Source organism: Pezoporus occidentalis, unplaced genomic scaffold (assembly GCF_034315485.1).
Source record: "Pezoporus occidentalis ecotype Australia unplaced genomic scaffold, CSIRO_AGI_Poc_V1 ctg108, whole genome shotgun sequence".
NCBI lineage: Eukaryota > Metazoa > Chordata > Aves > Psittaciformes > Psittacidae > Pezoporus > Pezoporus occidentalis.
Window position 1 is genome coordinate 3,913,198 of NW_026912865.1, and position 125,419 is coordinate 4,038,616.

At 50.5% G+C, this 125,419-nt stretch overlaps 4 protein-coding genes across 8 annotated transcripts; 2 read left to right on the plus strand and 2 right to left on the minus strand.

Annotated features, from left to right (window-relative positions):
* Positions 1-28,096: 28,096 nt before the first annotated feature.
* VSX2 (visual system homeobox 2) lies at positions 28,097-50,002 on the plus strand. 2 transcript variants are annotated; one of them, XM_062623863.1, is made up of 5 exons: positions 28,097-28,568; positions 29,818-29,902; positions 32,787-32,910; positions 48,098-48,278; positions 49,251-50,002. In XM_062623863.1, exons 1-5 carry the CDS (start codon positions 28,139-28,141, stop codon positions 49,643-49,645), a joined length of 1,215 nt encoding a protein of 404 aa, XP_062479847.1. In that variant the 5' UTR covers positions 28,097-28,138; the 3' UTR covers positions 49,646-50,002. The 2 variants fall into 2 exon arrangements, with proteins under 2 accessions (XP_062479847.1, XP_062479853.1); XM_062623869.1 differs by having other exon boundaries at positions 28,101-28,568; positions 49,314-50,002.
* Positions 50,003-56,115: 6,113 nt separating this feature from the next.
* ABCD4 (ATP binding cassette subfamily D member 4) lies at positions 56,116-70,955 on the minus strand. Its single transcript, XM_062623852.1, has 19 exons — positions 70,822-70,955; positions 70,570-70,694; positions 70,320-70,447; positions 69,964-70,103; positions 66,916-67,032; positions 66,501-66,626; positions 65,611-65,661; positions 63,376-63,470; positions 62,277-62,398; positions 61,355-61,446; positions 61,091-61,180; positions 60,614-60,822; positions 60,249-60,340; positions 60,012-60,048; positions 58,825-58,874; positions 58,491-58,543; positions 58,052-58,128; positions 56,879-56,994; positions 56,116-56,774 (listed from the first exon to the last, which is right to left on the minus strand). The coding sequence occupies exons 1-19, from the start codon at positions 70,866-70,868 to the stop codon at positions 56,679-56,681; spliced, it is 1,863 nt and encodes a 620-aa protein (XP_062479836.1). The 5' UTR covers positions 70,869-70,955; the 3' UTR covers positions 56,116-56,678.
* Positions 70,956-78,822: 7,867 nt separating this feature from the next.
* VRTN (vertebrae development associated) lies at positions 78,823-84,972 on the plus strand. 4 transcript variants are annotated; one of them, XM_062623811.1, is made up of 2 exons: positions 78,823-79,030; positions 81,990-84,972. In XM_062623811.1, the coding sequence occupies exon 2, from the start codon at positions 81,991-81,993 to the stop codon at positions 84,013-84,015; it is 2,025 nt and encodes a 674-aa protein (XP_062479795.1). In that variant the 5' UTR covers positions 78,823-79,030; position 81,990; the 3' UTR covers positions 84,016-84,972. The 4 variants fall into 4 exon arrangements, with proteins under 4 accessions (XP_062479795.1, XP_062479805.1, XP_062479822.1 ...); XM_062623821.1 differs by lacking the exon at positions 78,823-79,030 and adding an exon at positions 79,694-79,884; XM_062623838.1 differs by lacking the exon at positions 78,823-79,030 and adding an exon at positions 80,097-80,763.
* Positions 84,973-89,291: 4,319 nt separating this feature from the next.
* On the minus strand, positions 89,292-106,122 carry SYNDIG1L (synapse differentiation inducing 1 like). The gene is made up of 4 exons (XM_062623880.1): positions 105,801-106,122; positions 94,105-94,560; positions 92,759-92,896; positions 89,292-91,332 (listed from the first exon to the last, which is right to left on the minus strand). The coding sequence occupies exons 2-4, from the start codon at positions 94,531-94,533 to the stop codon at positions 91,174-91,176; spliced, it is 726 nt and encodes a 241-aa protein (XP_062479864.1). The 5' UTR covers positions 94,534-94,560; positions 105,801-106,122; the 3' UTR covers positions 89,292-91,173.
* Between the last annotated feature and the right edge of the window lie 19,297 nt (positions 106,123-125,419).

Below are 125,419 nucleotides of genomic sequence, written 5' to 3' on the forward strand. Positions count from 1 at the left end.
AGGGTGGGGATACTTCTTTTGCTTCGTACTTGTACCATCTTGCCTTAATGCATCATCTCTCCCTCTCTGTTTTCTCTCCCTGTTTTGCCGTGCTTTCTGCAGTCATATGCTTTTAATGTCTCTCTAAGAAGGGGAACTGAAACACACCCCGTGTTCACTGACCCAGGCCCACCTCAGTTTCTGAGCACACCTACTTACTGGTGTGAAGACATACGTGGATGGAAAGCAGAGTTTCAGCAGGTATTAATTGCTACCTATAAAAGTGAGTCATATTGCATTAATTCTCCTGTGGAACTAACACAACCCAAACCAGCCCCTCATCTTCCAGAGCTCTGTTTGGCAGAGGGGAAACGTTTCTGCTGAGGCCAGGGAGGGAGCAGGGCTACTGCCAGCTTTCAGATGCAAGATGTGAACTGCTCTATGCTGCAGTGGGGGCCAGATCCTGAATCCTAAATCCCAGCAAGTGCCAGCTTTATTTAAACACAAACAGAGCACAGTACCTCTCTGAGCAGTGGTGAAGGAGGGCAGAGGGACGTGCAGTTTCATAGTAAAATTATTGTGCACAATATTAAAGTGAAAGGTTTTAATTATGCCTAGAAAGTACTTTTCTTTTTTAATGTAGCCAGATTATCACCCAGTGTGCTGGATTTACACTACATTAGCAATCGTCAAGATTAAAGCAGAATCCCCAGATAACAAACAGCAATATAAGATGTCAATCTATGACATAGTAACAATAGTAATGTGACAATGTTCATAGTCAAGAGAAGAAGAGTGCAGTGGAGGGTGAGTTGGATCTCCTGGCTCTGAAACAAGAAGCTGCCTGAATTGAAATGGCTTTGATTTAAAATTCCTCTGCTGTACCTGGAAGAATGATTTTATATTTTATTCCTGACAGAGAGGAAAACAATAGCCCAGCTAGAGGGGCAAGGTAGGAGATTCAGCCTGTCCCCTTGACCCTGCTAAGTGTGCAGGTCCCAAAAGCCCCCTGGACCTCTCAAGAGAAGGTGCACATCAAACGTGGCAGTTCTGTGCCTGTAGCTGTTTGGAGCACAAGCCCCCGGTGACGAGAGCAGGGCTGCGGTGCTGCCATGCTGGGAACAAGCCGGATCCTGGCAGCTGGCCTGGCCCCGGGGGATTAGAGCCCCCCACCTTCCCAGCTCACACGGTGCCACATGCTGCAGCCTGGCCCACGAGGCCCCTCTTGTTTTTTTCACCTGCCCTGTTCTCAGTCAAGTGCTTATTACCACAGCAGGAGGCCTGGGCAGGGACCCTACTGCACACATAATGCAGGAGCCCAGGAGACACTGGGGGTTTCGGTGTCCCCCCTGTACCCCTTGCAAAGCCACCACCTTCCAGAGCTTTTCCTGCACCTTTCATCTCAGGGTGATCTCTAGACTGCCCTGGGGGGATTGCTCTTTTTTGAGAAATCAGGAACCATTCCAATATCCTTACTTCCCTCAGTTTTGGGGTGTTTTTCTTCCAGACCCCACTCTCCATCACAGGTGTTCCTTTGGCTGAAGCACTGGTCCTGCTCTTTGGTGTCCATCAGCATATCCCCAAGGACCAGCTTGGGAGGGATACTCTGTGTGGTGGTGTCACAAATGATGACATGAGCTGCAGGTGAACAGCAGCAAGCTGCAGATACACACTGATTTCTCAGGCTCATTCCCATTTAGAGCTGGAGCACTCAAATGACTTATATCAAGGTTGACTAAGCTGTTATAAGCTGTTATCAGCTGTTATCAGCTGCCTTCTTAATCACTCAGAACTCTTCTCGTCTGGGAGTGAGATGTTCTCCAGATCTGTTCTCCATTCAAGGAAGCAGCTGTTGCTTTGACTTGTGCTGTGTTTGAGCAAAGAGGGTGCAGGTGTTTATGAGGTTAAGTGCCCAGCCACAGAACTCTTATCCCGTTATAAGCCAAAACTTTATCTTTGTGGAAAATGAAGAGGAAAAAAACACAGCGCAGAAGCAGGGAGTAGAAGTCTGTTCAGGCCAGACTGATGGAGCAGCTTTCAATGATCCACTGAAAATCAATCGCAACAGGGCTGAGCTGTTACAGGTCAAAAAATCGTGCTGAGACAGGCAGCGTTATTGCTCGTGGGCTGCTGCTGCTGCCGCTGCTGGGGCTGCCTGGAGACCTCCCAGTCGATGGGGCTGCATGGCTGAGCAAGCACTGCCTCTGGGGGAAGCCATGGTCCTGGCTGGGACCACTCATGGCCACCTCTTAGGTGAGCAACTGGAGCCCAGGCACTGGCTGGGAGGTACCTCCTGGAGAGGAGGAGGAGGAAGTGCACGGGCAGCACCAGGGTAGATCAGAGGAATTCAGCAGCTCTTCAGGCACGAGGCAGAAAAACAAAGATGCTTGTTCCTACCCCTGACGCCGTTTGAACTTTCCTGGCCGCTCCGGCTGTACCAGACTGCTGTCCTGCAGGCTGTGCCCCCGCTGGGAAACCGCTCTCCTCTCCTTTGCACTGTCATAACAAACACGAAAAGAAGCTGGGTGAGCAATGAAGCCATGCCATTTTCTGAGTCTGAAAAAGCAAAAGCCATCACTATGTCACCAATTGTTTTGGCCAACAGAACAACATCAGGGAATTCACAACAACCTGCCTGTCTGTACGCAGTGCTAGGATCATGACCACCACCTTGTCTGCTTAGCACAATGCCATAACATTGAGGTAGCCGCATTTTGGTTTGGTTGTTCTTTGCTGCATTGCCCTGACAAGTGGCAGAAGCAGTTTGAGGGGAAGACACTGCTGCTCTGAACAGTCAGTCCTATGAAAGCTGTGACCTTCTCTGGACCTGACGGCTAACTAGAGCAAAGTGAAAAGTGAGCTCTTCCTGACCAGCCCTCTGTGCAGCTCTACCCCCAAGATTACAAAAATAAAGCAGTCAGGTTAGAAACTACTTACAACACGCCCCATGGTTCTCCTACACCTCTCCATTACAATGCAGTCTGCAATGCAATCTGCAGTGCTGCAGTTTCCCCCTGGTCATGCATGAAACTTCAGTGATAACTGTGTAGCCTCACTGAAAACTACGGCCACTTCTCCCAGCCTGGGGTTTTGGGCTGGCCTAGAGCAGGCTCCTATGCTCAGCTCTTGCTGGGCCCCATTGAAAGGTGCACAGCACCAGGCACTTAAGAAAACCATGGAAGAAGGTCACAAATTTTGTAACCACTCAGTGCTGTGTCTTAGTACCTTGTGAGCAGCCTCACCCTGGCACTGAGGGTATGTGTACATGTGTGTGCCAGTCTGCTCAGCAAGGTGCAAGCTTGCTGCGTTCTTGGGTCCAGCAGCAGCTCTGTCCAAGCTGGGAGCCTTGAGGGTGACCAAGACATGAGGCTGCGTGTGGAGACGCTCCAGCACATCTCCACACTGCCAGGATGGAGCCGACTGCCAGCCACAGCAAACCCACATATGTCCCTGCTTGTCTGTGTAGATACACACTTAATAACCATTACTGCTTCCCAGGGCAAGTTTCTAGGCTTCATTATATTTTTAGTTGTCTTGCAGGGAATACAGGAGGCGCTCTGGTAAATGAAAAGAAAGGGCTGCTTGATTTGCAGAGGATTTATGTGTCAGTCTCTCTCTCAGCCTAGGAAATCCTTCGTGCTGTTCCTCACAGTTTTAGCATCCCTAACCAGTGGCAGATAGGGTGCACTGGACCTGGGGAGCCAGTGGATGAGCACACCATTGCTGTCCCTCTGCTCTCACCAGCAGCATTCCCCCAAGGCTGTGGCAGTTACCCAGCTGAATCTGAATGCTGCTGAAAGACAGACTGCTGATTTGTTGTTGTTCCAGTGACCTGAGCTGCCCTTCACAACCGGGGCTGCTCCAGGAGACCACTGCATTAGGAGCCCTTGGTGCATCACCGTCCATGCCTTTGAGTGTGGCCACTGCATGATCCCTGCATGCCCCAGTCCCTCACCCACCGTGCACGCTGATGACTGCAGGGTCTGTTGGTGGGATCATGATGCTGGATGGGGACACCACTGCTATGGGGGCACAGACAGCCCTGGGCTAGAGGCCGCACATGAGAAGGCAGTGACCGGTGCAGGATGTGCTGCCCAGCGTCCCGAGGCCGAAGTGTGTAGCAGACAGGGGCCATATGGAACGTGCTGTCAATTGAGGCCATTGAAGCAAAGGGTGTAAATGAGTCTAGTAGACAGACAGACATTTTGAGGAGGGGGGAGGCAGAGGGGGAAGTATGGGAGAGCAGGAGAAAGGGAGAACACAGTGCTGCAGCTGAAAGGGACCCACCAGGGCACACAGACATGGTGGTATTGCTCCTTTTCCCCCTGCCCCACACCTTCTCCCAGTGCTCTAACTTTATGACCCCTCAAAAGAGGGGACCAAGGTGTCCTGGCTCCTTCATTGTTTTTAATTACTTCCCATTTTAATCTTGATTTGCACGTCGATCTCTCAGAACTGGGCCAGGGACTCTACAAAGCCCTCGTCAGCAACTCCCCCAATAATAAACAGGAAAAGGCTTAAGGGGCAAATCACTTGCATGTTAATGAGACTGTTTGCTGGAGTCAAGAGAGAAAACAGCAAACAAACAAATGGACTGAATTCCAGCGGCAGCTGTTTGCTCCTTAATCTCGGCTCGTCAGAGCTGCCCTTTGATGGGACACAATCTACACAAACGATTGTGCTAAATCTTCTAATCTACGTCCTCATTATTACATCCCTTCTTACTCATGTAAATCAGGGACAAACTCATTTTAATATGTAGATAGATTATGGAAGGGAAGGGGAGGGGATTGGAGGGGAAAGGAGCTGCTGGTGGTGTCTGTGCCTGCTGGGTTGGAGGGGTGTTAATGAGGAGCACAGGGAGGGGGACTGTCTGCATAGACACCCAGGGTACCAGGAGGAGGAAGAGGAGGACCTGTTGTCAGGGCAGAAGAGAGGGCATAAAGGGGCAAAGACACTGGTGTTGTAAGTTGGAGAAGACGTGGGCATGGGGCAGCACTGGCAAGATGATGTGACGGGGCAGTGAGGACCTCACCCGGGCATCCTCCCAGGCCCTCTGCCCATGCACTTAGCCCTCAGGGCTTTGTTGAGGTAGGATGCTGGAGGAGGGCTTGGTGGTGGTGCCTAGTGAGAGGTGACAGGGGCACAGTGTAGGGGCATGCTGGGGCCCTGGTGTTGTCCCTGGGTGCCTTGTTTGCAGTGCCTGGCCTCCTTGCAGCACACCATTGTGGTCTCCCGCGCGTCCTCAACCTGCCCACTACTGGCACTGTTAGTCAGTTGACTGAGGATCAGACTAACCAGCTTCACCCAGGCTGGAGCAGCAGGCTAACAACTCAGGCTGCAGAGTACAAGGCTGCAGCTTACACTGTCTTCAAACAAATGTTATAAGAGCTATGGTTATGAACTTTAATAATGTTCAAAATAGTTGCTTTACAAAAAACACAACTGTGGGAAAAAGAGCTCTCCTGTATTTCCCTGCCTCTGGCATCTTCTAATTCAATTGCCAATCTGAAACCTGCAACTTGCTTCTTAATTTTCTTCTTCCACTGGAAGGTGGTAGAGCAGCAAGGTCATGGAGCACCAGCTTTATTTACCTGAGCCACTTTGTCCTCCTCAGCTCCAGGAGGAGCAGCCTCTTCGTAAAATAGAAAAAACATTTTAAAATCAACCTACTTGGTACACAAATGGCCCAACTACCTCACACCTGGCAGGAAGGATACAGAAGATAAGCAGTAGGTTGGAGCAGAAAAAGTGAGTATAGAAGAACAGCAGAGGCATGCAGGAACACAATCAAAAGGCCAAGCATAAAATAAGTTTGCAAGTAGCAAGATAATCAAAGGGAACAAGAAATCATTCTGCAAATTCATTAGCATGAGGAAGACTAAGCAAAACATTGGATCACTGCTCAACAGGGAGTGAAAATTATTGACAGAGGATAGTATTAAAGAAACTAATAGCAGTGGTAAAGAGGTAAGGTCTTGGCATAAAGTAAGGAAAGAGTATGGTAGAGTTAGATGCACTCAGATTTATTTGGTGTAATGAGCTTCATTGTAGGTACTTAGCGATTTGGCTACAGTAGTTTCAGAGTCAGTAGTGGCTGTCTTCCAGAACCTGTAGAGATGTGCTGAAGTACGGGAAAACCACAGGCGCCGCTCTTTAAAAAGTGAAGGAGAGGGCCATGGGTAATTATGAACCAATCAGCTTAATTCCAATTCCCATTAAAATTCTGGAATAAATCACCAGGTTATCACTAGATATCAAAGGCAAAATGAGACAATCAATTTCATTGTGTGGATTTTTCAAGGATCACTCCCTTCCAGTCACTCTCGTTTCTTGCTGTTGCAATGCAACAGGTCCCGTGGATAAGGAAAGAACAGAAGACATTGTGTATCTTTACATCACTAAGCCGTTCAGCATCCATTTCAAAAGTCATCTTTATAAGTAAACTAGGGAAATATAAATTAGCAGAAACTACTGTTAGATAGAATCATGGAATCATAGACTCATAGAATAGTTAGAGTTGGAAAGGACCTTAAGACCATTTAGTTCCAACCCCCCTGCCATGGGCAGGGACACCTCACACTAAATCATATCACCCAAGGCCTCGTCCAACCTGGTCTTGAACACTGCCAGGGATGGAGCATTCACAACCTCCCTGGGCAACCCATTCCAGTGCCTCACCACCCTAACAGGAAAGAATTTCCTTCTTATATCCAATCTAAACTTCCCCTGTTTAAGTTTTAACCCGTTACCCCTTGTCCTATCACTACAGTCCCTAAAGAAGAGTCCCTCCTCAGCTCCCTATAGGCCCCCTTCAGATACTGGAAGGCTGCTATGAGGTTTCCACGCAGCCTTCTCTTCTCCAGGCTGAACAGCCCCAGCTTCCTCAGCCTGTCTTTATATGGGAGGTGCTCCAGTCCCCTGATCATCCTGGTGGCCCTCCTCTGGACTTGTTCCAACAGTTCCATGTCCTTTTTATGTTGATAGACGAAAATTAGTTAAAAAACTGTGTTTAGTGAATAGTCCGTGGTGGTTTACTATCAAAATAAAGAATGTATTGAGAATAGCTCCACAAAGATCTATTGTGGGTCTAGTTCTGCTCACTGATTTAATTAACAACATGGATGACAAAGAGAGAGTGAGCACGTCAGGAAGACACAGACCTGAAAGACACTTTAAGTACACTGAAGGACAGGCTTAGCATTCAAAATCATCTGGGCAAACTGGGAAAGTGGTTGAAAAATATAGATGAAAGTCAGTAAGAAACCATGCAAGAACATCAGTGATACAGGAAAAAAAAATGAAATGCATAAACCTGTTAGGCAGCAATTCTTCCAAAAAAACACTAGGGGTTAGAATGTCATGTCAAAATAGTATGCTGTTGCAAAAAAACAAATCTCTTACTGTAAGGGATAAATAAGACCCCAGGTGTCAAGACCTCTGGAAATTATTTTTCGTTATAATCAGCATCGATGAAACTGAGACTTCAGTTGGTGTTTTGAGCCCACTTTTGGCATTGCCTCTCAATGTGGACCCATTGGAGGGTGTCTAAAGGAGAGCAATGATAATTGTCACATACCTGAGACATGTCCTGCAAGGAAAAACTGAAAGAAGTGGTGTTGTGTGACCTGAAGAAAGATTACTGATAGAGGGTGAAGGGAGAGGAAAAACTTTGTCCCCTGTGCCCATGGCAGGCAAGTAAGTGCACAGAAAGTCATAGTAAGAAAGATCTGTGTTAGACATTAAGAACAAAATTCAGGAAAAGGGCATGGGGGTGGAAACTGCAAGGGAGCTACTGAAGAGATTAATTAGGTGCTTGTCCATCTGTCAAGAATGAGACAGGAATAGCCTGTCATGTCATGAGGCAGAGAGGAGGAAGAGGCAGCCTCTCCAGGTCCCTTCCAGACCTGGTTTCTTAAAGTTCATCTCTTAATTTCTGACATCCACCCTGTAACGTTCAGCAATATTGGAGATGGAAGTACACAGAGAGGGAGGAGTCATGAGGAAGTGCCACGGGTTCACTGAACACATGTTCTCCTCACTTGCACCCCAGCATATGCTTACTAACCAAGAATGATGACATGATGGAGACCTGAGAGATGACTGAACCTTTGAGATGGACAAAGTGTGGGTCCCTGCCATCTTCTGGGATCTGGCTGAAGAAAAATGGCAGGGACAAGCCACCCAGATCACTACCATGCCAACCCATGACTGACTGAGCGCTGCTGGAAGAGTTACGACAGTGCTGTGAGCGTCTGCCTCCCTATCACCACCAGATAACCAACCTGACTGCTGGTATTGCTCCTCTCTGCTAGGAAATCTGAATTAAGCAATGAATTGAAGACTTACTATAAACTGCCTATATACCTTAATAGAAATATCTATTTCTGAAACATTTCCTTGGGGAAATCTTGGGAGCCTAGAAATATAGAAGGATGGAATGCGTATCCACCTCAAGTAATGGAGTTCCAGTTAAAGGCTGAAAATCTTTCCTTACCCCTTTCTCTCTATTTCCAGCTATTGTCAGTCTGTATGTTCATTGTCACCTTCTTTCCTTGGCCGCATGTGTTCCCGTTCACAGAACAGAATCACAGATTCATAGGATCACTTAGGTTGGAAAAGACCTTTAAGATCATAAAGCCTGACTGTAAACCTAACACTGCCCAATGCACCACTAAACTATGTCTCTAAGGGCCACATCTACATGTCCTTTAAATACCTCCAGGTATGGTGACCCAACCACTTCCCTGGGCAGCCTGTTCCAATACTTGGCAATCCTTTTAATGAAGAAATTTTTCCCAATGTCCAGTCTAAACCTACCCTGGAGCAACTTGAGGCCGTTTTCTCTTGTCCTATCACTTGCCACCTGGGAGAAGAAACTGACACCCTCCTTTGAGGTAGTTGTAGAGAGTGATGAAGTCTCCCCTAAGCCTCCTTTCCTCCAGACTAAATAACCCCAGTTCCCTCAGCCATTCCTCACCACACTTGTGCTCCAGGCCCTTCACCAGCTTTGTTGCCCTTTTCTGGACCCACTCCAGCACCTCAATGTCTTTCCTGTTAGTGAGGGGCTCAGAACCCAACATGGGATTAAAGGAGTGGACTCACCAGTGCATAGTACAGGGGGATGGTTCTGCTGGCCATGCTATTTCTGATACGGGCCAGGATGCTTGTGCCACACCCTTGTATCACACTTGATGTTCTGCACACCCCTGTCTTGTCTGAGAAGCACAAACCCTTTCATCCTTTCTTTTGTCATGAGACAGAGACCACAAGAGGATCATAGTCCCTTTGCCAGATGGGCCTTGGATTTAAGGTCACAATACCTGGGATTAAAGGTGGATGCATTCCAAGGTTCCATATTTCCTCAGACTACGAGCGGCTCATATGTCTGAGTCTGCGTTTTCATCACAATCTACCTGCTCCTTTGGGAAAATGCAGTTGACTAAATCCATGATGAAGTGAGGGGAACAGGAGATGAAACAGAGATAAATGTCAAGGAGGTTTGGCTACTGAGTAAGTTTGAAAAGGAAATACACTACTCCAGACTGGATAAGTTTAGGACACACAGCAATTCTCCCTTTCTTAAGAAGCTTTTCGACTATAACAGAAAAGATGGCATAATATTGTAAAGTATGACTAAGTGAAACAGGACAGTGCAATAGTCCCTTCTTACCAGTCTATAGTAACAGTTACCCACATAGTTTAATGGTCATAAGGACAAATGGATTGAGTTACCAGGACCTGTATGAGCCAATCATGAAGGTTGCAAAGGGTCAGCAGCATTGCACAGCTCCTGTGTCTGGCACTGGTGGCTACCACTGGTAAGAGGGCAACTGAAAACATCTAATCTATGAAATGCTCCCCATGACAGAGCTCCCACAGTCCTACCAGTTACTCTGGGGAAACGTCTGCAGTTTAATGTCATCCATCCCCTCTCAGTGCTCACCTTTATCCTGTGTGTAGGTGATCTGTGATCTAGCCCAAATGTCTAGATCACTAGCCCAAATGTTTAGTCTTCCTCATCAGATTTTCTACCTTTCTGGTAGCTGAGGGGTTACTTCTCCCTTCCCTTTAGTTGTGACTTAAGCAAGGCAGGCACATCTCTGCATGGCTCACAGACCAAACCCACAAGTTCCCAGTCATTTTCTTTCCTCTTCTCTAGACTTTGTTTAGTTCATCAGTATTTCCTTAAAAAACAAATGTGCAAAACTGCACAGAAAATCTGAGTCTTAACGCAGCATTAGAACAATACAGTGTTAATGGTCTGCTCCACCGTGTCACGTTTCAGAGCATGGAGCTGCCTCAATCCTCTTTAGAGTTTTGTCATATTGCAAATATACATTGTGATCACACCAAACTATTATTTCCAGCTGTTCTCACTGTCTGTCTGTCTGTCCCTCAGGCATGTTTTTGGCTCTGGGATTTTCCCCCCATGACAGCGTGCTGAGTAGACTCCCACCTACGTTCTCTTTGCTGCAGCATTCTGGTTCTCTCCCCACACAAGGATAGGCACAAATCCTTCCAACTCAGTATCATCTGCAAATGGCAAGAATAAACAGCTTGGTTTGCTTTCTCTGCCACTTATGAAGACTTGAAGAAGGGCAGATTTAAACTCTACTTGCTGGAGAACTTCTGTCCCAGCCTAACAGTTACACTCAGAGCCTAATATTTACAGTCATCTGGCTGCATTCTCATTCTCACTGACAACTCCCATCTGAAAATTCACAATCATTTTCCCTGTGGCAATTTCTCATTTTGCTAATTAGAACCTCAAGAACAGACCTGAAAAGGGAACTGTTTAATCAACAAGATAGACCACAGAGCTAACAAAGCTCAGTGTACTTCTGACACTGGACAAGAAGGTCACTTGAACCAGTTTCATTTCATTTGGATCATGTCCTTGGCAATTCAACCTGAATTTATTTTGACAAACAAATCTTGTGAGTAGTTTTCGCACATGCTGAATGTACCTGTGGTGTTCCCTTTCTCTAACAGTTCCATGATGCTAAGACAATTCAGCAAAATTCCTCCTGTTATGATAGAGTGATGGAAATAAGATTTTTGCCATGGCAATTGAATCTAACATTCTTTCCCCCTTTGGAAGATAAATTTATCTATCATGTCTAGTAAAGGGTGTTCCTGCCTGTGGCAGGGGGCTGGAACTAGATGATCTTTCAGGCACCTTCCAACCCAAACCACTATGATTCTATGCTTCTTTCTTCAGCACATAGACCTGTGGCACCCAAATGTAGCAGAAAAATACAGCCCTGAACAAAAACTTCTTTTTAAACTTTGCCTTTGTTTGAAACAGAGGAATATGCTTTTGTGCTGTTCCATTACTGCAAAAGCAGAATAATACCTTGTCTTCCTTAGAGTGGGATCCATCCCACCTAAATTCAGATGCCTATACCTGAGCTAGTCATGGGCTACTTTTGTAGTCAATATTAAAATTGTCAACAAAGTCAGGCAGTTAATCTAACCCAGTGTGGACAACTATTTCAAGATAAGACAAACTGTGCCCTAGGCTCTATTGAGCGTATTGACCAGAGCCTGCTGGCTAGAATGGGAATGCTCCCCATGTAGACTCCCTGTGCTGTAGGTGTCCATGCATCAATTCTAATGAATTGCGTTGCTGCATTGTGTTCTCTCTCTGGGTGTTATTTGATTTCAGATGCCCATTCACTCATTCTGATAGTTCCTATGTAGACAACAATAAGCAGAAACTTGGAGGAAGTTTTTCTCTGTTGCTGCTAGCACAGTGCTTTAGTCCAGATCTTCTGTGGTGCTTAGCTATTTCCTTGATCATGAAAGCTCTCTTTGAATGCTACATAGATTTGTCCTGATTCACAAAATCAGGGTTCAGGACAAGCAACAAGGGATTAGACCATGTCTATCAAAGAGCACAGAGGCATTTTGAGGAGTAAGAAATATTCCCAGGGGTTAAGATCAGGCCTGCATAAGGCACTAGGCTTGGCAGCTGGCTGGTGTTCATCCATCCAGCAGTCCTGCTGGGTGTCTAGCTTTGAGAGATTCTAATTTTGCAAGATAACAAAATGGCACTCAGTCACTTTAGAAGCCTGATGTGTCTGCAACTGAGCCAAGCCTGCTCTGTCCCTCATTCCTGGCTCAGGGCACCTAGCTCTCCCGAGCAGGCTGAGATGGAAGTTCACTCCCTGGGAAAGACCATCACCGCCATCACCCAGGGCCTTTCCCTGGGCTGCCTGGCTCCAGCTGGGATAACTGAGATGGGGTATCTCCTGCGCTGCTGCCCCAGCCCCACAGATGGATCAGTGCAGCTTTGGGATTTGCTGCGAATCATGGTGGTCAAAAGGTCTGGATCAGAGGCAGTCTCTTCCTGTGAGACAAGGGGCATCTTCAGATGCTGATTTCACCAGTGTCTTCAGCGTTGGGAGAAATTATGTTCAATACAGGTTGGTCCCTCGGGTCAAGTGAGACAGCTCGGGCTTGATGGCCACTGGTATGTGTGTTGATATCTAGCACACAATACCCAAATATCCCCAGGATCCCCCCTCACACCTGAGTCCTCCCAGGGAGCAAGGGCAGCTTTTGGAGACTCCTCATTAGGTCAGCGGTCTCAGGAGCCGAAATCTCCCTTCCCCCAACTCTGTACACAACTGTTCCTCATTTACATAAATTATCTCTATTCAATTATCTGTCCAGATGTCCGAATTGTGCCATCAATGATCTGTGAATGAATTAAAAATGGAATATAATTTAATAATAACAGATTAGGAGGAGATTAGTTGTTATATAAAAAGGAAAAACCAAGAGATAGCTAGTTGCCCTTAATCCGAGCCAATCCACAGTAATTATAGAAATACAGTCTCTCTCGCTTGCCTTCCCCATTTCTCTTCTTCTCTCCCCCCTCCTTGCTATTATCTCTTTCTCCTTTTCCCTTTTTTCTCCCTCCTTTCTTTCCTCTCTCTCCCTGCCTTCTCTCTTTTTTCTTTTTTGCTCCTGGTCTCCATGCTTCCTGTGCCTTCTCTCCACTTTCTCCTCCTGTGTCAACAGAGTTAAACCCTCCCAGCTGCTGATACATGTGTGTAGCTGGGGATGTCCTGGCAGGTCTGACCAGCAAGAGCTTTTGACTGCGTTAACACCCTGTCTTTCAAGCCATGTTAATGATGGTCTTTATACTCTCACTTTTTTGTTAAACATTTCGGGAATTGATGCCTTTTCCCTGCATTCCTAAGCCAGGCTTTTTTTCAGGTTTCCCTCTCTGTGTCTTTCCGAGTTGTGCGGAGCCATTTCTACATTGTGCTGGGTGTAAAAAAATCATAAGCAGCACAGCGTCTCCTCCTCTTGCACCAGGAAGAACCAGCAGCAGGTCCCTGAGCCCCACAGTGTCTCTCCATGGAGAAGCATACACAGACTTTTCCAGGAAACTTGTGATGGATTTATTTTTTCAGTGATATTTCCTCCTCTCCCAAGACTACAGCCACAATATTCCAGAGCCAGGCTGAGGGTGCAGCTCTGGGGATTGGAGGCAAAAAAAAATGGAGAGAAAAGTAGAGCACTCTGATACCTGAATGCTCTGTGGGGGTCCCCCACCTAGTCTAACAGAGCTCCTTTCCTCTTTCCTCCCTCCTAGCTGTCACCCACCCATGTCAGCTGGGACTCCTGGTACAAACCTCCATTGCTCGCTGTTATTTGCAATGGCATGAAGCTGAATAACTAAAAACTATTATTAAGTTATTTTTACTCCTCTTGTAAATTAGAACAAGGAAATAAAATAATCTGCTCATGGTCACTGCCAAACTGGAGTGGACTGTTTATTTCAGGTAATTTCATAATTTGATTTGTAAACTAGCAGTTAACAACCTTAGATAGATTTATCCCCTAGCTCAATGTGAGCTTGCCAGACATGGGCAATGCTGATTAGGGATATGGCTTAGAGAAACCCTTTTTTTACAGGAAAAATGAAGCTGAAAACCCAAACTTATTCACTGTCATAACCTTGGGTATCTGTACTAAAGTACCTGATATTTAAAACCTTCAATGTCTTGGTTTAATATGTGAATGCTGTCTTCCCTGACACCCCATTTGAGTTAAAAGCTCTGCTCCCTCTTCAGACTTCACCCTTAAGAACACTGCTTATGGCAGCAGGTCCACCTTTCGCTTTTCTAAGTGCTAAACCATCAGCAGTTCATATCCCTTCTCCCCAAACCAGTCCACAAAAGGCTGCTCCATCTTTCAGGGACAACTGCAGTGTTTGGAAAGTCAGAAGAATCAGCTCCTGTGTTTCTCCAACATCCATTTAAATCCACGTTCCCAAGCTGTGTCTGTACTGAGATCTATTCTGTTTCATTGGCATTGGTGAGATCTGAACAGGCTCAACACTTGCACAGGAATTCAAAGCTGAGGTCTCGCCTTTGCTGCAGAGAGGTCTGAGTTAACAGGGAGGGGAGGAGCAAGCATGGCTCAGGCTCCATGCAGCAGTGTTGTACATGGAAGTATTATTCACAAACATCTACTTGAAGTATCTAATCTAGACTTTTGTGCTGTGTTCATTGCCATGGCATCTGAGCATCCTATGAATGCAATTCAGTACAAATCATTTGATATAAATAATACTTTGCATGTTGGTACTTTTGTTATCTTCTACACTGCTTAGTCAAAGAAAACTTTAAGGAGGAGGCTCTTTTAGTGGTGGTACGGTGATCAGTTCTCTGCCTTTTTAATTATTGAAGATTTCCTCATCTTAGGTAAAGACTGTACTGCCAGTTTTAAAGGAGCTGCTGCATTTTGAGGTACCCAGCCTGGCTCTGTGCAGCTCAGCAGCATAACCCCTTTTGTCTCTACTGAGGGGGAGCAGGTATCTGAGAGATCGAAGGTCTAAAGCCCAGAGAGAAAATTTAACATATGATTTAATGGGCTGCAGTGCATTTTGGTGAGGTCACTGATGACATTAGGATGGATATTTTGGTGGATATTTTACCTTTTAATGCACCTTTCATTTCTTTAAAATAGAAGAGTATTTCTAGACATAAAAGAATACTACAACTAGTAACAAGAACCAGTAAGCATTTCACAAAATTGGTTTTGAGAATGTCAGCATCAAACCCACAACCATTTAGAAAGTAATAGAAATTAATTACTACAAAATGAGTGAAGTTTTGATTACACTGTCATTCATCCTCTTTCATCAGCACAAATGTAAATGTGAAGAAGATTTACTTTGTCATTTCAGTAACATGCGCTCTGGGTCAGTTACCTTGGTTTTTCTGTGGAAAGCCCACCTTGCCCTCCAAAAATACTTACAGAGGTTTATTCTGGTGAGCTAGTCCGTGTAAGTGCTGGAAGCACAGGGTCCGTATTTATTCCCTGCTTAACCAGTAACTTAACAGATAGTCCAGGATGGACTATCAATCAGCTCCAAAGGAAGCTGATCAAGATCTTGCTAAGGCAACACGTCTCCTTTACAGGAGCAAGCAAAATAATTTGTTAATTGTAATTTCTAAGTTGTTGTCCAAGTTTACAGTGTTGCTTTGCATCTCAATGTATTTGTGTTTTCACAGACCCCTAAGAGCCAAGAGATTACAAGAAAATTTCAGCTGCTATTAAAACGTGTCTCCACTACCACTGCTGCTGCTAAAGGTTTGACAGCACCAACTGGAGCCATTCGAATGCTCAAAAAAGAAAAGAAGCTGAATACATTATTTAAAGCCTTCCAGAATTTTCAACCTAATATATTTATTTTTTATGGACTTAATTCAAAAACTTTGGACTCCTGGGCTTTTGCAGTGAGAATTTTTATATTTTGGTAATTAAAACGTTAGCGCTCTGTGGCTAGGAGACGTGCTCAGCAGACTTTGAAGGATATTATTTACATATGATTTGGCTTTGACAATCTTACCTTTTTGAGTAATATTTTACTCACAAGTAGTTCCATTGGCTTCTGTGAATATTATTCAATATGATAATATGAGGAGAGGTAGCAAATCTGCCCTTATGTTAATGTAAGACATGCACAGTTACTGAAGGTACATTCATGCTTTATGTTTAGAAGATAGTGTTTTCTTCTGTTTTATAAGCCCACCTCTGAAGCACACATGAAAGCACCATGGTATTTCTGCTGCAGAGATTCAAAGTTAAAGGGGTTACTGAAATGTTTCTCTACCGTTAGTTTTCCTAGAGTTGGATTTATGTTAGGGGATGTGTGAAGCATAATCAAACCCCTAACACATCTTACCTTTCCATTCTCCTTTCTTTTGCATTGTTTCCATCAGGGTTTTAGTACCTGCTTTTCTAGTGGTTATTAACCTCTGGCGGAGGCTCAGTTTGAAGCTGGTTTTTTTTGATGGCTGTTATGGAGGTTTTTGGGGAAAGGATGTTCATTTTCAACCAATCTAGGAACATACTGCAATGCCCTGAGCAATGTTTAGCTTTGCTTTTCAGTGTAGGTTTTGTTAGAAGTCTGAAGATGAAGGGCAGTGCTATGGCATGAGGAAAGGGACCAGGAGCACTGCACCCCAGTCCTACCCCCACTTTGTCAGAAGACAGTGGCTTTTAGCACACTGAAGCCAGGTGACTTCTCCAGTCCATGTGAAGACCTCCAGCTGATACTCCTGCAGGCTGTCCAGGAGAGGCAGTGGCACTATCCTGCACCAGTGGCTTTGCTCAGCCTCAACCCTGGAGAGCAAACACCATTTTCCCTCCAGGGCCTCCAAACCACCTAGTTCAGTTCAAAGTACCTCCTTGTCTCTTTAACTGATTCCCACCTAACAAACATGCCTATGTTCTGGCTCATTCCCTACCTCTACCTTGCAAATGAAACCCGAGGCAGGTGGCTGTAAGCCAGCTTTGCCCATCTCTACCATACCAGAGCAGCAGCACTGATAGAGGCTTCCCCCATCCCAAGCTGTCAAAATACTCTTTTGAGTCTTCTGGGCTGGGTCGTGAAGAGCCTGGGGAGTGAGACTGTGGCATTTTCAGAAATCCATGCTAACCTGTAGATGGGATGCTCGGCTTCACACAGGGATGAAGGCAGAGTTGTGTTGCTAAATAGAGGCTATTTTCTAACAGAATGGGACATGTTTTCCAATAAAATAGGGTGCATATTGGAAGATATTATGCAAGGATGGAAAATGAGAAAGAGGCCCGGGTACATTCATAAACCATGGACATATCCCAAGCAACCCAAAGCTGGGATAGCCATGAGATATCCCCGCTGCTAACATGAAGTCTGAGGAAACAAGAAGGCACCCTGGGCTCATTTTTCCATCTGAGTCCTTTGGGTCACGAAGGGGGAAGCAGAGGGCTGATGGAATTTCAGTGATTTAAACCAAAGTGGTACAAGTGACACCTGCTAGAAGCCTGGGCAGGTAGAGCACAGCCTTCCTGCATGCTGTAGGAGCAAGGGTACCATGGGGTCACAGCGAGCCCTGGCTTGGGAATATCACCCATTTAAACCCTCCTGAGGCTGCCCACATAAGGTAACTTTTGATTCCATCCCTCCACCCTGATTGCCCATGCCCACATTTTCTGCAGGCATTTTGTGTCTCTATCTGCCCTGCAGGTTATTAATTTGTTAGAGGAGGCACTAATGGCAGCGGGTGTTGAAGATTTGGCTTCCCCACTGTAGCTGTTTAGGGCCATTTCCTTGAATTAGCTCTTCTCTGGTGCCATGGACTGAGGACCCATCGGCAGGTGGAGGGTGCTGGAAGGGGGATCTCATACCACATCATCCTCTTACCCCGTTTCATCCACAAGGGTACCAGGCTGTGTCTGCTACAACCCTACCCAACACAAAGGGCAGCAATGGAGGTGAATCAGGACCTTCACATGCAGAGTGCACTCTGGATCCAAAACCCTTGTTCAATGTAGACAGAGTCATTAGCCGCTGAGTTCAACCTGTGCCGGGGCTGTAAGTCTGTGCTGGCACACATATTTTAGAAAGTCTAAGTGGAAAAGACCATTCCTCAGGTAAGCAGTTTTAACACTGTGGCTGTAAATCAGATTTTCTCATACTGTGGGAACTTCTATCATTTTGAAGTATTTTCTTTCCATGGAGAATTAACGCTGTAATTTTAAGATGCTGTTTTGTAATTTCGTTGCAGTTTTTTTCTACTAGTCCTACAGGTCATCAGCAATAGCTGACAGCAAGCACTGCCTGCAGTGTACACACACCTATTGCTGGCAACACACCGTGACTGACAACGGAGCCAGTGATTCCTATCTTATATTTTAAAGTCATTAAGGTCATCAGGAATTTCATGGCACATGAAATATTTCACACTTGTGGCAGCGTGAAGATTCTTCTGTGTGTGAAAGAAAGAATTTTCCATCAATTTGGCATTCACTTGGTAACTACGTAGCAAATGTACTTAACATTTCAAAAAACAAAATGAAAATAGATTTCAACAATTTTTCATTATATAATGTGATAATAGGACAATAATATAAAATGAAAATCCATAAATTAACATGAGAAAATACATTTCAGACCAAGTTTGTGAAACAAACTATTTCAGGAAACATTGCTGCAAGAATTTCTGTGAGAGACTATTTTTCAACAAAACCCCAAACATTTCCATCAAAACAGCTTTTTTTTTCCAACAAGAAGCTCTTTTAGAAATGTCTCACCTATTCTACTAATTATCCTCCCTTATATTAATACTTACATTTAATCAAATTAATTACTTTAATTATTAATTAGTCAGCTTGACCTTCCAGTGCCGAGCCCTGTTATGTCTAAAAATTAAAGAACCTTCCACCCTCCAGAAGCGTCTCTCCTAACTGCTTACAGAGGGTGACTAAGCCTCCTCCTAATTTTCTCCCTAACAAGCTGAAAAGATTGAGCTTGTTCATTCTCACTGTACAGCAGGTTTTCCAGCTCGTGGGCTGTTCCTGAAGCTCTTTGAGTAGTTTTCACTTGTTTGGTGTTATTTTTGGAAAGGCAGACACCAGGAATGGACACAATATGAATTATTATGATCTTGGGATGCCAAGACCATCTCATCCTGTTAGGTAATATTTTCTTGCTGATGCATCCAAAAATTGCATAACTCCAATAGAACAGATTACATAAAAAATACACGTTTAGTTTTTATTATGTGCCACATCTCCTCCATCCTCCTCAGAGCCACTGCTTCCCATGACAGCATCCTGTGACCTTCATTTTCTGTTCTGAGATATATGATCTTTCATTTGGCTATATTAAAATCACATATTGTTTAAATGAGCAGAGCCTGCCAAGTGATCCAGATTGCTCAGTATCTGACCCACTCCCATCATTATTTACCACTCCACCAATTTTTATGTCAAGTAGAAATCATTACCAGCATTGATTTCGTATTTTCTTCTGAGTTGCCACAAAGATACTACACAGTATGGACCAAGAACTGATTTCTAGGCAACCCATCTTTGAATCTTCTCTGCCAACAGACGATTCCCAGCTGAATTTTTCAAAACCACTAATTAGTCGGCTTTTAATTCATTTAACGTGTGCAATTCCAATTGCACCTCCAGCTAATTTTTTTCCCTAGAAAGTCTCCGGGTGCCAAGCAGAGAGCTAACCCGACACCTAAATGCGCCCTCCACTTCACTTTGTTCCTCCCCTCCTGGAAAACGCTTTGCACTCCAAACCATGCTCCCCTTTGGGCATGCATCCCCCGGGGTTATTGGTACTGTGGATCCGGGCACCTTCACCTCAGGCCGTGCGAAGCGGCACCGCAGCAACCTGGAACTGGTCCGGCTCCACCGGGGCTCACCCGGGGGCTGCTCCTCGGGAAGGCGCTCGCCCGGCGCACCGTGCCCTGGGGGACCTGGGGGTCCCCATGTCCGGAGCCCTCCTCGGCCGACGCCGGAGCTGCCGCCTGTAATTAGCGGCATTAGCGAAAGGAAAGTTGCCTGTTCTGATCTCCCGTCCCGAGGCCACAAGGTCCCCGGTGCTTCCATCCCTTCCCTTTCCTCACTGCTCCATTGCACGCCAGGCGGGGTGAGAAACAGCCACCCCCCCTTCCCTCCCCGCCAGCCGGGGGAGGCCGCCGCTTGTATTTACCAGCAAATGATTAATTGTTGCTCGGCGCTGGATGCTAATGCTGCTAATCCCGGCGGCTGCGTGTTCGGCCGCTCGCTCCGTGCCAGGCCCCGCGGGAGGGGGGCGCGCAGCGGCGGGGCCGGGGACCGGGGGCTCGGGCCGGGCTGCGCCCCCCGCCTGCAATTACTCCCCAGACAAATCTCTGCAAAGCGAGGAGCGGGGAAATCTCTGCCCATATTGCAAGGGGCTCCGGCCCCCACGCGCGGGATAATTTTGAGACTCAAATCCCAGCAAAGACCTGCTACAAATTGCTGCAAATTAAGCTGATTTTGCCCCGAATGAGGGATTTTGTGCTGCAGATCAGCCCTTCCCGGAGCTGATGAGGTGGGGATTAGAGAAGGGACTGAAATCAAAGGGACAGGATGGTGCGAGAGGGGGGAGCACGAGAGGGGAGCCCAGCAGTGAAAGTCCAGGAGCATTAACACTTATTGATTTCTACTTTGCTGACATTTTATTCTATTACCAAGTTTCCGATTAGCCTAAACTAGGATCTATGACAGCCAAGGCAGGGTGCGGGGCACGGAGGAGCGCCTGCTCTTCGGGTTTGCAACCGCCCAGCCCCGCAAGCATCTGCTCTGAACAAACACCACCTTCCAGGGGCTGCTTGGCTCCTGGCCGTGGGAGGGCTATGAGGGGAGCTGCTGGACTTGTGGCCCTGGGAGGGCTGCGAGCTCCTGCTGCTGACCAGAGATGCTGGTGATTTTGAGGGGAGAGAGGGAGCTCTTTCCAAATTCTATCTCCTTATAAACCCCTAAATCTTTAATATTACCTGTGATAGGGGTAGCCATTTCACCCCCTTTTCAACACCCATCTCCCCATCCCTTCTTCTCCCCTCCCTCTGGAGCCTCATTTCCATCTGTTTAAACAGCAGAAGCAATGTATGTTGCAGGCATTTAAAATTGCACCATTAAAGATTTTATGTTGTGGATGTTAAAATTAAAAAGATATATGTGCAAATAGTCACTATGAATTTAATCAATTTGATTTAATACTAATAGGAAGCAGCAAATGGAATTTATGACTCAAAAAGAAGTGAATTTTTTAAAATACTTTGTGCAAAACAGGAAAAAAAATCCCAATCTGAAGAGTTTATTAGAGTCTAATCCCCCAACAACAACCAAACCCAGGGCTGCCCACCCAATAATCCTGGCTGCCATTAAAATATTAAAGATAAATCTAATCGTCTCTTTATCCAAAATAAGCGACTTTTATGTGGAGAGAAAATGTCTAACCCTTTGGGAAGAGAATTACTCCTAATGCATCAAATGGAATTCAGTCAGAATGGCAAAACTAGGTTTAAAAGCAAATGAGATGGTAATAGAGATAAAGGCCAGTATAACAAATTAAAAACACTCATTTACACAAATTAAAATCCCTCCTAAAAGGGTTCTGAGTAAGGAGGCCACTGGATGGTCTTGGTCCTTCTTGGTATGCAGGGGATTACACAGCCTCTCTGGACACCAGGGAAGGCAGGATGTGGTGCTGACTACCTGCAAGGAGGAAGTTTTGTTCCTGACCCACTGCCTCCCTGAGGTTTTTTTTACCCGTGCCCTGCCATGGCACTGTGCTGCATCCCCAAACCCATGTGCACCTGAGGTTATACCAGCCCACATCTGAATAAATGCCTCCGGCTCCAGCATCCCTGCCCCAGCTGGTGCCATGTGCCCACAGTGTCTCTATTCCACCCAGACTCTTCAGTTGGGATTCCGGATTCCCCCCATGCTCCAGCATTTGTAATGCATTGTGACAGCTCCCCGTGTAACCTTGAGCTCGTGCTGGGCACGGCAGGATGCCCAGTTTGGGACTTGGGCAAGGTCCATCTATGGAAGCAACCTGTTGAGAGGGAGGGTCCCCAAGGAGCTCACCCAGCTGTCCTCTCTGGGCAAAATCACCTCTGGGACCTGGAAGCCCAGCGTGCTGCACACTGAAGGAGGAGCTGCACCCAGGGTGGTTATGTTGTACACAGGAACCCAGACCGCAAGTCTGGAAGCTCTTTCCCCTCCTTCCCTGCTGCCTGAGCAGCTCAAAAGGAGTGGGGCAAGGAAGAGAGGAAACCGTCCCCACTGCTGGGGCACTCTGCCCTTCCAAGACCGCTGCCTGGACAGACCTGACATCCTGGCCACAGTGCCCCTTCTCATGGCTTCACACCCAGCACACAGGAAAACAGCTTCCAGGCATGACCCACACTCTGGACCCACAAGAGGAGCAGGACCCAATGGTGGTGTCACGGGTGTGGGTAAGGGCAGCACCCTGTCTTCTCCTGTGCTCCTTATGGGCCTCACCACAGGATGTAGTGAGGAAGGTTGCAGCTGGTCCCACCACCTTGTCAGATCATGGTGAGATTGTCTGTGCACCCCAGCTTTGGAAACACCAACCCCTTTGTGGGTGCACTGAAGGAAAAATCCCACCGGGTACTTCTTCCCAGTTCTACAGCCACAAGTTAATTCCAGCGCTGGCAAGCTTCTAGGCAAGAAGCTCTTGGCAACGGGTTGTAGCCAATCGTATGTGCAAAAACTAGGAAGATGCTGAGTTTCTTCACAACCAACTTCATGAAAGGTATCTGGTAAATCGATAAGATCAAGCCTTTACCTGCTCAGGCTTCTCCTTCCAGTATGAAAGGTGATCATGTTTCCAAACTGAGAGAGTGAAATTTGAACTGTGCCCTCTAGCAGTGTGACGTGGATAAGAGCAGCTCTTTACTGCACTGGAGGGTCAGGCTACTTAGATTCCCTGGCATCATTTTATGTTCACTTTGTAATTTTCATTATTATTGATACAGTTTTAATGCTTGGGGTCTGGAGAACGAGTCTGCTTCCTCTGGGGAAAAAAAAAGGACACTTATCTTCCCAAACTGGGTCATCAGGCTTCACCCTTGGTAGAAGGCTTCTGTCTTTGGAATGGCAGTGGAATAAGTGATGTTCTTGGCATCTTAACTTCTTATTCATAGAAACATAGCAATTACAGCTCTTAAGGCCCTAACCAAGCACTCTAGACCTTCCCCAGCTGTATGTGGGATTCACTGTACACAAACCAATCATATGAGAGGTTTGTGTAACCTGTTCTTAATGTCCTTAAGCTACCCAATGAAGTATCTCCAAGATAGGTGTCTTATCCTAATGCCTGTCCTACAGAGGACAGTCATCCTGTCCTAACACTTACTGTTAGAGAGTTTCTCCTACTGTCTTGCTATAGACTAAGCCCTCTCCCAGAACTGCCCATTCTATCTACTATCTTCAGTAGATAGAGGGGATGATTTTTGGAAGCTCACCACTGAGCTTCCAAATTTTAAATGTATTTGAAGACTTGATGGTACAAAACTAGATCTCCCAGGATTTCCCTCCAAACACACACACTTTTCTTTAAACAAGGCAGACTACTGTGTCACCTGATGATGGAAAGAACATCAAACTGATTTTGCAAACCAAGAGAAGGGAACACTTAACATAGTTAAAGGACAATGCATCAGAGAAACCCCTTTGTCATGGTGTATAATTTACCTGAGGTGCTTATATGCCAAAGCATTATTTAAAGCTAAGCAGGACAACCTCATCCAAAAATTAGTATTAAAATTAAATGGCTAACGAGGTACCCAGCAGTCACAGTGAATCGAGCAAATATTTATGTACATTCATGGCAGCTTTGTGAAGGATGTCCATCATTACTTTCCTATGCCCCATTTTAGCCCTTCAGTAGGAGGAGGACGTCATGCAGGGGTTAGGAGGTGCAGCGTGAAGCTACCAGGGTAATTCAGAGCAGGCAGAAACAGAGAGGTCTGCTCAGGGCTGCAGCAACTCAGCCAGCAGCTGCCAGCTGAGAGCATTTAGCAGTGGGCATGACAGGTGCCATAATCTGCTTGTCATCGTGCACTTTGTATCTCCAGTGATTATTTATAAATCAATACACTGGCATGTAAAGAAAATGGTACTTTCAGCAGGACAGTGGAATAGACATCAGGAGCTTCTTATGTGTGAGTGAAGGCTTCTTTTTAGATAGAACATATCCAACAAACAATGTGAGCTCTGTGGAGTCCAAGATTTCAAAGCCTGAAGGGAGCATTGCAATCTTCTGGCCTCAGCTTCAGCATACAACAGGCTACAAAACTTCACCAACTGATATCTGCATCAGGCCAATAGCTTCTGGATGAGTTATAGATCATCTCTTAAAAACACTTTCAGCCTTGATTTGAAGACTTTATGTTACAGAGGGAATCTACAACATCTGTGGGTAGGTAGCCCTTGTCACAGTTTGCATCTCAGCAGTTTTTATTAATAGAGCAAGTGTCTGTTCTTGTTATATTAGCATTATCAAGTCCTATATCCATCTACAGCGCAAAATATGGTGGAAGGATAATGTGAAAATGCCCAGTGTCTGTGACTTCAGCACATCACCAGTGCTCCCCAAAGTTAAAGAACAGAGCTAAAATAAAAATGTAAGGGGAGAGACTTATATTCAAAGTATTTTAACCCATATAGGAAAGGAGATGAGCAGGAGCTTCATGGCCACTTCCAAAGGGAGAATGGGCAGAGGAGAGCAAGGCAGGGCAGGCTGTACTGGAAGGACCCAAAGGCCACTGCAGGGGGGAGATGAAAGAGCGCAGAGAGATCACATCAGTGACCTGTCGGTGTGAATCCACTGAAGTTTGTCTAGACAAAGAGCAAGGCAGCTTTGAACTGGGTACTGAAACAGATGACACATAACACACTTGTGTGATAGAAATGGAGAAGTGAAAGTTCTTTGCAGACTGAGGCGGTGATGACAAATATTGTTTCTGCTGGGATTCAGGATGCCTGTGGACACAGAAGGAGGCTGGGAGAAAGTCAAGACTGGATGCAGAGCCAAGTCAGCCCAAAATATGTGCCCAGGATGAAGGACAGGTTTGCAGACAAAAATGGGAGAAGTTCAGCATCGAGGATAGTGCAGCAGAACAATGGAAGGAGGCAAATGATGAGCTGGATCAGAAAAAATGTGAAAGGACCTGAGGCTGCTGATGTTCCCCTCCCCAGGAGAGCACCTGAGCCATTTAGCTAAGGAAAGCTCAAATAAAGCCAGAACTTCTGGTCAAGACAGGTTGAAAATGTTGCCAGAGATGACCCACAAAGGTATTGAAACAAGTATTGAAATGTAAGTTCAGTTTCCTAATCACAGTTGCTTTCAGAGTGGCATAGAGGAAGAAGAGAAGTCATAGTGAAAAGCAGACAGCCAAACCCTGCATTTTTTAGCTCAGAGGGCAGACTCACAAAGAACTTGTCAGAGGGGTCAGAGCTGTCCTCACAGTGTTGGAGGCAAGGTCAGGAGAATGGAAGGCTCTCCAGCACCCACAGGAGAAAGGGAGGTGAGGGTACGCAAGGTACCATTGGGTGACATTCCACTGCAAAGCCAGCAAGACACCCCAGTGGACAGGTGATAAAGTGTTTGGAGCAAAGCAATGAAAACACCAAGAAACTCTAGTATGTATCAGCAAGACCCTATGTCTATACTTGTATGGCTTGACAGTGCTCAGTGAATTAACTTTGTATGAACTAGAGTGATTACTTCAAATCACCAGTCAAGAAGGCAGAAAATGACAGAGGTGACACATGCTGTGGAGTGAACCTCAGGCTGATAAGCTGTGATGGGCTTGTCAGGTTTGGCTCTGTAGCAGTACTGCTTGAGGTAGAAAACGTTGTCAAATAGCCGACACCCCTTGTACCTGTCCTTGGGTAGAGATGCAGAGAAAGGACTGAAGGGAAAAGGGGAGGAAGCATGGTGTGCAAAGAGCAGTGAGTACATGGGCTCCAGTTGAGAAGCGGCCTCTATGCCTCTCTACATCCTGTGTGAACCCTGGGCAGTTCTTTAGGCAGCACCACAGCATACACCTCCTCACACAGATACTGGTACCAAACAGAGGCAGTTGTGATGTTTCACAGGGCTTCAGACCTGGTGGCCTTAGTTCTGCAGCAGACTGCATGCAGCCTGGGACCATGTAACCCAGATAATGCAGTGCTGCATTGAAGATGTATGGAGAGAAGCTGTTTCTGGAGAAATTTTATTCAGTTCCTGGAGAACTTGAGAACTAGAGTAATTATAATAAAGTTCTGAATAATATATTGGCAACCTGACAGCTTGAATGTTTATCCGAACTGGAATAGTCATGCTGAGGCAGGGCTTCTGTAATGCTAGGTTGAATGCTGGGAAAGGAAAATTGTGTACCATTCCTGAGGAGCCTCAGTGGGGTGGAACAGAGGACAAACCGTGCATTAGCTAAAGCAGACAAGTTACAAACAAGGTTTGAGGTGGTAGGATGGCTTGTGGTGTCCCCGACAGGACACGGCCTCCCAACCTTCCAGGAGTCCAGCTGGCTGCTCAAGGTCAGTGCACTGATACAGGCTGTTACTGGGAAAGACGGGAGGGATCCTCAGCAGAGCTTCCTCCCTCCTTTCCGTAGCAGCTGCTTTCAAGCTGAGGCTCTCATTCCTGGCTCCTGCCTGCGCTACAGTGCAGCCATGCCTATACCTGGATGTGCCACCCACTCACATGGGGCCTGAGCCACGGACCCGATTCCCAGCTTGAACCCGGATCTGCCTTATCCCCATGGACTGGTGACTGAGCCTGGCTAATGCCCACAAATGGCTCTGCTCCCCTTGCTCAGGTATAGTGGAATGAGATCCCTGAGGGGAGCCCTGTTCCCATGGCTGTGTTAGCACACTTGGCTTCCAGCTCCCTGTCCCTTAGGGAGCAGCCAGCCCACACAGAACCCTGGAAGTCTTCATTCACCTCTTACAAGCAATTTCATCACTGTGGAGGCACGAGTTGCTTTACAATCTGAAACGCTGAGTTGGTACATGACTGTCCCAGAGCTCTGAGAGGAGACGGCCTCAGCTATACTGCCATCATGGTGGAGATGCCCTCAAGTGTGCTCAGGGAAGGTGTCGTATTTGGCATCTACAGCAGCCCTGATTCTTTGCCAGGCCAAGACTTATAAACCAAGTTTCCCAAAGTACACAGGACATGGCCTGTGAGCAGTTCAAAACACCTGTGGCCATCCTGGACAGATCCCACCAATTTTAGAGGCCATTCCCAGCCCTCAGTGTGCCGTCAGACACCGGGCACTGCAGAGCCTCCTCCAGAGACCAGGAGAGCCTCACTTCACAGTAAGGCAGGAGCAATTTGGCCTGACAGACCATCCCAGAGGCCTGTGAAACTGAGTAGGATTGGGGCACTGCTTCCCCTCAAAGCTGAGGTGGAAGGTGGGCTTTTTGTGCTTATCTGCCCCAGCCCTAGATTGCTGTCCCAGTGATTAATCAGCCCCTGTGAGCAGACTTTAGGAGCCAGGCTGCGTCTCCTAAACCACTATCAAGGTACATGCTGTGGTGGAACTGCTGCCTCAGGTTGAGTGGAAGAGGGAATACCTTAGGCTTTCTCTCGGTTTTGGTTAGGGTAGGGCTGGTGAGGTCGAGGTGTGCTGCATCTTGCCCAAGGGCTGTGAAAGACACTCTCATTTACTGAAGAACCATGTGGCCCAAGAATATAGAGAGTCCAAGAATCTATGTCACCACCTCTGACAGTGTGAAGCCGGATGTTCCTCCAACATCCATTTTCAAGGAACGCTGCTCGGGTTTAATTTTTAGGTTTCCTCTGTGCGCTCTTGTTTCTCTGCTGTCCACTTATTTATCTCAGGACACAAATGAGCAAGAAAGCCGGGGATGCCTGCGTTTCCCTACACGGCTGCTTTGCCCATCTTTCATCCGGGCTGGTGCCCTGAGCTGTGTGAGGCCAGGCTGGAGCCGTGTTTAAGAAAGCTGCGGGTGCCTCCGTCCCCCTCAACCCCACCTCCCCCCTCACGCTGGAGAAGAAGCGGGGCCGGGGCAGCCCTTCTCGGCGCAGGGACGCGCAGCAGCCCCAGCCCGCTGATGGGCACAGGCACCGGCCTCAGCCCACCGAGCACCGGCCCCGCCGCTGCCGGTGCCGACTTTTTGGCATCCCTAATCGCGGCTGGCCCCTGTGATTGGCTGCGCGGCTCTGACCCCGCTCGGGCTCCCGGCTGGGCGGATAAAAGGGGCCTGAGCCGGGGGCTCCCAGGCATTCCCGGAGCGGGCACCAGGGACCGGCGGCCGCAGCATGACGGGCAAAGCGGGCGCGGCGCTGGCCCCCAGCCTGCCCGGTAAGCCCAAGCTCGACGGCGCGCCCGCCGCCCCGCCGCCGCCTCCGCCGCCCCCCGCGGCAGGGTCCAAGCCTAGCTCCGGGCCCACCCCTCCCCGCTGCACCGGCTTCGGCATCCAGGAGATCCTGGGCTTGAACAAGGAGCCGCCGTCGCACCCTCGGGCCACCCTGGACTCGCTGCCCGCCGGGCACCTGCTGGCGGCCCGGTCCGTGCTCAGCCCCGCCGGGGTGGGCGGTGTGAGCATGGGTCTGCTGGGGGCCGGCGGCATCCCCGGCTTCTACACCCAGCCGACTTTCCTGGAGGTGCTCTCCGACCCCCAGAGCGTCCACCTGCAGCCTCTGGCCCGGGCCCCCGGGCAGCTGGACAGCAGCCAGACGGCCAGCTCAGGTAGGCACGTCCCTGGTCCCCGGGGACCCACCGCGCCCCGTCAGCACCGCCAGCCGCTCCCGGCAGCCTCCGGCACCCGCTGCCCCGCCGGGAGGCCCCATGCTCGGCTGCGGGAGGAAGATTTCGTTTCGGTCTCAAAGAGGAGAAGTGCGGGCGGGTGGAACCGTATTCCCTCGCCGTGCGGGGCTGCAGCCGCTACGTGATGGCGTGGCCGTGGGTGCCCGGCCCGCGGATGAGCGGAGTTCGGCGGAGCGCTTCTCCAGCGGCCCCAGCTCGTTGCCGGGAAATAAGGGGCCGCTCGGCACCCCTTTCCTAGACGGCAGCAGCCGCCTGCAACCCTGCCCGCAAGCCCCGCTCCCAGGCCGCCTTGGGTTCCCCCGGCGCGGCAGGCAGCAGTGTCTGGCCCTGGGCCCGGCCTCGGACCCGGGGGACGTCCTCAGGGTCCTCCCGGGAGCGGCCGGAGCCTTCCGACGCGGTGCCCAGCCCGAGCGGTGCCCGCCGCCGCCCGCAGCACGGCCTGCCGAGCAGCACGGCGCCGAGGTAGGGCCAGTGGCGGGGCGCCGCGGGCAGGAACGGGGCCAGAGCCCGGGGCCAGCCGGGGCCGCCGCGGGGCACAGCGGCAGGCATCGAAATGAGGGTCCCGGTTCTGTCACCCGGCGGCTCCTTCAAGGCTTCCTGCCCCTAACACACCCCGGCCGGCCATCTCCGGAGAGCGGGGAACGGGGACGGGCAGAAGCTTGTCCCGGGAGGTTTTTTCCTTTCTTTTTTTTTTTCCCGTAGCTTCATAAACCTCAGTTTCTCCCTCCCCGCTCCCGTGTTTCTGCGGGGCAGTCCGAGATCCCCGGACTGGGGCAGGCGGCCGCAGTGCCCGGCCGCGGGGAGGGAGCTCCAGCTTTTCCCTTTTCCTACGGTTTTGTTGAGCTTGCCGGGTGTGCATTTTAGCAGCGAGACAACAGCAGCCCCAGCAAACGACTCCGGGGAAGAGAGGGGAGTGCGAGAGCCCTGTCCCTGCCCGGAGCCTTCCCTGGCGAGGGCGGATGGCCCCGGAGCGGGACCAACACCGGAACTGGGACCAGCACTGGGGCCGGAGCTGGGGCCGCGCCGGGTTGGAGAGAGCGGCCGGCGGCGGGCCCCGTCTGCGGCATCATCGCAACGAAACCTTCGGCCAGAGCCGCCGGAGGGAACGGAGCCGCCGGGCCCGACCCTACCCGGGGGCCCGAAGCCCACGGCCCTGCCTGTCTCTCCGCAGATTCCGAGGATGTCTCCTCCAGCGACCGGAAAATGTCCAAATCCTCCCTAAACCAGAGCAAGAAACGGAAGAAGAGGCGGCACAGGTAAGCGAGCGGCCTCTACCTTGCCGGCTCCCGCCATCCCCTCCAAGATACCGGGTAGCGGTGAGCCCCGCCGTCCCGGCGGCCCGACGCGTTCCCTCCCCGCTCCGGCCCGGAGTGAAATAGCCCTCCCGCACCTGCCGCGGGAACGCCCCGGCGCCGCTGCGGCTTCTTCCCTCTGCCTTTTCCTTTTTACTTTCTCCCGGTCCAAAACAGATCGGCTCTGGGCAGGCGCCTTTAGGGAGCAGGGGATCGGCCACAGGTGTCTCTTTGTTTAATTTTTCTGGCTGCGGATCCAGGTATCCCGAGCCGCAAACCCGAGCAGCCCGTGAGCATCTGGGCTGGATGCGGATCACCCCTGCCTGGGGCGGGGGTCCTCGTCAAACCTGTCCCCTGCTCCCTATATAACAACCTTAATATTGCCTGTCAGAGAGAATTTCTATCAACGATTTAATTATTTTATTACTTACAAATAAATGTTTTACCAAAAGATTAAGTGGTTGCGAATCAGACGCAGCCTGCAGAGAAGCCAAAGGCTAGAGAATTGGTTAAGGAAACGAAGATCCTCTTTGGATTTCGTTTCCCTCGGGATAGGGCAGAATGATAGACTTTGCCTGGCTTCCCCCACAGCTAAAACGTGTCTTATACACAGAAACGAAAAATGCCATGCTGGTTTCTGGCACTGCTGTGGCCGGAAAGTCAGGACAAAGGAAAGCCAGACACCAGCCACCGAGGGTATTTAGGAATAATTAAATCAATCCTGCCAGGGTGCAGGAAGGGTGGATTAAAAGATGCCCCAGTGAAAGCTCAGCAGGATGCAGGGTGGAAGGAAACCGACTGTCCCGGGAGACATCCTGCGTTTGAGCTACAGAACTCTTGGTCTGCAGGGCTCATCCCAAACCCGGGGTCGCTCCCCAGGCAGATGCTCCCAGTTTGGGTGCCCTGCGGTAAATAGGGCTTCTTTTTCTTCGTGGGCCGGACAGGGCTGGGTGAAAACACATCAGGGGCTGGTGCAGGGGTCATGGTCTAGGACGGGAGAGAGGAAAGGAAATCCAGATCTGTTTCTTTTCAGTTCTAGACAGAAACAGACCCACAATATTTAGCTGTAATTGTATATTCTGTGCTAAATGGTTAAGACCTCTAGTTGTACCAAGAAAGGGCTGGGATGTGACAGGCCGATAGTCTGAAAATAGCTGCAGGATAGAAACAGCAAAAGGGACAGTGGACTGTGGATCGCAAAAGAGACAGGGACTGAGATGCTGAAAGGGGGAAACTTCAGCTTCACCCTGCCGCCGGTGAGCCTTGCTGGGCTTCAGCGCTCTTCTCAGAGGAGGGTGAAGGGGAATGCTTGAAATCCAAACGGGATCGAAATCGGAATAATTTTTCCTGTGGTCCCAGAGAAAGAAAATACACTCGTTGATGTGCCTTTGCTGTCCCTAGAGTTCACAGATCTGTAGGAGCCAGAGGAAAACTGTTTGAAAAGAGAACGGATTTAGGAGTGAATTTAAAGAAGGGTCTGTTGCAGGCAGGTCCCTTGCATTTGCATGCTGCTTTTGTTAGTAATGTAATCGACCTGGTGGAATTCTTCGGATTCTGAATGGCGGGGGTTATTTCTGTTTATGTCCTCTGGAACTGCAGGGCTTTTCTGAAATTCGGATGCATTTTAAAAACAGAATTTTCCCCCGCTCTTTCCTTCCCCCTTCTGGGAGATATATATTCTTCAGTCGTATAAACTATTTATGTATGTTCTTTGAACAAAGGCTGCAATTCGTTGTTGTTCAGTTTGGTTTGGTTGTTTTTCTGTTTGATTGGGTTTTTTGGTGGTGTTTGGTTTCTCCCACCTCTGCCCCCATTGGAGTGTTGCTGGTTCTTTTATCAAAAATTTCATTTTGTGAACGAGGGCGGGGGCTGTGTAGGATGGGATTTTTAGCCCTCTGTGGAGTGGAAGCGGTTCGAGACCTCTCATCCATCCCCTGGAGAAGGGTTTTCATCCGTCTCGGCTTTCCAGCTGCTAGGTTTTCAATTTGGTTGTCCTGAGCTGAGAACTGGTTGTGCAGGGGCGGGTTGGGCTGCTGCCCACCCAGGGCGGTCCAGAAGGATTTTCAGAGGATAATGGGGTAATGCAAACTGGCAGGGAGCAGCTAGTGGGATATCGGTGCGGAAGCAACCAGGGTAAAGTCAGAGGAAAGGAGCTGGCACTGGCTCTCATAGGGAAGGACTGGTGAAAAGCAGCGGGGAGAAGAGTGGTTAAGACATTTGGAGGATTCAGACGAGGACCAGGGCTCCAGGGGAGGATAATCTGCTCGTGGAGATTGAAGAGGCTAAGGACCAGCCGCTGGAAAGGGCTCAGTGCCTCTCCAGATGGGATGCTGAGATGCTGCTTTATCTCAATGTGACTACCAAAGGGTTAAGAAACCTCTGGATGCAAGATCGGGGGGGAGGAGGGGAGGGGATGTGGTGGTGGAGTTAAGCCAGGCCAGGGGTGGCTACACCGTTGTAGGGGGGTGAGGGACAGGGACATCCCCAGGATCCTCACAAGAGGCAGCAGAGTCAGAGGTGTAAAAACAGCTGTCATCGGTGCTGGCTGCAGGTGCTGCTGCTGGGAAGGGACTGTCTCCAGAGGCAAATCCCTGAAAGGGAAGGTGATTTGTAACTGTTTAAAGTGCTGTCTTCTGACATTTTCTCTTTCTGCTTTCACCTTGGCACCTGACCTTTTGTGCACAGAAACACGGGGGGGGGGGTGGGGGGTGGGGTGGGGGGTTGGGGGGAAGCTATGCATTAGCAGGTTACCCAGGTTTCTGTAGCTTCTGTGTCCATTTCTCTGACTCTTCATCATCTTTGCTGCTACTTCTTATGTTTTTTGATCAAGGAGTTTTACTCCCCTCAGGACAATCTTCACATCCTACCAACTGGAGGAGCTGGAAAAGGCCTTCAATGAGGCCCACTATCCTGATGTATATGCTAGAGAGATGCTGGCCATGAAAACAGAATTGCCAGAAGACAGGATACAGGTAATCATATTTCTTGGACCCCCTTATCCTGCTCCTCTCAGCCATATTCATCCCTCCCTGAAGATAAGGTAGTGACACTGGAAGGATGATACTGCTCTGAATACGCCCCACCAGGCTGTCCACTCCCCTGCTCTTGATGAGTAGGCAGCCAGATCAGCTGTTCTTGGCAGATTTGTGTTCGATGTTTGTATGTCAACATGTGCTGTACATGGCATGTTGTATCAGTGACCGTATGTGTGGAACAGAGGGAATCCTAAATCATTGAAGGGGGAACTGGTGTGCAAGGAAAGACCGCAGCACTTCGAGGTCTTGGTGGCATAGGCAAGAAGAGAGCCCTCTACAGATCAGGTCTGGGTGCGCAGTGTGGGAGGGAAAGAGCTCATTTCTCGTTTGGGCAGAGACGGCACAGAGATGCTGTAGGCAGCTCATACCGCCGTGGGTAGGACGGCAGTGTGGCAGTGACATGGTGAGGTGTTTGCACCATCCAGTGAGGTGTCTGCACAGTCTCAGCACTTTAGCTGCGCTTGCCTCCTCAAGTGAAGCTTCCCTGAAAGGTTCTGGGGATAAGGTTTTGTTAATGATTTTTAATGTTTGAAGTTTAACTGCATGCCAGTCCTGTCATGCCCCTGTGAGGAGGTTAGATTGAAGTGGTGGTATCTCACTGGTGAATCCTCTGGTGGTAAGGAGCAGCATCAGCCACTGGGCAATCATTACAGCCCCAAGAGCTGGAGAAGACTTACAGCTGTTGTGGAAGTCACGATGTGCTCGGACAGATGTTCACAAGAGTGGACTCCAGCAGCTTCTGCTGCTTTCCTCCGTGCAGATGATGTTTCTTGGCTGGCTGGGGCTTGGAGCCCTGTGCAGTGGCAGGGGCTGCCTCTGTGGCTGGTACATAGCAGTTTCTATGAGAAGAATTGGTCTGAGTGCCAGGTGGTGTTGGGAGGGTCCAGGTTCCCCTGGTTCCTCCTTCTGCTCAGTCCCTCATGCATGCCCAGCACCCACCAATCTGTTCCTTCAGCCTGTGTTCTTTCTTTGCTAAAGAGGTGGCCCAGGAGGCTGCTCCCTCCTGAGTTTGGAAACTCTGAGGGCATTCAGCAAGATGATGCTGATGCTAGAAGCTGCTGAGGCATGACCCTGCATAGGGACAGAGAGATCATCCTGAACAAAAGTGCAGCCCTTTTCCCCTCAGTCCAGAGCGCCCCTCACCATCCGCATTTTTGTACTTAATCAAGTGACGTTTTTATAAGAGCAAGTTGTGCTTCTCCCGTTGCACTGGCAAGACTCCTGCTGACCTAACGGCTTGTAGATAACCTGCCTGCTGACATGTTTTTCAATGGTCCTCACAAATAATGGCCCATCATCTGAAGTCCTACCTGATGCATTAGGATCTTGCACTGAGCAACATGACCTGATGTTTTGCCTCTGGAGAGAGTAAGCTGGCTGGCTGGTCACTTCTCCACTTGTGATCCTGTAGGACATTAAGTCAAGAGGAGAGAGACCTGTCAGGAGTTTAGTGTTGCCTGCACCCACCATCTGACGCTGGACTGAAAATAAGATCCTTCAATTACCTATAAAGGACCTTTCCAAGGAAGAGGTTAATCTAGTGGTACAGTGTATGTTGAACTGCAGAGGCACCATTTTCCTGGCCAGAGCTGAGGGTGTTCACTATGGGGGAGGTGGAGGGAGATGTTATGACAAAAAAGCAGAGCTGGACATTGCATGTACTGCTTCAGCACCTGGAGCATCTTTCTAGTGCTGAGACGCAGTGTTTTATCTGATTTGGAGTGAAACAGTGGCTAATATATCTTAGCTATCACTGACTTTCTGCCAACTTGCCATTCTGCAACTGGCTAATGAACGTCTGCCTACTCTTCTTGTACTGCAGAGGTTTTAAACCTAGGAGTGCTCCTTACTGTGACCTCTCTGCCCTAGAGATCAGGTTAGACTTGGACAGCAGAAGCACTATGTGGTGTGGCTGTTTTGAACATTAGGTTTTGCTAATGACATCTGTATTCCAGAACAAAGTGCTTGTGAGTAATAACTTTTGCTCATCGTGAAAGGCTAAATAATGAGAAACAGCAGAATCATTTTGCACATGTTGTGTGAGAGCATGAGCACCCTGCCAGGGTGGATGAGCATCAGGGCCATGTAGGAGTCCCAAGCACCACTGACCTTTTCAATGGGTCACCATCCAATTGTCCCTTACCACATATTTTATGAAGTTTCCTTGTTCATACTTTTTCTTTTGTGTGTCACAAGCTATGACAAGATGATTCCCAACCTTGGGCGTGCTTCTTGATATTTCACCTCATGTTACTCTTCAACTTTAGCCCCTTTTGTATGAGCCTAATTCTTTCCACCTTGTTATGGTGTTCGTACTCTTTAAATAAATCTAAGCTGTTTCTTCTCCTGGCTGTCACTTTTGGTTTTCATCATCACTTAAGCAAGCTGTGAAGATCTTTTCTTAAAATCATTCTTCATAAATCACACACCAGTCTCTTAATCATGTGGTTGTTCTTCTGTGAAGACCATCCTGCCTGTCAGCCTTCCTGGAGATAAGGGACCACATGCCCACAGCTGCACACTGGGTTCAGCAGGACCTCTGAGTCCTTGCAGAAACAGCCTCAGATTAGCACCAGTCTACTTGCTTCCGTACTTATTCTATTTATCTAATTCAGTCACTTCAAGCTTTTTTTTTAGACAGATTCCTTTTTTTTTATCCTGAGGATTTTCCCTTCAGTATTCTGGTTTTATGTCATTTTATTAACTTTGGCTAACAAGCATAATAACATCCCTACTATGTCTGACACTGGCAAGAGTTGGATGTTAGAGTATGAGAGCAGGAGATATATCTAGTGATACTGAATAGTTGGACAACCTCCTGGGATTTGGAACATGTAAACATCTTTGTATCTTGCAGAAAGAATTTCTGCAGCAAAACTACAGAAAGTAGTTACGAGTGAAGTAAATCTTGCTTAGAATCTATTACCATCACTTAATGCTCCTCATGTAATCTTTGTGCCCCTTCTTGCATGAGTTTCTAACTGCTCAAGAGAGCTCTGTATTTTTGCATTTTAGAATCATAGGATCAATTAGGTTGGAAAAGACCTTTAAGATCATCAAGTTCAACCATTACCCCAAGACTGCCAAGACCACCACTAAACCATATAAACCGTATCATTTTCATTGTAGTTTGCAGTTTCTCCCATCTTTCAACATTCTTTTCTCCTTCTTGTAGGTCATTAATGAAAGTGTTTTCTAAGATTGTTGTGATCATCACATGTTGTGGGCTTTCATTGCATTTCACGTGGCTTCCCACTGGATCCACATCTAAAAGTGATATCTATCCTTATTTTCATTCATGGACTTATTTCTCAGGAGGTAGTAGTTAAAAAGAAAGTAATTCACCTATGAAATTCAGTATGAAAGTGAAATTCAAAGAGAGCATTTGAGAGAATGATATATAGGAACTGTTTGCATGTAAAACCTTTATCAGAACACTACAAATAGCTATCAGAGGCCAAGAAAGTTACTGGTTTGAGAGAACACTGAATTTGAGGGAAAATATTCAAATCCTCTGCTTAAAGACAAGATGAACATGTTTGGTTTTCTTTCAAGGCAGGTCTCTTTCATGTTACATGCATCCTCCTCCTGTATTGGTAGGAGGAAGGAATATAAGCATCCTCCTATTGGGAAAAGAATTTAGTTTTCCTAGTGAGACCCTTGGTGTAAGTCAGACCAGATGCCACTGTGGCTATTTTGAAAGATACTTGAAAAAAACTACATTAATCGGTGTATTTGAAAGAATATTCATAAGGGTTGAAGTGCTGCTATAAGAATAAACCCAGACCATTCTGTAAAATCCAGGAAAGGTAAGTAGATTCCCGTGGGGAAGTATATCCTTAATAAACAACTTAAAATATTCTAAATGGCCTCAAGCTGATAAATATTCTGACGCCTGACTTAGATCAGTGTGTTTCTCATAACAGATACTCTGAAATGCAATGTGTAGATTTTACATAAGTTATCTATTGAATGTATTACTATATGACCATTCTGAACTTTAAATGCCAGTATCTGCAATAGTAAAGTTCAGTAACAGTTTGATTTGGGATTATTGAAATGACCGTGTATGTTTAGCATTACAGTACGTCTCCTACCAACCAAACAAATCGGTTCAGTATTTCAAAGAGATAAGATCCTGACTGCCATTGTGGGGACACTAGAATCACCTTCTAAGGGAACTAATCAGTCAAAAAAGAGAATAAAAGTGCTAAAAAATCATCCATTCTTCTTATTAAATGATTGTATGGTAATTACGTGGATGAACAATTTTAGGACAAATAAAACTGCTCACATAAGCAAAAGGAGACACTGGTGCTATGCGTGAGGAGTGGGGATTGTCTGTATCCAAACAAGCTTTGTCAGGCAGCCAAGAGGTCAATTTTGGCTAAAGCCAAAACAAAGACAATTAGAACTCTAATTGAAAGTGTATTGTTTTAGATGCTTTCAGTATCACTCTGTAGCCCTTTAGGAGTTGAATGGGGATGGAGGAATCGGGATGGGTTGTCATTTGGAAAGAAGCATTTGTACCAAGAATATCTTTCCAGAACAAGAGGCTTACTTCAGTTTTGCAAAAATGGTCTGTATTTAGAGGTGAACATAATTTGGAAAGGCCTGAGGAACCTGTATCAAACTGATGAGGGGCTCAGAATAGAACCCATAGAGTCCCCTCAAGAAACATGATAGAAAGTGTGAAGGAGAAAGTTTGGTTTATGCAGCTTTAGCAGCCCTGGCTTCTCCCCCACCCATCATAATTTACTGCTTGCTGCAGAGTGTTGGACTGTAGTCCTAATCCCATGGTGCAAGTGTGGAATGGGGATGATTGTCCCATGCAGTTGCTGACCTTTCCTGAATCTGTGCCTGGAATGGCCGCCAAGGGATTTCTTAGTGCTGCAGAAAATAGCAGTTATGTTGTTTTTTATATGTTTGTGCTTGTCGCTATTGCTCTCAGTAAGAGAGGAACTGTCTATTCTTGCTAAAACTTTGGATGACTCTCTCACTTAGAAGAGAGAAAGGCCAGCATGAGGCACAGTGCCAGTGGGATCCCACCTGGATCTCTGCACAGCTTGTTCAAGGACATCATGTAGCTTGAGGGAAATCACCAGAGTGATTAGTGTGGTTGGAGGTAGATTACCAAGGTTACGGGGAAGCTGAAAGTGTTGCTGCTGTGTAAGCCAACCATCTGAATTTCTTAATGTGTCTTTTAAGAACCCTGCAAGTAGTTAATCATGAGCAGCTAGTGCTGGCTACCTTTGCCAGTAATTCCTATGCACTGGGGCAAGCCACAGGGCTGTGGTACCAGATAAGTGTCATTAACTTCCCCTACGCTTTTAGGAATGTAGGAAGTGTACAAGGGAGAGTAATAAAACTAATCAAACTTACTGGCTTAGTGAGAATATTATTATGAGTGCTTCTCATGTCATATGGTGCATCTCTGCCTCCATGTCTTTAACTGGTATGTGAGGAGTTCATCCACTTTGCTGCCTCTTCAATAACATGCTTGTTTAGTTGATCTAAATTCATATTAATTTCCATTTTTCAATTAAGAGTTGTTTTATTTGGTCCTTTCTCTAATGGAATGTTTTCATTACCCTTTATCTATGGCCCATTTTTAGTCCATGTGCTAGAACTTTATTTACAAGTTAATTACGAGAGCTGCAAACAGAGGGACTGGGTGATGGGCAAGACTAAGGGCCCAAGCAAGACTTCCCAAAGGGGTTACTGTCTGACAGCCTTGCAACCCATGCCTTCGTACACAGGAAGAAAGTGTGGCAGGAAACAGGAAGGAAAATGGAGGGCTGGGAACATCTCTTCAGCTTACTGTGAAGCGGGGACTCTCCTGCTTGTTGCTAGACTGACTGTGTGGATTACTTTCTCAGCTTGTGGGATTTACCCTGCTACAGCTGGGGCTGTAGGTTCAGATTAAAGGATGTTTCTCAGTGCAGAGATGAAGCTACAGAGTTATGAATATTTTGTATGCCAAGGTACAGGTTTATTCCTCTATGTTCAGTCCCTGAGCTACTTCAGCCACTGACCAATTTTCTAAATGGGACAGAAAACCAAATAAACCCAAACTTGCTGTCCTTGCCTTCTGCTCCATTCCTAGCAAGGTATTTATGGCTGTCACAGCATACAAGACAGTGTGATTTTCATGTGCTCCTCCACAGTATCAGGAGGGAAATGGGGCTTTGCAGTGACAGCTCCTTCCTTGTTCTCTCCATGGTTTGGAGACACCATCGCTGAGGGTCATACACCTTTGAGTGCTGGGACTCTTAAGCAACCTGCAAGAGGAAAGACAGGCAGGCAACAAAATGTGTGATAGCACACTGCTGTGGAATGCCTTGGCAAAGACTTTTCCCATTGTGGCTCATCATGGAATAAGGAACGGCTCTACAGGCTTAATGACAGGCTCTGACAACTTTTTCTGGCATTTATCCCCCTATTTTCTTAACGACAGTAGGTTAAGGGTAACACTTCTCTGAGTTAGCTCAGGCACTGAGGTTCCTTGATCACTTATGCTCTTCTGGAAATGCTATCCTAAACCCTTGTGTGGGAACACATGCATTCACTCTTTCAATTTCCTTTGTATTTCTTCTGATACTGCTGCAGTTTTTCACAACTGATTTTTAGGAAATAGGCAGCCCATCAGGTTCAGTAGTTAATTCGCCTCCAGGCTTAGGGTGCCTTGCAGAAGGACTAACTGATGGCTGTGTGCTCAGGCTTTCCTTTAATGACCCTTATATAATAAAGTTTTCCTCCTTTTCTGACTTTGAATAGAGATATTTTTTTTTAGCAGTTCAATAACACAGGCACTTTAGAGACACAGTTAATTTACTCTCCCAGTTATTTCTTAATTGATCTGTTTTTCTCTGTAGTATTTAGCTTTTACCTTGACAGACCTCAACAAGTTCTTCTGATTCTTTGACAGTTCAAACCTCCTCTGCCTTTTCATTGCCCTTCTTTGTGGAAGTTCTGCTAGCCACATTTTGCATGGGTCTGTCCAGCATTGAAGAGTCTAGTCTTCAACAGACTAGATGATGAACTAGATTAACAGACATACAGATTATCCTGATCTCTGCATGCATGAGGCTGATGTGTCCTTGTGTGAAGCAGCAAAGAGGAACCGAGTTGGAGAACAAACTTGCTGCAATATCTTAACAGCAGTGGTGGCTTCCAGGGGCCACTGCATCAGAGGCTGTGAGAAACCAATTACGTGTTCTTCTGTCTACTCTGAGTGGCACTGCCCTGGGAGCAGCAAGGGATGTCCAGTTTAGGACCTGCCTTGTGTGAGAAGCACAGTTTGCTCCCTGCCTTCTTTCAGTGGGTTTCTGTTAGGCTTCCAACTGAAGAGTTGAAGCTGAAACTTTGGCTGGCAGTTACTAGAGCTTTTGTGTGGTGGTCAGGGACAGTCTGCTGTTCTGGCCTGCTCTTTAGGTCTGGTCTTTAGCTCTGCTCTTTAGCTCTTCCACAGATTCAAGTTTTTCTTCACTGCGTGAAAGAGGTTGGGTAATTAGATACCTTTTATTGCATGAGGCAAGGAATTGCAAATATTGTTATTACCGTGTCTCTTCCTAAGGGAAAATCATAAGGGACTGCAACTGTCTCTTTTTGGTGCTCAGTTCCAGGCTGATGCCTGGCAAATTATTACAACATGTCACAGTGTTTTACAATACGTAACAAGTTTCTGTAGATATCTTTCAGCTAATGCTTCAATGAACCAAGAGCTGTCATGCACTTGTGAGCCTCTGCTGTAGCCCTCAGGAGAGACTTTGCAAGCTGTCCCCATGCACACAGGGGTGCGCTTGAGCCTTACCTTGGGGAATGGCGAGCACCAGGTAGTGCTGCAAACTTCATCTCCTGCTGGTGCACAGCCTGTGTCTGCTACATTACTTTCTGGAGAAGGCCAGAGCACACCTTTGCCCTTTGCTCTGTGTGTACTGATACAGTACAACAGTCAGCTGCTTCTGGCATGCAAGGAGCAGCTCCAGAGTACAGGCAGCACTTTGCATCCTCTGAGGAAGGCTGGCATCCCAAGCTCTGATTTTGGTGCTCATTGAAAGGCATTCTGAAGGGGATATGACACTTCCCCTCTGACTGTCCTGACTCAACTTGCTCCAACATGACGGTGATAATATGGTGTGTCCTTGCATGTTCACAGAGTGCATATGGATGTTTATGAAGACTTATGCTAAGGTTTCCTCTGTGCCAGAGGGCCTGCAGAGCAATGTTAGAGAGAGAAAATGAGGCAAAATAAAATTATGCAGTCAGGATAGCATCTTGATTAATGGAGCCAGGCACCGTGAGTACCCAAAGGATGAATGTGCAGTATCACCCTTTGTGACAATGACAAATGTTGCCCTGGGTTTGTGTGGACTAGGATGATGGGCATGCTTTTGCCTGCTTTCCTGTGACCGTCATACACTCACGACCCTTATGTTTTTTCGATTTTTCAATCAGCGTGTTAGGAAAAGAGGAATTTGTGTGTGTATCTGCCATGTCCCAGCATCTGGCAGCCTATATGGAGCTGTAGCTCCAGCTAAGCTGGTGGTCAGCTGGCATTACGGTCTGGCCAGGATGAAGTCAATGTCTCAGGGATGAATTTGCTGAGCAGATGTGTTGCACAGATCAAGTGTGTGCTGAACCACTATACCTACCATGCGCATTGTGTGCACATTCTGTTTTTCTGGTGGCATGGTAACAGCATGCACATTTTTGCTTGTTGCTGTAGTAAGCCCCTATTCGATACATGCCCTGTGCTAGTTAAACTTAGAGGAGACCCAAGCTTGGATGAACTATCATGTCTTTGCTCAAGAAGGGTGAGTACTGTCTCACAGCACATCTCAGTATGTCTGGTTGGACCTGTTAGCTGAATGTGCCCAAGATGACTCCACCTATTACCAGGAAGGGCTTTTGCTAGGCTGCGTATGGGAATTGCTCTTTCTAATGTGAGCTCAGAAAGCTCTTTCCCAGTGTTTCGTAAGAGGAGGGATGATGAGTCCTGTGATCAGCCATGCAGCCCATGTGCAACTTTTACTGCTCTCATTTAACTTCATACCCACTTTACACCAGCCATAGAAAGTGATGTCACCATAAACAGTGCCAATAATTTTGACATTATATTTGAAAAGACAGCCATAAACCATTCCCAGGCTTACACAAGTGGTGCAGTCTCCACCAGCAGACTGGGGACAGACTGAGTGAGCACTACATGGGAGGGATTTTGGGAAGTGCCAGGACCTGGTCAGGCCTTATGCTCTGTGGCAATTCATTACAAAGCCTTATGACCCATGAGTGCAGATGGGAACATGCTCTGAGGAAGATACGAGGCTGCTCATTGCAGTGCTCACATGCTCAGATTGAACCCAGCCAGGGCTGCTGTCCCTGTCCCATACGAGGGTGTGGATATTGCTGTTTTTTCAGAGGAGGTTTTAATTTTGTCTCTCATTGTAGAGTTTTGGATTGGAAAGGAAAAAGGTAGAAAGTGAGATGTGTAGTTGTCAGGAGGAACTGAGTGCTGAAATGGCAGCCGGGCCATGGGTGTAGAGGCGAGCTGGAAGTGTTCTCTGGTCTGCAGCTGGACCCATCAAAGGGCTTCAACTTTGACTGAAGCAACAGGTATGGTATGCTGCTGGGCATGATTTTAGGAGCAGTGTTCTTCTGTGAAGTGACGGGATCAATCTGGAGCAGCATGGTGGGGAAAGGGACATAAGCAATTGCAGGGTGCTGGTGTAGATGCCTGGACATTTCCCACAGCAGTTAATGCCACAGAAAGAAGAGATCTGATGGATAAGCATGAGAAATTCAGCTTCTGCGCACTTCAGCCTGAGATGGCTGGATCCCTGGGAGGAAAGCATGGTGCTGGATGGACATGAGTGTGTTGGGTCATTAAGCCATCAGCACCTGAGGACCATGATAGCAGATTACAACCCAAGGCAATATCACAGAGGTCCAGAAAACTCCCTGGACTGGCAGGACAGGGTTTCTCTGCTGTGACCTCACTTGAAGGACTCAGCACCAGAAATGGCTTCTCTGCAGGGATCATACAGAGCAGCAGTTCAGCTCTCTGAAGCTGAAGGTTTGTGCCAGGGAATTGTGAGAGAGTGCAGAAGATAAGTCTGTTAGTCCATGGGCAGGGGAGACGGTCTCAGCGTTGCTGCTGGGGGGACTTTTGCCGCTTGCCTGAGTTGCTGGTTTGCCAACAGCTGTGTGCAGCTGCTCCCTGCAGCCTGGCAAAGACATGCGCTGGTGGTGCGACCGCAGGTGTGTGTGGCTGGGTGCCTGTGCATGCATGGACGTGCATTTGCTTATGGCCATCTAGTGGGCATTTCAGCATGCACTGCTTTGGGCTGGGACCATCTTGTGCTTCATAAAGCTTGTCACTTGAAAGACCTCTGCTGAAATGCTGTGTTAAAGGCAGTATGTGAGATTGATGAAGCAAAAATTCCCCATTGTCTAGCCTGGAATTTTCCTTATAGGAGGCAAGGAATGCTTGGGCAGTGGAAACAAACAAACAACACAACAAAACCTCCAACACTTTTTTATTAGAAAGACAAAAAAGGCCACTACCAATTCTCCTGGCTGTGTACCCAGGACTGGACAGTAGCAGCCAAGAAAATTAGTGTAACAGTGAAAATTTTAGGTTGAAAATACACAGTAACACCCTAAATGCCTTAAAACAACCCTTTGCTAATTCAGATTCCTGGCTCATGGCCAACCTCAGGGAGATTTCTGTCTTTAGCAGACAATGTTTCAGGGCCTGATTAGGTAAACAAACTAACATGATGAATAGGGGTGATAAGGATACATTGAGTCTCATGTCCCTTTGCAAAATGAGAGATTCCTCCTACTACAGTTCACTCTTCTGCGTCATCAATAATTTGAAGAAGTATCAGTTATCATTGGTGATCCAGAGGAGGAAACTGGCAGGAATAACTTTGCCAGTCTTGACTCTGAAGCACTGCAACCCTGCCGTCAAGCACAGAGTGCCTCAGCTTTCACTGCTTTGGGCGGTGGGCACCGAAGGTGAGAATTAGATGATGACTAATGTTAAAAATACCCCCGTTTGTAAGGCTTCGCAATACTGCTGATTTTGGTAAGAGGGCCTCAAAAGAAGGATCCAGGAGATGACACTGAGGGTGCTGGCATTTGTTGCTATCTTGGTTCATAGACTATGGCTGCTCTTGGAGGGAACAGTGACAGTGTGATGTGCCCAGTGGGGTTAGAGTGTGTGATGCTCGGCTCTGGCCAAATGATAGGGCGGCACTTGTGGATCCTCAGAAGCAGCCCAGAGAGGGGTTTGGGCAGCTAAAAACCAAACATTCATGCATGAGCTGAGCTTAGATGCTAATGTGTCTGGTGGGTAGCAAGACAAACCTGTCCTCTTTACTCTGTTGTCCATTCTTTGAGGATAGGTTCCTGGAACAAGCTTCACAGAGGGTGCTTGTGTGACAATAAACAGCTGTAAATCACCTTAAGGGTAGCACATTGGTCCAAAAGACACTTCTGTGCACCAGACTGATAGCTTTGCACAAACGTCTGAGGTGCTTCAGTCTAAATTAATCAGGGGTTTTCACCACTGCTTGTGAAGTGTGGAAGCACAAACACAATCTTTTCACCATGCCCTGGGCTGTGCAACAGAGAGCCAGATGAAAGCAAGTGAGAAGGAAGGTTCATCATAAACAGCCACAACAATAAGGCATAAAGTATAAAATAAAGCTGAGCCGATCCATGTGATGGGAAAGGGCAAGAGGAAAAGTGGTCAAACCTGAACATTGCCGGAAGCAGACTGAATTTTACAGAGCTGGAGGAAGCTGAAGAGTAGATATCTCCAAGCAGAGATAACAAGCAGCCAAAGAAGATGTGAAATACCAAAATCACAAGTACATGTGAGGGTGAAACCTTCTCCAGGAAAACTGAGGTGCCAGTAATAAATAGCTGCATATCTGAAAGTGCCTGATGTACCAACACAGCCGAAAATACCCCAGAATTACTAAAACTGTTGTGTAACTCAGCTCAGAATCAAGGCATGGGAAAATTTTGGTAACACATCAAGAAATGCAAACAAAGCAGTGAGATCTTCTCCCAGAAGAAAGTCCTGCTGATGGAGCCATCTGAATGAGGACAAAATCCTGAGAACATGCCACAGGGAATCATGCTGCTGATTTGAAATGGCATGGGGGCTCCCAGGGCTGTGATGGAGCTCTTCTCTCCATGCTCCTCAGGATGGGCTTGTGGCAGAGGTGCTGGGCTGGAGTCTGATCCCAGCAACATTCAGTATTGAGTGCAACTGGTTTCACTTGACTCCATGCCTGAGATCATCTCCTGTTATTAAAGTAAGATGGTCAGTCTTCCCAGTTTCTGTTCTTCTAGAAATTCTAGGATTTTAAGCATTCTTTTCCTTTGTAAAAAACAAGAGGAAATTCCTATTGAATGGTAAAAAAAAAAAAAAAATGGTTTAGGAAATCTCAGAACAATCTTACTGAAGTGTTAATGTAGTTCTGATTTTCCTATTTGGCTGTAAAGCGTAAATTTTGTGTGTCTTAGGCCGCCAAGATTAAAATACAGCACTCCAAAGAAAGCCATAGATAATTTTGATTACACTTCCACTGCCCAGATGCATTTTCTCCTGTGCTATTGAATCAGCAGTTTTTGATAGAGAATTTTCCACTGGCTCTAGTCAAAACTGGTCTGCCAGCTGGCAAAGCTACTGCTGCTGGCTCCAGCATCTGCATGGCCCTGCCAAGGGAAATGGGATGCTCCAGGGCAGCAGGTTTAGTGGCAGTGGCCAGTGCTGGGGCAGGCTGAGGCCTGGGCAGGGAGGAGGGCAGAAGAGTGTGAGGTTCGGGGATAGAGGCTTGGGGCATCAGGGCAGAAGGGAGGGGAACGGGAGAGGTTCTAAAGCATCAGTGAAGATGCACCCGAGTAAAGGAGGCTTGAGGAGAGGTTAAGAGTTGCCCACTTGGAAGAACCTGTTACTGGCAGAGGTCCCAAGTGTGGCAACTGGTGACAGAAGCAGCTGTGCAGAGCTGAGCCCTGCAAGCCGCTCTGGGTACAGGGAAAGGTGTCACTGCAGCCCCAAACCAAGGCAGTTTTGCAGGTGCTGGCTCTTGAGTTGTGCAGCAATTTCTCCCTGAAACCAAAGGAGGTAAGGGAGGAGTTCTGTGGTGAGAGACCTAATCGCACTGGTTTATCCAGGGTAGAAGAGGCAGGATCCCTCTCCTGGTCCTCGTGGGTTGAGCTACCCCCTTGCAGTATGGAGGTGTCGGGAGTGAGCCAGTCCCTGCAAGCTCTGCCCTCCAGAGCCTGGGAGTGGGAGGAGCTCATGGTCTGGAATGAGAGGATGATGGGTGGCAGCATCCTGCTGACTGCCGATCTAGCAAACCCATGTGTCAGACGGGCATGGAGGAGCGGGCGGAGAGAGGAAGCTCTGCACTTGTGAGAGTCCCTGCTCAGGCCCCTGTGGATTGGAGCCATCCGTGGCTACATCTCGGCAGTATGAAAGTGTAAATCACACTGTTTATCATGCAGAGGAGGTGACGTGTGGTGAAGCAGCCTGGCTGTAAAATCCCCTCTGACACACACAGAGTGCTTTCTGCTTCGAGAAGCTGGGATCAGAGCCACTGGGACCACCACCCCATCCACCCTAAACAGCTCCCTGTGGGGCCAGGCCACCCAACCTGCCCTGCAGCTCTGTCTCATGAGGCTTCCTTGCCGGGCAGCTCCCCTCTGCGATCTTGCCTTGCCAGCCGGACACAGCTACACTGCCTCAGCCCCATGGTCCCCACAGCAGAGCTGGGGGTCTGCCACCGTGCTCCCCACCGCAGCCCGAGCTCCCCCATGGCTACGGGCGGCGGGGACAAGAGAGGGTTAAGCTGTCAGCTCTGTAATGTTAAACAGGTGTCAAAGGCACCTCCATATATCTGCAGATGGAAATCAAATTCTTTGCAGTATAAAAAGATGAATTACCCAGGCGATTCCTGCCTCGTCCCACTCATCAGCACAGCGCCAGACGGCAAGCAATTTTTTTTTTTAATGTGCTAACGACCTAATCAAGCAATCAAGTTGGAGAAGATTGCGGAGTGACCCCGAGCATCCATCTGCCAGAAAGCCCCCGCCATCCGTTCCCACTCTGCCCTCTGCGTTCCGGGAAAGGCAGGGCGGAAAAAAACAGAAAATACAAAAAAAAAAATACCCCAATTCCTAAGCAAATTAACACCCAATTTTCTGAGAGTCTAATTAGTTAAATGAGGAGGTGTTCGGGGTGTCCGTGGGGAAGGAGGGGCTGCCTCTCCGAGAGGGCCTGGTAACTCCGTGGCATTAATTAGCGCAGGTCAATGGCGTGGTTCCCTGGGGACCAGCTGCTTTAATTTCCCGTGATATTTCAGTGCCTGAGGCCCATCGATTCAAACTGAAATTAACTTATTTTTCAATCAGGCCCGGGCTGCCCCTGGGGCTGACTCTTCCTTTGCCTCCTTCTGAATAGACCTCGAGCAATTTTTCATCTAAAGCTGATGCCTCTGCTCGGCAGGAAGGGAGGGGAGCTGGGGAGGGAGGAGGGTGAGGGAGACAAGAGGAATGGAAATCAGAGAGAGAGCGCGCTAATAGATTTCTGTGAGCATTCCCTCCCCGGCATCACCGCCCGCCTCTGCTCATTGCCCCCCAGGTCACAGCTCAGAGATTATTCTGCCAATTTTCTGAGAAGATGAGGGGCTTTTCAAACTGGGAATTCAGGGCGAAGCACACAGATCAGCTTCCCCCTTCTCCCACCTCTCCCGAGCGCTCACCCGCAACCCAGCCCTCCCTGCAGGCACCACTGCCCGCAGCCCTGCGCCGTAGCTCAAACACCCAGTATATAATGGAAGAAAATCCCAGGCACGAGAGCCAAAAGCTGCTAGAACATGCCAAATTACATCCTGCAGAGAAGGATGGGATCTGCTCTCAAGACTCCTGCAAGGGAGGGAGGGAGAGATACCCAATGGCTGCTGCGTGGTGGAAGAGGTCACAGTGCTTTTGGGATGAGCATCCCTGTGTCTGCCTGCACAAGCACACGTGTTCCCATGCAGGAAGGGGACTGACACATCTTCTCCCCCCACAAACCTATATTCCTTCTTGTTGCCTGCCCCAGGTTTGGTTCCAGAACCGCCGGGCCAAATGGCGGAAGAGGGAGAAGTGCTGGGGCAGAAGCAGTGTGATGGCTGAGTATGGGCTCTACGGTGCCATGGTGCGTCACTCCATCCCACTGCCCGAGTCCATCCTCAAGTCTGCCAAGGACGGCATCATGGAGTCCTGTGCCCCTTGGCTCCTGGGTAAGGAAGCAGCCGCCTTTGTGGGGGACTGTGAGTGGGTTCAGGCAAAGTGGGGGGGGGGGGGGGGGTGTGAAAGGAAGAAATTGGAGCCATGTCAAAAACATGAATGGAGGGTGGTACCCTCCAACCCCCCCCCCCCCCCCCCCAGCTGCCCTTGTCAGTGGGGTCTGAACACTCATCCCAAATCCCTTCTGTTCTTGAATCCTGACCTGCAGGGTTTTGCCGCCCATGCTCAGGCTGGTGTTAGCCTTTGACTCCCATGGTGTGAGCATCCCTTGTGGCCAGCCCTGGCAGGCCAAGGTGTCCAAAGCAAGCCATCCTGGTCTGATTTCCCCTGCCCCATGAGGCTGTGTTGGGTGCCAGGACAACACACACACACCCCCCCTCCCCCTTGACCCAGGCCCCAGGGGGAACACGCTGCTGCCTCCTCCTGCTCTCTGCACCTGGGGGAGCTGCATTTCTGCCTGGTTTCACTTGTTTTTCTGTGCAGACACGGAGGTAGCAGCTCCTCCCTCTTGCTCTTTGCTTGCCTCTTTCTGACCTTTCAGGCTTGTTCTGCCACAAAACGTGTCTGACATCTTGAATACAGGCTGTCTTGTCCTTCTATCTGTGGGAAACTGAGAGAGGCAGAGGGGTGGGCTGTGTGAGGAGCAGGTTGATACGGGACCATGGGCGATTGCCCTCCCCAGCCTCAGTGAACCTCAGGCAACCATGCTGCTGTCTGAGACCCGCCTTCCCATGTGGGGCAAGTTAGCTTTAGGTTCACAGGCAGAAATGAAGGGGAGAGTAATTATAAACCTTTGGGGGCATCTCTGAGGCCATGGATGTTGCTGGCAACCCCAGCAGGCAGCTGCCTTGCCTGGGCTGCTCTTGCGTGGGGGCCAGAGCGAGTGGCTGGCTGTGACTGCTGCATGAAGTGAGGGTTTCTGCTTTTCCTTAATTCTGGCCTCTCTTTATCTTTGCTGTTTTCAGTTCAAGATGGCTTTCCCATGCCCAGGCGCTTTTCTAAACCCGAATACCAACAATTCTTTTTAGGGATGCACAAAAAGTCTCTGGAGGCAGCGGCTGAGGCGGGGAGGAAGACGGAGGTGGAGCGCCAGGCCCTGCCCAAGCTTGACAAGGGTGACAAGGAGGAGAGGGGCCCGGATCCCAAAACCACCATTTCGCAGGAGGAACTGAGAGAAAACAGCATTGCCGCCCTCAGGGCCAAAGCTCAGGAGCACAGCACCAAAGTCCTGGGGACCATCGCCGGGGACACCCCGCCGCAGGGCAGGAAGCCGGAGGCAGGGGAGGAGGCAGCAGCGGCAGAGGATGAGAGACAGACGGAGAAGCTGAACTCGTCGCAGAAGGAGGAGAAGCTGATCTAGGAGGGGGAAAGAGGCGGTGGAAGCCAGCGCTGAGAGACACTGTGTCCTCAGGGGGCCGCATTCCCCCTCAGACTGACAGCTCCCCCGGCTGCCCCTGCCGGGGCGCGGGGCCCCAGTCCCTGCATTTGGGGCTGCCCGGCAGGGGTGCCCCCGCCTGCTCCCCCTGCCCTTCACTCCTCTGCCCCACTGGGCCTTCCTCACCTCCCCACCCTTCCTATGGGGCACTGGGAAGTGTCCCGTCTTTGTCGACACCCGAGTGGACACTGAGGCTCTGGTCCCTCTGGCCTCACAACCAGCTCTGGTGCTCTCTCCTTCTGTTGCAGCCCCAGACCCCATCTGTCATCTTGGAGTCAACCCTGTGCCCTGCCACTATGCCCCTCCTTGGTGCATGCCTCTCCCCAGTCTGCCTGGGCCCCTTCCCCTGGCACCCCATCCTGCCACGCCTCAGGCAGACTGCCACCTTCCACCAGCCATCACCTCTGCCTCCGGCCCAGCCCATAACAGGACAAGCCCATGGCAGTATTTGCATTAAACGGCGACTCTCCATCCAGGGTGATTTGCACCTTCTGCCTGTCTCTCCCTGCCTGGTCTGCTGGGAAGCAGTTGTAGCTTTAAAGCTCAGCTTTGCCACCATTTGGTAGGGAGAGGCAGGCTTAGCCCACTGGCACGACACCCTGGTCCCACCTAGCACCTCAAGGGGACTCCAGCCCATGTTTCTGGCTTTGGCAGGGCTAGCCACCAAGCCAGGTCTGACTGCCCCAAACGCCAAAGCCCTACACCCGTGCAGAGGGGCTGAACGGTGAATTTGTTTACTGAATACATTATTCCAGGTGAGACAACAACATCCGCCCAGTGTATTCATTGAATTAAATTTGTCCAGCTCGCCCTCCAAGTGTTAAAGGGAACGACAGCCATGCACATCCACCCTGATACACCCTGTAACGTGTACATACATCTCCCAGCCAGTCCCAGACAAGCATATGCAGACCCGCGTAGCCAAACCCACTCTGTGGGCCCGTCACCTTCCCATCCCGGTAAGGCACTGTTGTCCCCCCAAAAGCTGTAGGACAGTGACTTCCAGGCAACCCTTTCTGTCCTGCTTTCAGCTGTGAGCACCCTTTCCCCAGAGCTACTGTTTTATTTCTGTCAAAGGTTAAGCCCCTCCATCCAGTCCCTGTTTGTCTTTGTCCCCCGGTCGTTTGACGTGTTAGATGGTAGCCCATGGTGTGTAAATAATGTATATACAGCGAGAAAAGAATTCAGTATTGAGGTGTTTGAGATATGGAGCTGTAACAACTTATAGTCATCCAGCATCTGTGATTTATGTGCCATTTTCTGTAAAGATATGAACAAGAATAAAACTGAACGGGAATACTGTGTATGAGTCCAGTCACCAGTGTTTAAGGAGGGTGAATTCAGCCAAAGCTGAGACATGGCTGGACATCAGGACATAGCCAGAGAGAAGTGGGAGCTCCAAAGTGCCACAGAGAGGTCCTATGCCTCCCACCCAGGCATAGCATCTGATAAAAACGAGGTGTGTGGCCTAGGATGAGTGCCTGTGCACTGTATGGTGTTCATCCTGTTCACCAAACCTGTCAGGCCAGCAGACCATGAGTGGTGTTGCACTATGAACAGCAAAGAGGAGACCTGCTGATCCTCCCATCCCTGCTGTTGATCCCACTGAGAGGCCTGGCTGAGAACAGCTCTGCTTGCAGGGAGAGCCTTTTTTTGATCTTGTGTTGTACCCTTAGGAAGGGAGGGTACAACAGTGGTCAGTGAATGTAAGGAAACCTCCAAGCTCCGCCTTAAAAAGCTCTACCTATATAGGGCCTAAAGGAAAGGAAGGCAGAAAAATAGCTGTTTGGAGGCAGGGAGGCAGCTTAGCTCTGCTACAGTGGGTGGAGGGAGGTCTCAGCATGAAGAGATGGGCTGCAATGATTCATGCCAAACCACCTTTCAATGGCCTCACTGAGACCTTCCAGACGACCCTGTGGTACAGCTGGTCACTGGTCAGAAGTGTCTGGGAGGACACAGAGAGTCCAACCCAGCTTGCTGAGGGGACAGCTCTGGTAGGCACCCAGCAGTGAGGTGGGAAGGGATGGGATGGGATATCCCCTTCTGCAGCAGGCAGCCACAAGAGGAAACCCTTCATTGGCTCACTGGACACAGCACAGGGTATAGGGATGAGTAAAATGATGAGGGAGGTGATTGGAAGTGAAGCATCTGAGGATGCAGTGCAGATCTGGAAGAGTGGGATCAGGCTGATCTAGCCTGGCCCAGGCACTGTTTCCATAGGGAGCCCAGGCACTCGCTGAAGCTGACTCCCATTCAGGAGCAGCTGTCAGGACTCAGATTAGCATGAAGGTTATTTTCAGTCAAGTATTTCTACAGCCCACCTCCTTCCCCTCCCTGAAAGGAATTCCATTTATTTTTCCCTATAGTACTCTGGAAAAGAGGAGGTGAGGAACAAGGCAGGGGAGAAGGAGCACCTGAGCTTTGTGTGCAGTCAGCCCAGGGCAGCGTAGCCCCAGCTCCCACAGGGGACTGTCTTGCCTGGGTGGGTGTTCTGAGCGAGGGCTCCAGGCAACATCTCCTCAGTGAGAGGCAGGTGCCCTGCGATGATGGCCAGGCTGCTGGTCAGGGCTTGCTGCCACAAAATCCTTCCTCAGGCTCGCAGATAACCCCCTGGGTCAGCATCTGCCCAAGCCTGGAGCCACGGGCCCCTCATTACCTACATACCTGAACCTGTCACCTTTACCCAGCCATAACACACAGTGAGCCCAGGCTTGGACTGCCCCTGCACTGTCACACACAGCTCTGCCAGCAGGCCTGACACCCTCTGTGAGCACCACTGGCAGCATGTGTCCGAGGCAAGCAGGCAGCGAGGTTGCTCTTGTGCCCGTTATTTGTGGCACACAGCATGGCCAGGCTGCCAGCACAAAGACTGTTCATGAAGAGGTGAGCCCCTGCTGTGTGTTTCTATTAGCTCCCTGCAGCTGCACAGAGGTCTCCCCACCTCTGCTCATCCCATCTGCAAGCAATTAGTACTAGAAAGGTTTCCTGGAATACTTCTGTGCTGGTCAGAGCAGTGTAAAAATAGCTGCCTCTTACTCAGCACGTCTGCTCCGGCTCAGCAGGGTGTTTGCCAGCTCAGCAAGGCTAAAGAGAGTTCAGGCTTGTGAGCAGGGGGAGTGGAGGTGCAGAGACCAGGTAGATAGTATTGGGGGGGGGGGGGGCAGGGTGGCACAGGAGCTCAGTTCCAGGAGAGAGGTGTGCAAGCAGGAGTAGGGACAACACAGAGAAGCCTGTGAGACCCCGAGAGAGAACTGCTGTGCTCTCTCCTGCAAGGAGATGATGAAGGAGAGCCTGCTCTCATGGACAGTGAGGTCATGTTGCTCCTTCTCTACACATCTGGCAATACTGACAAACCCATGGGTCTGGTTCATTCCCAAGCTGGTTACTTGCTGTTTGTTGCTCTCACACACAAGGTAATGGATCCCAGCCACAGAGTACCCATGAGCCAGCACTTTATAGGCAGTGCAGGGAACAGATGTGCTGCCTTAATTGCACCATGATCTCATCTATCCAGAACAAAGTCTTCGCAAAGCCCTGCTGGGGCATCAGCCCAGTAGAGCTCATCTGCCTACAGGTAGTGCGGAAGAGCAACACGTTCTGGAGCAGGACATCCCAAACTCATGCTCCTCTGAGATACCTTCTTGGCTTTCTTTTTTCTTTCACTGCCCTATCCTAAACTGAATCATTGGGTGGAATGCTCAGCCTAGCAAGGGAAATTTTATATTAGAGGATGAGGAAGCAGCAGCTAAATTGCTTCTAAAACCTCCAGCTTGCTTTCTCTACGTGTAACTACCCCACCTCAGGCAGATTGAAGACAATGCTCTGGGAGGAGTGCACTTTAAGATAGCTGTAAAAGCTGGTGAGTGCCCTCAAGACAATAACCCTTAGCATGCCCAAAGCAAACTCTAACAGTGCTGGATGAAAGGGCACTGAGCACAGCATGGAGGTAGACTTTGCTGTAGGAAGGGTTGCAAGGGACACCCCCTTGTTATACGGAGTCCTCTGGAGGAAGTTCCTCTCTGAACAGTCCCTTAGCTTTGGGTCTGGCTCTCCCTGTGTGTGACTGAAGTTCCAGTAGCTCCTCAGACCATGCCCCCTGTGAGACAACAAGCTGGGGTCTTCCCTGTCAGCCATGGGTGCTAGAGGCCAGACCTCCCAAGGCACGTGTGGAAACCTTTAGTTCTGCTGTGAGCTAAGCTGTCTGTACAGCTGTGTCCAGCATGTCTGATGCTCTCCAGACCACCAAGGCTGGTTTGCAAGAGCCAGGGCTACCACCCAGAATGGCAATGCAGGAGTGAGCAGCATGTAGCCATGTTAGGACTCAGGAGTTGTGGAAACTGCAACACAGGACTGGCACAGTCAGATCTCTCAGTTGGATGGGCACACAGCTGCTGCCATAATTCACTGTTCATTTAAAAAGAGAAAGAGCAAGCAGGGGAAGTTTCCATTATGAGTACCCTGGAGCAGTTGAGGCCCCAGAGTCCGCAGCTGGCAGCCTGCAGATAGCGAGCTGCAGGAAGAGATGGGAAGATCTAAAACAACAGCTGCCAGAGCAGAAGCTGGTAAGTGTTGGGCTAGTGGGAGACCATCCCCTGGGGAGCTTTCCTGGCTCAAAGTAAAGGAAATGAAGCACAGTGCTTGAGAAAGCTGGACATACTACTGCCAGGCTTATGGCAATCAGTTCTGCCTGCCTCACGCTTCAGCCTTGCAGCCAAGGGTCTCCTGAGGAATACATGGGTCAGCAGGGAGAAGAGCTTGTTCTGCTGCCTGCTTGTGCTCTCCCAGCTGAGGCAGGGAGGTGCCAAGTCCTTCAAGCTGGGGTGGCTCTGGGCCGAGGCATCTCATAGTCCCTCTTGCTTGCTGCCTCAGTGCTCCTGCAATAGTCTCCTTGCTGACCTCAGAGTTTTCCTGAGTGTTTATTGTGTGTTTGGAGCCCACCAGAGCCAGGGGTGGCTCATGGAGGAGCCTACATTGTGCTTGCCTACAGGTTCTCTCCTTCCATCTGGTCATGTAGCAGGGGGACGAACCTCACCCTGAAAGTTCTCCTGTTTTGATGCCACAGGATACTTGGATCAGCTATGGATTACTTAAGAGAGCTACAGCCTTTCCTTCCTTCTGTCCACCTTCCCCCAGGCACATGCAGCATACACTTGATGCCAGAAGTGGAGATCTGTAAGCCCATCTTTCCTACTCACCTCTGCTAGATGGCAACCTTCTTTATTGGAAAGGCACTTACAGTGAAGCTGTTCTTCCAGCTACTGCAGGAATTGTTTTCTAGCTTGCTCTGTCCTGACAAGATAGGCTGTGCTTGGGCTCCCTGGCACATGTCCTTCCAAGTTGAGGAAGCTGGGCAGGAACAGCCAGCCTCCCTGGAGGGGCTCTACATCCCATCACGGTATGGAGCTATTTGCAGACATCTGCTAAGATGCCTGTCCCATTGGAGCTGGGGGACACAGGACTCTCCTCACTGAGATTTCCATCACAGGGTTATTAAATAGGCAATGACTAAACATCCCACGTACTCTCAGTCACAGTTACTAAAAGATAACTATTTTACAGGGAAATGTCCTTCGGGAAAACGACATCTCTGGAGCCCTTTGCATCTCACAAGCCTGCAAGGTATGACATGAACCATTTACAGTGACCACGAGATTTCTGGAAACTTGACTCAGGTAAGGAAAATGCATGCCAGGTCACTGCAGAGCTGTTTGGCTTGGTGTCTACTTGCTGGTTTTCTGCATGGGGGCAGAGCTCAGGAGAGCTCGTACTGGTCTTTGTTCTTTCACAGTGTTGAGGCCCTTCATATCCCCCTGCCAAATACCTTCAGCACTGCCCTGGGAATGGGTCTCTGTCACCAGCCTTACCCCTTGGATCATACGTGGTTTTAGGGCAGTGGATTTCTTCTTCTGCTCTCAGACCCCTCCAGCACAGAGAGGCCTGCCAGCAGCCACCTCCTACTCCTCTGTTCCAGAACTGGGGCCACATCCAGAAATATCACTAAGCAACTGGGGACCAGCAAGTGCTCAGAGATGGTACCTCCACTGCAGTCTCAGAGTGACCAACACAGAGACCCTAAAAACCTCTGCCTCCACACACAGGAGGCAGGGGAGAGAACATGATTCATCACAGGCAGAATAGTAAGAGGAGGTGAGCTCCATTTCCTCCCTTATAAGCAGAGGACCAAAAGCTCCTCCTTGGAGGAGCTTACAGTAGCTGCAGAGGTAGCTGCAGGGCAGGATGCCCAGTCCTGGAAAAGTATATTACTCCTACCCCTGCTCTGCTCTTCAGCAGTAGTCTAGGTCCACTGCCAGTATGCAAGCACCTCATCCAAAGCAAGCCCCAGAGGAAAAGATGCAGCCGTCTAGTTGACAAATACTGACACTTTTCCATAAAAATCATTGGAAAACAGGCCCCAGATTTTAATACAAAAATGTTCCTTTGCCCAGTAAGTCTGTATCATAAGGAGAGCAGAGACATGTCCTTTCTCTGTGCCAGCACTGTCCTGCCCTCACAGTGCATCCCTTGGCTTCTGCTGGGGACCACAACCCTCAACTGAGCCACAGGTACAGATGTCTGTTCTGCAATGCTGTGTATCAGAGAGACAGAGGACCCACCAAGGCACAGAGGACAGAAGAGGAGGCTGCATCCCAGTCTTGTGTCACTGCATCCTTGACAAGTGGAGATTCCTCTGGCCATTTCTTCTTCAAGCCCTATGAGGCAGCATCTTCTCTTTAGGCAGCTTAGCAGCTCAGCCCTTTCCCCCATGAGGGGCAGGGAGGCAAGAGAAGGGGGCAGAGAGAAGGATGGCATAGAGTGTCTGCTCCAGGCAGAACCCTGCCTGGTCTTGCACTGGATGAATCCCTTTCTGACAGGTGCTGGCTCAGCAACTTCATGTCTGCTTTCAGAGCTCTCTTATGTGTGTGCAGGTTCTGCAGCTGGTCAGACAAGTGCATGTCTTTCAACATCCTTCCCCAGCTGGGAGCTGCTTCATCTTCTCGCATCGAGTGAGCTCCCATCTTCCCTCCCCATGAAGTTTCAAAATCCAGCTGTGGAACTGCAACAACACAACGACTAAGGAATGTCTCTATGAGGGCATGTCCTCCCACACTGAGGCTCACTGTCTTGCCATCCCCAGGGAGGTGTGGAGTGCCATCTCACCTTTTCCAGGCTGGCCCTGTGTCCCACGCTGATCAGTGTCATGCCCAGCTGAAGACACACACGATACAGTTCATGCTCCACCTCTTCTGTCAGGGCGCTGGTGGCTTCATCTAGCACTGAGAGAAAAGTTGTAAGCCCCACAAATCCTTTCCTGACCAGTCATCTCCCCCTAGGCAAGAGCAGCAACTGCTGAGAACATTTCACACATTAACCAGAGTTCACAGAGAGCTGCTGCAGAAGGCAACTGAGGAGAAGCCTAAAGACTCTGATTTTCCTCTGGCACAGCTGGTGTCAGTCAGCTGGAAAAGCTGCCCTTCCCTGCAAGCCCTCGAATCCATTCAAAGAGCACTGCTCACCTCATTTCTCTCCCTCAACAGCTACCAACCACTGCTTGGTCCCCACTGTTGTGAAAGCCAAGGCGTAACCTTCTCAAGGCAGGCTGCGTGCCAGATTGTTGGGCTGAGCAGCAGCCTGTGCACCCTTCTGGCCCAGACCTACCTGGAGCACCCAGGATGGTCAGAGACGCCTTCCTGTCAGTTAAGGATACATACTATAGATCTGGAGCAGATAAATTCAGTTTGGTTTACATCATTTCTACAGCTTTTAGTTTGCAATCCAGAGGTTCCTTCTGCCCACACAGCATTGAGCCATACCATAGGCTTCACGGGGAGAGGCACTTACTTGCTACTGACACCAGTTCTGTTCACCTGCATCTACCCTGGCCCTCATGACTGCATTACTGCTGAATTTCCCACATTGCTTCCACAACCTTACAGAGGTTCACAAGCTTCAGATATAGCAGCTGACACCATGCTCCCTAGCATGCATGCTTCTTTCCATGCAACTGATGAGCATGCTGAGATGGGGCTTCTTCAGGTGTCACTAGACCTGAAGTGAAAACACAGAAACCTGTAGAGGAATCACTGCTTCCCTAAGAGAATGTTGGAAATACAGCCTCTTGATCTTCCACCCTCCACACAGACCATGACACATTTTCACCCTGAATCCTGCATGCTATGCTGCTAAAATAATGGTCAAGATGAAGCATATTCCTAGCAAAGAAAGGATTTAACGAGCTGTCTGTGTACCAGCTTCTCTTTACATCAAAGGCCCTGCCTTTGCACACAGACACTCACCCCCTCCCCCCCCCTTCTTTGGCAGTCACTCACTTACCTGCATATTTTGGCTGGAGGTAGAACAGCCTTGCAAACGAGAGCCTCTGCATCTCCCCTGGGGAAAGGATGTCGTACCTGCAGTAGGGTTGAGATTCAAAATCTCCCTCAACAGAAAGAGCTCGTTTGCTGAAGATTTTATGGCTGCTGATATTTGAGACCCCAGCAAGCAACTGTCCCTGTCCTGTCCCCTGTGCCCCCTCTGCTCTGGGCCTGGGTCTGCAACCCTATGTACAGTTGGCTGCCTGCAGAGCAGCATGGCTTGTGATTGTTGGCATTGATGCTTGGGGCACAAAGGCTTTGCTCCTGTATACTGCGCACCTCCCACAGGACACAGCTGGGCACAGATGTTCCAAAGTCCAGCAGCAATGTACATCTGCTTAGAAGTGTTCCCACCCAGAGGGATCACCCAACTTCACACAGATGGCAAGCTCCCTTACCAGTTCCAGTCCACCTGCTCATCCAGTCCTCCAGCCCTCGCCAGCAAGTCAGTCTGCAGAGAGCACAGCAGTCTTGTGAACACAGACCCCAACACTCAGCCCATGGCCCTGAGCATAACCATCCCCTTCCTGCTATTCTTGCTTTTCCCAGTTGAGCTGAAGTTGTTCTGTGTCCCTCATCCTCTACCTGTCCCACGGACAGTCCCATCTCAGCTGCAGACAATGTGCTCACGTGTCCAGCATAGAGTCATGTTGTGCTGCCACAAAACTTCATCCCCTTCTTCCCTCACTGGCAGTACCAGGAAAGAAGGCAGCAGCACTACTGGGGACTCACCAGCCCAGCCAGCTCCAGGAATCGCACAATTCTCTCATCATCTGCAGACCCTAGGGGAGAAAGCACAAAGCATTAACCAGAGGCAATGTGAGCTGGGGTCACAGCTGCAAGGAGGAGTTGGTGGGGCAGAAGAGCAGGATTGAAGGATCTCCCGAGTTCCAGTGTGACTCAAACATTTAATTATACCAGCTCCTGAGCTGTGGCGTGGAATGCTCCCAAAGACTGACCTTCCTCAAAAATGTTAACCCTGCCTCTCAGCAGCATGCCAGGAGGTAGCTGGGCTCCACAAATACACCTGGGACTTGGCTCAGTCTGTGGCCACAGATGGACACAGCCAAAAACACAAGGAGCCAGGCTTCAATTGCCATGGCCCTGTCCACCAGCTGCTCTCTTATGGCTGACTGCCCACTGTACACTGCAGGTGGGAGCAGGGCTCAGGTAACAGCAAAAAGAACCTATGCGGGATGGTAAAAACCTCTATGGAGCACAGCACACACTTGAGCTGGAGCAGTCAGCAGCTATGGAAGCTTGAGCAGAAGGGCTGTGCATCTGCCATGTGAAGAGCCACAACAGTAGCTGATGGCTGCAGTTACTCTCTGCAAGACTGTGACTCCCAAGTGTCTGAAAGCATCACATAACACTGCCTCACTCAGAAACTTAAACCTGGACATCTGCAAGCTGCAGCAGACCACATGTGGTCTGGCTTCAGAAGAGGACAGGGGAAAGAAAGAACCCATGCGGTCTGACCTCAACAGCATGCAAGGCCCTGGACATCATTTGAAAAAGAAGAACAGTAGAAGATGGAGGTGGATGGAAAATGAAGACAACATGGCTTGTCAGAGGCAGGTTATACCAGACATACCAGATATACCCCATCAGCAAGGTGCCTTAACATGTCTAGCACAACATGCAGAGCATGGCCAGCTTGTCCCTACTGCATCAAGAGAGAATGTTCTTATCAAAAGAGTATGTTCCCTACCAAAAGGGAGGGAACACAGAGCTGACTTTAACCTACACTAAGGTAAATCTTCCAGGGAAAAGCAGAGAGCAACAAAAGTAAAATGGATGATCGCTCCTGATGGGGCATAGTAGGGGAAAAGCTGCACTGGGCACAGGACAGTGAGCTCACACCAAAGGGTTGGCCAATTGGGATTTCCACATGAATTTCCTAATGAATTTCCACATACCTGAAACTGGATAGATCTCCTTCAGGGGATAGATCACCTGTTCAACAGAGCAAAACAAGCCACATCAGAGGGAGTCCATCACAGATGCAATGGCAGTGGCATGAACTCTGGTACGAGGGAAGGAGCAGCTACAGGCATCCTCCCTCCTGCAGCATTTCTGCAGCACACAGGTTCGCAGGGCATGACCCGACCTGGGAGCAGAGCTGAGGACAGAGTAGAGGCAGCCCCTGGGCTCACCTGCTCACGCAGACTTCCGTCGGTGAAGAAGGGCTGCTGTGGCAGGAACACCACTCCCTGGGGGCCAAAGCAGGTCAGCATCTTGATGCTCCCTGCACAGAGGAACACTCATGCCAAGCCTGTAGTGCCAGCCAGCAACTACCCACTGCCCCCCTGCTGCAGCAAACAAATCTCCAAAAAGGCATATTTGCAACACAGGGCAAAGCAATGAGAGCCAGAGCAAAGTATGCGATAGAGATGGATGGCTCCTATGCACATTCACCATCACAAGGTGGCACTGGCCTCACAACTCCACGATGCTACCTTCCAAACTCATGGCAGCCCTTGCTGAGAAAGAGAAGGCTGTGGCAAGCAGCAGTCCTTACCCTGCGTGCTCTCCCAGAGTCCCCCAAGGACCCTCAGGAGAGATGTCTTCCCTGTGCCAGTGTTCCCCACAATCATCACACTGTTTCCTTGTGAGATCCTGAGGCTCAAGTCCTTGATGAGCAGCTTGCCAGAGGATGGCACCGAGAGCGTCACTCGCTCCAGAAGGAAAGCTGTGTCCCTTGGCAGTGGGTCCTCCCCAGAACGGCTGCTGGGCCACCACCAAGACAAAGGAGGAGAGATCTGGGGGTAAGCGATCATACTGAGACTGGCAAAGATCAGGCACCTTAAGCCTCCTGTGCCTTTGTGACAGCAGCCCTGCCCCATGTGCTCCAGGAATGATAAATCACAGTGAGCACTGCCTTCTCCAACCAAATGCATGCAGCAGACTGTGACACCAATGGGTACCTTCATCCCATCACAGTCACACATTCTGGCACATAAGCTGCAAACCAGCCAGCTGCTGACAGGAGACTCACCTGTCCAAATCCCAGCTGGCTTTGGCTTCTGAGTGGTTACCACTTTTTTTTCTGCCAAGGCTCAGCAAGGTCTCCTGCAGTTCACCAATCCTAGACAAACAAGAGGTTGCGTGAATGCCAGGGACAACTCCAGAAGCCTCTGCACAATGTCCAAACTTGTCTGTGCTTGCTCACAGGCAACTGTTGCTTATTTATTTAGCACAGACATGGGCAGAGCCTTGTCCCACACCTCCCTTTCCTGCAGAGACCTGCCGCAGAGCTCACCTGTGCGTGTAGCCAGCTACATCGGTCATGGAACGGGAGAGATCTATGAGCTGGCTGAAGCAGCCAATGAGGTAGATGGAAACAAAGGCATTCTAGGGAGAGAGCACATGCCAGAGCAAGGGTCAGCACTCAGCCCCCTCCTCCATGCTGCGAGGAGGCAGCCAAGGAGTCCAGGTAATGGGCCATGTCAGCAGTCCCAGCAGGAGGAGGGAAGTCACCCAGGGTGGTGGGAGTGAAGAAGTTATTTGGATGGAGCAGGGCTTCCCCGCTCAGTACAGCAGATTTTGCCAGGTGGATACATCTTCTGCCACCCAGGGATGCTGTTTGTAGGGTGCCTGCTGGCCAGCCCAGGGCCCATCATGCTCACCCTAAGTCACACAGATCCATGCCATCAGCCCTGCCCCAGCACCATACATGGCTCAGAGCAGGATGCCTCGGCCTGTTGTGCCCACTTCGCTATTTTTAGCTCTGCATTCTCTATCACAAGCCAGTTTTGAGTATCTGGGAATGAGTCGGATCAGGAAGGTGAACACAAGCCAGCTCAGCCTTGCTTGCTGCAGGCAGCAGCCCAGGGCATGACCCAGACCCACAGCACTGCACAGACACAATTCCAACCCACACCACTAAAGACAGAGGCTTTCCGATCTCCCTTTTATTTTTTTTAGACACAGAGGTCTGTGTCTAACAGCTAGAAAACACTTACGTAGATGTGTCCTTGACAACTCTCACTCCCAGGTTAATCATACACTGAGAGCTGGCTCCAAGGTCCCATTTCCACGCCACTATGGGCAGGGATGGTCTAACCTGAAGGTCAGCTGCTGCAGATTATCCAGCACCAATGCCACTAGCCCCACATGAAACCTCTATCTTCAGTGCCCACTCACCCTCTACAATGAGGTCTGAAAGATCACCTTTAGCTCACCTTGCTGACGAGGGCACTGAGCTCTGATGGACTCAGGTCACCGTAGACCCCAGAAAAGATGGGAATGGCAATGGCCACATAGCTCAGGATGCTGCCCAGGTAGTCAAAGGTGTTGATTCCAACTGGGCAGAGCACATCGAGAGAAAAGAGTGAGTTAGGTTGGAAATCTCTGTCCCAGCCAGGCTCAAGTGCAGCCCATGAGCCCTGTCAGAGGAAGGCTCTTGATCTTGCCTCCGGCCTTCATGATGCACCAGAGCAGCACCACCCAACTCACAGGACAGCATAAGCACCAGGATGAAAATCCATTTGCCAAACAAAGGGCACTTTCAAACAGGCCCCTCAGCAGAGAAACATCACATCCGGACTCACAGCTCAGGAATCACCAGGCAAAAGCACTTTGCCTGCTTGCTTCTACTCTTCAGAGGCCTGAATGACTCACAGGAAACAGGAGGGAGGACAGAAAGGAAGCTCTGGGTTGAAATGATTGCTCATGAAGTCTGTCTCGGAGCACAGGACAGGCAGAAAAACTTAAGAGCCCAAGCTTCCATAGAGATACCTGTGTTCAGGGTTCTCCCTCCCTTAGCTTTTGAGCTCAGAAGCTCACTGTGCTGATGGGACAAGGAAGAGCAGTCTTTACAATGGTCATTTAACACCCAAACTTGGACCCAGTGACAATGGGAGAAGAGAGATTCTCAGGGGACAGTGGTGCTCAAGAAACAGGCTCTACAGGAAAGGATTTTCCACAGCTCACAGCCACATATAGAGTCTTCTCCTTCTCGGAGGCTCAAGCCTTTCCCTCTCTTCCTTGGCTATTGAACACCTGCCCCACAAAGAGCACAGATTCCACTTTTGAGGCTTGCATTCTCTGCCTTAGCTGGGTCCTCCACAACTGTGCTCTCTACAAAGCTTTTTCACAACAGGATTCTCATGCAGGGCTGCAGGAGGCACCCTCTGCTCACACTCAGGACTTCAGTGCATCAGCAAGAGGCAGAAGACGGAAAACCAGCACTGCTGCTCTAGAAGTAGGGCTCCCAAGCCTGTGGGCTACCACAGTGGAGCTACCACATGCCCCACTTCACGCCCCAAACTCCCCACTCACTGTAAAGCCAGAGCTCCTTCCCTATCAGCTCCCTCTGTGTCTGCAGCAGGCTCTGCAGCCTCCGGTCTGTGCGCATATGCTCCACGCGCCCGGCCCTGTAAAATAAGATTGCAACACGCCACAGACAATGAGGTCAAAGCACTGGCTTCAGGACTGAGGCTTGGAAAGGGTCTGGTACTGATCCTGTGGCCAGGCTGAGCCAGTAGCAAGGAGGCTCACCTGGGCTCTAAAACAGCACTTTCAGCAAGAGTGGCAGTGTCTTCTGCTTCTTTGCAAGGGCTGGGCTGCCCTCAGGTGGCAAAAAGCAGAGAGAGCTCCATGCCTCGCTCCAGACCCTCACCTGCCACAGCAGTTATTGCCCCTGCCATCCAACACACACTTGTGCCCAGCACACACCCCACCACAGTCCACATAACGGAAAATCACTAGAGCCCGGGAAGATAGGGTCAGGAACAGCACAAACCAACCACAAATCAAGAGTTTTGAGGAGTCTCTGTTCTAAAGATTCTCAGTTCTTAGAAAAAATAAATGTTTGTTCCCCCAAATACACCCAGTTAGAATTCAGTGTGGCATTACTGCCCTGTAACCCATCACAGGTAACTACTGAGCTGCAATCTTTGCTGCTGAGTATTCAGAAAGGACAAAGCCTTGGACCCAAGTTAAAGGCGAAGAAGGCACCAGCAACCCGAGCTATGACTTCTTTTGCACATGGGAGAGATTGCTGTATTGTTTTGGCTTTTCCCCCCATTCAGTTCACTTCTAAAGCAAGCTTGCCAAAGGCTTAGAAACCAAAGAAGTAAAAAGGTGGCAGTGCTGTTTTGTTTCTTCCTTTACCAAAACAATGGTCAGGGAGGTGCAAGAGGACAAGATCTAACATCTGCTACAAGCTAAAGAAGTCCAGCAATCAAGATCAGTCATGCAACATGTGCTCCTCCTCTTGCAGGACTCTAGAAATACAACCTTTTATATTCCTGTATTATCATTAAGATTCCATGAAAATGACTGTTTTTTTGCAATTCAATTAAATTTTAGTTTCCCATCAAGTGAAGCTTTTCTACTAATGAACTGTACTGAAGCAAGACACTCCATTTCTGCTGTAATAATTCACTTTCCATTTTCTACTTCATAATGGAATAGAAAACTTCAAAATTCTAAGGAAAAGTACTGCAGCTTAAAAAAGTGCATGTAATTAGAGTATCTGGTCCATTAAGAAAAAGATAACATCAACCAACACGAATCAACCAGTCCACAAAGAAATAACTCAAACTTGCCAATGCAAACCAAGACTGATTTCAGTTATTTAAATCAGAGTTTCATGCTGTCAATATAGACCTTTATGAAATCAGTGATGTTGACAGCACCGCAACACTCAAAATGCTCACTCATTACAGCATGAATGAGCCAAATAGTGATCACAAGCAGGGAAGACCAGAAACTAGACAGCTGCTGCTTACTTAAATTCCTGGAAGTGTGATTGCACAACGTGCAGGGCAAAGGCACACATGTGACAAGAGAGGCACAATGACCTCCTGCTATTAAACAGGCACCACAACACAAACTACAGCAAAATTGTGGCCCTTTTCCTGGGTTCTAGCCATTTTTGGGAAACACCTTAAAGGCTCCAAGCAGCAGCTCAACAGACTCCAGGGCATTACTAAGAGGGGAGGTGCTGCCAGGCTCCCGACTGTGTGCTTAGCTCTGGGGTAAACGGTAATCAGCAAATTCCGAATAGCAGTACAGTGCTGGGAGGGTCAGGGCACAGACTGACCTAGAGGAGCAGCAGATAAGGATACCAGGCAACAACTAGCATACCCACAGAGACACACAAATCATCATCAGCAGCAGGATGAGGCCAGAAGCAACCTGTACAAGCCCCCAGGGGAACATCCTGACAAGATGCAATAAGACTTTGAGCAATCTTCCAGGTAAAGACCTAACAAACTATCAGCAACGGTCTGTCTCATAGCCAGCACCAAATCTCTATCAGGCTTCTGTGGAGGCTAGAAGGGAGGCAGAGAAAAAATAATTGTCTCCAGCTGCTTTGGAGAATTTCTGCAGCTGATGAGCAGAATGCAAAAAAACCCCAGACTGTATGACTCTGCAGCAGGAAGGAGGGAACAGAAAGCTCAGGCTGCAGCAACAGGACTTGGACTCCTCTGGGATACATGAATAAAAGAAGAATGTCCCAAGCTCGGAGGATCCTCATGAGGACATAAAGAAATGAATGCTACTGACCTGTAGAAAGCAGCTGGCTCTGCATTGACACGAATCTGCATGTGCTTGAACCTGAACAATCCAAAACAAAAGATCATCACAACTGTGCACAAATGCCCTGTGAATTATACAGCCATCATCCTTGCTAGAGGAAACTCATCTTGCATCTGTGATGCAGCAGTGATCTGAGGCATCTCAACAGACATATTCAATAGGCTCAAAAGCACCAGATGATTTAGCACAAGGTAACATCATTCTGGGCCAGATCACTGGTACATTTCTTTGATATCCTACTCTCTTGCACATCTTCTCAGTACTTGGGTCTCTCATTTGCTAGCCTGGCATCTCCACTATACAGAATCATCACAACCAACTGCTCTAGTTTGCACTCCCTGTGCCATACCAGCTTCTGCTGTCCCTGGATGCCCTGAGCCCCAGGGAAAGCTGTAAAGCCTCTATCACACACAGAGACAACCCCGCAGGAGAAGGAGAGGAGATGAGTTACACAGCATATGGAAAGACTGTACTGTTTTGGGCACTTCAAGAAGGTGGTGGGGTAGCAGAAACCTGATTTGTGTCAGCAGATGCAGCTCATCTGCACCCAAGGAAGCACCATGTTCACTTTTTTCCTCAACACAACTAATGCCCTAACAGAGGCGACAGCAATAACTAGGCAAGCAGCCTGGAGACTGGGTAGGGCACTGCCTGCCATGACACAGGGCAGTGAAAGGGGCAGACGAGGGCTCAGTAAACAGACGCTGGGGCAGCACTGTGCAGGTAGGTTTCTCTGAGTGTGTGGAAAGTCATGAGCAAGAGAAGTAGCTGCTTATGCAGCATTAAATGGGGACAAAAATGCAGCTTTCATAGGAGCTGCTAAGAGGCAGTGAAAAGGCTGCTTTGCTGGGACTCACCTGAAATCCCCTTCCAGTTTTTCCTGCTGAACAAGTTTAGCTACAATTGGGCTCATCAGTATCTTGTTGATGATTGTCCCAGTGATGAAATATCCAAAGATGCTCACTGGGCCTAGCCAACCCGTGCTATAGAGAAGAAGAAAGAGAGGTCAGCTAATAATCCAAGCAAAAGGACATCCCAGCACCCTCAGGCTCTAGCAGTCAGAGCCCTCAAATGTCACCTCTCTTGGCTTTCACAGAGGTTTGGGGGCCAGCACTGCGCACCCCAGCACCCCCAAGGCAGAATTCCCTTTGGAGTGCAGAGACCACTCATCCATTTGTACAATCATCCACCTGGGCAGTTGTAATATGGGGTCAGGCTTCAAAAAAGAGCATAGAAAAGAGGTGTGAAAGCAAGGCAAGGATGGGTCCTTACCTGTGGAAGCACTGATATGTGTAGTAGGCCAGCGTGAAGGGAGAGACGATGAGCTTGCTGGCCATGGAGCTGAGCTGCCGGCAGAACCTCTCCACATCCTGGCTGATGCGCTGGTCCCTGATCAACACAAAGAGCCACTGACACTGTTGAAGCCCAGGAGCAAGAACCAGTACTAACTCCCTAACAGGACACAAGCCAGGCTGTTTCATCGCCTGAACTTAGGACAGGGTGCGGGTAAACAACCCTCCTGGGAGGGACCTACAGCTCTGACTCCTGTTCCCCAGCAGAAGACAATTTTCATGGCCTAGCAGGACCCACACGAGGACCTTCCTACCACCCAGAAAGAGCAGCTCCTGCTGCAACTTTTGCCCTGTTCCTTGTAGTAACTTCTTGTTCCACTTCCAACAACATTGTCCAACTCTGTGCTGAAGTACTCTGCATCCTTGTCCTCTACTCCTCTCCTGAACCTACCCCTGTACTACCAAAAACTCCCGCAGGACTGGTGCTGCATCTCAGGCACTCAAGCTACCAGAACTGGCTAGGGCATGGGCCAGGCTTTCACCAGTTGTTAGTTATCTGCAAACGCTTCCATCAAAGCCACCTTCCACAGTAGCTGGCCCCTTTACTCTCCATGGAGTGCCCTCTGGTCCCTTTGCTGCAAGGAAGCTTCCACCCACCCCCATCCCACAAGAGCAGACAGCAGCACACCAAGCCTCCTCAACCTCTGCACACAGGTAACAGACCCTTAAGTCCTATCTGTCCCACTGCTGAACAGGAGTTGTGATTGGGGTAACTTCAGCACTTACTCCCTCAGCATCTCATCTGTCCAGAGCACATGGATGAGGGCTTCGGTCTCATGTGCTAAGCACTGGTGGAAAGGCCACGACTGCAAATGCTAGAGCTCAGTATGAAGAGCAAGGCTGGATTCCTGCTTAGCCATCAGTGCAGAAGCAACTACAAGGACGTTAACCTCTCAATTCTTTTGCAGTCCTGGAACAGCAATGGACTTAATTTTGGGGCAGCTCTCACCCTAACTGACCTTAGAGTCACCATTTTCCCTTTTCCTCAGACTGTAACTGTTCCCATAAAGTTATAATTTAAGTTTTGCTATGGACTCATAGCATGATATTGTTTCATATGGCCTGTTATGCAACATGTAATAACACATAACCATCAACCCAAGTGCCTTGATAGGAGCCACAGGTGTTTGTACGGCACTTGGAACCTACACTCCAATCCTTCTAGAGGGATGATACCATGCATCTAACACTCAGTGTGATTTGCACTGCATAACAGAAGGTCACTACTGCTCTAGTTCACTGTCTAAGTACCCTGCCAAGGCAAAACAATCTCATCAAGGAACTGCAAGATAAAGAGAATTTTTGTATCAAGATAAAGAAAACTAAACAATAAAATTGGATGTTTGAGCAGAAGTAAGGTAGTAATGAAAAACAGTCCACAGCAATCCTTCGTATTTGGTCTGCTAAGATCAGGACAGCTGGTTCTGGGTCAGACTGACCCAGTTATCTCATGCATTTCACTGCACAATGTGAACACATTCCCTGGTTAAAAATAAACCTGAGCTGTCCTCCCCTTCCTGCCCCCCCTCAAAGGGAATGACAGGCCATGGCCAATGTGCTACACTGCCTGGGAAGCACTGCATTCCTTGGTAACAGACATGGCTTTTTAACCTCTCCTTGCAACTCCACACCACTGCAAAACAGTATCAGAAACTAACTTTTAACAAGGGTGGGAGTAACCCCCACAGCTGGTGGAAAGTGCATCAGCATCATAAAGCTGTGATTGCACATCTGGCAGTATGGTTGTCTGACTCAAGCCAAGCCCCTCCTTGCCTGCTGCACCCCCTGTGCACAGCTGGCTGCTCTTACTCCGATTGTCTCCTAGCACTGGGCAGCAGAAGCAGAGGCTGCTTCAGTTCCTCGAGGTCACCACTATTAGCAACTGCCCCTGCAAGCTCAGCCATTTCTCACAGGGAGCCTGGGCTTGGTCTCCTCTCGTGCCATCAATATAGGAGATGGCACCAGTGCAGCAGCTAGACCAGAGAAGTCTTCTCCAGGAGAGGAGAGCTTAGGGTCTTAAAACAACTGTATAAACCCACACAGTTGTGAAAAGGTTATTCGCTGGTTTTCAGTTTTTCAGCAAGTATTTAATAACAATTTACACAAATTCTGGAGGAGAAAAAAAGCTTGCACTTCTCATATGTCATCTAATGTAGAATCTTTAACTCTTCAGAGTCCATAACCATGACTGCAGTGTTCTGCATGCAAGGACATGGAAGGCCAGGGTCATCAGGTAGTCGTGAGGAAGGGAGGCAATTGACGTTCGCTGCACAGCCCCAGCAGATCAGCAGCTCTGCAGTAAGCAGGACAGTGCACAAAGCAAACTGGAAGGGGATCTCACGGCGGGCTGGGATAAGCAAGGAGGAACTGAATGCTGCTCCTTCTCTCATATTTCAAGTCACCCTTGACATTTCCTTCTCAAGAACAGGAAAGGGGAAATGCAGCCCCCATATACAGTGCAAAACAAACACTGTCCTGGACCTGGATCCCAGGGGTTATATCAAAACCACTAAAAACCCAACGAAGCAGGACTGTGTTCAGCTGGAGACTCTGGTGGTTGAAGTTCAAATGGAAAAACAGGGGCTGTCCTAATGCGCTGACTGTGTGAAGGCAGGGAGAGGCAGTGCTCTTCAACTCCAGCCAGGCCCTTTGCAACGTCACACTGAGTGTCAAGGGTTGACTTACCAGACAGCATGTTTTATAGCAGCAGTAGATCCCTGTTCTGCTGGGCCTCAATTTTCCCCACAACAGAAACATCCTACCCCTAAACCATCATGACCAGCAGTCACTGCAGTGCCCAGCAACAGGTACCACTTCCCACCCAGGGCAGGAGACAGCATTCATGCCCATATGGCAAAAGCTTGTAGGGCTCAAGCCCCTACCCAGAGACACAGGGAAGTCAGGAAAAGGTGTGGAGTAGCCCAGGAGAAGCTAAGCAAGAGGCTGAAAGAAGCCCCAGGCAGCCTACGGGTTATCGATGTCCTCGCGCAGCATGTGCAGGCTGTAGTAGACCTGGCCTTGGAAGTAGCATCTGTGGAGGTATTCAGTGAGGGACTTCCTCCAGCTCACATACATCATGTTGCAGATAAACTGATCGAAGCTTTTTAGCTGGAACAAGGGCAAGGAGACAGAGGGGAAGAGATGAGTGAGAAGAACAAGCATTTCCCAAAATTAAACAAAACCCAACACCAGTGATCTGTCCCACAGACAGCCATCTATTTGGGCAAGGGCAGACCTAGATCCGTAATCATGAGGATCAAGCTGGGAGCCATAAGCAGCTTTCCCTTTCCCTCCCAAGACATGGAAACCCGTGGTCTGTCTTACCGTGGAGTTCACTATGATCAGAGTCAGGGCAACGGCTGTTAATGTTTTGAACCCAGAGAAGTCCTTGTTCCCTAGAACCTCATAGTACTGGCTGGGGATGACGCCAACCTGGTAAATAACCAGCTGCTCTGGAGGAAAGAGGCAAGCACGGGGAGGAAATGAAGGCCAGCGGTGACAATGTAACTGGGGGTAGAGGGACACAGAGGAAGGGGAAGCAGACGTGGGATGCAGCCCACCCCCAGCGGCTCACCCAGTAAGGCGACACAAAGCAGCGTCAGGAACATCAGGGCGCTCGGGGAGGGCCATCCCGGGAAGAGCACAGCCTGCAGCCGCAGGAACCGCCGCACGAACAGCCCGTCCAGCCGGGGGCCAGGCCTGCAACAGAGGAAGCAGCGAGCTCTCGGGGGTGCCCCCCGGCCCCTCCGGGACCCTGCCGCAGAGGCACCCCCAGCCCGGCCCAGCCCAGCCTGGCCCGGTCTAGCCCGGCCGGTCCCATCCTCACCGGCCACCAGCCCCGGCACCCCGCGCCCTGACGCTGCCTCTCCCCATCCGCGCAGAGCAGAACCCGTCCTGGCGAGTCCCCGCCCCGCGGTCGCTACGACACGAATATCCACCACCTCTCCGCGCCCTGCATGAGCTCCGCGCCGCCCGCCGCAGCCGAGCACTTCCGGGTTGGGCGGCACCATAGAGACCCCGCCCACCCGCAACGCCTCTCCCGCAAGCGGCCGCGCCCCCTGGGGAGGTGCCGCGCTGCCCTCGGGACACAGCGCCCTCTGGCGGCGCCGGGCGGAAGGCGCCGCTCCCGGCCCCGCGGCGCCTCCGCGAAGGTCCCGGCGGGTAGCCCAGGGGTGCGGAGAGTGCCCGCGTCCCCCATCGCCTCCTCACAGCCTGCCTAAGCTGGTTGAGCTGTAGTGTTCCCCCGCAGCGCCAGCGAGGCAGGGGCCCGGAGGCCGTGGCTTGGCTCCAGGGCTGATCCGCTTCCTGACTGCCACAGGCAACAAGGCTGGAGCAGCAGCGTGCTGCCGCCTCTCCGCCTTGAGGAAGGAGCTGGACAAGCGCGATCTGCTCCCTCTGGGAGCGCAAAGGCTGAGGGATGGTCCCCGTGGGCAGCGGGCATGGCCCTCTTGTCACAACGGACACGGGAAAGAAGGATGAGAGTTGATTCCTGCATGTGTTGGGTTATTTTGGGGCTGGCAAGGAAGTTCCAGGGGGCTTTGACAGAGCGCAGCACTTGTGGTGGCCACCATAGGGCGGGATTCCTTCATCTGGGACCAAAGGACAATGCAGGGATCCCCAGTGTGATGATGCATGGCAGCATGTGCTCTCTGCTGTGCTGCACTACGCATGTGGGGCAGTGCAAGGCCTGGGCAGAGGATAGTGAGGAGTGTTGGGAAAGCAGTGGCGGGCTGTGCTGGTGAATTGACCCTCTCTGCCTTCTCAGTTATTCCACATTAATACAAACACCAACTATTATCATTTCCACATTTGGGTAGTAACCTGGAGTCTGGGTTACAAAATGTTTCAGCACAAGTAAATTTCTGGACAGGCCTAATGATAACAGATGAGGGATCCTATGAGCTGGAGTCTCTTCCTTCCTCATGGGTCTCTCACCTACCATCCTGTTGATGTCATTTCTTCTGCAGAGCCTTTGGGCTTCTGCACGTATCTCATGGGTCCCTCTTCTCATTCTCCTATCAGTTGCCTGCCTCCCAGCCCTCTTTCTCTTCCCTCATCTCCCCTGCCTTTGGTCTTCTGCTACCTGCTCAGGGGTCCAGGCACTGCAAAGCATGGAATCAGAGTATATGCGCTCAGGGATGAAAGAAGGTGGATCAGTCTGTTTCCTCAGCAAATGGCCCTATCCATAAGCAGTGTCCCCTTCTCCTTGCTCTCATCTTCCTCTTGGTTATTTTACTGCTGGAATTCACAATGCTATCAGTCATACCTAAAGGCTAAGTTCCAAAGGGCAAAGATCACCCCTCTGAAAACCTGACCTCAGCGATGACTAATTTTTATGTTAAAAAGATCGGGTTTTTCTCAGCTGTTGCATCAGACCTGGGTGCTGGTTGCTCCTAGGCAGTCACATCCTCTCACACTACAATACTGCAGCTGTGGCAACTGTGTGTGTGTCGCCTTGTCAGTGGTTACCGGGACTGAAGTGACACCTTTGCTCCCTCACCCACCTTACAGTGAGAGGATTCCTCCCTTCCCTTCCCTGCTGATGTGATGGCTTCCCAGCACCGAGGGAGCCAGGGGATACAACACAGATGAGGCGGCCACAACTGTCTCTCTCCCAAACCCTTCTTCCTCCTCCCTCCCCACTGTCCTGTCCCCCACGACCACCACCTGAGAAAAGCACATGAGCTCCCTTCAGTGAGTCAGCTCCAGGATTATTCCTGGGACCCCTCCTAAGGCAGCCAAGATCAAGAACAAAAGAGAAGGGCCTCCTGGGTGCCTCTCCATCCCCCCGCCCAGACTGTGTCCTAGACATTCGGAGCCGCTCTCGCACAGCAGCATTTACATCTTTTACAGCACTCCGGCTCTCCTTCTCACGTTTCTCCTCCAGCAAACACCGTGGCCGTTTCAGAGTGTGCCTGGGGGCAGGGCTTGGGGAAGGACTAGGGGAATCACAGCTTGAGCAGGGGTTTATGGCTCTGTTTACACTGCAGGGCCGTATCTCAGCTCCCTGACTAGCTACAGACCCAAGAGAAACCACCCCTGTATTACTAACCCGCCACTGAGCAGGCTGCCGTGGGTCCAGAGAAGAGAGAGCAGGGCATGCCTTGCTGAGTCCCGGCTCTGTGGCAGTGCAAGTTGATTCCTCGGGCGTTTAACCCCGGGCCATCTGCTACGGCTTGCTAGGTGTGAAACACTCCATCCCCCATCCTCCCCTGCCTGCTGCCCCATGCGTTTTCCCCCTGCCCGGGACCGGTGGGGAAAGCCCCATCCGGATCCTCCCAGCTCCTGCCTCCTGCAGTCCCTGTTCCCCCTGTGCTGCCATTTCCCTGTGGTCCCTCTTTATCCACTGGCCTCCAGCTGGAATGTAAGGAACAGCCTGGCAAACCCATCTTGTCGTGCCTGTGGGGGTCAGCAGCCCTGGGTGCTCTCTGAAACAAGCAGCAGCTGCCGTAACCACCAAAAGAAATTCAGAACTGCAGCCTTGACTCTGCAGATTGCGTTCCCTCGGGTTTCCCATCCTGGCTCTTTCTTAATGCTGCTGGCTCTGTGCGATGTTGTGTTTGTGTAATGGAGCACTGACAGACGAGTGTCACCTTCCCGGGCTTTCCAAAACTGAATCCGCCATTTCCTGCCCATGCTTCCAATCTCCAGTCTGTCCTTATTGTATCTTGCGTCTTCTTCTGTTTGGGATCACCTGCAAGCTGTGATCATCAGTAAGGAAGGGGTAATGGAGACTCCTATCCTGAGTTTCAGCTCTGTCTGTACTAAGGTATGATCTAAACCAACTCATTTTCAGCTGGACCAGCAACCTGAACTGACTGACAGAGCCCCCCACACTCTTGTAACACCCCAGTGGAGGGTGGGAATGGAGAACCAAGAGGGAGCGAACAGCAGAGGCCAGGCTTAGTGTGGCTTAAACCTCCATGGAGCCACATGCATCACCAGCTCCTGCTGTGATATCTTAATGATTCTGCTGTTTCCTCCTCCATGCTCTGTGCCTTAATTAGTCTTTCCCCCTCCTGTGGGCCAAACTGCTCTTTCTTTTCAATCCTCCTTCCTCGTGCTTTGCTTCTCACACTGTCTTTCTACTGTACACTTCAAAGGCTTTGCTCACTGCATGTCCCTGGTGCTGGGTGCTGGCATCAACTGGTGACACCCCAAAGAAGCCAGGTCTGTCATGAACTCACAGTCATTGAAATGGCTCCAGGCCCTTTGGATCTGGGCAAGGAGCAGTCATTGGGGAGGAGGGGTGGAAGGATTTTCACCACTTCACCTCTGGGAAGAGTTATTAGTGACACAGGAAAAGCGAGAGGGAAAGCAGCCCCCTCCTCCACCCACCATCCCCAGCGGAGAGCCTGCTGAGGGCAGAGTGCTTTCATGTGCAAGTGGGAGGGAAGGAGAGTGTTAGGGCTTCAGAGGGAAACGCTTTGATCTTGACTTTGAATCTCCTGCAGTTCCCAGCTCTCACCCACCTCTCCCACCTATGGGCAGGACCCCAGAATGTGGCCAACACTCCTGGTCCTCGCCTGGCACTGTGGTATTGCACTTGGTGCTTCCCATTTAATTCCCACCCTTGTGCCTGGGAGCATCAGGGAGCCTTGGGGAGCAAGGGCACAGTGCCAACACCAAGTTCAAACCTCCCCTCCAATCTCACAGAGCCAGAAGGAAGAGGGAACCCAGCTGGACAGAAGCCAAATGGGGAAAGAGTGCTGAGCCGAGCAGAGGAGAGTTGGAGATGGGATCTACTGTCACACTCCACTACCCCAGGGCAGGGGGCGAGCAGACCTGGCCCTCATGTGCATTACACTGGTTAGTCCTGAACATCACCCAGGTTGGAACTCGATGATTTTAAGGTCATTTCAACCCCAACTATTCTATTCTAAGATGAACTGGGAGGCAGCCACCATTAGAAGAGGGACAGGGAGACAGCACTGAGGTCACTTGGTCCCACCAGGAGGGATCTTAAGTCACAGAGAGAACTGCAATGGGGGCCCTTGGTGTTCTCTACAGAATGGGAAGGAGGTGGCACTGAGGGGTGCTGGAGGAAAGGGAACAACCCCTTTGAGTCACTGAGAGGAAGAGGGTGATAGGGTGTGGAAGAGTCTTAGGAGCCTCCGATATCTTGTCCAACATGGGACCTAGTGGCCTGGCCAGCTCCCCACTTTCCTTGAGAAATTAAACTCCTGTCTGGGCCTTGCCACCAAACTGTCCTAAAGTTCAGGCCATATTCTTCATTCCTCTGTGCCATTCCTCTGTCCTCCCTGTCACACAGCTGAAGTCACCTCTGTCAACTGCTCTCACTTGCTGAGGATGATGGACTTGGATGTCCCTGCCCACCAGTTCTCACTTCAGCACCACTAAATAGATTTTACTCCTTGCATCATCTCCTATAATTCAATCACTCCAGCTCTGTTGAGCCTGGCTGAAAACTCCCTGTAGTTTGTCACTCTCCCTCTCAGAGTGATGTGAACAGAACTGAACAAAATTGTCTGTCTGCTGATGCCCATCATGATTCTGGGGCATGCACAGGCAGGAGGGTGCCTCACAGGACCTTTCTGCGGAGCTCAGTAGCCTGTCTATCTGAGCATCCCTTCCAGGGCTCCAGCACAGGTGTAAGGCAGTGGGCTCAGAGATGGTTTCAGGGGTGGGAATGAGAAGTACCAGAAAAAACAAGACTTAGGTCACTCAGTTTGAACAAGTTACTACAAAAATTGAGGCAAAGTCCATGTTTTCAATGTCCCTGTTGGGCACAGTCACACCAGAACAACTTGACCTTCCTTTTCCCAAACACTGGTGGGCAGACTGCAGCTGCAGCAACCCTGTTTCTGTTGCCAACTCAGGCTGCAAGCTCTGCTCATTGCTTTTTCCTTGTGGAGCAATGCAAGGCACAAGGGAGAAACTCAGCCAAGACAGCAGACACTTAGGACACTTAGAACCCTCCTGGAAGCCTCCATGCTCTCAGCCCTGCCAGCCCCTCAGCAATCCCAGCTCCCCTGATTCCCCAGAGGGGTAATAGTGCCTGGATTGGGACTCCTCAGTGCTCTGGAGAGAGAAAGATGGGAAAACCAGAAGCCAGGGCACCAGAAATGGCTTTAAAGGAATGAACATATCAATTATAGACCATAGATTATGGATCATAGAATGGTTTGGCTCAACCAGTTCCATTTCCAGAGGTGGTTTTGGCAACCGGTCCACAGTCTGACCTGCCTTGAATGGTATTTGGCTGCCCCAGGTACTTCAGCTATACTCCATCCTATCTGAATGGTCTCTTCTAGTACAGTCATGGACAGTGCTGCAGTGGGTAGGGTGCTCTGACCCCCTCCGCTCCTGGAGCTCCCCTGGGTGGGAAAGGAGGTGGGACTGGGGAGATTTCCTGCTGGGGGGGACAACCGAGTGTTTGAACATTGTCTCCACATTTGGCACTGTCTGGATTGTCACATTCCAGTGATAGAGCTAGAGGAAGCCATACCTTATACAAGAACCCAGCACCTTGTCCTTGGGACACCCTTCCTCATGAGGTTCAAACCAACAAGAGTTTTATCTGCTGAGCATGGAGGTTGCTCTTACTCTGGGAGAAGACTCCCTGCCCAAACTTGGAGCAGTAGAACCTGCCTTCCAGCACGGCTGGAAACACGGTACCCTGAGACCATGTGCAGCCCCCATCTCTGTACCTTTGCTCTAGGCCTTGTCTGAGAGAGGATGGGCCTGCAGCAGGCAGGATAAAGCACAACAGGCAGTTTAGCCAGAGCTAAACTGCAAAGGTCTCCATTGCCTACAGTCATGCTGAAGCATCCTGCACCAAATCAGGGAGCACTCTGGTCCCCCACTGAACTCCTCCAAGGAACATAAAAATGCTAACTACTTGTTTATATGCTGGAAGCCGGTGTGTGCAGTCATCTGCATAACAGAACTACCCAGGCTGTCTCTTTGTGTGTTTTCCAGCTCCTATGTTAATCACTGACCCTGCTGACTCTGGCATTTGCCAGTGTCTCACTGCCCTGTGAGCACTGCTTTGCATTTGCAACCAAAGAAGTTAAAAGGATGAAGGATGAGAAGGGGAGCTCAGCAGCTGTGGATATGTACACCAGCCTGCTGGGGAAAAGATCCAGGACTGGCTAGATTGATAGAGTGGAGCTGGCTTTTGAGATACAAAGATTGCCTGAGGAGGTAAAAAGCTCACTATGAGATGGTTTAGGTCTCTTTTCCTTGCACTGTAGCTTTTCTGTGTCCAGTGAGAGTGACCCCTGTGAGCACGAAAGGCTGGGGTTCAGTGTCAGCTGGGCTGGTGTCTCCTAACTGATGCAGGATGAACTCACAAGTAGCCAGTCCACAACTTCCAGAGAGCCCATCCGGCTGTCAAACCCTCCTCACCCAGCCTCCCCCTTCGCTCCTGGTCTCAGATGTGAAAGAAGAAAAGTGGGGAAAAATGCTCTGGGGTGTGTGCTTGTGGGGGAGATAGGAAAAATGGAAGGTGTGCCTTGATGTGTGCTGTGATGCTTGCTCCCAACCTAACATGGAAGGGAGGGTAGCAGGAAAGAGAACTGGACGCATTTCCCCTCTGTGAAAAGTCCATGTTTAGATTTCTCCCTGAATTGCACAAGAAGCCTGTATGTGGTGTCTCCACGAGTCCTCCTGCCCTCTCATTGCCAGATGCTGCAGCAGAAATGAGTACCACACAGGTTCCCCACAGGTAGTGGCATGTAGTGAAGGAAGCCCTTGCCATCTTTGACATCAGGAGCTACTTTGCGCCCCTCCCTGGGTTGAGGGATTGTGGTGGGTCTCAGACTGGTCCCTAAGGGTAAGCGGAGTTAAAAAAAAAACAGATGCTGTCTGCACCCAGAGCTACACAACAAAAGGAACATGAAGTACTGAGACCAGTTGGTGAAGAGCCCAGCTCTTCCCTGTTGACCAAGTTGTGCCCCCCAGCATTAAAACACACCCAGCTCTCACAACCAAGAGCAGATGGGCTCCTCAGAGCCCCATTTTGGGGTGGTGTAGCTTGAGGTGAGGTAGGTCCTGGATGAATCTCTAGGGGTTCTGGACTTGTGAGGATGATGTGGGGTGGAGCTGGCATTGGCAGTTCAGTGATACTGGAGCGAGGTGCCTGGCATGCGGCCTTGTTTGCACAGCCTCACGTGATGATCGAGGGACAGGATGAACCCATTGTATGAGCAGGAGTTAAGGACAGGGAATCTCAGCCTGGGATTAGGCTGGGGAGGCAGCGGGGCAGAGATAGCAGGGTGGAAGGCTCTTCCACAGAGGGCCCAGGTACAGGCAGGCGGATTCAAGCCTGTCGATGAGGCTGCCCAGCTGCTGTCACTTGAAGGGCAGCACAGATGAGTTTCATCAGCCCTAGAAGCCTGTGAGTCCCACCAGCCTTGCCTTGCCAGGGAAAGGATGGGCGCCACTTAGGGAGGGCAGAGGAAAGGCTAATTTATCTCCTAGCTAGCATCATGGAGGAAGGACCATGGCCTTGGCAGGAGCGAATGGCCAAGGGGGCAGACACAGACACGGGCTGTGCCAACCCCGGGGGCCGCAGCAGCACCCACTTGGGAGCTGCCTGCTCTCCCTCGGGACATGAGGGGTGCCCCGAGCAGGCACCCAGATCCCACCCCGCAGCCCCAGTGGGCTCGGTCACTGCGGGCCCGGCCAGGGTATGGGGCAAGAGAATGCTGTGGGGCGGCAGGGTGCCGGGGAGCACGGGGCGCAGCGGGGCAGGGCGGCGGGCCCTTTAAGCGCGGCGGCGGCAGGACAATGGCCATTATCACTTTAGCTTTGGAAGTGACCCCCGGCCCGCTCCGCTTTCATCTGGGCCGGGGCCGCGGGGATGGCCCGCTTCCTGGCGGGGGAGGGGAGGAAGGGGGCAGGCGGGGAGGGGCGGCCCGGCCCGGCTCGGCCCGGCGCCGCACGCGGCCGCCCGCTCCCGAGGGTCACTGCGGGGCTGGCACCGGGGCGGTGGCGGCTCCGTGCCGCTTCCTGCCGCCGCCCTTAAAGGTGCGGGGCGGCCCAGGGCGCGACCCGACCCGCGGAGCCAGGTGAGTGTGGGGCTGGACCGGGCGCCACTCGGGGCTGCGGCTCCTTGACCCCGTGGGCTCCCTCGCCGTGGCGGGCACTTCCCCAGGCGGGCGGGCGTCCTGACCCGCCCTGCCCTCGGTCCCTGCTCGGCAGCTGCCTGGGCACCGGAGACCTCTCTCTCCCCCCACCGCGGGGCTGTTCGCCTTTTTGTCTGTCGGGAGAGGTGAGCGGCCGCCCGTGCTCCCATCCGGGGCTGTCCCCGTCCCCGGGAGGGGGCCGCGGTCGGGAGAGGCGTGAGCGGCCGCGGGGTGGGCGGCGGGAGCGCTCATGGGAGGACGGGGCTGGAGGCTGCTGTCAGGTACCGCTCGCCCTCGAGCTGTCCGTGCCTTGCCCGAGAGACGATCGGAACGAGGCTGAGCTTCGGCCTGGGTTAAAGGAGGGTCTGTGGCTTTTCTCCCTCCAGGAGAGGGTTCCCCCGTGTCTGGGCTTCGGTGGAGATGTGGGTGTTGGCAGATGGAGCAGGCTGGCAGTCCTGCTCACCCACCAGAACCCTCCTGGGATTTCTGGTACGGTGATATTTCTAGCCTAGACAGCTCCTGGAGACTGCCACTTCAGTGCTTCTGTTGTGTGGTTATGGTGGTTCACACCTCCTCCAGAGCCTTTACTGTTGGGATGACCTGAGTGAGCAGCTGGGGCTGGGAAGTGAGGCACCGAGCCCATCTGGGCTGTGATACATGGACACTCCTGCTCCTGTAAAGCAGCCGCATTCCCAGGCAGCTGGGGCTGAAGTGTCCCGGATTCCTGCTGGCGGGAGCGTTTTTGGCTCCGGCTGGGGGAACTTGCACTACTGGATGCCACCAGACCATCAGTTCAGGTGAGGGAACGTGATCTGCAAGTGTTTGCTTATCTGTTACAATGCAAAAGCAGCAAGGTTAGGTAAAACCTCCTTTATCAGCAACTAAAAGCAAAGCTTGTCTTGCCTTCACAGTGCTCAGCTGGGCTGCAGGGACTGAAAGGGGAGGCAGTGACTGCTGCAGGGTGAGGTGGCTGGCTCCAAAAGGGTTTGGCAGGCCATGAAGGAGGACTTGGGCTCTGCAAGCCTTGCAGCTTTCCTGAGGAATGCCTTTGCTTCAGCTCCTCGAGCACATGTTGCTTACTATGGGCTTAGTCAGAATTGCTATAAACTTCTATAAATTTCTGTGAATTCCCAAGAGACAACAATACAGACATGACCTGAAGTGACAACTTCATACTTGCTCAGACCAGGATTTTAGGACAAGTTTATCTCCCCTGCATCACAGCTGTGTCCATTCTGCTATGTTTGTTGTCTCTGATACCTGACGCTCCACAGCTGTGGGAACAGCTGTAAGAAGGGCCTGGCCTCCAGCACGAAGGAGACTCTGGAGGAGTTAGGGACATGGGAAGAGAGGTGATTTGATGAGTAGCTGTGGCCTGATTAAAGGCAAGGGACAGCAGCAGCAGCACAGACTCCCTGTGGTGAAGTAGCCTGGATGTGGCTGTGTGATTTTGTGGCACCTCATTTAATTTGCTGTTTGGTCATGGCCAGAGGCCGTAGATGCCATGGCAATAATAACATCTGCAGCAAAGTGCAGGTCTGAGACCTGAGAGAGGTCGGGCGGGCCATCTGTTTTACTGCAGGGCTGCTGCTGCTTCTCCTGCCTGGCTCTGCTGTCTCCTTGTCTCTCCACAGAGCTGTGAGTGCATAGTGATACCTGTGAAGCGTTGTAAGAAGGTATGCTCCAGCTGGGATGTGAATCGAGTAGACTGCAAAGTGATGCCCTGTGTGTTGGGGTGAAAATGTTAGGAGAAAATGTAGGAGACTGGGCTCCCTGGTTGAGTGCAGTGTTGTGCCTGTGAGAAGTGGTTCAAGAGGAGAGTGGGCTGGCTGGTGGTGGAAGGGTGCTGAGGAGAATTGTGCTGCTGGAGTTGGATCATGGGGTAAGGACTGTGCTGTTGTCATGAAAGCTCCCCGAGTGGTGGGGGCAGAGCTACGTAGGTGTCAAAGAGCTGACAAAGCGTGGGATGCGGGTTTGAGCTTTTGGATTGCCTGAGTGGGAACTGGCATGTGGAGAGAGGGAGGACGAGAGTGGGATGGGCTCAGACAGGGAAGAAGGCTCTGTGCAGCCTCTGAATTATGCACCCAGTGCTCATGCTCCAGCTGTGCTTTTGGGTTGTCTCCTGCCTGGTAGCTTGTCTAGGAGAAGCCGTCCTTGTGAGGCTTCTTCATGGCTGGTGGTGTGTGTCTGCTGAGCAGCAAGTGACATCCAGTGTCAGCTCGAGCAGCAGTAACCGAGGCTTGGGCCGGCTCTGGCCCTTCCTCCCATCCCAGGTTCTGTGACAGCAGTTTTGGTGCATGCAGTGGGGGTGGATGCAGTGCCCTTTTCTGAGGGAAGGGGCAAGCTCCTTGTCTGTTGTTCTGTTGGGCTTGAGCACCTTGAGCCAGGTCCCTCTGTGCCCCCATGCAGTGTTCCTCTGTCACGGGTGTCTTTCTGCAGAGGTGGCAAACTCTTCTCTTTGGGTGCTGGCAGCGGCACAGTAAAACGACAGGGATGGAGCTTCTGGTGGGAGAGACAGGTGTAGGGGGGGAGGCGAGGTGCAGAGCCAGGTATGCAGGGGTAGGAGGTGACCTGGCTTGCCACCCCAGTGGGTGCAGTCACTCCTTAATTTCACCTAGACAGTATCTTTGGAAGCTGTGTGCTCTGTCTGCTGCCCACAGGAGGTCACTGGAGAGCAAGCTGAGCCCATGTCCCTGTCCCAGGTCTGCCTGTGGGGACCCAGGCTTCCTCCTTTGTCTCTGGAAGTGTGGGTGGAGGGGTGAGAAGCATCCTTTCCCCTACCCTTTTCCTTGCCTCTTCTTTGGGGAAGAGCTGGACCTGGAAGCCAGGTCCCAGTGGTCTGGAGCTTGCACTGTCTTCATCTCCAGTGACTTTTTTTTTTTTTTTTTTTTCCATCCTTCAGGATGATCCAGCGGCACCAGCTGGTGCAGTCTGTGCTGCAGGAGCTGCAGGAAGCCACTGAATGCTTTGGACTGGAGGGCCTCACCAGTGCGGCGCTGGAGGCGGAGAGAACCCTGTCATCTTTCTCCCTGCCTGGCTACTGTGGGAGGCATTTTCAGGAGGAGCTGGAGGTTGACCGGGTGGCCAGGAGCCTCTATCCTGAGGATGCCCCAAGTAACATGCTACCCCTGGTTTGCAAGGGTGAGGGGAACCACCTCTTTGAGGCAGCCAGCGTGCTGCTCTGGGGCAACCCCAGCCTCAGCCTGGAGCTGCAGGTGCGTACAGTGGTGGAGATGTTGCTACACAAGCAATACTACTTGAATGGCATGATTGACTCCAAGGTGATGCTGCAGGCTGCCCGATACTCCCTCTGCACTGAGGAGACCCCAGAGATGACCAGTCTCCCTATGGCCATCCTGGAGGCCATCTTTGATGCTGATATCAAAGCTACCTGTTTTCCTGGCACTTTTGCCAACATGTGGCACGTCTATGCCCTTGCCTCAGTACTGCAGTGTAACATCTACTCTATCTACCCCATGAGCAACTTGAAGATCCGGCCCTATTTCAACCGGCTCATCCGACCCAGGAAGTGTGGCCCACGAACCTCCACACTTCACATCATGTGGTCAGGGCAGCAGCTCTCCCGGCAGGTCTTCAAAGCACAATACTTTGTGGCTGTGGTTGGCCTGGAAGAGCTAGAACCCACAGTGCCTTCACCAGAGCCTCCTGTGCAGCCCATGAAGACCCTTGAGCTGCTGAACAGTGACCCCCAGCTCACCTACTCCAACCTGCGTGACCGATACAGCATTACCAAGAGCACCTTCTACCGCTGGAAGCGCCAGTCTCGTGAGCACCGCCAGAAAGCAGCTGCCAGGTTTGCAGCTAAACACTTCCTCCAGTCCTGCTTTCAGGAGGGCAATATAATCCCCCTCCAGCGTTTCCGGCAAATGTTTCCAGAAATCTCCCGATCCACATACTACGCCTGGAAACATGAGATGCAGAGTATGGTCAATGGTGATGCCTCCACTCTGGCTGAGGCCCATGCATTGCAGGAGCTTCACAGGGATGTCCCCAAAAAGGCTGATGTGGATGAGTCAGCAAATTCACGGGGGAGCTTAAGATCACCGAGTCCTTCCCTAGACCCCATCCAAGCAGGAATCTTCATGCAAGGAGCCAAATCCTATCTAGAAAAATGCATTTCCATGAACACTCTGGTGCCTTACCGGTGCTTCAAGCGCAGCTTTCCTGGCATCTCCAGGTCCACTTACTACAACTGGAGAAGAAAAGCCATCAAGGAGAACCCCAACTTCAAACCTCTGCAGTCTCGCTTGGATAACCAGAAGCCTCTAGATATGGGAAAGCCATTCCTGCCATTGAAGCCCAGCAGTGTGCCTGTTAGGAAGAGGTTGAATGGAGACCAGCCAGAACCCAGGAGTCTCCTGCAGCTCAAGCCCTCTCTGTCCTGGAGAAGGCAGCTGCGAGGTGTGGCCAGGAGGCAGGTCCAGCAATGGCGGCTGCCCTTCTGCAAGTACCGCCTGCGCTACCCGTCTCTCTCCTCCACAGCCTACTGGTTTTGGAAGAGTAATTGCCAGGCTGTCGGGCAGCACGACCTGCCCTGGACCAGCTCCGGCCAGCCATTGAACCGTGTGCCTTCCCTAGCACCTCCAAGAACAGAGCCAGGGCTTAAGCCCCAGTGCCACATGGAGGTAGCCACCAAACACCTAGGTAAGCCAGCTCCAGCCATGCCATACAACACCATTTCAGGCTACGCCATGTCGGAGAGAGCCAACAGCCGGATGTTTGTGATGGATGTGATTGCCACTGCCCAGTTCAAGGCACAGGCCAAGCTGTTCCTGCAGCAGCGCTTTGAGTCGAAGACCTTCCCCACCTACAAGGAGTTCAGTGCCCGCTTCCCGCTCACAGCCCGTTCCACCTATTACATGTGGAAGCGTGCTCTGCATGATGGGCTGACGCTCGTGGATGCCTGAATGTGGGTTGCCAGCTGGCTTGGCCACAGCTCCTCTGCTGACATGCCTTTGGTAGGGCACCAGGGCTAGGGCCCTGCTGTAACTTTTGGTCCGGTTTGGTTTTGTTCTGTTCCTAGTCTCTGGCTTTCTTTTCTGTGTGGTTCAATCAGGTATGGGAGCATCCTCGCAGTGCCCATTCCCAAAGTCAGGAGGAGGCACTGAGCTGCCCCAAAGGAGAGGGGCAATGGGGGTTGTCCTCTCTTTGCTTGGAGGGTGAGCAAGGGAGGCAGTACTGTGCCAGTGTCATGGGATGCTGCTAGGCCTCTTGAGGCAGAGGATGTGAGGGTCTCTCTCCCCCAGGCACTTGCTTAAATGAGTAATATGGATGTGTAGGATGAGTGTGGAGGTGCCCAGCATCCCTTCAGTGAGCAGAACTGTGCTGGCTCAGCCGCATGTAAGGGTGGGAAGTGCTTGGCTTTATGGGAGAAACATCTTTGAATTGGGTTCTAGCCAGCTGAGGACAAAAAATGCTTCACCTGGGGTCTGTAGCAATGCCACCTTGGCCTCCTGGCTTTTAATACTTGCCTCTGGCTGTCTTGATCTTCCCTAGAAGGAGCAGAGGCTGATGGAGGAGGGGACTAGTTTGTGTCTCCACTGAAGTCTGTCTGCTGGGAAAGCCAGGCTAGGAGCTGGTGTCCTTTGCAGGCTTTGGACAAGCTGTCCCTGGCCTTTCTGGTCTTGTAGCAATAACCTTTCACACAGTGCTTCACTTTCTCACAGCTGCCAGCTGCTTTACTTTCTCAGGGTCTCTTCCTGGTGCCTGGGAGGAGACAGAGACCAAACCTTGTGTACCCAGTGTCCCTGCATCCCCTCACCATGCTGCAAGCTGAACACAATGTGTGTGTGTCCTTGCAGTGAGGCTAGATGCATATATCTCACTTGTAAGAAACCAAAGCAATAAAGACTCTTCCAATCCTAGTCCTGTGCAGTTTCTCACTCTTGCTTGTGTAATCTCTGGACAAGGCTTCCCCCTCCTTTAAAACTGGCTGATGTGTGGGGAGACCCTGTGCACACCGCAGTCCCTGCTCCTGCGAAGGTCCTCTTCTGCTTCCTGGGTCATGGTGGGGATGATCTGCTTGGTGTGTGCTCTGGAGGCCTGGCAGGAGCCATGCTCTCCCTGGTGAGTGGCCAGGAGTTGCCTCCCAGGCTTAGAAAGCCTGCTGAGTTTTCTCTCTACATCAACCCACAGGAGAAAATGACATTCAGAGTTATCCTGTGGCATTCTTGGGCCCAAGCTATGTGGTGGGGCAGCCCTAGAAGAGCAGTGCTGAGCCAATGGGGCATCTCTGAAGAAACCATTTATCTTGTTGTTTTTAGGGTCGGTGGGATCTTGTCACTATCCACCCACCCCAGTGTACCCTATGAAGTCCCAGAGGAGGGGCCTGGGGGCAGTACATGATCCAGGGGGAGAGGAAGGCAGGCACGTGGGAAGATGGAAGCTGCAGAGCAGTGCTGTGTGCTGCTGCAGGGAGCCCTGGCCGCCTGGGCTTTGTGTGTCAGGAAGCAATTGGACTAATTAGCTACACGTGAACTCCTCTAAGGGAGTAAGCTGGTAATTACTGCAGAATGATTAGCCATGTCTCAAAACTGCCAGAGGCTGGAGATAGCTTTCAGTGGCAATGAGGGCTACAGTAACAGCTGTGAATGAACACTTGTGACCTTCCCAGAGCATTTATTTCCTTGGCTGAGCAGGGAGGGGAGGGCTTTCTGACCATGGATGTCAGATTCCCCATAACCCCATGCTACCACCCTCTCTGCCTCCTTCCCATTAAACCCCACCTCTCATGCACAGTACCTGACTCCTAGAGTCCAGCTGTGGACCACTGCTGCCCTGCTGTTGTCCTCATGGATATTTTTGCAGAACTAATTTGCTCTGTAGATCTTCATGTCAGATCTGCCTTTTACACACTGGAGCAATGGCTCGGGCCTTTGCTCATTCCCTGCAGGCAGAGGAGCATCCTGCCTGCTGCAGCAATTCCTGCTGGCAACCCCTCATCAGATCTCCCTGCATTTCCTCCTGTCCCCGTCCCTCTTCAAGGTAGCCCAGTTTCTTTACTCTTCTGTGTTTCCAAATCCTCTTGGTTTTGTCTCATCAACAATGGGACCAAGGCACTTCCTATACCATCCTGTTAGTGAAAATATGGAAGATCAATCCTCATATGGATCCTCAAGGATTTTGCCCTCCAGCCCAACAGATCTTCTAAAATATTAATAATCTGTCAATACCTGTTCTAGCTTTCTTCAACCAGCCCCATCTGTCAGTGTGGCTCCATCCCAGTGACTTGGCCAAGGTGCAGATGCAGTGTTCCCTGCCTTTCTTCTAGAAAGCAAATGAGCTGATGTGTCATACTAATTTAGCACAGTCAACACCTGGGAAACACCAGAGTTGGAGAAAATGCTCAGATATGAAAGCACTTCAGGGAGGAAAAACTTCCATCTTTCTAGCCTAATACTGTCAAGAATTTACTGCCTGTGCCTAGACTTTGGTATATTACTTTGAGGACAGCATTTTGGTAGATACTGCATTTATTTGTGTTCATTTCTCTTTCCCTGGCTTCTGCTTTTGCCCCTCTCCCCATCCCTCCTCCATTACTTCAGTAACCACAGCACTGGAGGAAGATGGGAGAACTTCAGCAGGATGGACACCTCCTGCCAAACCCAGATGCTTGAGAGTAAAGCCCCCAGCACTTCTGCAGCTGCATGAATGTGGGCAGGGAGCCTGTCTGTGTAGCAGGAAGCACCCCTTGTGAGCAGGCTGCAGCTTTGCCTCTGCAAGGAGCTGTGGCTTCCCAGGTAGATGAAGATGCTAGGAGTGCCACAGGAAGGACACCCAACATCCTGCCCCAGTGGTTTCCACATCATCCACCCCAGGGCTGACCCCAAGGAGGCGCAGTTTGGCTGGGAGACTGCGGGAGGATCAGTGCCCCAGGGGATCCCTTTGGCCAGGGCCAGGGACCTGCGGGGTCTTGTGTTTCTTTTCTCCTCCACCCTCTCACCTTATCCTTCTGGGAAGAGGAGAGAAATTCAGCATGGACCTATCCCAGCATCCCTCGTCATGCCCCCCCAGCCCTCATCAGTAGCCAGCAGCTGGGGTTTCAGCATGCTGTAGTGCTTGCCAAGGAGTGAATAGTGCAAGCGAAGCTGGAGGAAGCAGGCTCAGATGCATTGGCCGCTCAGATCTGCACTGAGGCACTGGTGCTTTTTTCCTCAGCAGCTTTCTCTCTGGCTGCGTCCCAGAAGGAGGCAGGATGCAAAGGCCAGCCCTGCCCTGGCACAGTCTCTGTTCACCCTGTCCTTAGCTGATTCTGAAGAGAAAGGCCTGCGGGAAGTGCTCACCTGGACATTGCGGAGGTTATGGAAGGAGCCCGGGCTGGAAGGTGACATGTTTTTCACCACTGGGAAAAGAAACCAAAGCCCGTCACACTTCAGACCATGAAGCTTTTTGCTCCTGGCTGACCGAGGAGCATCTCCAGGGCCAGGGATGCAAGCAGGGGATGTTCTGCCATTCACAGGGAGCAGGGCTGGCTTGGTCCCCAAGGTCTTGTCCTCCATACAAGGCGGGCATCTGGGACACTTGGCACTTCCTGCAACCCAAAAACTGCCCAGCATGTGAGACAAGAAAGGAGTGTTTGCGCATGGGCACAGGCACCAGGGCAGGGGATGGGATTTCTGTTGAGTTTCTGTGTCTGTTTCTTGGTGTCACCAGCTTAGGGCAAGGGCTGGGAGAGTTGGTGGGACAATAGGGGCAGGCAGGGGCATTTGGGGAACAGTGGACAGGAGGACAATGGGATGGGGTTGCTGGGGCCAGAGGGTTGCATGACTGTGTCTGTGCCAGGCAGCACCTGCATTCACAGTGCAGGCACCTGTAGCCAGCTGGTGGGGAGCTCAGTTGTAAATTATGGGCAATGAATTACTCATGAGTGGAGGAGGGGGGTCTTGTTCTGAGATGTATAAAGGGACTCTTTATACATCTCTTGATTATGTTTTAGAAAGCTCCGCGGTGCGGACAAGGACAGCAGGTTGAGGTATACGTGCATTTAAAACATCACAATTTAACCAATCTCGCTCTACCACCAGCTCAGCGAACCACAAATCCTCCCTCTCCAGCCACCAGGAATCCTGCTCCATCACCACAGACCATCTCTGCTCTCCCTGCCTTTCACATCCCCTGCCACAGCTGCAACCTGCCAGGATCCCTGCACTCACTTCTTTCTGGGCTAGACATGTTGTCAGGCCAGGACTGGAGGCTAGCTGTCCTTCACCCAAAACATCTGAGTGCCCCCTGTGCAATCAAGACCACTATGGAGCACTGCTGTGATGCTGGTGGACCCTGAGCGGGACAGGGACCCCTCCTCTGGCAGGACAGAAGTGGTGAAGAGTCACCTCTTCCACATCCACTGGTAGGGTTTAGTTCAACATCTTGTATTTTTTAAGCCCAATCAAGGTTTTGGAGCTTCCCTGACTGCTGTGCCTTGTTGCCATTTTGCTTCCCTCCTTTCTGCTCAGGCGGCTGCAGCAGACGCTGTGAGTCTATAATAAGTTATTCAGCAGCAGTCTCCATGCTGGTCCTTGGATTTAGATTTCCACATGTTTCCCTTCAGGCTGTTTCCAACTAATTTCTCCATTTGCATAATGCCCCCTTAGAGATCCTCTGGCACAGCCCCTTCTCCCCCTGCCCCGTTTGACAAGATCATTAGAGATTCAGGCTGTTAGTGGAAAACACTTTAATTCTGTTGGCCCTTTATCCCAACAGTCTTTCCCTGTGTGTCTCCAATTAGAAACAAAGAGGTGGGCTTGGGTGCAGAGGGATGAGGTGCCCACAAGGCTGCTGCCCTCCCCCCGGCCATGACAGCCCCTGAAGGGAAGCAGCTGGCAGAATCACAGATTCAGAGGCAAACACAGTTTGTTATTGCTGATTCTGGTCCAGCAGCCCCAATGGTTGTGTACTTGGTGGGGAGAGACAGGGAGGGCTTTACCTGAGATGGCACTGAAGGGGGGGTGATCACACGGGCACCCACAGGCATCCGTCCTGTTCTGTTATCTGAGGGATGGATGCCCAGGAAGGCACATGCAGAAGAGAGCAATGAAAACCATCCCTTAGCTGCTGGGTGCGGGTGCCCCTCCCCTCTCCTCTCTAAGCTATCTCATCTCTTCTGGACTCCTCAGTCCTTCCCTGCAAATTCTGTCTCCCACTGTCCATCATGAGAAGTAAGACCTGCTTATTCCCTCCTGATGTCTGTGTTCTTCTGCCCCTCTTTGAGCACATTTTATTTTATGCTTCTACTACGCAGAACATACATGATGCTCACTCTCTCTCTCTCTCCCTAATTCTTGTCTGACCATGCATGGCAAAAAGCCTACATCAACATCCCGCTTCCAACACTAGCTGCTTGCTGTGAGCTACATCGCAGTACAACTCCCTCTGAGTCGCCCAGACACCAGCTGGATTATAACTTCCTTCAGTAACTGCATAAAAACCTTCAGGTTTAAATGAGCTCAGCACTCCTGCAAAGCTCACCTCTTCACTAGCTGGCTCCATGTCCTTACAAACACGGTCTTTTCTCCTGCTTTTTTTATTAGCTCTTCCATGTTATAAAACATAATGAGAACTTTCAGACCAGATTCTGCACAGGTCTCTGATGCACTTCTCTCTTTTATGGCTCAAGTACAACAGCATCGCAGACATTAACATGCTTCTTAAAGATGAAATGTACATTTGAATGGCACCCAGCTGGAGTACATGCTGCATCTCTTGAAGAGCCAGCTGCAGCCTGCCCAGAAACCCCAGGAAGGGGGTGATGGGCACCCAGAGTCTGCCTGCAGCCCTCTGCACACCGGGGAAGGAGGCAGCAGGAAAGGTGGATGCTGCAGAGCAGGGGTGAGGCAGGGCCTTTTAACACCAGCCCCCTGAGGCCGTCATTGCCATCACACCCACCTCCGAAGCACCTGACTGTTGCTGACAATACACGAATTAGCAAAAGAGATGTAAGTGGGGATGCGTGGGACTTCCTTGTCAGCAGAGGCTTTTGGAAGGATGGAGATACCCCTCTCCGAGGCATGGGAAGAAGTGTTTTTGGGTCAGACCCTGTGTTTCGGGCTCCTTCCAAGTTTTCATCCTTTGGATCTCATTCTCTTGCAAACAGCATTCCCACCCTAGGCTCTGTATGTCTTGTTGGCCTTTTCTTTCCATTCCTCTTGATGTGCAAGGCCCTGATCTAGTGTCAAGAGTGGAGTCCTTCAGGCCCCCACCCCTCCCAGGTCTCTTCTTGGGTAGAAATTGCCATTTACAAGTATCTTCAGGGCCCAGCACTGTGGGACACCGGCCTTACAGGGGCTCTGACTTGCAATTATCATTATAGTCACTATTAACACGGAGAAAACCTTGCTGTCCCTGCCAGCTTATTCCAACAATGGGAGTGATGGTGTGCAGCCACCAGCCTGCCTTCCTCCTTGTTTCTGGTCTGGGATGAGCCAGTGGCTGGAATGTTCTCCTGTGGACCAGGGGTCTGTCTGCAGAGGGATGTGAAGAGCATGTCCTTTGGTCATGACCATGATGTGCCCTCCTACTTGGCTGCAGCTGAGGGGCAGGTGCCACCTTATGGCACTGAAATGAGAATGTTGTCCCCATCACAGCAGCTGGGAGACCCCCCTCCCCAGCACCGTGGCCTCCCAGAAGAAAGAGTGGTCATTCCCTGGCACCATATTTCCTCTCCTCCCTGTGTGCCCCTTTCATGGGCCAAGCCTGAGCACCAGGGGTGGATCTCCTGACTGCAGGGCTGGGAGCAGAATCCATGGCCCTGCATCAGGGGTGGTGGCCCCAGCCCAGCAGCAGCATACAATGTCTCTCCTGCATGTCTGTCACCTGGAAAATGTGCTCCTCCTGGTCCCTGCAGCCAGGCTGGTGCCCAATTCCCTGTTGTTAGATAGTTACACCTCACAGCCTCAGGGAGAACGGGGGTCTGCTGTTCTTCTGAAAGGGGAAAGAGCTTGCATAGGGCATCCAAGCAGGGGTCCTGCTGTGCAAGCAGCCCTTGCAGGCACTGGTGCCCTGCGCTCCACAGAAAAGCTCCATCCCAGGAGGGCCGGCGGCTGGGGACAGTGCTGACGTGCAGATGGCAGCTATACGTGGCCCCCTTTGGAGAGATAAGCGATCAGCGCTACCACCACCCCGATGTACACTCCTGTGCCAATGGTTATGGAGAGCGCGGCGAGGAAGAGAGCTCGGCGGGAAGCTGAACTGGCCAGGTGGAAATCTCCTTTGGAGACAGCCTTGCTGGTCTGGAAGGAGAAGAAATGCTCATTGCTCACAGTGCTACCAGGTGGCCTTTCAACCTGTGTGCAGTCATTTCACTACTGAGTTAACCCCCCCTTCCCCAGCCATTGCATCCCATGAAGGCTGGTGACAGACAGCAAGGTGTCCATCCACATTTCCCTCTGGATTTTGTCTTCATGGGAAACGTGGGCTTTGGCTGTTTGTTTGAAAGCCCCAGCCATCCAGGTGCTCAATCAGAGCAGTCAGTGAGTAGCTGGACCTTCTTAAGACCAGACAAAGAGTCAGTACATGGGGTGATGGCTGTGTGATACTGTCTAGATACCAATATACCTGACACAGACATATAGCAAGTGCTTCCTAGTCTCAGGGAGCTGACTCCAGAAAGCATGGCACATCAGTCTGGCTGTGCTGCAACTTGATTTTCCCTGCATGGGGTTTTCAGTTGAAGCCTGTTTGCCAGGGAAGGGTGATGGAGCCAGAAATGGAGACAGATGTGGGTGTTGCCTCTCTGGGCCAGCAACTTCCAGCTTCCCCGAGTGCCATGGGCATGTTCAGAGTTACTCCTGGTATTACCTACTATGTGTGTTTGCCATGTGGAGATCAGGGCACTCAGTGTGCACAGGCACTGAGTAAAGAGATGGTCCTTGCCTCAGTGAGTGACAAAGTGGTAGTTACAGCAACTGGAGCTGTAACTACCAACAAATAGCACCAAGTACATCATCACGTGGAGAGTGCACTGTGCTACCCTGCACCACGTAAAAATGTGGAATCAGCCACTCCATTTAAAGCTTCCCCTGCCTCTCACCACCTCTGTGCCAGGTACTCAAGTTATATACTTTTCCATTTCTGTTTCTATCCTCTTGATTTAACTTCTTAATGCCTTCCCCCAACTATTCTTGGTACAGCACCATCTATGAAAACACTGAGTAAATCCCCTGGCTCTGCCTGAATTATTCTGGGTCAAGAGTAATGTAAGTGAGCCCAGGCTCTGGGATAAGCCCTCAAGAAGGCAGCAGTTTCTCTGAGCTGGTGCAGTCCAAAGGCCACCACCCTCTGCAGCCTCTGCCAGCCTGGTGTTGGCTCATATAGCTTAGCCAACACATGTCAGAAACAAGTGCAATAGAGGAGCTGTGCTGTGATATGGAGACCAGACTCCCTTTCATGTCCAGGCTCCAGAGCAGCCTGACTCCCAGGGCATGGGGCTGCCTTGTACAGGGTCATGGTGTATGATCTCTGCACTATTGCAGAATGGGGGGGTCAGGTGCGAAAATGACATTTTCCTGAGCCTAGCTGGGGGGTGAGAACCTGGGTCCAAGGGAATCCCAAATAACACCCAAAAGACCCAAAGGAAAAGCCCGCCAGGGCTGCTGTGGCTTGCAGGGCCCTTGCTCCAGCACTCAATGCATGCAAGCAAGCAAAAGGATCTCTTACCCCTTGTGAGAAGTAGAAGGCAGCAATCCCCAAGGGCCAGAAGCAGCACAGCATGGAGAAGAGGGCCAAGCCCAGGTGGTCACGGGGTGGAAGCATCAGGAAATGGTCCTCGCTTTCACTGTCACTGGAGGAGTCGCTCTGCAAAACCAGACAGGTTCAGAGCGTGCCCATCTCCCCATGCTGCCCTGCAGGCTGTCTCAGCCCCTCTCCTGCTCTCTCCTGGCCCCATCATATATTCTCATCTGTTTCCCACCTGCAAACTCAAGGAGCAAGTTTCACAAATATTTGAGCCTGGTTTGGTGAGAAAACATGTAGCTCAGCAAATCCAGGAGCAGAGTGGATTTTCGGCTCCCTGCCAGAGCAAATGGGGGTCTGGGGTTTCCGTGGGAGACAAATAGATAGTCTTAAACTGAAATATCTTCAGCTTTGGCAGAGCTGGCTGTTTGTTAGGTTAAATAAACTTAAAGTGCCTTATCCCCATTAGGGACTAGGAGATCAATACACCGCTGAGCTAATTTAGCAAGTGAGGGAACACGGTTGAATTGGAGCCTCCCTCACAGGGATGACACGTCCCATCCCCTTAGTGAGCGCATTGCTCAGAGCAGCTGCGGTCAGCCCTCCTGTGCCACTGCTCCACCAGCCACAGACCAGCCTGGAAGTGATACGTCTCAGTGGGGAAGGCGCACAGAAGTGCAGACACCCTTGCTGCCATCTGGAAAGGCCAAACCACTGGCACTGAAAACAGTGGAGCTGTGCTAGGTCATCAGGCATCAGCTCCAGCAGGCTCTGGGGACCTGCTCCCACCTCTCAAGGTCCTGGATGATGTTCCCAGCCTCTGCACTGCCACTCAAGCCATGATGGGGCACAGAGCATAGCATGAGGCTGCTTTGTCAGCTCTCATTCTTCCTTTGCAAGATTCAGCTGGTCTTTACATATACAGCTTTCTCTCGGCTGCTGCCATCAAGCATGTGAATTTTGCTGTTATGCAAGGGTTGTTATTTTCCCTCAGACTGAGTGCCACAGCAGCAGCAGGCTACCCTTGTCAAAAAGCTCCCATATCCCAAGGGTCCCTCAGAGATGGCCCCACCTCCCCTTTGCTCCCAGTGGGCATGCAGCCAGGCTGCCCTCAGGGAAGCTGACCTTCTGACGTCTGCGGTGAGAAGTGAGCAGAAATAATGAGGAAGAAGAAATTTTGGGTGCACAGTGAGAGGTGCTGATGCAGGAGATAGTAGAGTCTAGGGGGAAAGCTCTGGGGAAAGAAGGGAGAATAAATGACCAAGAATTTGGGCCAGTGGCCAGCATTAGCAAAGGAGGAGTTTGGTGCCATCCCAACTGGCAAAGCTCACCTCGTACTCTTGGAGCTCCTCTTCCTCCACCTCATAGGACACGGTTTGGATGCGGATGTCACTCTCCACCCGGCAGGACCCTTGCGCCTCATGTGCATCAGGAGCTTCGGGTGGAGCCTCTTTACTTTCTGTAAAGGTGGTCTCACAGCTCTCCATCTTGCTGTCCTTGGCCTTAAGAGTGGTCTCATCCTTCACGAGGATGAAACTGGGGCCATACAAGGCTTCAACGGCCAGCTGCAGGGAGCTGGCATCCAGCAGCTGGTGAGTCCTGGCACCACCAGTGTTCTGGAAGATGTAGGAATACAGTTTCCCTTGGCAGCGATGGCTGGGGTAGTCCTGGCTGTGATGCTGGTGGTAAGAATAGCTGCTGTGCAGGTGCCCATTGGCCTTGGCCAACAGTGGGTTTTGGAGCTCCCGCACGCTCTCCATGCTGCCGGTAGTGGTGGGGGAGAAATCCTGTGGGAGCAAAGAAAGTGGGAGGGGGAGTTGTTATTTCAGCATGAAATGGGAAAGGGAGCAGAAAAGCCTCTTGCCCATGCAGAGCTGATGTCAAGACGAGACTAGCGGGAACAGAAAGATTTGGCAATGCTGGAAAAAACAAGAGCCCTCCCCACGTCTCCACAGCTTGAATGCTATCTCTTCAAACTGAGCATCTCTTCATCTCTCCCCAGCTGGTAGGAAGATAAGGAGGCAGCCCTGCAACAGGATGATCTGATTCAGGCTGGATTAAGATGAGAATTTTCTGTATCTATAATGCATCCTGAGACTGCCACGTGCAGCCTGACAGGAAAAGGACCTACTGCATCTTTTCTGCTGGTTCATAATGTGTGCTGTGGCAAAGACTAACAGACAGCACAGAAGCAGATAAGAGGCTGACAGACACTTTAGTGGCATCCCTGGCTTGCTAAAGCAGAGGGTCGCATGGTGAATTACAGCCCTTCAGGCATTGCACATGCACCTAATGGCTTTCAGGTACATGGGAGGCTTTCTAGGGCTTTTCCAAGGCAAGCCGGGGCCAGGGCAACAGCAGCAAGCCATCAAGGGAAGACAGAAGGCTGCTATGAGGACATGGAGGCAGTGTTTAGTCTGGGATGGGGATCACTGGATGCCCAGCCAGCCATGCAGAGGAACAGAGGAGTGCAAAGGTTAAAGGGGAGACCTCATGGGGTTTGGTCCGCATTGAAATCATGACAATTTAAGTAAATGACCTACCGCATCAGAGCCCTGCTTGAACTAGATCCATTCCTGGTACAGCTGCAGCTGTGCAGCCCTGGCTGTGGGCCACCAGCTTCAGAAAATGCCAAGTCCAAATGGGATCCTCAGCTACAAATGTCAACCCGGGTTTCTTCCTTCCTCTGGGAAACTCAACCCCTCTCCCTTCCTCCATTTCAGAGCACTGAAACCTTGTGCTGCCTTTTTCTCTTTTCTTTCTTTCCATGAAGATTTCTGAGATGATCTATTCCAACTGCTTTTCTTCAGAGGAGTGTTTCCTATTTTGGCTTCCCAACGCACCTTGGCACAAAGAAGATGCGTAGTGAAATATCAGCATTCCCCAGGAGAGAGAAACAATTACTTTGCACTCTTCAGTACCTGAGCCTCGTGTTTTACAGCTGCTCTCTGGCACATTCCCAGCTCTTAGACTGTGCCAACTTATTGCCTTGCAACCCCCAAATGTTCCTGTCCTCCTTAGAGACCTCCGTCACTGCCTCCTCTGCAGGATGCTGTGTAGCAGAGACATGCTTTCCCCTGCTATAGGGCTCCCTGAGGTGCACTAGGCTTTCTGGTAGAAAGCACATCACTTTGGCTTTAAATCTGTCCTTGGAAAGAAAGCATAAAAAAAGGAATTGGAGTTGAAGGCTCCAGACAGTGAAAATCCAAGTGGTCCCGACCCCTTGGCCAGGCTCTGCCCTATCGCACAGGTTTGACTGCCATGCCCGAGTTTAAATGGTCCTGTTGATGAGCTTTATGCTCATGAAAAAGCTGATGAGCTTTTTCTGGAAGCAGTTGCCACATTTTGAAAGGCTCCTCAGAAAGAGGGAGCCATTCAAAAGCACTCTGGCACTGCTGGAACTCTCCACTTCTTGGTGAGCGCTCTCCGCTTTTCCCTGCCCAGGATCATTCTCTGCTTCCTGCAGTCTCCCACCTCACTAATAAAGCCGGTAATGGCTCGTGCAGCAGATGGCCACGAAGTATTTTCAAAACATTGAAGGGAGATGCATTTTGCAGCACAGACGGTTTGATTTCCTGCACAGACCCAGGGAAGCTCGAAGCTTCATCCTGGTTTACAGGCAACAAAAGCACAAACCACTTCTGCGCTTACCTCAACGCCCAGATTAGATTTCCAATAAAACACCTTGCTTTTTAACAAAGCAGTAGGGAGAGGCCAGTCGCTGAGGGTCATTTGAGAGCAGCAGCCCCAGCAGGAGCAGGAGTCCCACTCTAGCAGGAGAAAGCTGGCAGTTCTGGTAGGGCATCTATGCCTCATCTCAAGCAGTATTTCTGGCAGCAAGCTCAGGGAGGGAGGGATGGGATCTTGCTGGAAGCCTCAGAGAAGCAGGAAGAGCCAGACCTCTCTGGTCCTCATACTGCCCTGGAGCTGTCCCTAGAGCAAGGCCAGGACCTCAGAGGCTGCTGCACTGCACAAAGCGTCGAGAGGGCAGGGCTACAGCTAGAAGATTGTAGTCCATGTGAGTCCTGTACCTTCTGGGATCGTAAAAGATTCACCTGTAGTAAACTCTCTTTTCCTTGCTGCCTTCCACTCTCGGGAGCTGGGTACCGTGCTCTCCATGGGAGTAGGGTGGGCTGCAAATACAAGTGGAGAGTGCAGAAGGAGGTCTCACTGCACTTCTCAAATAGGCGAAGAGACCACCAAGTGCAGCCCTAGCACCCAGTCCGGGTGCTAGTATTTGTCAGCAGTGGGGAGGAGATGCTGAGGGCCAGCACAGCATCACAGCATGCCTACGGCAGCGTACTCAGCCCTGCTGGAAAGCAGCCAGGCTGAAACCTCCCTCTCTGATAACTGATGTGAAAAGTCCCAGTATTGGAGGGGTTAGAGATGCTTCCCACTCCTTAGTCACCAAGATCACTGCCTCACATAGAAACTGTGCCCATATGTGGAAGCATGTATGCATATGTGTGCACTGAATAATCTGGGTTTGCAGGTGGAGATGAGGCCTGTCAAACCTGTAGAGATGATATTAGCATGGGAATAACAGGGAGGGCACCGACCAGCCCAACATGCACATGCGCAGGGAAGGACAGAGCCAAACCAGCCCTGCTGTTGTCCCCAGACCCTATTTAGATAATCTGGATCCTACAGTAAATGTAGCCACACAGGGACTTAATAAAGTAAGCCTGGTAATAAAGTAAGCTTGGTAATAACCAGGCTTGGGGGAAGGGAAATGAAGCTAGCAGATGAAAGCAGGGAAGCTGCAAAAGACAAAATTGGCAGGGTGGTCATTTTCTGTCCTCATTACCAGCACAACTGGATAGTATGAGTATGTCAGCCCCACGGAGCTAGTCTGGGCAGTGCTGGCAGGAGGTAACAGAGGCAGGATGCTGTTAGATGCACAGGGAGGATGCACACCTACATGTATACAAGCACAGAGTGAGGCCATGGGGAGGACACATCTGGGAGGAGGCAGATTCCAGTGCCCTGATTGAGCTGGGCTATTGCTGCAGACCTACCACCAAGACTAATATGCTGGCTCTGTAATGAACTGCCTCCTCTGCTGCACTGCTGCTCCCATAACCACCCAGTGGGGCAGGGCCCTCCACCTCCCCAGGACGGCTACAGCAGTCCCCAGCAGAGTGGGAAACACACAACTGTGCTGTGTGCTCTCAGGAAGCTTCCTGGATAAAAGGAGCCAAAATAAGGCATGAAAATAAAACACAGCAAATTTAGCTTTATGCTAAAGGGATCTCACCTCCTCACCACATCCCCTGGGACAGTCCTCAGAGGGACCCTTAGCACAGATGCCAGCTATGATAAGCCCAGCTAATGATGAATTGAGTAGTTGTTTCAGGAATCAATCATCACTTAATTGCCCTGTCAAGCAAACACTCTGCCTCACTTCCCGGGCTCATTAGGAGTTTCTGACTGCATTGCACGTACCCAGACTTCCAAGTGAGAAGGTTAGCTCACCCTGGCTTTCCCCTTTAGGACAGCACCCAGGGAGGCGGGTGCCCTCAGGAAGCATTGCCTCACTGTGTTGCCATGCCCTGCCTGGTCTGAGGGCAGGAGAGTATGAATAGCTGTTCCTGACCTGTCTGATGGGAAGCAAGATCAAGGCTGGGTACAGCTGCCATAGCCCCAGGACAGAGGTAAGCAAGAAAGGGCAGGAAATGTGGCTAGCACCCTTCCAGATTTTACTGGAAGCTCAAAGAAGGTGCTTTGGGACTTCCAGGAAGAGGTCCAAGTCTTGCCAGGGCACAGTAGCTCTGCCTCTGGGCATCCAAGTTTGCGATTCTGCCCAAGAGGAAACCAGCTCACAAGGGCTGCTGAGGAGCAAAGGCAGAGCACCACAGCGAGGAATAGTCGGCACCTTGGAGAGGGAATATGGGGATGAAGGAAGGGCTGTGAGAGCTTGTGGAAAACGTGTCTGGCAAGTCCTTTCTCAGCCATAGAAGCCAGCACAGCCGACACATACTTGCTACGATCCAGCCCTGAGTCCTGCAGGGTGAAGCACAGCTCAAGGGATAAGGAAAAGCTTCCATCAGCCCTGCAGACTGATGTAGAAAGCTGTATGGCTGTAGAAAGCGGTCATGCTCCAGCCAACAGGCAAGCCTTCCTGCGGCTGCTCACCTCCACACAGCTGCTCCTGCCTCGGGTGCAGCACCGGCATGCAGAGTGGGGGGCTGTTCACGCTAGGGTGTAATGGACCCTTCACCAGCCCTGGGAAAGGCTGTTGTGGCAGGAGCATCAGGTGTGGCAGCCAGCAGGCTGGAATGGACGGGGGGAGTGATGCAGGGGAGGCAGCTCTCAGCATGGAGCAGGATGGGAGGGCAGTGGCGCACGACAGCCCCATGGGGCTGGCTGAGGTGGTACCCAGAGAAGCAAAGGGGCATGGTAGGGACAGCAGTGAGAAGGGAGATGGTGGGAAAGATGGCACAGGGCAGGGGAAGCAAAGTGACATGTGAGCCAGGCAGAGAACTGGGCCCTGGCCACTGGGATAGAGAAGAAAGGGACTGTGGAGCTGCTGGAGGGGGAAGAGTTGGTGAAGACCAGGAGGGAAGGAAGAAGGTGACACGGGGTGCATGGACAATGGACTAGAGGGATGATAATTGAGGCACTCGTAATGTAGAGCATCTAGTTCACAACCTAAATGCAGCTGGTTTGATAGAGCTGGAAAGGAGTGAATAAAGCGCTGCTTCTGATCTCCTGACGTAGAAAGTCAGTGCCTCGCCAATGGCCTCCTGGCTCCAACAGAGACTAAATTGCTTTGAGAAATGGGATGCGATGGGCTGCTTTTCAAGGCTCGCAAGTCAAATTGAGCAATTTCCAGGTGGAAATCGAGTCCTTATTCTCTCTGATAAAAATGTTTCTCTGCAGCAGTGTTTCGACCCAGCCGTGCTCAAAGCTGAGGCATTCCTCCTAATGGTAAGAAACAGCAAATCCATCCCAAAGGCTAGCAGGAAAGAACTGTGCTGCTTCTGGAGGAGCCATTCCAGGGGCTCAGCAGGGCTGCGGGCTCCCCGCCGCCCCGTCCCCAGCCCTGGTGCTAGCAAGCTAACACGCTGCCCGTGAGCATCAGCGGTGGAGCAACGTGAGCTCCATTTCCTCCGAACACTGGAAAGCCGTGCTCGAAACGCTCAGCTCCAACCAGGAGTGCCTGCACATGGGCTGCCTGCCGCCGTGGCACCAGGGGCTGCGGGGCTGGCACCGTGCCCCGCTGCCACCGTGTTCCCCATCCCAGCCCTGGCACCCCCATCCCAGAACCCATCCGGCGGGGCTCGGCACTCGGAGCGGTGGCCGCTAGATGTCCCAGGCACTCCACGCACCGCCGCTGCCGCTCCGACCGCGGTCCCGGCCAGCCCCGGCCTCCGCTCGCCGCCCAGGGCCGAGAGCCCACAGCACCGTGGGGTCCCCGCACACAGCGCCTGGGGCAGCGCCCGTCTGAGCAGACCCTTGGCCAGGGCTACACCGCATCACACCCCACGGCTGGCGTTCGCTTGGCTGGTGTGAGCACAGCGCCTGCCTGGAGTCGGAGCTCATAAGCAGGGATGCGGCCACGGGACGTACCCCGCTGGAATGTACTCCTCATGCAAGGGAGAGCGGGAAAGGCTTCACCGGGCTGTCAAGGAGGAAGCGTAACGAGCGATGGCAATAAAACACATGGTTGTGTGGGTGGCTAGGTGTATAATTAGCAGCTTTGGACTCTCTCAGCATCCTTTTTTTTTTTAGCTGGAGATGCAAGCAAGTAAATAAGGTGGCTGTCAGAGGTTTCTGCAGGCTGTCCTGGGTGCGGGGGTCCTGGGAACGTGGGAGCTGGCAGGAGAGTAGGTGACAAGAGAGGCTGCTCCTGGGGCTGCCCCGGTGCCGGAGGAGTGACCTGGACAGCAGTGTTATGGCGGGTCCAAGACAGGATCAGAGATGGACAACAGCCACGCTGGCGCAGTCCTCTCAGCCTCGGGGTTCTCCTGCTGGATTTGCATCCTAACAGCCCTCAGCCCTGCAGCGCTGTCAACAACAGAGTCCCGGTGAGGGGCTTTAAAGGGGCACATAATGCCAACCAAAACTAGTTGATAGCTGTCATTGGAGGCTCCTTCACAATCCTGTTTGGGAACCCGGCAGGGGGGCTAAGAAGCGGTGGAGGTCAGAGTGATGCCTCTCAGGTGGGAAGGCTGCAGGGGCTGTTACTTGATGTCTCCAGCCCTTTCGAGGCATCAGCCAGCAAGGACAGCCTGGGAAGCCTGTGGGCTCTGACTGCTCATCTCAGGCAAAAAATGCCAGCTCAGGGTGAGGGGAGAGTGAATTCCCTGCCTTCTGCAGCATCCACACCACTGGCCTGTTGAAACATGAGCTCAGGCTTGGTTCAGGTTTCAACCTCCTCCTCCTCAGCTCTGGACCACATTAAGGAAATGCCTAAGGCTGCTGTGTGGAGAGAAGAGCATTGTCACCCTACCTTCAATGTAGAAAACCTACTTAGAATGGCCATGGGCTCCAGGAAGCACAAATGCTTCCAACACAGATGCAGCCCTGTTCCTTGCCAAGACCAGGCTCCCTGCCTAGCGTACCTGAAGAGACACCAAGCATCCCACAGGAGATCTCATAGAGGTCTCACAAGATGTATTTATTACCAGGCTGTTCTCACTGCTGCTGGAAGGTGCACAGAAGCTCATGCCTGCGGGTTGTAATTTTTGCTCATGGGTGATTTTCTTATGCTAATGGTTGCAGTCTTCAGTTTCACATCAGGTTTTATCTGTTGCTATTTATACCTATTATTGAACTGAACATGGTGGGTATCCTAGATGGCTCCACGCTCTTCTCCCAGCTTGCCCTGCTTCACTCATCTCCACTTCAAGGCTCGTCTCCTGCCCATGAAGTCCCACAGACCATTGCCACTTCATGGCTGCTGCTGCCACGGGACCCTGCATCCCACCCTCCCCACTGCTCCTTCCCCACAGACCACTCTGGGCTGCCTGGTCTGGTGGCACATGGTGAGCATTACCCTCAGGGAGCAATGCCCTGTGCTGGGACAGACCTGTGCTCCTCAGCCTTCCAGCCCAGCCTGCCACAAGGATGCTTTCCCTGCCACTGCCTATCACTCAGCATGGAAGTGATCTGTTAGATGGGACCTGGCTGTCTTCTAGGTGAGAGACCCACACCGGCCAACACCAAGATGAAGCAGGGATGTAGCATTCAGTTGTCAGCAGGCGCTGGGGGGACAGTTGTCCTCCCTTTGCAGCTGCAGATTCCTGGTAGAGCTGCTTAGCCACAGCACTTAACTCCAACCTCACATCTCTCTGCAAATCCCCCTACTATCAATCGAAGCTGGCAATGTAAAGCGGCTCTTAAGGGCTGTTCATTTGTCTCTGTTTAAAACATATCCATACTCCAGTGATTCATAACCACCCTGAAGGCTAGTGCATGCCAGCACCCTCCTCTCCCCACCGTCCTGTTTATTTTATCCACCATCTGCCTGCCTTCAGCTCAGGGCTATATCCACTTTGATTGCTGTGGCCTGATTCTCCTGGGGATACACAAGGCATCTCTACAGTTCAGATGTTTAATTCATTTTCCAGTGATCTGCTCTGTCTTTAAAAATGAACTTATGCTGTGGAGATGACACCTTTCTAACTTACTTTTCTAAACCCTAAGTTTCCAAACACAGCCTGTAGTTATCAGCAGTAAGCTGATCTCCCAGATCAGCGAATAAGTGGATCTCTCTCTCCCTATTCTGGCCAACGTCTGCAGTCAAACTTCAAGGTGTTAAATTATTATCCGGGTCAATAGGTGCAATCTAAAACAAATGTTGAACCTCTCTTTCATGTTTGCTTTTGCCACGGAAATGGAATCCTTGGGTGGACATGCACACTCTGTGTTTAAGGACAGGCAGCTTACACTGGCCAGAGACGTAGGAGAGATTTATTCCTCTTATGGAGTAAGAGGAAACTGGGGTTGTTTAGTCTGGAGAAGGCTCAGGGGGGACCTTATTGCTCTGTACAACTGCCTGAAAGGATGATGGAGAAAGGAGGTGGCTGATCTCCCAAGTAATAAGTGATACAAAAAGAGGTAAAGGCCTCAAATTGCATCAGGGGAGGCTTAGATTGGATATTAGGAATTCTCTTTTTCACCAAATGGACTTCCCAGGGAAGTGGTGGAATCACCATCCCTGAAAGTGTAGATGCCCTTAGTGACATGGTTTAGTGGTGGACTTGGCAGTCCTGGGGTAACAGTTGGACTGGATGATCCTAAAGGTCTTTTCCAACCTAGTTGATTCTACAATTCTGTCTTCAGGAATATGGTAAGAAGAAAAGCAGCAGCTGCCCCCAGCCATCCCATGGTTCTTGTCCATCCCACAGTCCCAGGGGGCCAGAACCATGCAGAGGATGATGCTAAATTATCTTCCATATGGTATGGAAAGAGATACTACAAAAGATGTCACATTTTCTTTTCCATGGCCCTGTCAAGTCCTGACCATGCCCTGCTGAGAGGCCCTCTCAGCCAGTCCTGCCTGTGCTACGTGGATGCTTTCCCTCTCATCCTGGCCTGTTTCTTTTCCTTGACCATGTCACCACTGGACTTAGATCAGCCTTTCCTGAGAAAGAGCTCAGGCTGCTGCTTGCACCTGTCTGGAATCACAGTGTTGCAGGAGGTGGCCCTGCTCTGGGTGAGCAGTACTGGTGGCCCCACAAGGGCTGAGCAAAGACACCCTGCTCATGGGTCTTCCCTGCCAGCATGTCCCTGCATAGGGACAAGCTCCAGCACCCTCCATCTTGCTCCTTGGAGGCCCCAGGAGCTGGGAGGATGTGCGCAGAAACCTCTGCCCAGCTCAGGAGCAGCACCTGTGTGGCTGCTGCAAGGGGCATTGCATCTCTGAGCCATGCCCTGGCCAATTTTTCACACCAACAGCTGAGCTTCCAGAGAGAGATGGGGACAAATCCTGTGACCAGCTCTGGTTTTCAAAGGATACCTGAAGTGTTTGACTCCGAAAGGAAGCTGGTTCAAGTGATACACCTGAAAAATGCTGGGGCTCACTGGAGCCTTCTGTTCCAGGCTGAGCAAAGCCTTTGGGCTGGTTTGCTGCCTTTTTCACTTGACAGAGAAGCAGCAACAGAAAGACAATTTTGAGGAAATCTATAATGGATTTTTTTTTTTTTTTCCCTCTAATGCTGTGGTTTGGCCCTTAAGCCAGAAAAGTCAATCACTTGCCTGTCTGTAATTCTGCAGATAGACAAATACTGGCTGGAGACCTTGCCTGAGATTACCCCCTGAAAGCAGCATCAGAGCAGCATCCTGCAACTGGTGCCTGGCGGTCCCAGGCTCAGGGAGAGGGATTTAGAAAGTAGGCAGAAAAGGGACAAAATCTTCTTGATTCAGAGACCATGCTTGCAGAGCAGCTGGAAACCAATTCCAAGCACAGATATTAAATGTGAGAGAGGGTGATGAAGGGTCAAGAGAGACTTGGGGAAGGGACGTAGTCTATCAGTGCCTGGGGTCTAACGCAGATGGGGCAGCACTAGGGGCACTCGGGGGCAGGAAGGGCAGAGCTTCAGACTGCCTGCCAAGGTCAAAGATGCTCCTGAGAAAATCCCATCCCACACAGAGCAGCTGGGAAGGGGGCAGCCAAACCAGGAGGGCCTGAAGTGCCCAAGCCTGGGCCAGGGGCCATTCCCCACAGCCCACAGGCTGCTCTGCCGCAGGCTACCAGGGCAGCCAGGGCTGGCCCCTTTGGGGTTTGCTCCAACAAGCTTGCAGGTGGCAGAGGGTGGATGTTAATGGGCAAGTTTTTGCCAAGCACTTGGTCACCCCTCTACAAGTGCTGGTGACATCTGCAGGCGGGGCTGAGGGCACGGAGGGGTTGGGTACCACACAAAAGCAGTGATCTGCTGTACAAATTCACCATGCAGGAGCTGCAGCAAATTACTCATTCTTTAATACTAGTGTTTATTACCTGCCTGTGATTGTGGCTCAGGGAGCTGAAGTGAAGTGGTTCAGCTCCCCAGATCTTTAGCTCTGCCAGCCATTTTCATGACACAAAAAACTTTTGCCAGAGAAATGCAGTCACTACATTTTGGCTTCGGTAATTCCTCCTCCTGACAGCCTACAAAGTAACCACCTATTATCCCCCAGAGACCAAGGCTTTTTTTGTCTTGTGTGTTGCAGGCAGGCTCAGACCCCGCTCCGCTGGTTATGCCTGGTACTTACACAGTGCTACCTTCCTCCTGGTAAAAAGGTTTCTACTGATGGCAGATCCTGAGCTCATGAAAAGGGTATGTTTTTCTCAGAAGCAAAACAGGCAGCCCAGAGAAGAGGGTCTGGGGAGAGCACCATAGCTTTTGTGAAACCCACAGTGGCTTTGGAGAAGGAATTATAAACGGGCACTCGGCAGAGATGGAAAGTGTTTCCCTTCCAAACTCCTGAACGTGCAGCTCTTCCTCCAGGTACAAGCTGGGAGGGTGTCCCCAGAGGTATAGGAGATGGTGCTGTTCAGGGGAGTTTCATTGGCACAATTCACGCACTGGCATAGCCCTCTTGACCTAGGTCCCCACACCGGTCTCATGCCTGGGTGCATCCCATGGATGCACATTTGGGGTGGTTGGCAGTGGGCTGGCTGCTGCTGGCCTCTGAAGCTCCTCAGCAGAAGGAAAGCAACCCCAAACTTCAGTCAGTGGCTGAGCTGCCTCCCGGGAGGGAGCCGCGATGGCTGTGTGGGTCCAAGATGCCATTGCAGTTGCTCTGACATACCTGGCATCCAAAACTTTTGCTTAAATCCTTTCATTTCGCCCACCCCCGAGCCTCCGATCAGGTAATTCAATCCTGGTTTCTCCAGGTCGCAGCCTTTCATCCTTACAGCCCCCAACATATTTTCTGACCCCCCCCCGAGGCCAATCCGAGCTTGAAGCAGGGCTGTCTTTCTCTGGGGACCTGCTGCCCCCCCCACGGGGTCGGCCTGGGGACCGGATCCCCCGGAAAGCCACCCGCCCTCCTCCGAGGGGGTGCCTCCATCCCGGAGCGGTGCGCGGGTCCTTACCTGCGTGTCGAGGAGGGGCTCACCCGCCAAGTTGGCGGCCCGGCGGCAGGAGCGCAGCAGCGGCGGCAGGCATGACGGCGGCGGCAGCGCCTGTGCTGCGGGGCCCGGGCGGGCGGGCGGCCCTGCGGCGGGGCCGGCCGTGGGCAGCGGGAGCGGCGAGGAGCGGCGCGGCGGAGCCCCGCCGGTGCCTGGATGTGCGGCAGCGCACCAGGCAGCACACGGGATGTGTGCGGCAGCAGCGAAGCCCTCTAGCTGCAGCACAGCCGTACTCGGCGTTCGTGCCCAGAGACCCCGCGCTCGCTGGCTGGGTGCGGAATCACCAGCTCCCGAGGCTCGCTAGCCTGAGCGACCTGTGCGTTAGCACCGCTCCTCTTCTCCCGACGTGATTTCTTCTCCTGCCGGTTTAGATAACGGGGATGAAACTCCTGCCTCCCTCTCCTGCTCGCTGCATTTCCCAGGGCACAGCCCTTGCTACACCCCCAGCAAGGGAAAGACACAGTGCCAGCAAGCAGAGTTTAAAGGAAAAGGCTAAATGAGATTTCCCGCTGCCGGTGCTGCGGGGTCAGGCAGCCCAGCCGGGGGCTGCATCCCAGGGACAGGCAGCTCATTTGCTGGCTCAGTCGGGTATTTTTCTGCTAGGGTGGGATGTTGATTTGGCTCTTCACACCTGAGCATCACTCCAGTTGGAGGAGTTAATCCACATTTACACCAGCACAGTGGGAGTCAACACTGCAGCTCCCGCATCATTCCTGCGCGCCCCCCGCCCGTGCAGGTAATGCCCCAGGGAGCCTGTGCTGCTCCCCCAGTCTCCAGCAGCTCCCCGACCCCTGCACTGTCTTCCCGCTTGCTCTAACCTCCCCGAGTGCTTCCCCAGAGGCTCACCCCAGCACCAGGACAACTGACAGCAGATACACTTGCAGCTGAAGCCTGGTCCAGTGTGTGGGGGGGAACCTGCTCAGCGTGGTCAGAGAGCTGTCTGCCTTCCCCCATCCCCAGTGCTGCTGTGCCAAGAGGACACTGCACCAGGCAGACCCAGATGTGCCCCACAGCCACCCATGTCCACTCCCCTCAGCACCCTGAAGTGACTCCTCAGAGCCCACACCAGGGCCACCTCGGGAAAACGCTGAGGCTTCACAGCAAAACGTTCCTTTCTGTATGTCCAGGCTTGTCTCTAAAACCTCCCAGCTTATTCCAGATGATGAATAGAAGGGTGATGGGTTATGTGCCAGGGCAGGCAGGCCCCAAGATCCCATTCCCAGAGGGTCTGGGGCTCTTGCTAGGGGATGAGATACTGGGGCAGCCTGCCCTCTGCTCCAGCTCCCAAAGAGGTGTGCATCCTTTCAGTAACAGCAGCAAGATCCTTTTGCAAAACCAAAGAAGCTGGTTCATGTGGGCTAAGGATGGGATCAAAGTGTCTGCATTCCCCAAAGAACCAGTGATGGGTGGCCAGCTTTCCCTCCATGTGGGTGACCCACATTTCCCACTGTTGGCATCTCCCAGCACGTCTGGGAAGAATGTGATCCCAAAATGCCAGCCACAGGCTGGAGGCCTCAGCCAGAAGGCTGTTTTCCAGGATGTCAGCCAGAGGGCAGAGCTGCTGCTATGGAAAGAGCGATCCCAAGGGAAAAGATGTCCCTCTTGGCCAAACCCAGCCAGCACAGCTTGAGAGGGTCTAAGAAGAGAATAGTCCCCATGTCCCTAGGGAGTGGGACAGACAGGAAAGGGCTTGGGACAGCAAAGGAGGTTTGGCATCTCCATCATCTGAAATCTGTCAGTCCAGGCTAGAGGCATCCTTTGGAGATATCCTCGGCAAGTGACACTGCCTTGGGGTGGACAGGTGGAGCAGATGACTTATAGTGGCCCCTTCTGCATGCATGTCTCTTCTTAGAGACAAAGAGGGCCTCATCGTGCATGGGCAGCCTTTTGGCAAGGCTGAAGCGGCTGTGGAGGTGAAGGGAAGCAAGATGTGGGCTTGAAAACCCTTTTCCCTATGCCATGGGGAAGTCTGAAAGAAAAGCTTGGTCTCCAGATGAAACAGCTTCATCCATGGCTTGCAGAAGCCCAGACAGCCACCTTGGATTTATGCCATGGCACTTGGCAGAAGGTGAGGGAGCAAGCAGGGAGGATGGTGGATGGAGGTGTGCCATGGTAAGTGTGATGTGCATGGTCACATGTGCCACCCCTGCCCCTGCACCATCCCCACCGGCTGTGTTCATCAGCCTGGGGTGGCTGCTCCATCCTTTACCGGGGCTGCACATAATGCTGAGTTAACATGCAGGCTCTGCAGCTGATTGGCGGGGCAGGGATTAGCCCTCACCAGCTTTTACAGGCACACTGCTTAGCAGCACTATTTCTCCTGCTGTAACAATGATAAGGTGACATTAGCATGCCAAATCAAAGTCTCTCCAGACTCAGGTGGCTCTGAGAGAAATGTATGCAAGCACAGATACTATACATTCATGCCAGTGCTTATGGAGGTATGGCAAAAACCAGATGAAGCGATGTGGTCTGTGGCTTTGCTTTTATAACTGCAGCCATTCAGTCCAGATTAGAGAGGAGCAGTGCCCCTGGGAGGTGACATGAGATAGAAGGGTGGTGTAACCTAGAAGAGTCAATCAGAGATGAACCACCACCCCCCCAGGGTACTGCGGATAGCTGTCAGCTGGAAACTTTGCTGCCCGGAGAAGGAACAGGACTGACTCTGAAGGGAGTGCAGGAAAATGCAGGGAGCCTCCCACTACACTGAACATTCCTGTTGTACTTATACATCCACTGGGATGAATGAAAAGAAAATGGATAAGGAAAAGGTCCTTTGCTCTCAGCTGCAAAGGGATACCTCTGGCAAGAGCCCATCCAGCAGAAGAAAATGAAATTAAATGTTAGCTGATGCACTATCATGCTGGACTTTCTATACCAGGTCAATGATGCCCCTCCAAAATGTAAGTAGGAAAAATGTTGCCGTAGACATAAAATACACAAGAAGAAAGCTGTGCTTGTGTTTCAGAGCTGCCTCACACAGGAAGACGGGGTTTTCTTTTTGGTTATGTTCTCTCAAACATTAAAACGTCCCTGCCGATATGTCCTGAGCTTCACATTCTTCATTTAACTACAGACATAGCAACAGATAAATACGCGACGACAAATTTGTAACATTACTTCATTGACGGCCAGAAAACCCAGATTACTCAAGACCAAAAGCCTGAACTCCTGCCAAACAGTTGCAAGTGGAGAGCTGAGAGGAAAGATTTTGTGCCAGAAAGGGACAGAAACTACTAAAACCCTTATAACTGTAAGGTCCCTGCAAAGGTGAGGACCCCGCTGCAGAGGGGTGCTCAAAGAAGCACAAACACAGAGCAGAGACACAGTTAAAGGGAAACAAATGCTTGAGATAACTGGACATTGCTGCTCAGGTGGCTGCATCACTGGGACCAAAGGACATCAGGCACTAGGTGCCCCTTGTGCTGGCAAAAGAAGTGGGGGGATTTGAAGTACTGTTTTATGATGACTGGGGGAAGCACTGAACAGATTAAGGTTATATTTTGCAGCTGTTAAAAATGATCAGATCAGTGGAATCTAGAGGTGAGAGAGAAGCTTCAGAGGGATCAGCCAAAACTAATTAATTGGGCAGTGTGATGGGAGAAGAAATTAAGCGTGGACAAAGAGAAGGTAAAGCATATTGGAAGGAATAACTTCAACGCTTCATAATCACTAGTGGTTTCTAAATTAACTAGAAGCATGAAGGGGGAAAAAAAAAGATGTGGGTGTATCTGTGGACAATAGAGTGAAAACCATCTGGTTAATGCACAGTGGTGAGGAAAAAAACCCCAACGTGCTGTCAGACTGCTTTCATGGAGGGATACAGAGAATAACAAAAATATTACAGTACCATGTTGGCAGTGACTCAGCTGGTATGGACAAGTTGAGGGTTTTCACTTAGGAGACAGATTCAGAACATTTATTGTGAAAAATACAGTAAAAGAAATAATTAAAGACTTCTGTAAGAGTGAAAGCACCAAGCTCTGCAGCCAGAATGAAGTTCTTAAGTGTTCATGAGGAAATCTGGCTGTTTAAGAGGCAGCAGTAAGCAAGGAGTGAGCTGCAGGTCCCTTACAGAACAGAGCACCCAGCACCAGATTTTGTCATGTCTTTAATACTATTAGCACCTGATGATACGAAAGTCTCCAACTTCCCATGTAGTTAAAGGTCCTGAGAAGCCCGTGTCTGCAATATGCGTGAATTGCATCCTTATGAGATCAGTGTCATTTTTCTCCCTCTCAGTAACAGTGGCTTCTGAGGAGGCTGAGCCCTAAAGCGCTTCAGTGCAGAAAAATCCACGGGGAAGTCCCTTCTTACCTTCCCCTGATCCCTCATGGCCCTGAGGGTGCCTTGTGCAGCCATGTCAAAGCAGGGCTTTCTTCTTCCTGCCCCTTGTCAGCAGTGCTGGAGCAGCGTTCAGGCTGCCTGCTTTTTTCTTCAGCAGATGATGGATGGGGAAGGCAGGTGCCTTTGGAAAGCTGTCCAGAGCACCTGAATTCTGGGTTAATTTAGATCTCAGTTGACATGCTGTGAATAGCCATTCAGTGGAACCTTTTCCTGGGTTCAGACAGAGAGCCTTGTTGGATGCCTAAATAATGTGGCAGCATCTCCAGCTCCTCACAGTGCAGGAAACTCCCATCCTCCAGGACAGTCACTAGGATGCCTGTTCCACTTGGGACAACTGGATGTGGAGATCATCATGGAAAAGGGCAAGTCTTCATGAGGCAAAGAGATGTTCTTGAATACCAAATGTTCCTTTCAATGCTTATGCTCTTGGACAGGATCCAGCCAAGGTGTAGGCTGGGAGAGCAGGGGCACAATGAGGGAGGTACAAGGATGTGAAGGGAAGCAAGGAGGGGGAAGGAGGTGGTGTATATGGTTGCATGCATGTCACATTGGGGATGTGTTCAGGCAAATAGCAGACATCTGGAGGATGAGCAGGATAGGGAAGGGAACCCTGTGTGCTGTCTAGCTCCTTTGCATCTCTCTTGCAAGGCAAAGCAGCTCTAAACCCAGAATAGCTGGTCCATATGCTTTGGCTGCTTTTGCCTGCAGCCAGAACCTTGTGGTAAATCTGGCCATGAAAGATAACAGTCTTTTAAAAAGTAAAGCAGAGCTGGTGGGACTACGTGTCTGCCATGGATGACCCTGGTACAGTCCTCCCACCCTGATGCACCGTGATTCTGCAACCATGCAGTGTTCAGATGGTGTCACTGAATGGCAGAGCTGTGATTGCTGTTGAAGGAGAAACTCCAGATTATGAAGAAAATCGAGGGGGGAAAGCCACACAACCCCAAACCTGTACTCACATGTAGCCTGTACCAACAAGGCTCAGTGAGCTTCTGCTGTAAAAAAAAGTAGATGTGTTTGTGCCAGGGCAGAGTGTTTCAGACCTGTCTGTGCACTTCTGCATCCTATTATGTTGAATTTAGGGCATAAACTGAGGCTATCATTTTGACATAATTCTTCCCAAGAATAGAATCCCGTGACATGTGCTTGCCTGGAAAACCTTGCACAGCTTTGATCAGGATAGAAGTGAGGTCAATGGCTGACGGACATGATTCAGCCTTCCTGCTACCAGGTCTGTTTCTGCTGCTGCTACAGGCTGCAGCCACCAGTCCCATGGGCCTTGGAGGACAAGAATAAAACATCAAGACTGAGCCGTGTTTTGAGATGACAGAGAGCGAACTCCTCATATCCCACAGTCGGCTTTGAGCCAACAGGGCTCAATCCTGTAATTCCATAAGGGCCTGATCTGCAATTCTTCACTTCCTCAAAGGTTCATCTACTTCTTTCTTTTCTGTTCCTTCTCATTTTTCAGGGTTGCCCTGCTCTGCCCAAAACGTCCATGTTGAGAGAGGACGTGTCCCAGCCCATGCATGTGGGGACATGGAGGCAGCTGGGGGCTCTCAGGCTGCCTCTGTGCCACGATGTGGCTGCAGAGGGTTTAAGTCCAGCACCAGCAAAGACAGCAACTACCTGCAGTGGCAGTCACCTGCTTGACAGGAGGTCTCCCATTGGCTAACTGCTGATAGGAGCATCTTCAGAGTCTGAGCCCTGGGGACCTCCTGACTTAGCTACTGGCAGGATCAAAGCCTCTGGAAATGACACTACAAGATTGCTGAAGCCCCATACGAAAGGCAGGCGACAGTGTTAGGGAGAAGATACCAAGGCACAGCTATGTGAGCACCACAGGGACTTTCCCTATAGGTGCTTGGTCCTTGCACAATGAATGCATCCCTATGTGCAGGATCCTACAGCCTCCTTCAGACTATCCAGTATCCCCCTGCCCTCAGCCCCAGTGGTGCATGGGCCAACCTCCACTTCATGGCTGGACCTCGTGCCAGGTCCACCCATGGTGAGGACTGGACCTTGCACCAGGGGAGCCTCCTGTTGCAACCTCCTTGCATAGATCTTGGGGTTTCTCCTTTTTTCCTCCTTCATGGTATCAAACCTCTGGGAAATTGAGGAAATTTTAAGGAAATCGAGCGTGACAAACAGGAACAGAAGGGCTTTGCCCCCATAACACTTAAAAAATATCGAATTTCAGTTTAGTAAGAAAAAAAAAAAGAAGAAGACTGAACTCTCATGCATGAGGCACATGAATCATTGGGGAAGAAAGTGATCCTGGTGATGTCTAGGCTTGAAGTAACAGTAGTTAACATTATAATGACTCATACCACATATGCGTCACATCGTTTTTCATTAAGAACAGTATTCTGGTGTCTTGTGACTAACTGGAAGCTGGAATTGTGGTCCTAAATCCTTGGGCCAGAGATTTGTCTTGCCCATATGCTCCTGCTGAGTGCCAAAGGCATTATCAGCAGTCAAACATTAAACAATAATAATAATAATTCTCAGATCAAACACTTCATTCAAATGACAAAATGAGATGGGCTTTGGAGCTGCTGTGCCCAGGGACTGGCATGGTTTTAATAGGGAGAAAATGCATAAATTGAGGGCAGGCACCTCCACAGAGAGGCCCTTCTTTTGCTCTCAGATTGTTAATGCCAAACCAAGCTCTGCAGCCCATTTCTGATCTCCAGACAAGGTCAGCATTTCCATTTGTGCCCCCAGACTGCTTTTCAATAACCCTATGGCCCCCTCAACATCCTCCCAACAAAACATTTGATCTGTGTAAATGCCCTCTAGCAAGGCATGGACATCAGCTCCTAAAGCTTGAGCCACTGATCAGCATTGCCCAGAGCAGCCCGTGTCTCACCAAGCCTCTTGATTTGCCCATACTCGCCATGGACCGGACCCTTCACCATGCAAAACAGGAGTCTGGAGGAGCTTGGGGTGACAGAGGTGGAGGGGTAACAGCAGGGAAGAGATGCAGTACAAGGATGGATGAGTCAGGGAGGGAGAAATGCAGGGGAGCAGGAGAATGAGTTACTGGCAACTGAGGACAGCTTCAACTTTTTGAGGGCAGTAGCTCAACGTCTGTGGGCTCAGAGCATTGCACCTTAGCCAGGAGAGGTGGCAAGGCTCTGGGATGACGCCACCTCCCTGACCAGGCCAGCCTTCTCCAGCATCTAAGCCTTGCTGCTGCCCTGTGAGCGTGGTCAGGCTACTCTGGCGCCTGTCTTCGGTCTGCTGGGGTGGGGCTGGAGTGCGGTGAGCCCGCTCAAGGCGGTTCTCATGCACTATTGCCTCTGCTCTGACAGTGAAATGCTCAGATTATAACAAAAATTGATGAGTGGCAGAAGGAAATTGCCAGGAAATAGGAGGTGAAGGCAAGGGGACCCCCAGGAGCAATCTGTCATGAAGAAAAATGGAAGAAATGCAGCTCTGGGATACAAGCCAAGGATGTGCTGGGCTGTCAGGGGGACAGTTTCAGGCTCCTACACCACAGCTATGGCTTGATGGTAGTATAACTCCGCTTCCCAGAGGCCCAGCATGGGCTTTGTGGCACAACTAATGCCACTTGTTGGCCATGGCTGCCTTGTTTTGGTGCTCGTAGAGGTACTGCACACACTCAGGGCTGGAGCCCTCCATGAAGGACTGCAATGAGCAGTCTCTAAAGCTGGAGCCTGCAGAAGGTCACAGGCTGGGTACCGCAAGAGGCTGTGCAAACACATCTGCGTGGCTGGGAAACACCACTCCTGCTCGGACCTGCCTTGTGGTGAGGCTCTGGAGAGCTTGGTCCACGAGGTGAGGGGGAAGCCCTGGTGCAGAGCATTGACAAAGGTGATTACAGCATAGGTGAACTTTCTATGGGCATCTGTGGAGTCTCATGTTCTCAGGGTGATGGCTCCCCCAGGACCTAGACCCTGATAAAGCTTGTGCCATCCACTTAAAACTCCTCTTTATAACCAAAGAAGTTGTCCTCCAACATAATGACAGCACTGGACCTGTGTGTGAGCAGAGTAGCCGAGGGATATATGCTGGTGTTACTGATCAGACTGCAGAAAGAGAAAAATACTGCTATCTTGAAGATATCCATGGTGCTAAATCTACTTTACCCCCCTCCTATCAGAATAATACAGACCAGCCAAACAGATTTTTATCAAACTTTATGAAATAAGCCACCTATGGGCTGAAAGAAGCAAGACAAAATGCATCTCAAAGGGTATCATTTGTGTGGAAAATTATGAACTACCAGGAAAAAAAAGCACTTATAATTGAAGCTCCCTCTCAATCAGGACAAGGACAGTGCTCTCCCTGCTGAAGAGCAAATGCTATCATGGGTGGCACTGATGCACCATCTGAAATCCATAGCAGGGAAATAATCATTCACATCAGCTACTGATACACCTTGTAGGAGCTAGATTAACAGGGGAAAGAGTCTTACAAACCTTGGGAGTGAGATCGCCTGGAGATAGAGACAAGAATACAACATCAGTGAGGTTGAGAATGAAACAGTGGTTGTATAAATTGCTCATTCAGCTTTGCCTCTCTAAACCCAGGACAATCCCCAAGCTGGACCTGTGACAAGAGCAGCATCTGCAACCACTTTGGTACCACACTGACTCAGACTAGCTCCGAGGTACATTCACAAACAGGCAGGCCATGGTGGGGAGCTTTATCTAAGAAGTAGCCAATATATTTGTTTTCTTGTGGATGCTTGGCTGTAAGAGCCAACCGTGAATGACATCTGTGCAGCTGCTTGTTTTTCATTTGGGCGCCTTCTCAGGGTTATAGATTTAGCTGTACCAATAACTGCCTCAACCTCAAGGATACTTTATAAACAGGAAAGTATTTCAAGTCTTGAGTGTGCCAGGCTATGACACAAACAGTAAGAGGGACAGTGCCATAATCAATTGCCTTAAGATACTGTTATGTGTGAGTGAGTTAGAGATGCAAAGTACATTTCTAAAAGGTGAGAGTACAAAATAAAAATGTTTTACAAGCCCCTCTGGCTCTCCAAAAGCCACTGAAGCGTTTCTAACACACCGTGTCAAACCCATCAGCACAAACAGCATCTCGGCTGTCCTGAAGGGGCTGTCTGCCCTTTTCCTCCACCTCCTTGCACTGGCTGGTAAGGACCCTCACATGCAGCCCTGTGGGCTCAGGACCATAGCGCTGAGGCTGAGCAGGTAAGTACTGAAGGACAAAATGAGCTTCTGGATCGAGGTGTCCCAGACAGGGCTGGCTCATAGCAGCACATCCAGGGCATGTGGCTGCACATTGTTCCCCACTACAGCATCTCTTGGCTGTCCAAAGGTCGGTCCTGTGTTCTAAAACCAAGCTTCTGCTCCAGACCGATGTGCCAACCTTGCAAAAATGCTCTAAGTTCTTCACAGCCAGGTATTGCTCCCTCGCACTGCATGCCACACAAGCCTGCTTTTGAAGTGTGGGGGTCCTGCAGCAGCTCTGCTGGCCCTGGGAAATGGGGAGGTGGGCTACCAAAGAGCATTCTGTTTGTTTTACCCCAGCTGTGTGATTTGCACAGGCTTTACCCTAATTTACTGCACCCCCTGATGACCTTGTGAGAGCAGTAAACACCCACATGGCCATTTGGTTCAATTATTGTAATTTCCTCTCCACAGGGCTTCTCCATTGTGCCTTGTAGGTTGTTCTGGAAGCAGCAGCACGCTGGCTTGCCGGATGAAGCTGCGTTGATCATATCATCTTCACTTTTGCTGCCTTTAGAGCAGTGCATTGACAAACTTGGCCTCACTAGTCCTTAAAGCTTTCAGCAATGTTTATTGTGGATGTCCTAAAGTCCTGTTCTCCATCTGCACAGGAATTGCCTGCCAAATCTTCTTGTCAAACCTCTGTCCTCACCTTAGCCTACTCTGTTCCTTCAGCAGTGCTGATATTGAGCAAGAGGGTCTGGGCTTGGAAGATGTTGTGCCATTAATATTACTCTTGTTTCTCACCTGGCTGCAATGTGGGCTTGGTAAATACCATTTTCTAACACACGGAGATGGCAGTGATAGGCAATATGCTGGCAGCAGGTATTGCATGGACCCAAAAGAGGGAAATGTGGGATGAGTATCTGGGATGCTGCACACAACAGCACAAAGCCAGATACTGAAGTGCCTTCAAGAGAGTTCAGAGCTAAAATGGTCAGGAGATCAGGAAGGGCAATCAGAAGCTAAACAGAAAAGAGAAGAGGGATAAAGTTACAGAGGTAAGGATGAGAAGATTAAATATGATTCAAGAAGAAGCCAACAGAGAGAAAGCCATCAGTGCCACATCATGGTGACAGAAGCAGGTGCCATTGAGCATGATGCTGAAGAAGGCAGAGATAAAGGAGCACGGTCAAGGGCTGCAGGCTAAGACATGACTTTGATCAGCACCTGGGCTAGAGCCAGGGTTGTCCATGCTGTGGAGCAAGCCAGACCATAGGGAAGCCAGGCAGAGCAATTTGGTAAGTCTTGAACATGGGCTGGGTGTGCAGGGCCAGGGATAGAACCTACATGAAGGTGCCCACGCTGGTTTCAGAACTTCAAGCTTGGTTTGCAGGGAGAGGAGCACCACAGGAAGAATATCACCCTGCTGGTACAGTAGGCTTTTAGCTTTCTCTTCACCATCCCATTTTCTACTCCTGCTCTGCACCAATTTCCTTAAATTTGCTCATTAAAGGGAGCTGGGCTATTACAGCAGATTGTGGCATTTTCTCTTTAAACCTGTGAAAAAGCTAGAAATCGTCCTGAACACTAATGGGTACAATCCTGGCTCAAGTGAGTTATTGGCAAGCTTCTCACTGACTCCTGCAGAGCCAAGATTTCACCTCAGATGGAGGCTATCTTTCAATTAAAGGTATTACTTTTAACGTTCATTAAAATTCTGCTTAATCCAAGCTCTACAAGGGGCAAACTCTGAAATTCATTAAGAGTTGTATAAAAAGCCAGCATGAAGGACCACAGTCAGGAGAAGCGCCTCATTGCAGAGGCTGAGAAATGCCACCAATTGGCAAGGTCCAAGGAGGGGACAACCTAGTGATGGAGCCCACTGGGAACATGAGTTCACAGGGTGTGAGGGGCTGTGGAGCTGATGGGGCCCCTTCCAGCTCCCTAAGGCTTCTCTCCTTGTCTTTTCTAGGGGTTCTGGTCCTGAGGCAGAGGAGGGCAGGTGAAGGAGGCAGCACAGAGCTGCAGCTGCTGCAAAGTGCCCATCTAATGCCCTTGCTTCATGCAGGGAATATCAGATTGGAAGCGACTTCAAGGATCATCTGGTCCAGCCTTTCTTGGCAAAGTGTGACCTAGACTAGGTGTCCCAGCACCCTGTTCAGATGAATCTTAAAAGTATCCAGCACTTGGGAACCAACCACTTCCGTGGGGAGATTATTCTTCTTAGATTATTCTTCTCTGGACTTTCTCTCCTTCCTTCATCCTCCTTCACATGCCCAGCCAGACACAGATCTGCTCCTGTCTGTGGGTGCTTCCCCTGCCTGCCATCCTCAGCAGCTCAGCCCACAGCCATGCTGCGGTCACAGGGCAGTCTGGTCCCCAAGACCCTGCAGGGTTCGTCCTTGCTGTCCCAGCCTGTCTTGTGTCCCTCTGCCATCCCCTGAAGCCTCTTCCCAGAAAAGCCTCGGAGGAGCACAGCCATCAGTGGGGAGAAGCCACTACTAGCATGGGGGGAGAAGCCAACAGCTCCTCTCGGCATGGGGTGCAGTGGTGATTATCCACAATTCTCTGCCTTTGGAGTCTCGGGGTGCAAACAAGCAAACACTCTATGTATGTAGGTGAGCTACCCCAGCTCCTTACCAGCCATGGGACTGTTACAGGTGTCCCTCCTAAGGACCTCAGCTGCATCCCTGCCACCAAGAAACTGCAGCTTGGGGAGCTGGGCTGGTGCTTGGCTGGAAGCACCCCAGGGACTGGATCCAGCTCACAGGCTGCTGGCAGACCTCAGACAGACAGTGTGCTAAGAGCCATGTGCAACTCCTTCCCCTTCACAGCACTTTGGCCTCTGCTTGCATGGCGGGAGGGCACCCAAAGATGCCTCAAGTCACCCAGAGGCTACCATATTCCTGAAGAAAAGAAGTCCCAGTTCTGCACTTCACCCAATGAGACCCTCCATCCCTGCTCACCCTGCGTTTCACTGCACCCTTGTGCAAAGCCCCATGGGCTGCTTGTGATGTACCACTGGCTCTTTGGACTTCCAAACCCACATTCACCGAGCCATTGAGAGAACACACAGAGAACTTGCCCAAGGGTTCATAGTTACCTGCCTGGCGATGCAGCCCCTTCTGGCAGGTGAGAGCCAGTGCTCGCAGCCCTGGTGTTAGTGGCTGGGATAAAGAAACCTGCCGGTTGCTGGGGACTGGAAGGGAGAGAAATGAAATGGAGGAGGCTGACCAAATAAACTCTGTAAGGAGCACACCATGCTTCAGCAGGAGAGCAGGCCACTTCTCCAGGCTGAGGGCTGGGATCGAGTCATGGGATTAGAGGCACTTGGCCAAAAAGCTAATGAATCACCTCAACAGGGGAGCTGAATCCCAGATACCTTAGTATTTCCTGACCCTTGAATGTGAACCAAAGTGCCTTGGGTCTGTCCTTTAGGTCACTTTAATTTCAGTAGAGGCATCTTAGATTCTCTGACTGTGTTTGCGGACGCTGTGATTTTATGTGTGATTTCATGAAGCTTACATAAATAAAAGATGTTCCTTCAGCAAATCAGCACCAGTGCATTTTCCACAGGCAGCAGCTTTAGGTGGTTGCTCAACCTCTGTGAGAAGCCCTGCTCTGCCACATGTTAGACAAACAATTATTCTCTGTCCCTGGCGTTTCTCTGCACCTGTTAGTTCCTTTATTTTATTTCCAAAAGCTGTCCCGTCAGGGTGGATGACTCCTAAAACCCTGTCCTCTCTTTCTGCATTCTGCAACCCAGATTTAACCCTACAAGTGCCACCAGCACCTGAAGCCAGAAGGCAGGCTGTCAACAGCCCTTGCTTCCTCTTCTCCCAAACTTCAGCTGCCTTTCCCTGCAGAAAATATTGCTGGATAGAACAGGTTAGGTTTCCCTGATCGATAATCCATCCGTACTCCTGAGCACCAAGGAAGCAGCCAATTCCTTCCAGCTAATCCTCAGAGAAATGTTCTCCTGTCTCCCATGTTGCCCTTCCAGATCCTGCTTCTCTCCATCCCTCCCCTGTCCCTCTGTTGTTTACAAAGTCTTGCACTGTTCTTCCTTGTGCTTGTTGTTTTACTTACCTAAACTGCATCCGTTTTTCTCTTACTTCTTGCTCTCTACCTCTTCTTTCTTTCTTCTTCCCACCTTTCCACTCTGTTTCCTCCTTACTTCCATCTCTTGGTAAATTGTATACTGTCATCTACAACCGTAATGATGATGAATGACCTGCAATGTGGAAATAGAAGGCACTGGTTCCCTCCCTGCCCCTTCCCTCTTCCCCTCACACCCCAGGCATATTTCCTTTTCCCAGCTCTCCTGCAGCCAGAGCAGTGGAGCTCCAGCCCGCCCAGGGAGTATCCACATTGTACCAGCAGATGCCAAAGTGATGAAGGATGGCAGAAAGGGACAGCTCTGCCAGCTAAGCTCCTTCAGGGAGCTGTGATGTTACTGCTGGAGCAAGGTGAGGGCTGGCTCTCAAGTGCTCTCCATCACCAAGTGCTCTGCAGCGATAGGCAAATCGCTTTATCTCTGTAATGCAGATGGAGAAGCTGAAACAAATCACTGGGTACTGTAGTGAGTGAGAGGGACACAAGCAGAGTGCTTCCCCTTTGCTCTTTGAAGGAAAATATCACTGAAGGGGGCTGGCCTCAGGGACCAGCCACAGTTGAGCATGACTCTCATTGTGGGAGCAGTAACAAATCTTTCCACTGCAAATCTGGAGTCTGCAATGCAAAATTCAGCCCAGAGTTTGACATTCTTCTGCCTCCAGCCTGCTGTTGAGGGGGCAGAGGACTGACTTGTAGCAAGTAGATGCAGAGACTGGACATCGGTCACAGCAGACAGCACGCTGGGGAAGTCTGAGGGGAGCAACTCTTAGTGAGGAAGCCAACAGAGCAGAAGAACACAACGATGGGTATGACCATGGCATGACAAACGCCATGGAAGACAGGCATAGCCTACATAGCCCCACAGAAAAACTCCCTTACCCAGACCCCAGGGAGCAGGTACAGTTATTGGAAGCTGATCCAAGCAGCCCCTGCACAAACCCAGCCCAGCATCTTGGCCATGGCTACAGATCAGGCCCCACAGAGCCACCAGCTATGCTCCTGCTCATTCTGTTTGTCCTCACTTTAACAGAGTGGTTTTCGCTCGTCTCTCATCTTCAAGTGTTTTCACCTGTCTCTTCTCTTGAAATACCTGTGCCTGTTTCTACATCGTGCATGTCATTCTTGATGATCTCAGTGAATCAAAGCAGGTAGCCAACTGTCGGCTGAACATTAGCTGTGCTGGAGATGCTTTTCCAGTGGCATAAGCTGTTTCAATGAGATAATGAGAAATTAGTCAAGCGTTCATGAACAGATGCTCTTCCTTCTGAAGAACACAGGGCTCGCTTCATTGATGAACAAATCTTTCTGCTAAGCCGCTGCTAGCTGCTAAGGTGTTGATTTGATGTGACGTGCACCATTCATCTTCATAACAGTTTCCAAGTTACAAACGGAGGTCTGCCGTCCTCCATGGGCTGTTTTGGCTGTCAGACACACCTCCTAGCAAGCCTCTTCAGTGGATGGAAAAGAAACTTCTTGAGCTGGTCCAGGAGGCCACCACACGCTCCTTGTTGCAATGCCTCCCCACCACTCCTCCCGCAACATCACTGGGCACCGGGCCATCACATGCAGGACCCACAAAGCCAGTGGTTGCTGTCGTGTTGGCTCTGGGAAGCACATAGGCCAGTCCTCTGTTTTGTTTCCTCTGCAAGGGTGTGGTGTGACATGTATATGGCAGGTGATCTTCATGGCAATGGCCCAAGGGTGTGGAGACCCTATCAAGGACAGACACCTAGACCCAGCATCTCCAGCCATCTCCTGTAATGGAGTGAGCAGTTCAGTGTCTACTCAGGAGGGTGAACTCAAAAGAGCAGGTTGGCTTTACCATGCAGTGTATTTTCAGTCAGCCTTGTCCTGATCTTTATAGGGAAGAATCAAATAGTGGAAAATTTCCAAGACCCTTGTATCTCAGGAATCCCTGTGAAAAAAAGTGTATTCCAAAATTACTCGCATTTCTGGAATGACAGCAGACACTGGAGTTTGGAGGCTCAGTGGCTTCATTTATATGGATGAAATTCTCTATAAAAAGTTGATAAATGTATACTTGTGCTCGTGAATCCAAAAGCTACAGCTCTTCACACAGGGTCTGGTTGCACCGGGGCTCTCAGGACCCTTGCTTTATATCTGGCAGGTTCTAGTGGTTTATTAACACATTTACTCTTGTCCACACTCTTGCTCCAAGCTTTATACATCAAGGATGACACCACCACAGCACAGATCTGAGCTGCTGGCTCCCTGGGCTCTCATTCCTAGGCTTAGTACAGCTCTGTGCTGCTGAAATCCTGGCCAGTTGCAGAGAAGTTGAGAGAGTGCCAATGCACAAAAAAGAGGTTATTCTCCTGTATTTACAGTCTCTCCAGAACCAATACAGCTCTTACACCATATCAATTTTTTTGGTACAAGCATGCAGAGTGTATGAAGCTATAACCCAACCCATTCTTCTTCAAGTTTGCACACCCAAAGCTCTAGCAATTCAGCCCCACTTTTCTTCCTGGGATGCTGTATTTATTCCTAGTTGTCTTCTGACTATCAAAACAAATTCTGGTGTGAACTCAGTAATGGACATCATGGGGTGCAGGAAAAGACTATAAGGAGCAGAACAGCCTACATACACAGCTGGAACAGCTCTCTGATTCAGAGCCCTTATTATAGATCAGAGCCCGTAAGCCTCAAAGTCCGTATAGGCCATCAGAGATTGTGCGGTCTCTGGATTTCCTCTGAAATGTGCTTTGGCAAGTAGAAAAAGACATGTCTGTCCTATAAACCCACTTATTTAACTCTTGCCAGTCTGGGGTGAAACACTGTAGTACAAAGAGGGGTGTCAGAAGTTGGGACTGGGTTAAATTGAGACACATTAGCCCAGAGATTTTTACATCTGACTTCTGCACTGGTAACAGATGACTTGATTAGGGTTGGTGATGGAGCTCAAGGGCTGGTTGGGCTAATTGTCTCTCAGCCCTGAAAACACACCCTCAGCCACATTCAGAAAATCAGATTCTGTGTCCATGGGCATGTTTTCACTCACTGATTTCCCTTGTACACTGGTCAAACAGCCTTAAAAAGGGATTCATCAGTAGGACACAACATATTCTGAAAGCCATTTCTGATCAAAGCCTTACCCTGAATCCTTGGGAAACTCCCAATGCCATGAAAATGGGTATGACCAGATTGCTCTTTGCTGCACTGGTTCGCTCTCTGGTTCTGTGGTGCAGGAGGCAGCGGGGTGCTTTCTTCATCTGCTTTCTTGATGGCTCCTGCCTGTATCCCCAGTGCAGGAGCCATCCTTTCCTGAGACTGCTTCCTTGGGATAAGCAGAAGCACTACTGGGGTCTGCTTTCCAATGCATGTTTCACACCAAACCCAGTGCTTCTTGGCCAGACATCATGGTAACCAAAGCAGCAGTCCCTCCTCCACGCTCCCGTTAGAGGACATTGGTATTTGTTGCTTCCTCTCTGCTTTTTGCAGTTCAAGATTTGCATACCCCACTGCCCCAGCCCAGCAACTCATCAATGCCATGATACGTTTGTGAGGCCCATCAAAGCGTGGGATTAGGGCCTTCACAAGCCGCCAGCTTTCTGCTGAATCTGTCCCTCAACTTTGCTGGCAAATCTGCAGCAGCAATGACCCAATTTCATCTCTCTCCACCAGGCAACCTTAGACAAGAGCATGGGATTTATTATTCTGGGACTTGTGCTCTTAAGTGTGAGGACGTTGCTTTTATCAGCAGTTGACAGGCCATCAAGAAAACATTGCCGTCAAAGTGACAGGCCGTTGGTTAGCATTTCCCCAAACCCCTGTTTGTCTGTAAACAGCAGGAGTGCAGCTCCCACTCACAGAAACGGGCTGTCTGGGGCCTGGGGTGATCATCCCCTCACTCCCTGCTCAGGACAGGATGTGTGTCCCTGCCCTGCAGCATCACTGCTGGGGGATGAGCAGTTCCTGAGATGCTGCTACGCATGGCCACAGGCAGGAGGAAGCCCTGCCTGCCTTGCCACAGACTTTTTTGGTTGGTGAGAGGTAAAGATAGTGTGATGTGGCTGCCCACCACATCCGCACCCTATGTTTTGAATGAACGCATAATAGCCTTGAATAACCTCTGAGCGTGACAGGAGAGGACTTGGCATGGAGTATCAGGCCCATAGGCTCCCTAATCTGGGCACTACCAGAGGTTACATCCTGTTTTCTTTTTTCTTTTTATTAAAGCCAATTGTTTCTCATTAAAACTCCTTCTTCATAATCTAGGACCACAGTCCTCGGCATGCTGTTTTCTCCAGTGATGTGGATGCTCTTACACTGTGTCCTCAATTGCTTCAGATGAGGATGCTCCTGCAAGCAGCAGGGAGGGGCCGTCACACAAGCAACGCTGCCAGGCTAACAAACAAGAGGTCATCTCCAGTTATTTTGTGAAGCAATCCACATGCATTATTTACAGCAGAGCCCAGAGCAACATCTCCCTTGTGTGTTCTTGAGCCAGGCTGGTCTAAAATGTAATTGTTTGAAATGTTATGTCAGGAGGACCTTTACCAGCTAGCACTGTGTGTGCAAAAAATGAGATGTTTTGGAGCCACGCATGTGTTTTAGCTCTTTTTAGTGCCTGGTCTCTCAGGGGAGTGGGCTGTCTCCATCACCCTGTGTCTGTTTTCCATGGGCTGAGGCAGTTTATAGCTGTTTGGTTACTTTTGATAATGTGTATGGGGTTTCTGTCTGAAATTAAGCCAATATATGAGATATTTCCCTTATAATTTAAAATGTTCTTCCACGAGGGCACCTGGCCTGAGGTTTCAGGGTATTGAACTTCTCCCTTTCGTTCACAGGTGGCTTTCCTCTAATAATGTGTCACAAAGTAATGAAAAATAAAGATGGGGGAAAAAAATGTTGCAGTCCATCTCATAACTGGGATAGCCATGGCCAGATATGAAAGACAGGCTTTAGCACCTTATTCCCCCCTCCTAGGAAATCCTCCATCTCTGTGAAGTGCTTTGGTGAAGTGCCCGCAGGTATTAAAGGACAAGGGATGACACATGACCCTGGGTCTGAATGAGCACCCCTGGCTGAAATTTCATCACAGAAAGTCAGGAGCTGCCTATGCTCCAAAATTAGATTTCCTGCAGCCCGCTGTTCCCACCCAGGCGGTGTCGGCAGTGCTAGGCACAACGCTCAGCTCGGCTCTGCTATAGGCGGGGAGGGGGTGAGCAGGAGCTGGCCTCTTTAATGGGGAAGGAAACCAAATTAATCCTGTTCAGACTCAAAGCCTATCGTCAGAGAAAGGCTGAGAGGTCAGCGGAGAGCTGCTCTACATAGCTACATTTTTATTGTATTAATTTCCCCACTGCTCATCCAGAGGATTCAAGAGCAAATCCACTTTGCAGACAGCATTTAAATAGAGAAAACCTTTTAGAAAACGGTGGGAACCAGTATCACTGCAGAGACAGTCTGCATCACTTGTGCTTTTCCTGGGAGCAAGGCTGCCTTTCCAGGGTGCTCTGCTGGTGCTTGCTCCCCTGGTCCTTGAGCACAACAGGTATTAAATTCAGGTTTCTCTGCTGGGCCAGCTCAGGGTCTGTGCTGAGCATCCTGCTGGAGCTGCTGGCCTGGGGCAGAGTTCCTACCCTTCTGCTTTATTTCTGGCAGCAAAGATGCTGGGCTTTCCCCAGAACTGTCCACACAACCTCAGCCAGAAAGGAAAGACTTCATGTTTCACTCAAAGTCAGGAATTCAGAAGATCAGAGCAAAAACAGTCCATCGCTATTTCTATCATTTAGATAGAGATCAGCCTTTTCTGCCCTAAATGAACGGGCTTCTCTTTCTTTCCCTGCTAACACAGAAGCTTGCAAATTCCTGCCTGAAAATGGTTTGCCAATTACCTGGTGACTGTATGCATGTTAACTGCTGAATTGAATTATTTTGCACTTTTTATTCTCATTATTAAAAGGTTGGGGGGAAAAATAG

Coding starts and splice junctions, on each gene's coding strand:
- VSX2 (XM_062623863.1), top strand. CDS start 28,139: ATGACGGGCAAAGCGGGCGCGGCGCTGGCCCCCAGCCTGCCCGGTAAG. Junction 32,911..48,097: donor TGCCAGAAGACAGGATACAG/GTAATCATATTT, acceptor TGCCTGCCCCAG/GTTTGGTTCCAGAACCGCCG. Junction 48,279..49,250: donor CTGTGCCCCTTGGCTCCTGG/GTAAGGAAGCAG, acceptor TGCTGTTTTCAG/TTCAAGATGGCTTTCCCATG.
- ABCD4 (XM_062623852.1), bottom strand. CDS start 70,868: ATGGGGAGAGGCAGCGTCAGGGCGCGGGGTGCCGGGGCTGGTGGCCG. Junction 67,033..69,963: donor CGCGAGGACATCGATAACCC/GTAGGCTGCCTG, acceptor TGTGTTGATCAG/GGACCAGCGCATCAGCCAGG. Junction 60,341..60,613: donor ACTCTGGGAGAGCACGCAGG/GTAAGGACTGCT, acceptor TCCTCTGTGCAG/GGAGCATCAAGATGCTGACC.
- VRTN (XM_062623821.1), top strand. CDS start 79,745: ATGGACACTCCTGCTCCTGTAAAGCAGCCGCATTCCCAGGCAGCTGGG. Junction 79,885..81,989: donor CCACCAGACCATCAGTTCAG/GTGAGGGAACGT, acceptor TCCATCCTTCAG/GATGATCCAGCGGCACCAGC.
- SYNDIG1L (XM_062623880.1), bottom strand. CDS start 94,533: ATGGAGAGCGTGCGGGAGCTCCAAAACCCACTGTTGGCCAAGGCCAAT. Junction 92,897..94,104: donor AGGAGCTCCAAGAGTACGAG/GTGAGCTTTGCC, acceptor CTGGTTTTGCAG/AGCGACTCCTCCAGTGACAG. Junction 91,333..92,758: donor CCTTCTACTTCTCACAAGGG/GTAAGAGATCCT, acceptor TTCTCCTTCCAG/ACCAGCAAGGCTGTCTCCAA.